Below are 135056 nucleotides of genomic sequence, written 5' to 3'. Positions count from 1 at the left end.
TTCACACGACCGGAGGACAGTGAACCCGACTGTCTGCCTGCTGGTCACCCAGAGAAGGGACACGGGGCCAGGCAAGAGAGCCCCGGTTCCTGAGGAAGCCGGCAGGGAAGGGTGCTGGATCAGATCCCCGCAAGGCCCCCGACGCTGCCCTCTGAACGCGGCTCCCGGAGGAGTCTGGGCAGGGCGGCCGCCACATGGCACCCCAAGGCCCACACTGCCTGCGGCAGGAACAGACCTGCCGGTGGGGGACAGGGATCTGGGGGACTCACCTCTCCTCCCGGCTCTTGCCCAGCAGGACGTGGATACACTGGTGCAGCGTGGGCCAGCCGGACTGGTGTGTGAGCAGGGCTAAGAGGTAGGGTCGGAAAGACGGCACCTGCGGCCCGGGAGGGCCTTTGCCCTGGGGAGGGAGGAAACCTGGGATGGTCCCCGCCGGGCTGATAGCTCCGCCGGATAGCGTCAGCAGATGACAGCCCACGTGTGCCGGCACAGAGCAGAGGAAAGCGTCCGTTTTGAGGCAGATCCGAGGCTCCCGCCTGGGAAGCCACCCAGCCCGGCCGGTCACTCCGCAGATTAAACACGGGTTGAGCTGAATCCACTCCTCAGAGACCAGGAGACACGCGAGCAAAACCCTGGGCGTGGGAACGCCTGGGCGGGCGGGGGGCGCGGAAGCATGACCGCCGCGGTCAGAAGCGCAGACCCGCCAGCACGCGGCGGGATCACGGGCAGGGGTTGCCCAGCCCCTCCCCCGCGACCTGGTCAGTGGATCCTCACCTTCCCCACGGCCAGATGAGCTGGGGGACCCCGCCACCCCCGCAGAGCCCTGACGTGGGCTCTGACCCCTCAGAGGACCCCACCCCTCGTCAGGGGGTGCTGAGCTCCACTCCCCCTACCGTCTCGTGCCCTGTGAGGACCTGAGCCCACAAGGACCAACCCACCCCCCGCCCACCTCCGTGACCAGATCTGGCCAGTTGTGGTGACCCGCTCAGAGGAAACGTGGGACCTGTCTGGCCACTGAGACCCAGGCCTCGGGTCTGCTGGAAGCGACAGAGAGGCAGCCCCCCCGCCCGGGGCCACCGCATGGACTGTGGCCCAGGGTGCCGGGTCCGCGCGAGGCCCACCTTGCTCTGGGAGAACAGCAGCCGCTGCTGCAGGTCAGGGCAGCTGCTGATCACCTCGGGGTCCAGCATCTCCAGCCAGTCGACGAGGAGCCCCGAGCAGGGTCCCAGCCGCACAGCCTCCAGGCTGCAGGGCAGGTGGGGTGGGCTCAGACGCGGCCGGCCAGGGCCGCACCCCGCCCCCCCCCCAGCCGGCCACCGCCCCGCCGGCTCACCTGCAGCCGTCAGAGTCCTGCTTCCCCAGGGCTGGGGGCTCCCCCTTCTCCTGCAGCAGCAGTGAGCTCACCACGGCCACGGGCCCCGAGGCCGGGAAGGCGGAGGCCGCGGAGAAGAGCGCGGCCAGCAGCTCCTCCAGGTGAGGCGACCTCACGGCGACCAGACCCCGGAGGACTGAGGGGGGCAGAGAGGGCACCTGTGTCACTCCAGCTCAGGGGGCCACCGGACTCCAGGACAGACAGCCCCGCCCCCGGGCCCTGTTCTGGGGGCGCCCAGGAGAGGGACCTGTGTGCGGGGTGGCGAGGCGGGGTCTTTGTGGCGCCTGGGGCCCGAGTACCTTTGCTGATAAGCTCGGGCTCCACGTCACACCCCTCTCCAGACTTGAGGGTGGCGGCGATGGCGCGGATGGTGGAGCTGACCACTTCCGGGTCCCCGCGGAACGTCAGGGCCTCCGCCAGGTGCAGGAACCCGCTCCGCACTGCAGGAGAGCGCCGTGTGACCCATGGGACTCCTGCCAGGGGTGCCGGGCAGGCGACTCCCCTCGGCTCCCACACGTACGCTCCCCTCTGGGGGGCCTCCCCAGTGCCCCGACCCCCAAACCGCTGGGCCCCATTCACCCCGACGCCACCCGGGACCCCTCTGGGAACAAGGCCCTGGTCCCCCTGATGCGACGGCAGAGAGCCCAGGACCCCCGCCGGCACCATCGACCCCATCTCACCATCGCTGATCCGGCGTCGTGCCGAGTACTGGGCGGCAAACAGCTTGAGCTGGGCCTGCAGGGGCCCGGCCTCCACGGCGGGGCTGTCCAGCCACTGCAGGGTCTGCACGAGCACTTTGAGGAAGCGCGACGAGAAGCCGGTGTCCTGGGGCACGCAGCGCTGGGGACAGCGCAGCACGGCTCAGACACAGCCAGGGCCGGGCGGGGCCGTCCCGCCTGCCACAGCGGGGGCCCCTCCACCGCCCGTACCCGCAGCCCACGAGGGGTCTGCTGCCGCCCGTCCCCATGGGGCACAGAGAGAAAACGATCAAGAAGGTAGCACGCACGTGGGCACAGACAGGGGCAGGTAAGGTGAACGTGGCAGAACTACTGAACCCAGGTGGTGGATGCGGTGAAAGCCCAACACGCTCCCGCCCTGCTCATGGGAAGTTTCTGTCACACAAGCAGGGCATCTATCCCCAGATCCGCAGCAAAAGCTGCATCTCTTCACTTAGGAGCAAGAGACGAGGCCCACAGGACAACGTCAGGACACCCAGTCAGCCGGGGCCCAAGCAGGCCTGGCCACAGAAGCCCCGAGCCTGGGGGGACGGGACAGGGGACGGAGGCCTTGGCCACACGAGGCAGAGCCCGGGCGCGGAGACTCGGGGAGCGAGGCGCAGGGCTGTGCCAGGGCCTACCTGGTACTGGCAGAGCTGGCGCATCAGAGGGCAGGCGAGGAAGTGGTTCTGGTGCATGACCATGACCAGGGCGCCGCCGTGCGGGGAGTTCAGCAGGGTGGCGAGGGCCTGCAGGAGGCGCACCGCGACGCCCGGCACCTCGGGGCTCCCCTGGCGGACTCGCGCCAGCTCCCGGCCCAGGGCCTGCTGCAGCGCCAGGGCTACAGGGCGCGCGCTGGAGCTCTGCCACCGCGGGCTCGGGCTCAGCGGGAAGATCTGGTGAAAGGCAGCCATCAGGACCGCGTGGCTGGCAGATGGGGCCTTCCCCGAAGAGCCCTCCTCTCACCCCACACCCCGACCCCACGGAGGCTGCCGGCAGTTGGCACTGGTGTGCCCGGTCCCCAGCAGACTCTCCAGAGGGGCATGGGGTGGGGGCCAAGGACTGGGACAAGGCCCGTGGCAACAGGCCCAGGAAAGAGCGCGTGGACCTGTGCACACACGTGCGCATACAGGTGTGTAAGCGTGAAGATGGAAACTGCGCACAGCTGCTCTGCAGCGCCTGTCACTGTGAGGAGCGGGCGAGAACACACATGCCCAGGGAACCCCTGGCCGTGGATTCCAGGAGGGAGGAGGGACCGGGGAGGGAGGGTGTCCCGTACCTGCAGGAGCATGCCGGCCAGGTCGTCCTCGGGGCCCAGAACCCGCACCTGTGTCACGGCCCGGGTCCTGCCCTGGCCCGGTGGCTGCTCTGGGCTGCTTTTGGGTTTCGGCGCCTCCGTGCTGTCTGCAGGCAAGGAGGAGCAGGTCGGCTGAGAAGCCATCACGGCCAGCTGTGGCGGGGACCTTGCCAACCAAGGCCAGGCTCGCCCGGCAGCCCACCGCCCCGACAGGAGCTGGCTCACAGGCCCTGCAGAGGGCTCTCACCCCGGGACCCCCAGCCTCGCCAGGCCTGCCGAGGCCCACGAGGAACAGGGCCCATAAACAGAAGCCTGGACGCCGGCCAGAAGCAAACGTTCCCGAGTGGCCGTGCGAGCCGGGATGGGTGGGTACCTCGCCGGGCGGGCAGGGAGGCTGTGAGCAGGGAGTGGAAAGTCTGGCCTCCGGACGCCCCTCGCTCGTGCTGGACCTCGACCAGGTGAGCCATGTAATCTGCGGGGGGGCAGCCACGGGTAAACACGGGCCCCCAGGGAGGAGGGAAGCCCTCCGCACAGTGCCCGCAGAGCTCCAAGCCTCCCCAGGACCTGGGAAGCTGGGCGACAGGGTCTTTCCGCAGAGAATCAGGCAGCGCCCACAGCTCCCTCCACCCTCCAACCCGAGGGGTGGACGCAGCTCCACCTTCCTGCTCGCAGCCCCTGCCCCGGGGCTGTTCCACTCCACCCACAGCCTGGCTCCCCGACCACAGACGCATGGCGGGCCCGGGGTGCTCGGCCGAGGACCCCGGCTCTCACTCTTGTCCATGATGTTCTGCTCCAGGGTCTGGGGGTCGTGGGCCACCGCCTGGTCCAGATACTGGAGAAGTTTGCTCATGCTGGACACAGGGATGCCAAAGGACTGCACGAACAGCAGCAGCTGCTGGGGCTCCAGGTCCTGCAGGGCTGAGGGCGGCTCTCACTCAGTGACCGCCGTTGGTGACCCTGGCCCGCGGGGCCTGGTGGGGCCCAGGGCCCAGAGGGCAGCTCCAAGTGTGGCTGGTGGGTCCTCAGGCCCCCACCCTGCATCCTGAGGCTGCGGGCCAGCCCTGCGCTCCCTCCAGCTCAGAGCCAAGGCTCCCCTGAGCGTGTCCTGCTGCACTTCCCAAGCCAACCCACCCTCCAGCCAAGCCACCCCCCAAACTGCCCGGCCTGCCACCCCCGCTGGATACCACGCTGACCACCACCGGATGCCCTTCCTCCTTGCCGCAGGCTGCCCAAGGCCACTCTGCGTCCCAGAACCAGCTCCGAGGCCCCAGCCCCTCCTCCTCCCCTCCGAATTCCTGGACCACTTGGTCTTCGTTCCTCCTCCAGCACCGCTTCTCACTGGAGGCCCTTGGCCTCCCCGCCGGACCACAAGGGCTTGTGGGCAGCTGTCAGCGCACTGACAGATCCACAAACGTCTGCTGAATAACAGACGCCCCGGAACCCACCAGAGGCCCCCGAGCCGTCCTCTCTCATCGGCAACAGCTAGAACACACGCCCAGGCCCGCAGCAGGAGGCAAGACCTGGTCCTCCCCGCCCCAGCCCCGCCCAGGCCATACCAGCGTCCACCAGGCGCGGGACCTCCGAGCGGATCATGCGCAACTTCAGCCAGTCGGGCAGCAGCAGCGCCTCTTCCGACGTGTCCACCAGGAAGGCCGTGGGCAGGGGCTTCTTCTCTGGGAACCAGATGTCCAGCAGCGCCTGGAACTCACCGTCACCAGCTTTGGGAGAGACAACAGGGCAAGCACCAGGGCCGGCTCAGTGAGGCCTTCCCAGACCTCGCCACCCTAGGAGCTTCGGCCGCACCGAAGGCTGAAGGCTGAGGCCAGCGCGTCCTCGGTTTATAGGTGCGAACTGGGGCTTCAGAGGATGGAGAAGAATCTACCAAGAGCTGAGCGCGGCCCAGCGGCAGAGGCTTTGTGCAGTTGACTTGTGTAATCCTCACAATCGCGGCATTGCCCCGTCTCAGTCGAGGAAACGGAGGTGCAGAGCTGGCCAGGCCGCCCAGGGGACGGTGTGAGGCTGGGGCCAGCACGCTCCCTGGGCTCTGTGGGCTTGGCCAAACCGGCTCCTTCCAGGGCTCAGGCTGCACAAAGACCCGGGCAGCCAGTAGGCCAGGCCGGCACAAGGCCAGCCTCCCCTGGACACAAGTAAGTGGCAGAGCAGCCCACGGCGTCAGCCACGGGGAGGGAAGGAGGGGCTGCCGGGCAGAGAGGTCTCAGGAGGCCGGAGGATCAGCCGGCTCTGGACACAGCCCACGGCCAGTGAGTCGAGGGCCACACCCCAGGCCTGTGGGGAGGACCTGGAGCTCACTGCTCTGGGCACCAGTGTCCCCTCAGCTGGGCAGCCCCACGTGGACACCTCCACCTCCAGAAGCCACAGTGCAAAGAGGAGCAGGCCCCGAGGTGCCCAGCAACACCCACGTGCGTCTCACGACGACAGGACAGCGCGTGGGCCGAGGCGGCACAGAGTTTGGAAACCCCCAGCCCGTGGATCGGAAGGGCCGGCGGTGCCCGGGGTCCCGCCATGTGGAGGCTCGCGCGCGTGCCCCCAGGACGGGCAGGGAAGGGTACCTACCCCCACGGGAGACCCAGGCCCCACCGCCCGCGGGCTGCTCACCGCGGGGCGGGCCCAGCGTCAGGAGGATGACCATGGCGTGGACCACCAGGATGTGCATGGTGGCCGTCTCCCCGCTGGTCCAGCGCAGGAAGACCTGGTCTTGCGACTCCGACTGGAGGGGGAGGAAGGGGGTGAGCGGGCCGAGGTGAGGGCCACGGGGGCCGGCCCAGGGCGCCCGCCCGCCTTACCCAGCTGTAGACCTCCTCGCCCTCCTTGCTCTTGCGCATGCGCTGCACGTAGCGGGAGAAGATGGAGAGCAGGGCGGCCAGCACGGCGTCCGACTCGGCGCTGCAGGAGCGCTTGGAGAAGAGGTGGGACATGATGGTGGAGCGCTCCACGATGAGCCGGGCCACGTCCTGGGGGAGCACGGCGTCAGAGGGCACGGGGCCCTCCTCCAGTCGTGCCTGGCCGACGGCCCCGTGCCCTCGGAAGGCTGCCCCGACGCCACGTCCGCTCTGCACAACCACCACCCCCCGACACCGGGCAGCAGGCCGACGACGGATGGAAGGGCCCCACACGCAGAGCCCTGCAGCCGCGCAGGGCTGTCAACTGCCAAGCGGGCGGGAGGGGCAGCAAGAAGTGACAGGCTCCCTGGAGAGGGCCGGCCCCGCACGGAGAGGAGAGCGAGCCATGGGGCAAGGCGCCATCTGCCCTCGAGCGACAGTAACACACGCTTCTCGAGACCCGAAGGGAAAGGCCGTCTGCAAACAGCCGGACACCACGTTTACTTGAAACCTGCAGCAGTGACGCGGGGCAGGCTGGCCCCTGGACCAGACTCAGAAGGGCGAGGCCTCCAGCCCGGACTTTTATTACTGTCCAGCCCCTTGACGAGGAGCCCAGGCTTGGACAGAATCCCCCTGCCCACCGACCTCTGTCTTCAGCCCGTTCCCTCACTCCCTCCACTCACGCATTCTACAAAGACCCAGGGCCTCCAGAACCTCTGCCACTGTCAGCTGACCCGCTAGCAGAGTAGCAAGGTCAGAAGAAAGACGGCCGGAAAAGAGCAAGACGAAGTAGAAAACGGGCACGTGCTCAGCTCCCAGGGCCTCCCCGGCAGGGGGCGGGATGCGGGGCCCAGCCCCAGCCCCGGACTCCTGGGCTGGCCTCCTGCCCCTTGGCCTCCTGGGTTGGCCAAGCCACGCCTCCCCCAGCCCAGAGCCACAGAGGCAACCAGGCCTGGATGATCACAAGGGCACTGGGGGCTCCTGCCCTCGACCCCTGCTCCGGACAGAAGGTCACCGGCAAGGCAGCTGGGCGCTCAGAGCCCACAGCCAAGGGGTGGCCCCGCTGGCCCCGCATCCCGGCTGGGCTGGCCAGGGTCCCCCCCGCCCCGCCCCGCCCCCAGCCCCGCCCCGCCCCGCCCCCCCTCACCAGGGCCAGGTCGCTGTGCTGGCTCTGCTCCTCCACGGGTGTGTGCTGGGACAGGTAGACCAGGTAGGCGCTGATGGTCTGCGGGTCTGTCTCCATGTGGATGGCCTGGGGAGTGGGGGGAAGGAGGGCGTGTGAGCGCGCGCCCCGCAGGGCTGCCCGCCGCCCGCCCTGCGGCCCCTCACCTGCTGCAGCGCCAGGGCGGTGGTGGTCCTGACGCTGTCGAACAGAGGCAACCTGGGCAGGTCTCGCAGCAGCCACTGGTAGCCCTGCAGCGCGTCCGAGTCGCCCGAGTCCTCCTCCATGGGGGGCTCCTTCTCCTCCCCGTCCCGCAGGCTGCCCTCCGAGAGCACCAGGGACAGGCCCTGCAAGCAGACGTGCGCCCGGTCTCGGGGCCACCCACTCCCTCTCAAACCCGCGCGAGGGGGCCGCTTCCCGGCAGAGACGTGGTGCGGTCAGAGCTGCCACGACTGGGGCGGAAGGAGCGCCACCGGCTCCCCTGGAAAACCGTCGCCAGCACCTTGGGAAGCACGGCAGGACGGCGACTGAACTGCTCTCGGGACGTTTCCCATTACCACCGAGGGAGGGGGCCCAGACAGGGGAAAAGGGCTCTGAGCCCTGCACGGTTTATGACTGCGCCCTTTCTGTGTCCGGAAGTCAGCTAGGATAAAAGTCTGGGTGAGTAGAGATGCTCATCGTAACGAAAGAGGACAGAACCGTGCCGGGGCGAGCAGGGGGGCGCGGGGAGAGCGGGCCGAGGCCGGCCGCCGCACCTTCATGGCCAGCACCCGGGACGCCAGCTGGGAGGAGCCGAGGCGCCGCAGAAAGTAGTCCAGCACCTCGCACGTGGTCTGCTCATCGGCCCTGGGGCCCAGCAGCAGGTCCTGCAGGCGGCCCAGCAGCTGCCGCTGCTTCTGCTGCCTCTGCAGGGACAGGGGGCCTCAGGGTGGGCCTCCAGGGCCGGTGGGGTAGGCTGGGCTGGGGCCGGGGCCGGGGCTGGGGGCGGGGCTGGGCTGGGGCCGGGGGCAGGGCGGGGGCGGGGCTGGGGCTGGGGGGCGGGGCCGGGGGCGGGGCCGGGGGGCCGACCTGCCGCTTCTTGGCCTTCTGCTCTTTGCTCTCGCCCTCCTCCTCCTCCTCCCCGGAGGCGGGCTCGTCGGCAGCGTCGTGCAGCAGGAACTCGCACAGGCACTGCACGGGCAGCACGTCCAGGGAGCCCTCGCTGGACTGCACCAGGTCGGCCAGCCAGGGCATGGACTGGGAGGAGGCCTGGGCAGGGCGGCAGCCACGCGGCTCTTTCCGGTTAATCCTGCCGCAGCCCCTCCCGACCCACCTGCCCGCCATCCAGCGGGGACTCCCGAGGCGGCCCTGTGTGCGCCCCGCCGGCAACGTGCCACGGCCGCCAGCTGTGCCGGGAGCGATGTGCACGCCCAGGAGCCCGTCGCCATGTAGCCCTGTCTCTGGGTGTGCCCTCTTCTGGCCACGGTCTCATCTAACGCCACAGCCCGCTGACGCCCCTAGAAGGTTCCCCGCCCGCCCGCCTGCAGCCAGCCTCCTCCTTCCAGACCCCGGCGGGACTCACCTGCCTCTGGATGATGTTGAGGAGGAAGTCCGGGTTCCGGCTCCGACACAGCAGGTGCCCGAGGCGGAGGGACTGGTTGAGGCCTTTCACCTGCTCCAGGACGTGAGGGGGAGGCCTCCGGGGCGGCCCTCTGAAAGTTCCACAAGACCCAAGCGTGTCGAAGCCGCAAGCGCAGGGCTCCCCAGGCGACAGTGGCGGGTGAGGGCGGGGCCGCCTGCCTCCCACCTGTGGGCAGCTGCCCGTCTTCCCCAAGGCCCACGGTCCCTCCCCTCCCAGCCCAGCCACGGGGGCTCTCGGCTTCACCACGGCCCGGCCGCGCGGAGAGCCAGGACAGCGGCCAGGACACGCGCCCCCGCCCGCCCCTGCCAGCCCAGGCCCGGCCCCGAGCTCCGCGCAGCGCATACTGGGGCTCAAGGCTGGTGAGCTGGGACAGGAGCAAGCTGCTGCTCTCAGTGATGGTCTGCTTGGTGGATGCAGCGGCCAGGTGCCCCTCGAACGCCAGGATCTCCTGCTTCTCCCGCTGCGAGACCTGCAGCTCCCGGGTGACCATCTCAGTCCGGGTCTCCTCGTCCGTCAGGGTACACGGCGGGTACGAGTAATTGCTGGGGACCAAGCAGGAGGAACCTGTCGCCGGGCCACCAGAGGCTGGCTGCCACCAGGCGGCGCTCAGGGTGGGGGGTCATAACTTAGGACGGCGTCCCTCGCCCGGGCCCAGCTCGAGCCGTCAGGCTGTGGAAGGGACCCGGGGTGGGGGGGGAGGGCGTCAGCAACATGGTCACAGTCAGACCCCCATGAGAGAGCTGGGCAGCCCTCAGAGCCCACAGCCGGCCACCCTCTCCTCCCACACAGCCGAGTGCTGGCGCCTCCAAAATCGGCCCACGTGTGTCAGGATCCTGGACCCGAGTGGCGTCTGTCCGGGATGGCCACACGGGACCCCTGGACCCTTTCCAACAGGCCAGGTGGCCCAGGGCGTACAGGGCACCCCAGACCGACTCACGGCTTCAAAGACACACGCGGCTTTCTGGGGGCACGAGCAGCTGCACTCCCGTCACGTGTCCTGCATCTAACCTAGCTTCCCGTGACACCACAGGATGGCCCTGCCGCCTCGGGCCGCACCCAGACCCCGCGCGCCCGGTTCCCACACGCCACGGCCTCAGGCTCCACTCCACCTCAGCCAGTGTCCCGCAGCGACCCTCGCTGCCCCCGAGTGCGCCGGCAGGCCGCGCCCACCTCCGCCGCAGGAGCACAGCACACACACGCCACCCACCCAGGCGCCCACGCCGCTTCCTCAGCTCATGGCTCGCAGCGAGCACAGTCACAGCGGCCCTGGCATCTGGCGCCCGCCGCGTCCCGAGGCAGTTCCCTGCTGCTGACCCCGGCAGCGCTCACGCCGCACCTGGCCCCGTCCCCATCCCGCCGCAGCCTCTGGCTCCCCTCCGCTCTACGCGATGTCACAGCGTCACCAGCCTGACCGTCCCCACGCCCACGGCAACACGAGTGCTGCCCAGGAGGGCCCAGGGCGCCGCCTGATGCCACTGCCCCCAGCCCAGCGAGGGGGCAGCCCCGCAGAGCAGGGAGACCGCAGAGCAGCGGGAGCCCCAGCGTGCCCTGCGCCCAGCGCGGCACCGGTGGGCCCGCCCTCCCGCTCCCAGAGCGGCAAGCCACTTACTTGGTCATCACCATCTCCATGAGCATCTTCAGCGTGGGGTACTCCTCCCAGGCGGCCAGGCCTAGGGAGCAAGGCGACAGCAGGTGGTAGCTGGGACTCCCGGCGGAAGACCCACCCCCTCCCCCGCCCATCCTCCAGTCCCCAGCCAGGCTCTGCTCCAGGCCCTGACAGGCAGGAAGCCCAGAAGGGGGAAAGGTCAACATCGGCCCAGGGGACCACGGCTGGCCAGAGGGGGCTCACCGATGTTCTCTGGGTTGAACGCGGCGACGACCAGCAGGAGGGGCCACGCCTTCCAGTAGAGGGTGGAGATGGCGAGGTTCGGAGGCTGGTACCTGGGACGCAAGGTGCCGATGGCTCAGCCTCGGGCCACGAGGTCCCGACGGGAACGGGTCCAGGCCAGGGTGGCAACCGCCTCACAGACCCGAACGTCAGTACTGGAGCCTCAGTCACTCCTCTCTGGGACTTGCGCCCCCAGGATGTGCATGGCTGTACCCAGCACACCCCTCGGGCCCACACCCCAGCCCCGGGCTCCGGGACACGTGCCCCACTTCCCTCAGCCTTGGCCTCCCACCCTATAGCACGGGAACATGGGAAAGGTAATAAACACTCGATAATGCTAACTACTGTTGTTATTCTTTGCATCAGAAAACCAGAAAACACCCCAGTATCCATCGACGTGTAACCATAATAACTTTCAAAAGTCACGCATCATGCTATCGTGATTACAGTCCTTTCAGATGACGCAACAGAAAGCAGCTAAGAAGCCGTTAGGAAAAATGAAATAAACCTGATATGATGACTTGGCAACACTCCCCAAACTCATCTATAGCTTGGACGCAATCCCACCACAATTCCAGTTGGCTTTTTTGTGGAAATTGACCAGAGGACCCTAAAATTCACGTGGAAATACGAGGACCCAGAAAAGCCAAAATAATGTTGAAAAAGCATAAAATTGGAGGACTCACACTTCCCAATTTCAAAACCCAGCACAAAGTCACAGTAATGAAGACAGAAGTGTGGGCGTGAGGACAGGCATATAGGTCAGTGGAACAGAACTGAGGATCCAGAAATAAACCCATATGTTTAAGGTCAACTGATTACCCATGAAGGACCATGATGCATCCGCATGAAACAGAATGAAGTCAGAGCCGCACCTCACACCGTATACAAAAATAAATTCAAAATGGATAACAAACCTAAACATTAAGGCTAAAACTATATAAAACTCTTAGGAGAAAACACAGGGATAGATCTTTGACACCTCAGATGAGGCAATGGTTTCTTACGCGTGACACGAAGACCCAAGAAACCAAAGAAAAATAAACTGGACCTTATCAAGATTAAAAGCTTCTGTGTCTCAAACGGCACTAAGAAGGGATATATCTACAAATTATAGGTATGTTAAGGGTCTCACTCCAGAACCTATAAAGAGCCCTCACAATTCAACAACAAATATTCAAACAATCCAGTTTAAAACTGGGCAAAGGACTCAGATAGACATTTCTCCAAAGAAGGTGTTCAAATGGCCCACAAGCATGTGAAAAGCTGCTCAGTGTCACTAGCGATTACAGAAATGGAAATCAAAGCCAAAATGAGGGACTTCCCTGGCGGTCCAGTGGTTAGGGCTCTGCACTTCCACTGCAGGGGGCACAGGTCTGATCCCTGGTCAGGGAACCAAGATCCCACATGCTGCGGCCAAAAAAAAAAAAAAAAGCCAAAATGAGATGCCACTTCACACCCACTAAGACGACTGAAATAAAAAGATGGACCATCAGTCTCGGCAAAGATGTGGAGAAACAGGAACCTTCGGACCCTCTGCTGGCAAAGTGAAACGGCGCAGCCACTGCGGGAAAGTCTGGTGGTTCCACAAAAGGTTAAACACATGACCCAGCAATTCTACTCCTGGGTATCCTCGCGAGAACTGAAAACATACATCCTCACAAAAACGTATCCGTGGAGTTCCCAGCAGCACGGTTAACAACAGCGGAAACCACCTACGTGTGCGTCAACCAGCAAACAGGTGCACAAAACGCAGTGCCTGCACTTGGCCACGGAGAGGGACAGAGTACAGGCGCAAACTAAAACTCGGAGGGACCCTGAACACGTGACGCTCAGTGGAAGGAGCCCGCCACACAGGACCACGCGCTTCATGATTCTGTTTACATGAAGTGTCCAAAAATGTCCGATCCACAGGGACAGAGCTGATTCGTGGGGTCTAAGGGCTGTGTGTTTGGGGGAGGGGGGATGGGGGGCAACAGCTAGCGGGAACAGGTTCCTTAAGGGGACATGGCAATGGCTGCATAACCCCACGAATGTACTAAAAGCACCAAATCACAAACTTTAAATGAGTGAAGCATATGAGAAACGAGAACTGTATCTCAGTCAAGTGGCTTAAGGAAACAGAGCGCGAGCTCACTGTCGTCCAGAAAACACTGTGAATGTGTTCACACACACGGGAAGCAAGCATCTAAGTGACGAAGACCAAAAGGAGAGAACAAGGGAGCAGGTCAAGAGAGCCAGGCGACGGCAGTCAAGCAGGCCCTGGGTCGTTCGCCGCACGGCCCAGCCTCACGGGTGTCTGTGGATGGGCCCCTGGCGCCTCACCCGGGCGGGAGCTGGATGTTCTCCGGGTGATGGTAGGTGCACAGGTTCAGAACAGCATCTATCAGCTGGATCCTCTCCACCTTCAGCACTTCCATGTCTGAAACCCAGAAACCACACACGGCTCACTCGGTGGATGTCCCGGCCCAGACTCAGGCTGTGGACATCAGAGAGCGAGGAGACGGGGCGAGGGGGCCGGGGACGACACGGGCACAGGGCAGGATGCAATGACACGCAGCCAGCGTGAGCTGGCCTGGGGAGCCGGGGCACGTCTCCACCACATGGCACCTGAGCTGGCCGGGGAGCAGGCAGGACCGGACCGTGGGCAGCACAGCGCAGCTGGGCTCAGGGCAGGGCCAAGACGTGACCACACCCGTGTCTGGAGCAGAAGCGCCAGGGCAGAGCCCCCGGGGAGGCAGCGAGCCCCGCCACACCGAGGGGTCGGCTCCAGGCCCATCGGCAACGGGACATACGCACGCTCTAGGACGGGGACCGCTCTGCGTAAGGCCACCGCGGTGGCCCGTTAAAGAGGCGAGAGACACACACTCCTGCCAAAGTTCAACCACGTGGAGAATGGGCACGAGTCCAGGGTGAGCTCCAGAATCAGCCTAAGGACTAGGTTGCCGTCCGAGACACACGCACGGCCTGATGCCCGATGCCCGTGAGGTCAGCAGCGGGGAGGGAGGAGCCCAGCGGCGGGGGGCCGTCGCCCACAGCGGGCAGGACAAAGCGCCAGGCCCTCACCGTCGGCCTGCACGGCTGCGGCCCGCTTCACCAGGTGGTCGGCCAGCTCCATGGCGTCGGCGGGGCCCAGCGGAAGCTCCCGCGACAGCCCGATGACCAGGATGCGCATCAGCGTGTCCTCCAGGATGGGCACCTCCGAGCAGAGGCGGAGGAAGAAGCTGCGGGCGCGGCAGGGAGAGGCCGGGCTGGCGGGAGCCCACCCCGAACCCGCAGGGCCGCCCACCCTCCCCGTGGCCACTTGTGCCCGATGCCCCGTGGACCATGCCCCGCCGTCCCGAGGAGGAACATGAGGGGAGCCCAGCCTCGTCCCGCAGCCCCCGGACTGTGACACGAGACGGGTGTGGAGCACAGGCGGGTGTGAGACGAGCACGCTGACCGGGCCCACAGTGGGGACGGACGGGAGCGACCGCTCAGAAGCACAGGGCAGGGTGTCCCCAGGCTCAGGGGACAGAGCACGACACTGGCTGAGGGAGGAAAAACGTGTGTGCAGCTGCTCGGAAGCGAGGAGGGGCAGGGAGCTGGAAATATCCCGGGGGTGCTGAGCTGGGGGGTCCCGGGGCACAGGCACCGGCTGAGTCCCCGGGAGGGTGCAGGTGACTTTGCAGAGACACCGCGCCCTTGGGAAATGCGGCACAGGGTGTGCGGGGCGGGACAGGGATGGTGACCCTAACCAAGACCAGACAGAGCCCCTGGGCTGGCTTCAGCGAGCCTGGCCTGGGCAGCCCTCGCGGCCCAGGGCCGGAAGGCACGCTCACTTGCGGTCACTCTCAGGTGGCCAGTTGTCCCATTTGTAGTAGGTCTCGGGCTGCTCCGTGAAGAGCACCTTGTGAAGGCTGCAGGGTGGAGAGAGCCGTCAGGGTTGGAGTAGACGGGCCCCCCGCCAACCCCGTCAGCCCCCACTGGCTGCGAAGCCGCACGTGCAGAGGGACCGCCCGATTCCTGAGCTCGGCAACCCCACGGCACTTCTGGAGGGCCTCCAGCCACCCCCAATAAGGCCTGGGGGGCTGGCAGGTGACAGAGCCCCCCAGCAGGGGGCTCCCAACCCCGGTCAGACGGGACCCCACCTCCCCTGTAAGAGAAGGCTCTGCCCGAGGCCCTGACGCCACACGAGGGCCGGCCCCGCTGGTTCCTGAGAGACTGGGGCCAGCCGGCGGCCTGTCACCTCTGTGGTGAGCGCCGTCACTGGCCTCCAGGCAGACCAGGCAGCGGCCGCGCCCCGAGCAGGAGAGCGCGGGCCGTACCAGTGCGCGTAGTCCCTGGGGGCGAGCTTGCTGACGGACGGGACGACGGTGTGCAGCCACCAGACTGCGTCGCGCTGGATTGCGGCCATCTGGTTCTGGAAGGAGCGCAGCGCCTCCAGGTCTGCGGGGGACGAGAGAGTTACAGAGCCCCCACGGCAGCCAGAGGGTCCAGCTCGAGGCCAGGTGCAGGAAGGAGGCCTGGGCGGCACGAGCCTCCTGCAGTGTCTGCAGGCTAGAAAGGCAGACCTGAGATGGAGCGGGGAACTCGGCTAGGATAAGGTTCAGCGAACGCCTGACCATCCTCACAGGCCCAGGGCAGCTCGGGGAACTGAAACCCGCAGGTTCCAAGTGTCCTTCCAGCCCATCGCTTAAGGGGCCTATGCAGCCAGGCCCGCCCAGGATCAGCCACGAACCACAGCCGGCTGACCCAAACACCACCGCCCTGCTTCCCCACCTACCCTTGGCCCAAGGGCAGCGAGCCCGAAACGCCTTCACAACGGCACCAGGATCCACGTGAGCAAACCGTCCAAGCAGAGAACGGGCCTGGACCAGGAGCTGGTGTTCTCAGCCCAGACGGGAGGAACAGGAACCAGCAGCTTCCGGAAGCTCCCTCGGTCTCTAGGAGCTGTGCCGTGGGAGCGCCCCTTCCCACCCCCTGCCTGGGCCTCGGGGACGGCCTACAGCCACGGAAGCACCCGCCACTGCCAGGCCCGGAGCCTTACTCTTTTTCTCTCCTTTGTCCCAGGCGACGCCGGCCTCCTTCACCTGGGCCGTGATGCCCAGCATCATGGACACGGCCAGCACGTCTGTGATGTGCACCACAAAGCGCTCCTGCAAGCACAGCCCAGCTCAGCGGGCTCTGCACCCCTTGCCCAGGCCCTGGGCACACGAGCCGCCGGGACAGGAGGACGCCGGACGGAAGGAGGCCTTGGGACCAAGAAGCGGCCGGCAGCAGGGCCAGGCCGGGCCACAGCGAGGCGGCTCAGCCAACAGGGCTGGACTAAGCCCGCCCTCCCGAGAAGAGGGCCGCCCCGTGGACTGTCTGCCGACCTGCCCGCGAGGCACTCAAGATCCTCCACCCCCGGCCTCAAGTCCTGCTCTCCAGCGGCACCTCCCACTGCCCCCAAACACCCCAAAATCTACGGCCCTCTGTGCACCGTCTGTGTCGCCCTGCCTGCTCACGCCGTCCCCTGGCCTCCCCAGCCCCGCCGGCTACAGCTCTTCCCACCTCCATACCCAGCCCCGAGGTCACCGGCTCCCCTGGGGGCACCCGGCCAGCCCCTCCTTGGACCTCGCAGGATGGAGCCTCCGCTGCCTCCGGGATGGGCCACCATGCACGCGGGGCACCCATCACAGACTGGTGCACTCCGAACGGCACCAGGGAAACCGCTGGGCAAGACCCAAGCAGTAGGCAGCCTGCACGGGCTTGGGGCATGGGGGGCATGGGGGGCAGGGGAGGGGGGGCTGCCCACCTTGAACTCCATGTCCAGGTACTGGGGCTCCTTGCGCTCCTGCATGAGCCCGAGGCAGAAGGCCTGGAAGTTGATCTCGTGCTTGGTCTGCTTGATGATTTCGCGCAGCAGGGCCCGCGAGGCCCGCAGGTAGTCATCCTTGTTGGTCAGCAGGTCCTGGAACACCATGGCCAGGAACTGGGGGAGAGAGAGTGCCAGCAGCTGCCAGGGCCGCCCGCCAGCTTCCGTCCTCACCAGGCTGCAGGAGGTCTTCCCAGAGCCCCCAGACGAGGACCCTGCCAGCTCCTGCTGCACGCCCAGGCCCGGCCCCTCGCCCCCCCACCCCCGAGCCTCTCACACACGGCCTGGCACCACGCCGGCCGCCGCCGTGCCCTCATCTCCAGCCCGGGCGCGGGGCGGGGGTCGCGGGTGTGAGGCCACGCCGGGCTCCCACCTTGGGTGCCAGCGCGGGGCTGTGCTGCAGCACGGCGTAGAGGGTCTGCATGTTGTTGGGGTTCCGCGCGTTGGAGAGCTCGTTGAAGATCACGAACTTGATGGTGGTGCCCAGGTTGTCCTTGTGCGCGTTTAGCAGCTCCCTGGACGCGGGCCAAGCAGGCGGCGCTGGAGTGGCTGGACCGCACCCGCCTGCCGCCCACCCCCGCCCGCTCCTCCCCACCGGGCGCACCTGATGCAGAGCATGTAGTGGTTGAGCAGGACCTTGGGCTTGAGGCGGATCTTGATCAGGTGGGAGATGACGTCCATGTCCTCGGGGCCGTGCGTGCCGCAGTTCATGCACACGGACATGAGCAGGTCCTGGGCCGGCCGGGTCAGCTGCGGGGCGGCCGGGGCGGGGGCAGCACCATCAGCCCCGCCGCCTCGCCCGCCAAGGGGCACCCCACGCGCACGGCACCCCTCACCTTGGGGTTCTGCAGCCACATCTCCAGCTTCTGCACCGCCATCAGCCGCACCTCCTTGTAGCCGCAGGCGGAGGTGAGGAGCCGCAGCAGGTTCCGCGAGACGCTGTCGATGGGCTGCCGCCGGTTGAGCTGGTCGCGCAGCACGTCCAGGACGTACTCCTCCACGCTCTCCGCCAGCTCCTCGTACCTAGGCCAGAGGGGGGAGGCAGGCGGGCGGGAAGGCGGGCGGCCGGGGAGGCGGGCGGGCTCTCGCGGGGCCGGGCCGGGGGCCGCGCGGCGCACCTACCTGGGCATGAGCTGGCCCTCCTGCTCGGGGCTGAGCTTCTCCTCCGCAATCAGCAGCTCCGTCTGGCTGTCCTCCTCCTCGGTGAGGGACGGGTGAGGGCTGCTCCCTGCGCACGAGTGCCTCGTGGGTACGCGCGCCCAGCCGGCCCTCGGGCACCCCCGCCCCCGGTGGTACCTGGCTCCGTGGAGGGAGACGGCCCGCCCCGCCCCCCCCACCCCCCGCGGGGAAGCCCGGCCGGCCGCCCAGCATCTCTCACCGGCACTGAGCTCCCCTCCGCTGCGCCCCGCCTCCCCCTGCAGGAGCGCGCTCTTGGGGGGCATCTTGGTGTTGAAGGCCGTCTGGACGTTGTCCACGAAGGTCCTGCAGTGCGGGCTGTCCACCCAGATCCGCTCCCCCAGGGAGTCTTCAATGTACACCTGCGAGCACAAGGCTTCTGCCACGTCCAGCGGCGCCGCGGGAGGAGCGAGCCGGGTGCCTCCCCAGGGCCCCAGCGGACAGGAGCGGGGCCGCCAGACACAGCCCTCCGGAAAGAACGCATTCAGTTGCCCCTGTTTCGCCCTGGGGGTCCAGCGGCGCACCCCACCTCCCACGGCCCTCTGCCCCCTTCACCAAAACAGCGATCTCCCGGGAGAGGCCCACTCACCTTGACAAAGATCTCGGGCCAGTTCTCATCCTCCTCGTACGCGGCCATGAGGAGGTTGCAGGCCAGCACGGACACCAGGCTGTTCCCCTTGGCCTTGAAGTTGATGGAGGCGTCCCGCCGCAGGAGACTGCACAGAGCCTGCAAGAGACGGCGTGGTGGCCGGGGAGGCCCGTCTCGCCTCCACCTGCCCCTTCCCAGGACGGAGGAGGGGACGCCCGGCCCTCACCTCGATGACCCCCTCCGTGGCAAAGATGTTGGGCTTGATCTTGGCCAGGTACATGAGGCTCAGGTACAGGGTGCTGTCCGGCTTGGCCCGCGTGACCTTCAGCTGCTTCACGGCCCCGCACAGCACTCCCTCCAGCCTGTCGTCATTGCCCTCCAGCTCGGCCGCCTCGATCTCGTCCAGCAGCACCGCGGGCGGGACTGGCCGGGGAGACGGGGCCCTGTCAGGCAGGCAGCTCCGAGCAGAGGCTGCCTCGCGGCGGCCCCAGGCCACGGGCTGACTGGGCCAACCACCAGAGCCTGGCCAGCGAGGGTCTCAGGGCTGAGCCGGTCTCCCGGGAGGACGCCGCCGGGCAGGTGCTGCCCCGACCCTCGGGAGCGACCAAGACCACGAAGGGTCGGCGTTAGCCAGGTGCCACCAGAGCCCTCTCGCCACACCACACGGCTACCCCAGGGTGATCTGTTCTTGAAACACCTATTTTCCTACAAGTTGGACATTTTTTCTAAGCTTTTCAGTTAGCCGGCACAATGTACCCGCAGCCTTCCTTCTCTTCTGTCGTGGCCGCTTCTTTGCTGTCCCTCCCGGGTCTGTCCCGCAGAGGCTTTTCTGCTCCATCTTTGCAGGGAACCCACCGGGGGCTTCGCCCCTCTCCCTGCACAGCTGCCCGCTGCTCTGCTCTGCTCTCCACTTCCTTGTGTGTCCTCTGTCCCCCACCTTCCTTCTCGACGGGAACCGCAGCTCCGGCACAACCCCCCGCCCCCCCACCCGCACTTGAGTCCCCGCTCCTCTGAGGGTCCCTCTCGGCCGGGCTTCGGCTCCATCCCATGTTTGCTTCGTGCTGCGTTTGTGATTGTTCCATTTTACCTATTCTCTCACTTCCATTACGATATTTTCTCTGACCCAAGGCTTTTTTTAGGATTGTGTTTTTAGATACCCAAACGACGGAAGGAGGCATTGTTACTGATTTCTAACTTAACTGCACTGAAAACAGAGGATTCAACAGTAGCCCCTGAGTGCCGTCTACGTGCCGGGGAAAATGACAAATAGGCAGGAAGGATGGACCAGAGCTACGGAAGGTCCTGGCCGTGGAGATGTTCCAAACACCAGACGCTATAAGTAGCTCAAGTCAGCCTTTTCTCCGTTTTGTTAAAGGTGTTTGTAAAATACGTTATTATTCTGGACGTGCTTTTCATAATCATATTCCATCCAACCTTCAAAGCCACCCTTTCTGGGAGTCACGCGATGGTAAAACAATACCGAAGCACAGCCATCAGTGCAGAGGACCGTGGCCTGAGTCAGGACTCGGCCCCGCAAGCGCTTCCACTCCTGACCGGCACCACTGCCAGCGGAGGGCCCTGAACCGAGGGTCTGACTCGGCTCCCAAAGCACTGCTCCAGCCCCGTCCTCCGCCTCGGCTCCGGCCACCGCGTGCCCTGTTCCCCAAGCACAGGTCCCCGCTCCAGGACGCGGGCCTCCACTCAGTGGTTTCTCCTCCAACAGCCTGCACTGCCTGTTAAGATCCCATCCAGCCTTTCAGGCTCAATTTCACGCTGCGGTTCCCTGATGGGCCTTCCCTCTCCCGAGGCTGTCCCGTGAGCACCTGTACGCACAACACCTGGGACCGGTGTGATGTTTAACAGACCTGATCTACAGGGCATCGTGGGGCCACCAGAAATAATCCACGGAAAGATGGTACAGAGAAGTAAGGGAACGTGAGGTGCACACAAAATTAAAAGCTTTCGTGTAAACAGCGGGCTTGTGGATCAGCTATAACCTGTCTTTAATGCTGCCGTGTTACCTTTCCAAGCCCTTCGCTGTCAGGAGCCGGGAGAAAGGAGGAGGCAGCACAAGCCTCCTCGTCCCGGGGGGAGAGGGGTCCTCACGAGACGCACAGCCCCCGAGAACAGCACCTGTCTGTGCGCTGCCCTGTACCCGCCATGCTCGGAGCAGAGCCTGTCACAGTGGAGCGAGCCCGTTCCCAGAGGGCAGGCGCTGGCGGCCCGCAGGAGCGCATCAGCCTCACACCAGCTCCGCCCCTGGAGCTGGGACAACGGAAATCCGTACAAGGTTTTCCAACCCAGGAGGCCCTGGCGCACGCTCCGTCTGCCTCACAGAGAAGGCCACTGAGGTGCCTATGTGGCAGCAGCCCGTTCGGGCCCCAGACCTACCTGTGCCACCTTGCCCTGAGTGACACAAGCACTTCCCATCGCTGTCACAGAGTCTGAAGCACAAGCAGGGCGAAGGCACCCTTATGAGAGGTGCTCTGAAAAACAAACTCACAGAGGACTCCTGCCCTCCATTCTCCAAAGAACCTACGCTCCACCTACAGTGCTAAGCCGGAAGTGGCCGTTCCGAACCCCTGGTGCACAGACAAGGCGTGGGCTACATTCTCTGGGGGACGTCAGGGGCTGACCTTACCTTCAATCGGGACCACAGACGGTTCCTTAATCGAGGGAGAGATGGCACGTTTCTCTGCCACTGCGGCCTCAGCCAGGCGTCCCAGGGCACTCAGAGGGGGTGTGGAGGAGAGTTTCGGGCGCTTGGTGAGCCCGGTCAGGGCCGAGGCACCTGCCAGAGCAGCCGCAGCGTCCCGCTTGCGCTCCGAGGGCAGGCTGGAAGGGGCAGGCTTCAGCAGGGTGGATGCCGTTTTCGATTCAGTGGTCTGACCCTTCGAGCCCAGAGCAATGAAGTCTCCTGGAGGAGGGTGCCCTGCAGAGAAGAGACGTGGAGAAACGGGCACCTTCACACAGCAGCCGAGGTGGAGAGGGTGTCCGAGACCAACTCCAACCTCCTGCGATTTCCGAGGGGATTAAACAAGGGCTGGGGGAGGCAAGAAACCAGTCACCCAGCAAGTCCACGGCAGAGCTGGGACCGTACGACGGGAGCAACAACGGCCACACGGAGCTTACTACCGACCAGGCCACCTCTAGTTGACAAGTGTCAGTCCCCTTAATCCTCAACGAGGTTCTGGAACAGGCAGCATTACTCTCACTTTACAGGTGAGGACAACCAGGCACAGAGAGGTTAAGTAACGTGCCCAAGGCCACACAGCTTGGAGCGGCAAAGCGCGGGGCGGAGGCCAGTCTGGCTCCAGCCTGCTTTTAGCCACTGTGTTTGTGCTGCCCCCTCCTCCCGGCTCGCGACTCCCAGAGCCGCCGGGACCAAGGGCTGCTCTTCGAGACCCCATTCCTGGAAACCGCGTTCGGCTCGGAGTAACGAAGCCGCGACCCGACAGAGGAGCCGGGCCGGAAGCCCCGAAGCCGCGCCGCCGGGAGAGGCCGCGCACCCGAAGGCTTGGCCGCAGCGCTGGGCCTGCGGACGGTGGTGGGCTTGGCCCGGTTCATTCTGTCCCCGTCCCTTCGCCGCTCCTCGCTGCCGACGCCTCACTTGGGAGAAGACCAGCGCAAGTCAGTCGTCCGCCGCTCGCCCATTCATTCGGATCCACCGTCCGGGGTTGGGGTTCGGGGCGAACGGCCAGCCCCGCCGCGCGCAGCCACTCCCGAAGGAGCCGCGCGACTCCGTCTCCCCGCCTCGGACCCCGGGAGGGTCTGTCTCGCCGGCAGCCGCTGCCCAACCACTTCTAGCGAGATCACCTCTGGCCCATCGCCCCGGCTCCCCGCCACCGCCACGGCCGCCCTGGAACCGGAAGCCGCCCTCGGAGCCCGACTTCCGGAACACCCGGCAGCAAAACAGCGCGGCAGGGGCGGAAAGGCGAGGAGGCGAGAGGGTCCGCGGGGCTTGCAGCGCTCTCTGGCGGCGGGAGGCCGGCGGGGCTCGCAGCCGCTGATCTCTACCTGGCGAGGCGGACGCTGTCACCCGCTCCTGCAGGTGAGGCTGACCTTAGAAAGTGACGTGCCCAAGGACAGACAGCCAGGAAGGGTGGCCTCCGATGCTAACCCATACGTGCTGGAACTTCAGAGTCCTCTCCCATTTGTGGGTCAAAGGGCAGGTTCTGGGTCCCCCGGTGGGGTCCAGGAGGGAGCCCAGCGGCCGCGAGTGGGCAAAGCCGGCAGAAGGGCGGGGGCCCAGGTGAGGCCAGGCCCTCATCAGAGCAGCACGGAGGGCATCCACCAGCCTCAGTTTGCCGGCCTGCGCAGTGGGTCACGGTGATATTCACCAGGTCTGCTCAGTGGCAGAGGACTTGGGGTCCATGCTCAGACCCTCGCGTCCTCCTCTTACTGGGGGTCTTCATGCCGTCCTGGGGCTCTGCACCCCGCCACTTGCAGCGGGCAGCCTCCCTCGAGGGCAGCCCTGACGGCTCCCTGCAGAGCGGAGCGGGGTCCCTGCGCGAAGGGCGAGGTGCTCCTCACAGACCAAGCTCGTCAGAAAGGCAGCATCGCAGACAAACGAAGCCGGACGTGGGCCAAAGCTGTGAAATGGATTTTACTCAGTAACGACTGCGGCGGGAAAAGCGCTGCGTTTTAAAGGGAGAAGGAGGGGGTGGGCCCAGGTGAAAACTTGCAGCCGGTGACGTCTGGGCGTGACGCTCGCGGACCGAGGCCACCAGGGGCGTTAGGGCAGGCGGCCTCACCGACCTCCAGCCACTGAGACTCGGTCCAACAGCTCAGGCCGTGCTTGCCTGCAGCCTGGAGTGCAGAAGGGCCTGACTTCTGGAATGTGTTCCTCGTCCCCCCTCCACCCTGAAGCCCCCACCAGCCACCATCCAAGGTAGCGCGCCATCTTGGAAGCTCTCCCACCCATCGCAGCGTGGAGCGAAGACAGCCCTACCCAAATTGCAGACGCGGGAGCAAAATCGTGATTGTTATTATTGTAGGTCACTAAGGTTTAAAAAACCTTTTGGGGACATAATTTCAAACTTATGGAAAATTTGCAAGAATAGTACAAAGAATTCCCATATATCCCTCACCCTGTACCCTAAAGGTTAACGTTTTACTATCTTTGATTTATTCATTTCTCTCCGTTCAGATTTTTTTTTCCTGAACCATTTAAGAATTGCAGAAGAGTCCCCTTAACTCCTAAATTCTTGAGTGTATATTTTCTAAAAATAAGGAATTCTGTTATGTAACAACAACAGTACAGTTATCAAATCAAGAAATTAACATCAAAACAATACTCTTCGTTATGCTAAGGGCTTATTAAGACTTTGTCGGGACTTCCCTCGTGGCACAGCGGATAAGACTCCATGCTCCCAATGCAGGGGGCCCAGGTTTGACCCCTGGTCAGGGAACGAGATCCCGTGTGCTGCAACTAAGAGTTCGAGTGCCACAACTAAGCCCATGTGCTGCAACTAAGGAGCTGGCAAGCCGCAACAAGGAGCCTGCCTGCCACAAGTAAGACCTGGTGCAACCAAATAAATAAATAAATAAATATTTTTTTTAAAAAAGGATTTTGTCAGTTGCTCCTATAAAACCCCTTATGGCGGGAGGCCATCCAGGACCCTGCAATGCACTCCGTTGCCGTACGTCCCAGAGACCCTTTCGTCTACGACAGTCCCTGAGTCCTCCTTGGTAGTTCACGACCTTGACAGGCCTGCTTGTCCAGGACTGCTATTCTGCAGAATACCCCTTAATTCGGGTTTGTCCAATGCAGCCTCATGAATAGGTCCAGGTTATGCACTTTTGGCAGGAATGTCGTGGTGATACTAAATTCTTCTCTGTACATCTTTATCAGGAGGTACATGATGTTAATTAAGCCCATTACTGGCAAAGTTAATTGGATTACTTGGTTAAGGCGGTGCCTGCTGGATTTCTCCTTTCTCAGGTTACCACTTTGCCTTTGTAACAAAGAAGTGCATGAGAGATAAGTGGAACATGCCTTGAGACTGGACAGATGTCTTCTTCCCCCTCAAACTTTTTTTTTTTAATTTTTATTTATTTTATTTTATTTTATTTTTGGCTGTATTGGATCTCTTGTTGCTGCACGCGGGCTTTTCTCTAGCTGTGGCGAGCGGGGGCCACTCCTTGTTGCAGTGTGCAGGCTTCTCACTGTGGTGGCTTCTCTTGTTGCAGAGCATGGGCTCTAGGTGCGTGGGCCTCAGTAGTTGCGGCACGCAGCCTCAGTCGTTGTGGCTCGTGGGCTCTAGAGTGCAGGCTCCGTGGCATGTGGGATCTTCCCAGACCAGGGCTTGAACCCATGTACCCTGCATTGGCAGGCAGATTCTTAGCCACTGCGCCACCAGGAAAGCCCCCCACCTCAAATTTTACCAGCTCAGTTTCAGTGCCCTGGATGGCTCGAGCCAGAATCAGTGACGATGATGATGGCGATGGTGGTGATGATGATAATGGTGGTGATGGTGTCAGTGATGATGATGGTGATGATGGTGATGATCATGGTGGTGATGATGGGATGGTGGTGATGATGATGGTGATGATGGTAATGGAGATGGTGGTGATGGTGGTGATGATGATGATGGTGGTGATGGTGATGGTGGTGATGGTGGTGATGGTGATGGTTATGATGGTGGTGATGATCATGGTGGTGATGATGATGGTGATGGTGGTGATGGTGGTGATGGTGGTGATGGTGATGGTTATGATGGTGGTGATGATCATGGTGGTGATGATGATGGTGATGGTGGTGATGGTGGTGATGGTGATGGTTATGATGGTGGTGATGGTGATGATGGTGGTGATGATCATGGTGGTGATGGTGGTGATGATGATGATGGTGGTGGTGATGGTGATGATCATGGTGGTGATGACCGGGAAGAGGTGCTCTTCTTTCCCTTATTCTTTCTGCATTCCTGAGCTGGCATTCTAATGTCAGGAAGAGCTGTCATGTCTTCTCCATTTATTCATTTATTTTTCCCATCGGTTTGGACGCTTGGCTTCTTTATTCAGCAGATCATAATCCATTACTATTACTATTTATGTGATGCTCAGATTGTCCTAGGTTTGGCCAGCGGGGGGCCTCACCCAGCTGGTTCCTGTCTTCTTTTGATGTGACTCTTGAAACACTTCCTTGCTTCCCTCCCTTCCTTACTTTTCAAAGCCACTAAGTTTTGTGGTTGTTTGTTACACAGGAATGAATAACTGATATAGATGGCTCAGAGGGAGGATGGAAAGAGTGAAGGATAGATGAAGGGTGGAGCAAGGGAGGTGACACTCAGTGAGTGGAGAATGGTACCCGCCACCTGAGAGGGGAAGACAGGTGGGGGGAGGGACACAGGGGTGGGCGGACCGCTAGGGGATGAGTTTGGGTGGATGCGTCAAGAAATGCCCCCTCTGCATCAGCCTCCTGGCGGCCTCCCCAACCTGCCCCATCAAGGCTGCCCCTGGTGGCTCTGGAGAGACCCTCCTTTCAAACCTTCGAGTGGGAGCTGGGCCGAGGCTGCTGCAGACAGCTGGGTTCTAGGAAGACCGTCAAAGGGAGCCATCAAACCAGGGCCAGATTCCAGCAGAGGCTCTGCCCAGTGCTGGCCTTCCTCTGGGGGGCGTCCAGCCGGCCCCCATGCTGTGTGAACTCACTACCATCGTGGGGAGGGGGGGACGTCTAACGAGAGGCTCCATTCTGTGAGCTGTGCCCAACCTCTGACCCAGCCTCCATTCCTAGGATTTGACCCCAACTGTGCAGAAATGTAGGCTCCAGGTTGCTCTTCTCGGAGACCCAGTGTCCAGCCACCTGGACTGGTCCGGGCAGCCATGGGGCCTCCAGACAACACACTTCTCAGAAGCTTCTGCAGAAGGACCAAATGGCCCCTTCTGTGATGAAGCAGCCCAATCGGTGGTGAAGGGAAAGAAGCCACTCGTGCACCAGGATGTAGGAAGTGACCACATCTGTCTCAAAGTGGGAAAAGTCTGGAACGAAACACACCCAGTGGTCCCCATGGTTACGGGGGTGGGCGGGGCAGCCATGCAAGCCGTCCTCTCTGTGTGGTTCATTTTTGCAATTATGTGAATGTCCCAGAAAAAGAAGTTTCCATTAGGGAATGAAGAGCAGTGCGCTTGCCCTGTGGGATCCTCCCGCAGGGGCCGCTCAGGTCCCAGCCTCCCTCTCTGTCCCAGGACGGGACAGGCATGGTCCAGGCTGGCATTTACGGTGCGGGTCCCCCCCGGAATGCTTCCTCCATCCTCTTTCTCACTGGACACAACCTCTTCTTCCTTCCAAACCCAGCCTCCCAGCTCAGTCGCTTCCTCCGCGAAGTCCTCAGGGGTTCCCCTGCCAGGGCAGGTGGCGGCCACTCTCCTGCTGGTACCTTCCCACAGCGATTTGCACGCCTTTGCGGCTGTGCTCAAGAGCAGTGCCCCCGAGGGACAGCGCCTGGCCCTCGCAGAACACAGCCTGCCTGCCTGCCTGAACTTTCTGGGCAAGCCCCGAGGCTGGGGTCGGGGTTATGGAGGTCAGAGGTCAAGGGGTAGATGGAGGGATCTTTCCCTCGGGGGATTCTGGGGCAGCAGCAGGCCAGGGACTCAGATGCACAAGAGGCATCGGGAGACTGTCCCCCACGACGCCGCCCGTCCACCCGGAGGATCGACCGCGCCTGGTCCAGGAGAAAGGAAGACGCTGCAGAGGGGCAGCGAGGAGCCACCAAGCAGCCCACCCAGGATTCTGAGTCCAGTGGGGCCCAGGAATCTGCATTCCACAGTCTCCCCGAAGATGCAGGGTCTCCAGACCTCCCCGAGACCCCACTGCGTTAGCTTCCTGGGGAAGCACCTCAGGCCGGGCGGCAGAACCACAGACCTTTCCGCACCCAGTCCTGGAGGCTGGACGTCGAGGTCAGGTGTCCCAGGGTCGCGCTCCCTCCAAAGGCTCTGGGGGAGGGTCCCTCCGGCCTCTCCCAGCTCCTGGGGGCCCTGGGCTTCTGGGCTCGGGCCGCGTCCTCTGTCTCTGCTGCCGGCTTCCCAGGCCTCCCCTCTCTGCATGTCTCCTTTTCTCTCGGTGGATTTAGGGCCACCCTAACCCAGGATGATCTCAGCTCGAGATCCTTACCCAAATTATAGCCACAAAGACCCTATTTCCCAACAAGGTCCATTGCCACAAAGACCCTATTTCCCAACAAGGTCCATTCTGAGGGTCCTGGTGGCGTGTGTTTTGGGGCCTCCTTCCCACCGACGGCACCGCTCCCCCTTCCATCCCACCCAGCACCCCAGCCTTCTCGCCGTCTCTGGGACACACCAGGCTCCTGTCTCAGGGCCTCTGCTCGGGCTCTTTCTATGTCAGGAAGCCCAGGTGCTGCCATCCTAGCCCCCAGAACCACAGCCCAGCCCCCTATGGGAACTGCTGCCCCCAAAAGCTCCCTTTAGAACCCTCGCCGCCCCCGAGATCCTATGACTTACCTACCGGTCTCCTTTTTAAGGCCTGCTTCCCACCTGACTCAGCCCCCAGCAGCACCTGGCCTGTGTGTCCCCTGCCCGGTCCAGGGCTGCAGGCCACACTCAGTCATCGTGGGCGGAGTGAGTAGACCAGGTGTGCAAAGCCCCGGAGCAGAGGGAGACCCCAAGCAGAGAAGCCATGATGGTCGGGAGCTGGGTTCAGCCTGGAGGGACACGTCCAGCGGGCAAGCCCAGGCCTCTGACCCCTGCAGTCCCAGGTCATCTGTACTGTGACCCGGAGCCACGCAAGAGCCCTGCCCCCCAGGCTCCGGACCTAGCGACTGCGTGGGGGGCACGCACGTCCGCCGGGCCCCCCGCGGCTCCACGGGGGGAAGGAACCCACCGACGCCAGGGCTGGGGTTGCCGCAGGTGGGAGTCAGAGGTGAGAGGGACCAGCCCAGGCCCCCAGGGGGGTGGGTGCGGAGGGCCGGGCTGCAGCTGTGTGTGTCTAACGGCCTCTGGGCAGGAAGCAGCTGCTCCCGGCTGGGGACCTGGGCCCCAGGCTGGGCTCCAGCCCAGGCGGTTTCTCCGGGCTTAGGCCTCCTTGCCCGGGTCGGGGGTCCCCAGCCCAGCCAGGCCCGGCCCTTCCCAGCACTCACGGTGGGAGGAGTGGGACTTGGGTACCCCCTGGAGCGGCCACAGAGGGGCCGGGGGCTGGTCGGCTCCCAGCTACCTGGTCTCCTAAATTTAGAAACTGCCTCACGCGCACTGGAAGCCCCGTCAGCCTGGTGACTGGGCTTCAGCGCCATGAGTCAGTGCTTGTGGGGACTCAGACACCCGCGGCCGGGCAGGGGCAGCTGGGTGCCCATCTGCTCTCACGTGGAGCGTTCGGGAGTTTCCTCCGGGAGTGAACAGTCCTGTCCAGAGCGCGTGGCCCTGGAATCTGCCCGTGTGATGCCGCTGCAGGGAGGCCGGGCCGGGAAGACGGGTGCCCCGGGCGCCCCCAGCCTGAAGCCGGCTTTGGGGGCCAAGAGCTGGGACTGTGCCGGGCAGATCCTGGCCGGGAGCGGAAGCCCCAGGGGCCGCCTCTGGCCGGAGGGGGGGAAGCGCTTTCCAACAATTGTCTGAAAATAGAACGGGCTGGCTCCCGAGGAAAGGAGTCCCCTGCCACGGGAAGGGAGCACAGGGGAGCAGGAAGCCTGCCGAGCAGGGAGGGGCCCCAGGCCTCCCACCCCGGGAGTCCCCGAGGCCTCGGTTTCTCGCTTGGGGAAGTGGAGCTGAGGAAGCAGGCCTGGGGCGCAGCCCGCCCCCCGCCCCCATGCATCTCGCAGAGGGCACGCTTCCTGCCAGGCCCCAGCTGTGTCGCTGCTCGCCCCCCTCATCCAGTGGGGGCCGGAGGCCTGGCACACTCTGCGGAGTTCAGCAGTCCCCCCACCCGAGCACCCAGGCCCCCAGGACCAGGCTGGGCACCTCCCGGGACGAGGCTGAGCCCAGGGCCCACTTCTGGTGCAAAAGCAGATGCACCTCGGGACACAATCCACCTTGGGACACGCTGTTTCCACGCCTTCCAGAGACCGCGAGGGGGCAGGAGGCTCGTGTCACCCACAGAGAGCAGGGCAGAGAGGAGCCAGGTGCCCTGAATGGGGGGCGCGGGGGGTGCTGGACCTTTCTTCCTGCAGAATCCTGAGGTTCCAGGAAGCACAGTTGGAGAACCAGTGCAAGAGGACTAAGGAGTAGGGACCCCCAGGCCCAGCCCCACCCTGCCAGCCAGCACCTCAGCAGATTCCAGGCTCCCTGGAATGGCTGAGGCCCAGCAGGAGGGGAGGGAGGGTATTCGTTTCCTTTGTTGTGGTGGCTGAGGAAGTCCCAGGGGCACCCAGTCAGCTATGGTGGGGAGAGGAGGTCAGAGGTCAAGGGCACGGGGCTGGCAGGGTTGGGGTCACTGGGGTCACGGCCAACATCAGGGGGGATTGAAAGGGGGCCTGGATGGGGAGGGTCTCTTCTCCAGGCACAGCACTTCCTCTGGGGGCAGCAGACGGAGACCCTCAGTCCCAGCCCCGCCTTCTCTCCCATCCTAAGGCTGGTGTGGCGGGATGGAGGGCACCGCGACAATGACCGCGTCCCTCCCGGCCTGTCTGGGGCAGCCCTGGTTTCACCTCTTCCGTCTCACTGTCCCGACACGCCTCAAAATCTCCCCAACATCGCCGGTGGGGTGGCTACACAGGATTTAGTTTCCTTGTTTGGGTTTGTCAAGCTTCCTGCAAAGAGCATACATTAGGTTTGAAATTAGAAAAATACCCTCAAGCACTTTTTTAAAAATAAATTTATTTATTTATTTATTTATTTTTGGCTGCATTGGGTCTTCGTTGCTGCAGGCGGGCTTACTCTAGTTGCAGCGAGTGGGGTTTACTCTTCCTTTCGGTGCACGGGCTTCTCATTGCCGTGGCTTCTCTTGTTGCAGAGCACGGGCTCTAGGTGCGCGGGCTTCAGTAGTTGTGGCACGTGGGCTCAGTAGTTGTGGCTCGTGGGCTCAGTAGTTGTGGCTCGTGGGCTCCAGAGCGCAGGCTCAGTAGTTGTGGCGCACGGGCTTAGTTGCCCTGCGCCATGTGGGATCTTCTCGGACCAGGGCTTGAACCCGTGTCCCCTGCATTGGCAGGCGGATTCTTAACCACTGCGCCACCAGGGAAGCCCTCATGCACTTTTCTTAAAAGTAAATGCATACATAAATAAAAGTCCCAGAGATTCTAACACACATCCCAGTCCCACTTTTCCCTGTTGACACTTTTCTTTGAGAAGCACCGCCACAAACTCATACTACATCATGTGTTCGAACTTTGGCTCAGAATTTAGGGACAGATATTCCCATGTTGTCTTGGTCCACCATGACGTTCTCAGGCTTAGGAAATGCCAGCCAATGGAGGGAGAGGAGGCCCAGCCTCCAGGTGGGTGACATCCAGACTGCATTGGTCATGGGATGGATTATTCACAGCTCGGGTTATTCTCTCTCCTGGTCTGGGGCTAACTCGGCTTAGCTGGGCAGTTCTTGTGTGTGTGCATGGGGGGGCGGGGAGAGGCAGGTGCAGACAGATGGTCTGCAGGCATCCGCGTTTCGTCTGGCCACAGGCTGGGACCTTCGCAGTGGCACCTGCACGTGGCTTGGGCTTCCTCACTGCATGGCCCCGGGTTTCCAGGTCAGGAGGTCCGAGAGACAGAGCCAGGCAACACAATATAGTAAGAAGAATGTGTTTGGTCTTCTTCCAGCATTCCTGGCACAGAGCTCAAAGCCCTTGGAATTTCCTGAGGGACAGGGCTGTCTTTGGTTACTCCTAACAAGCCCCTTTGGACCACACCTGAGTTTATGCTAATGAGATGACTCAGGGTGGGGCCCCTAGTCAGCTGCTGGTGGAACCAACCATGTGATGGGAGGGTTGGAACTTTCAGCTGCACCCCACCCACCCCTGACTCCAAGGAGAGGAGGGGCACTGGAGATGGAGTTCAATGGCCAATGGCCAGTGGCTGGATCGATCTTGTGTACATAAAAAACCTTGATGAAAACTCTAGAAGGAGAGATCCTAGGAGCATCCGGGTTGGCGTACACAAGGTGTGCGGGGAGGGCGGCTGCTCCAGGAGGGTGTGGAGTTCTGCACCCCAACCCGGCTCTGCACACGCCTTGCCTTGTGCACCCCTTCCATTAGGCTCTTCCTGAGCTGAAGCCTCTGCGATGCACCTGTCCTGAGTATAATGATTTCCTGCGTTCAGTGCTTTGTTCATATAGTGAATTATTGAACCTGAGGTCGGGTTCATGGGAACCCCGGAATTTGTAGTCAGCCAGGTAGACTGTGGGGAGCCTGGGGACCCAGGGCTCAGAACGGGCACCTGAAATTGTGGGGGGACCTCGTGGGACCGAGCCCTCACCCAGGGGAGTTAGTGGTGGAGTTGAATCGAGTCGTAGGATGCCCCGTTGGTGTCGGAGAGTCACAGGATTGGCTGGTGTTTGGAAAAACCAAGCAGTTCCTTTTATGACCTGCCTGGACGGCACGGCACTTCCACTGTCCTCTGTGGGTCAAAGCTGTCACGAAGGCCTGGCCCGGTTTCCTGGGAGAGGACACCCGCTCCACTAGTTGGAGGACGATGTTTTTGGGGCCGTCCCAGGGCACATGGTGCTACAGTCGTGAAATCGTGACTTGGCTATTGGCCCACCGCTGACCACGGCATCCGGTAACGAGCCGTGCCCGTGGGTTGGTGGACGCGTGGGCTGTTTCAGTTTGGGGAGATTACGAATAAGGCCAGAATAAACACCTGTGCACAGGCCTGTCACTTGGACCGACTTCACCGCACCCAGATACCCAGGCGTGGTTCTCTGTCCTCCTTAACTTGGAGATGACAAAGCTGTCTTGCTGGGTTCTTCAGCGGGGGTTGGGGGGGGTGGCTAATGAATGCATCTAAGTGCCTCACCCTGTGTCTGGGGCAGAAAAGGACTCTAAGCTCAGCTATTAATATCCTTGTTGTTGTGGGAGGGTGGGGGGAGACATGTGACTTGCATTTCCCCCGAGCAGTTCCTTAACATTTTGTGCTGGATGATTCTTTGTTTGCTGGGGCCGTCCTGTGCATTGTAGGATGTTTAGCAGCAACCCTGGCCTCGACCCACTAGACGCCAGTAGCAATTTTTTTTCTCGGTAGAACAGGGGGAAGAACCATTCAGAATTTACTCTTAAATAGCCCACAGCATCTGCAGGGAAAACTACAGGCGTTCTCCGCAGATCGCACATACACAGCATTATTGGCTTCACAGGTGAGAGAGCCTCTGGTGTGTTCTCTGTAACAAAATCCACATCACCGAGTAAACAGGTACCATTATCATGTTCACTTACGATTCCAGAAGGAAAGGCACGATTTGGCAAAAAAAAAAAAATTTTTTTTTGGATCCTAAAGTCAAGTGCAATTATTGAGAGACGCACTTCTGATAACAGTCTTCGTCACTTCTCCAAGCTGTGACTACCAAGAACACAAAAATGTGTCCTGTCTAGGCCAAGTGTCCCCAGGCCAAATCATCCTAGATGAGAACCCCTGCCCTCCAGCATCTCTAAATTCCAAGGGCAGGAAAGGCGTGTTTATTTGCAGAATAAAAGGTGTGTCTCCTGGGGTGAGGGAGGGAACACAGCACGGGCCTCCCTGCCGCACGGGTACCTGGTAAGAACCTGGTATCAGAGCCGTGGTCACTGCTGGCCCCCACTCGTTGTAATTCACAGGGTTTGGGCCCCAGGCCCTCAGACAAGGGAATGAGCAAGTTCAGTGACACACTGCTGGCCACGAGCACAAGTTTGCCATCACCTGGGTCTCAGGTGTCCCACCTGGAAAATGGGACCAAGTTGCATCTGTGTAGCCCTGGGTACCAGTTTGAGGAGTGGCTGCAGACCCCAAGAGCAGCCAATATGCCCTCTCCAACTGGCCGGCCGGCAGTTGATGGGCTGGAAATATTAGGGGGAACCCCACCTGGGGGGGGCGCTTTGCAGAGGACACTGCTGTCGCTGGCAGTCGGGCAGGGGGTTGCAGGGGGAAGGGAGGTTAGGAATCTTGACAGAATTGTTCTCAGGTTGTGACTGGGAATCAGCTATATTACTTAACAATACATGAACATACAATAATCATAATCATGATAACGGGAGTCTTTTCCTTTGAGAACAGTTGGCCTTTTACAAAGAGCTCCCCTCCCCCCATGTGAGCCTCAGTCAATCCTATTCCCAGTTCAAGGGTGCAGAGACAGGCCCAGAGATGACCACACAGAGGAGCCTTTGGAAGCCAAACTCTGCTTCCTCCCTCTCCAGGGCCCCTTGCTCCCCTCCTAGATTTGAGATGCCGAGGGGCCCCTTTCCCCTTGGCTAGAGGAGGAGGAGACCCTTTCAAGACTGAGGGTTCCAGACCGGCTCCTGCCCCAGCCATGCCGACCACCTCCTTCACCCCAGAAGCCAGGAGGGGATGAGCAGGCAGAGCCTCCCAGCCACCCCCAACCCCTGCCACAGCCCTGCTCCCCGGCAGAGGACCAGGCTGCAGGGAGCACTCCCAGGAGGGGCCTTGGCCCTGGGGAAGCTTTCCCGAGGGAGGGACCAGGGACGGCTGCAGCCCAGCGGGGTCCTGAGAGCAGGTGCGTCGGTGGCACGGTGGAAGGCCAAGGAGGGGACCTGGCTCTGCCCGGCCAGTGCCCTCCTCCCCGAGCCTCACGTCCCCCATCCTCAAAGGGCAGATGTGGTCAGCGCTGGGCAAGGGGAGGGCACCGCTGGCTGGGCCGAGGGCAGGAGTCATTTGTTCTTGGGTCAGCAAACATCCCCCAGCAAAGGCAGCCCCGTCACAGGCGAGGGGTGCCCATACCGGCCCTTCAGTTCCTAGAGAGCCCCGCTGGCCTGCCCGTGGAGGGGTGGGGCCTACAGCAGGTGCCCCATGGCCCGGCCCATCCAAGGTTCCAGCCCCCTACCTTTCTGGGGTCTGGGGCTCTGGGGGCAACTGTGGGGATCCTGAGGGGTAGTAAGTGCTGGGAGCCCCTCGCGACTAGAGCTGCCCCTCACCTCCCTGCTGAGTAATTGATCTCGGGGCCCCAGTGTCCCTCCCTTTCCCTGGACCTTGGCCAGGGCCACCTGAGTCTGCCCACGGCACGCCCGACCTCCAGCTCTCTGGAAGGAGGGGGCGGGGTGGACCCTGGGCCGGGAGCGGGGCCCAGGCTCCTCCCTAAGAACCAGCTCTGCCCAGCTGGGCGATGGGCAGGTGTGTGTACCCCAGGCGTGGGCCATGATGGTCACAAGACTCTTCCCAGGGCAAAGAGGAGCCGAGTATCTGGGTAAGCAGCGCTGTCTCTGCCATAAAGCGGTCAGAAAAGGACCATTTATGAAGGCCAACCAGGGTTAGGGTGAGGGCTGTGCGAAGGTCTTCACGGCCATTTAGAAACTGCACCCTCACACCAGTCCTGTGAGGTCGGCATAGTTCCCTCCATTTTATTTCATTTTTAATTCGATTCTGTAGTTTTGAAGAGCTAATACATTTCACGGTCTGGCAGTCAGAATGACATAAAGAAGTTGACACAGCAATCTCGTTTCTATCCGCGCCCCATCGTCCCCCAACGGCCAAAGGCAACCCTTTTCCTTAGTTTCCTTTTTATCCTCCCAGGCTTCCTTCTGCAGGTACAGACATGAATACAGTCGCTGGCCCTCCACGGATACCAAACTCTGAGGATGCTCAAGTCCCTTACATAAAATAACACAGTATTTGCATGAAACCTACGCACATATACTTTCAATCATCTCTGGATTACTTATAACATATAATACAAGTGCCATGTAAATAGTTGCCAGTGTGTTGCAAACTCAAGTTTTTGCTTTTTGGAACTTTCCAGAATTTTTTCCTCCAAATATTTTCAGTCTGAGATTGGTTGCATCCCAGGATATGGAACCCAAAGGTACAGAGGACAGACAGTATACATTTTTATATCCCTCCCTTCCTTACACTAAAGGTAGCACATCACACCCCCAGTTCTGCACCTTGATTTTTCATTTACAACAGACCCTGAGGTCTTCAGTGTCAGTGCATGGCATTCTCCTGCATTCCTTTTGCATGGCTGCGTAGTACTCTGTCATACAGGTGTCCCACAGTTTATTTAGCTGGTCCCTTGATGAGGACAACTTGGTGGTCTCCCATCTTCCTTTATTATAGCCGCTGCCCCAATGCTGAGCTCGTACACCCCCAATTTCACATTTGACCAGGTGCCTGTGTGGCACAGATTTCCAGGAGTGGGATGGCTGGGTCAGAGGACAAGTAAGGTCCAAGGTAAGTATGGAAGAAGCTGCCAGATGCCCCTCCTGCACCTTCACCAGCAGTGTACTCAAGGGCTCGTTTGCCCAGCCCTGCCATCGGAGGAAGTGGTCTGCCTTTCGGATTCTGACAGATGAGCAATGGCGTTGCAACCTCATTATCACGTGCGTTTTCTCTCATGACAAACATCTTTCCTGTGTTTGTCATTTAGATGTCTTTTTCTATGAAGGATCTCTTCGTATCCTTTGGTCCTTTTTAATATTTATTTATTTGGGCTGCACCAGGTCTTAGTTGCGGCACATGGGATCTTAGTTGCGGCACATGGGATCTTAGTTGCGGCATGCGGACTTCTTAGTTGCGGCATGTGGGATCTAGTTCCCCAACCAGGGATTGAACCCCAGCCCCCTGCATTGGGAGCACGGAGTCTTACCCACTGGGCCACTAGGGAATTCTCTCCTTTGCTCTTTTTTATTTGTCTTTTTCTTTTACATTTCTAGGAGCACTCTGTACATGAGGAAGACAGTCCTAGTCTATACTTTGTGTTGTGACTTTGCTTATGGTGATTTTTGCCTTAAATTACTTTATGTGTCTGGATTTTTAATCATGATTAGAAAAACCTTTCCCCACTGCAAAGTTTTAAAGGAAGTCACTCACGCATTCTTCAATATTTTAATGCTTTTTTAATCATATTTATTTTTATCGTGGTGACATACACATAACGTGATATTCACTATTTTAACCATTTTCAGTGTTTCAGTTCAGCAGCATCAAGTACATTCGCATTGTTGTGCAACCATCGCCATCCATTTCCAGAACCTTTTCATCATTTCATGGTTTCTTTTTTAAAATGTTAATTCTTTGATCCATTCAAAATGTATAATACTGCTGTACCGTGTGGGTAAACCGTGGACCCAACTTTATCTTTTACTAAATGGTTATCATGTTGTCTCAACATCATTTATTTAAAAAGCCCATCTTCATTTGATTTTATCAAGCCCATTTTATTTTTTTATTTATTTAAAAATTTTTTTTATTTTGTATTGAAGTAAGTAGAGTTTATTTATTTATTTATATTTATTTATTTACTTATTTCTGGCTGCGTTGGGTCTTCGTTGCTGTGCGCGGGCTTTCTCTAGTTGCAGTGAGAGGGGCCTGCTCTTCGTTGCAGAGCACGGGCTCTAGGCGCATGGGCTTCAGTAGTTGTGGCACGTTGGCTCAGTAGTTGTGGCTCGCGGGCTCTAGAGTGCAGGCTCAGTAGTTGTGGTGCACGGGCTTAGTTGCTCCGCAGCATGTGGGATTTTCCTGGAACCAGGGATCAAACCCGTGTCCCCTGCATTGGCAGGCAGATTCTTAACCACTGCGCCACCAGGGAAGCCCCAGGGTAAGTAGAGTTGCTTAACAATGTTGTATTGGTTTCAGGTGTACAGAAAAGTAATTCAGTTATACATACCCATGTATCCTTTTTCAAATTCTTTTCCCATTTAGGTTATTACAGAGTACTGAGCAGAGTTCCATGTGCTGTACAGTAGGTCTTTGTTGGTTATCTATTTTATTTTTTATTTTATTTTTCAAAATATTTATTTAGTTAGTTAGTTGGCTGTGCTGGATCTTAGTTGCAGCATGCAGGATCTAGTTCCCTGACCAGGGATTGAACCCAGGCCCCCTGCATTGGGAGCACAGAATCTTAACCACTGGACCACCACACAAGTCCCTGGTTATCTATTTTATTTTATTTTTTTAAACATTTTTAAAAATTTACTTTTTATTTATTTTTGGCTGCGTTGGGTCTTTGTTGCTGCATGCGGGCTTTCTCTAGTTGCTGTGAGCAGAGGTTACTCTTCGTTGTGGTGTGCGGGCTTCTCATTGTGGTGGCTTCTCTTGTTGCGGAGCACAAGCTCTAGGCGCGTGGGCTTCAGTAGTTGTGGCATGGGCTCAGTAGTTGTGGCGCACGGGCTTAGTTGCTCCGCGGCATGTGGGATCTTCCAGACCAGGGCTCGAACCCGTGTCCCCTGCATTGGCAGGCGGATTCTTAACCACTGCGCCACCAGGGAAGCCCCTGGTTATCTATTTTAAATATAGCAGTGTGTACACGTCAGTCCCAAACTCCCAATCGTTCCCTCCCCAGCTCCTTCCCCCCTGCCCCCTGTAACCATAAGTTCCTTCTCTAAGTCTGTGAGTCTGTTTCTGTTTTGTAAATAAGTTTGTTTCCCAAGCCCATTTTACAGTCGAGGAAACTAAGTGAATCGATGTGAACGGCTCCAGCACAGGTGTGATCTCTCTCTCCCGGGTCCACCTAATGCAGCCTCTCCAGGCCCCACTTTCATGGTGTTGATGAGACTAGACAGTGCTCTTAGCAACCAAAGGTTATATGAAGAGACTGCAGTCCAGTTAGGGAAACGAGGACACTGAGGAGAGAGTCAATTACCCTGATCACTCACTGTGGTGTCCTGCTGAGAGGGCCACAAAGCAACAGCCTCTGAGGACAGAGGGTGTGGGCTAAGGGAAGGGGAAACACCTTTCAAATTCCGGCTCTGAAAACATCCTGGAGAGACGGGCTACCGCTGCTGCCGCTGTGTTTATTGGCAGCTCCTCCTGTTGAGGCCGGCGGCAAGCTCCAGCATGTCTGGTTGCCCCACGAGGCCAGGGCGCCCCAGCAGAGCAGGTTGCTCAGAAGGAAGCCCACCCGTGGTACCGACCGCAAACGCAAGACCCGCAAACCTCTCGGCACTTTCTCCCATTCCCTGAGGGGCCTGAGATGGTGGGAGGCCTGCCCCACTCTCCCAGAGCCTCCGCATTTTTCCCTGTTCTCTACTCAGAACTCAGACTTGTGGCCTCATTATTATTCCTGAGAAGGATCCAGGAACCGTCCAGGGGCTTGGCCTCCCACCCAAGCGCTGGGGAGGGGGGAGTGGGCCAGGCCGTGTGACTGGACGGGTCACCTCCCCAGCTTTGTCCTCCGTCTGCAGCGCGCGGAGGCTCTCCTCTCCTGGGGTGGCCCTGACCTGAGGCCGGGGCAGCATGCTGGTTCTGCCTTTGCTGGGTCTGTTTTCCCGTGGCAACCATCAGCTGGGCCTTAGGTGGGCACTGTTCCAGGGGTCTTGGACCCCTAGACATAGAGGCTATGGGTTGAAGCCATTTATCACCATTTTATGTTGTTCTCTTTCCAATAGAAGAGAAATAGTTCGCTTTACTCATATCTTGGTCAAAACGGGAAATCAAAAGATAGGGGAGCCTATCAGGAGGGGACTCCAGGTGCCCTTTCCTCATTTGTGAGGCCGGCCTACCCCGCAGACAGGGAGGTGTGTGTGTCCCTGGACCCATCTCCTCTTGTGATAAGACCACTAGACCGTCCCCAGACACGGGCTTCCGCTGCGACCACTCCTGGGGAGGGCGGGGTCTCCGAGGGCCCTGGTGAGGCTAAGGGATGCGCGGGGGTGGGCGGTGGGGTGTTTAGCGTTAGGGTTAGGGGAGGCCAACTGGAGAATACGGATGTGGAGTCCAAACAGGAGCCTGCCCTTCCCCAGAGCTGAGAGAGGGCGAGTTCGAGGGAGAATGGGGGTGCTCCCGGCTCGGTTCGACGTATGGGGACGACTGCCGCCACGTGTGGGGCGCAGCGCACGCCGGGGCCGCCACCAAGCAGCGCGCACTGCACCTGCGGTCATAGGTACCGCCAGCCCGCCTTGCACAGGTGGGCGCGGGGGCGGAGCCTCCGGGTGGTAGGAACCTTGGGGCGGGGCGTCGGCGCGCGTCGGCGGGCGGTGCCTCGGGTGGGCGGGGCGCTGGCGCGCGCGCGGCGGGTGGGCGGGGGCGGTGCGCGCGGTGGGCGGGGCGGCGTGACGCGCGCCGACGCCGATCCCGGAAGCGGTGTCAGATGCTGGGGAGCCGGGCGGGCGGGCTGGCGGCGGGCGGCGGGCGGCGGGGGGACTTGTTGTTCTTCGCGAAGTCCGAGCCGGAGCGCGCGGCGGAGGCGGTGGCCGACGGGGAGCGCGAGAGTGAGCGCGAGCGCGAGGAGAGCGCGTGCCCGCGAGGAGCCGCCGCGCGCCCGCGCCCCCCGCGCGACGCCAGGTGAGGAGCTGCCGGGCAGGGCTGGGCCAGGGGCCTGGGGCCGGGGGGCCGGGCGGGGGGCGCCAGCCGCTGAGTCACGGCCCCCTCGGACCCGTGACCAAATTGGGCCGGACCCCGGGACCCCTACCCGGCCGGCGCACCTGCCGCCAGGTGTCCCGTCCCGAGCGCGCCGCGCGGGCTGGGGGCCTTCCTTCTGGGGAGGGGGAGCGCGCCCCCGACCCCCGACCCCCACCCCGTGTCCGGAGGCGGCGGGCGCAGGGCGGGCCGGGAGAGGGCCGGGTGGGGAGCGCGGCGTTCCGGCGGGCCCGGTGCCCCCTCCCGGCTCGCCCCACCTGTTTTGCTCTCAGGCCCCGGAGATAAACTCCGGGGGAAGCGGGGGCCACGTGCCGGGGAGCGCGTGGCGACCGGGGCGACTCGGGCCTCGCGCACCTGGGCGCTGCCCGGCTCGGCCGCGCGGTCCCGCCCCGGCGGCGCTCAGGCCCGGCCTGCGCTGCCCGCGCCGGGGTCCCCACCGCGCCGAGGGTGGTCAGGGCGAGGAGAAGGGGCCTCGCCGACCAGGTCGCGGTCCGAGCAGCCGACCTGCCGGGGTTCACGGAGGGAGGCCTCGGTGTGGGAGCTTGGGGTGGGGAGGGGGACGGCGAACGCGTCACTTCCCGAACCCCATGGCTCGCGGCTCATTTTTCTCTGTGAATGGGGGTCTCCATCCCTTCTAACTGGAAATGCGGGTCCTTCGGTGCCTCTTCCGAGTTCAGGACACAGATGATGTGTCAGTAGTCTGCCTGCTTTCACACACCTTCTCCGGAACCCGGGAGGGAGGGAAGTGTTGGGCTCTGGCCCCGGGTCTGCGTTGGAAAAGCACATCGCTTTGCCCTCCGTCTCCTGTCTCCCGTTGTAGTATCCTCACGCGCCACGTGTCCTGGAGTCTTCACCCAAGCGGCACTTGCCCACTTTCTGCCCACATTCCCGGAGCACTGGGTGTTCGGGTTGCTGGAAGTCCCCTGATCCCTTTCGTGTGTTAATGATTACGCTCTTGTTTACCTTCCCCACGGCCCTGGTAGCCCAGGCAGAAGTGAGATCTTCCCCCTAACAGTTCATTCAGAGTTGACCAGCACTCACCACCCCCTTGCCAGGTGCCTGGCCTCACTCGGGGAGCTCCCGCGACTCTCGTGCCCACACCCAGCCCATGGTGACAGATCAGTGGCTCCCCCGCAGTGTGGCTTGGCGGCCCCACTGCCCTCCCCTTGCCCCTTTATTGGCATTGGCGAGGTTTTGCCCGCACAGCGGTTGCTGCACAGGTGTCTTAATGAAGTACGGCTGTGTGCCATGTGTGCCGTCTCTGGAGCCCGGTCTCCAAGCCTGATGTCTTCAGGGGGATGGCGCTTTTTAAAAAAGTGTTTGTCTAAGCGGGTGGGAGGGCCTGGGAAGCTGAAGGTGGGCTGTGCCATGGGTGGGGCACACCTGCAGCTTGTTGCATCCTGGATGGTTGACACCTTTCTGAGAACTTCTCTCCCTGGGTCCAGTAGGAATGTTTGATCGAGTCTGAGCTCGGTAGAGGGTGTCTGCTCTTATGACTTAAAGCTAGATCTCTCGCTATTCCAAAATAAAACATTTATTAACTCAGAACCACAAGTGAGGCTTCTCCCCAGAGCGCATTTGCCTCTTGTGCTCGAGCATAGCTGGCCTTTAAGGGCTGGCTTCCAAGTTCAGCATCGCTCACTTTCAAGGTGGTTGCTAAAAATGGGAGTTGAATCGAGGCTACTGGGGAAGTCGGCTCCGGGGCTTGCTGCGTTCCAGCCCTTTCTCCAGCCCTGCAGCTGAGGCTGCCTCCGAGCGAGCCAGGTCGTTTTCCGGACCATTCTTTGTCCACCGCGGTGCGTTCTTTCACTCTGGGCTCTGCCATAGCTGCAGAGTTTGTTTACAATCTCGGGCAACCTAGAATTCCTGCCCGTGTGCTGGCTGTTCCCGAGTCTAAAGGTTTCTGGATGGACTTTCTGGATGTCGGGTCCAGTCCACACGGGAAATGGAGCCCCGGCCAGCTGGGAGCGTCCTCTGTGTAGCTGCTCCTCAGAGCAGTAAACAGTGACTCACGCTCCCCTCTGCTCCCCGCCTCCCTGTTCTCTGCTAATGGAAGATGCGTTGCTCCGGTATTTACTTTTGCTTTTTATAAGTCACAGACTCGTCATGTTTCCTCTTTCTTACAGTTCCAGGAAATTGAAAGTGTCATCTTAAAATTGTAGGATTTTAGAGCAGGTAGAAATGAACCTGTGTGGTCTCAGTCTACACACACACATACACACACACACACACACACACACACACACACACTCCATTTTATGTGAGGAAACTGAGCCCCGAGCCTCCTCGCCTGCCTGTGGGGCGGGGTCCCATGTCCGGGGTCTGTGCAGCACCTGCCTGCTTTTCTGCGCTGCCCGTCTGGGTGCCCTGGGCCAGGGGGCAGAGAGGAGACGGGGTGGAAGCCGCCCCAGGCCCCCTCGCTTCAGTGCAGTGCTAACACACCTGCTTATGCAGCAGACCTTTCACCTGCCAGGAGTGGGGGGGAGCAGGTAGGTAAGAGGGTCCCCTGCTCTCCATCCAGCGAGGGAGGCAGGGCTTGGACAGAAGGACCAGGTCTTGGGCTCAGCCCTCGATGTGTGCTCAGGAGGGGGCACCCACCTACCACAGGGAGGGCAGGGGAGTCTTTCTGGTGATGCCAGGGTTGGGGGAGGGGAGGGCAGGGGGCTCGGAAGTGGGAGGGTACCCAGCACAGATTTGGCGGGGGGGAGGCCTGGCACGGCAACAGGTGGTCAGGAGAGAGGCGGACTCGGGAGGGACTCTGGGCAGGGGGGCTCCCTCTGCCTGCTCGGGGGGCTGCATCTGAGGGACCGAGATACGAATCCAGACAAGATGCAGGGGGCCTGAGCCCAGGCGGTGCTGTAGGGCCGGAGCATCTACAGGGTGATGCAGGCTGAGCCTAGCAGGTGGGCATGGAAGGAGAGGTGAGGCCTGGGGGCCATCATCACCTGAGCTGGAGGCCCAGGAGGAGGGCAGGTGTGGAGAGAGGGCGAGCCTCCGGGGCCCGTGCAGGCTCTGGGTTCTCCAGGGGCATCCGTGGCTGGACTTGGAGGTTGGGCTGCTTGGAGCCCTGCATGGCACAGCTGGGCTGGGGGAGAACAGAAGCCAGAGGGGGACCCCCCGGGGGCTTGAGGGGAGCAGGGCCTGGCCTGAAGCTGGGTGGCAGGAGCAGAGGGGCACGGGGCGTGGCGGGTGCGGGGCAGCGTTCGGCCTGCTGTCAGCCCAGCAGCTGCCTGAGTCACCTCCGGACGTAGCCAGGATGACACAGCTTCCTCGGGCTGCAAAGGCAAGGTGACCAGACGTCCTCCGAGGCAGGCAGACAGTCACGTCTTGCCGGAGGGCGGCCAGCCAGGGCCAGCCTGGAGGCCGGGTGCGGGCCGGGCTGGTGGGGTGCTCGTAGCGGTGCGGCAGGACACACACCCCGTCTCGGGGAGCTGGGGCCGGGCGGTGGGAGCCCTTCTGGTTCTGGGACCTGTCTTCGGCTTGTTTGTTCGTGGGATGAGTCGATGTGTGCTTGTTCGGCAGATAGGTGCCCGCCGTGCGGCCAGCCAGAGGGGCATTCGGCCTGGGGTCTCTGGTGAGAAGGTCCCCAGCCCCCAGAGCGGGGGCAGCCGCGTCACGGTGGCTTCTGGCTTTGGGGTTTGCTCTCGGCTGTGGGAGTGGGAACCTGCCCTCCCTCCTCTGACCTGACACCCTCGAGGCCTGGGAATGGAAGGGCTGCTCCGTCCGCTTGTCTCGGGCTGAGGGGCACGGCACGGGCCGGACAGGAGCAGTGTTTCGAGGGCCCACCCTGCTCGGTATCAGAGACGCGGCTTCTCACGCTCAAGCTCACGATCTGGGCAAGCGGGCTAGTCGTCCAGTCTAGGCGAGAATCTGAAACTCTAAACCCTCCTTTGCTCCTAGGTAATCTAAAGCCGGGGCTGTTCGGGTGGGTCAGTGCTCCTGTCAGCCGCTGGCTTCCCTGATGGAGAAAATGTCCCCCGGGCCCTGGACCCTGGCCCAGGCCCACGAGGGCCGGAGCGCACGGGGGAGGGCCAGGCCGTGAGTCACCTCAGGAGCTAGGTCACAACCGAGGAAGGGATTTGCGAGAGGGAAGGTAAGAAGTGATCCTGGCCCAGGCTCACCTGCCTTCTGGAAGATCAGTCCTGAACTGTCAGACCTGGCCTACCTGCCCTGCCCTGTTCCTAATGGGCCCGGAAGGGGAGGGACACCCCAGCTCCCGAAGGTCCTCCAAACTCTGCGGTCACCTGAATTGCCTCCATCTAGGCTGCTGGGGTTCCCTTTTCCTAGAGAGGAAGCCCTCTTCCGTGTTCAGCTGTACGTGAGAATGGAGTTTCCGGCTTTGGGTTGAAAACCAGCCTGAGTTAGGCTGACGGTCTCCTGGAAGGTGCTCTAGGGTAGAAGTGCTGGCTGCGCGCCGTCTGGCCCAGCAGCTCCTTCAGGGCTTGGGGAGGGGGCGAGCGGGGGGCAGCCCCGCCATCCGGCTCCCAGTCTAGTGCTGGCCACCAAGCTTCGGGGGTGACCCCGCCAGGACGAGCCCGAGGGCTCTCTGCACGTGGCGTCGCCAGCTTACGTTACTCGGCGGCTGGGACGCAGTGCCCGGGCGTCCTTGTGCGGGGCTGTTGGAGAGGCGTGTGGGGTGACCAGGCTCCGACGCGGCAGCGCTGGCACTGAGCACCCCTGCCCATGCCCGGCTGCTGTCTCCCACCCCAGCCGGCTTCCAGCCGGGTTCCAGCCGAGTCCCAGAGACCAGTCCGTCCTGTGTGAGCTCTGAGGCCCATGAGGTTGCCTGATGTTCCGTGGTTCACAAATACCCTTTTAGGGCGGTTGTTTCAAAACCAGTCGTTTTATAAACTCTTCTTCACACGTACAAAACTCTTCTCCGAACCTCTTTCCAAGAGCGAGCTGTTGTTTTTCTGAAGTCTGAAGTGACGTGAGGTCAATACTTTGTGTGTTTTGGGTGTTGGGCGAGAGGTGACTAACCGTGCCGCTCCTACCCCTGCACCGAGTCTGCAGCAGGGCCCCTGTCCCGGGCCTGCAGCCCTGACTTTGGTGTGAGCCCATCGGGCAGGCACCGGGCCGGGAGGAGCAGGTCCCTGAGGAGGGGGCAGAAGCCAAGGCAGTGGGGTCACGATGCTGAGCAGGGTGCTGGGTGTCTGCTCCCGCCCCGGACTTGCCACCTTTCCCCAGGGCGGGTTGCTGGTACAGGCCCTGCAGCCCGGGGGGTTGAGAGCGCGGCCCTCGGCCGGAGTGTCTCGCGGCATCACCTGCGTGGCCCAGCTGAGGACGTTTGGCACTGGGGCCCTTGGTTCTGATCTCCTCGTTTTTCAGAAGGGAAGATCGAGACCCGCAGAGAGAAGGGGGTCTGCCTCGTCACCCCCAGCAGTGACCGGCCCCTCGGCTCCATGTTTACGCGCGTTTGCGCCATCTGCTCGGACGCAGAAGGCCTGAGAACTGGGGAAAGCTCCGAGGTCAGACCCCGGCCGGGACCCCAGCCGGACCGCTCTCCCCCGTCTCTGCCGAGGCTCCTCGCCCGTGGTCCTGGGCCCCAGTAGCCCGGGTGGTGGACGAGGTGGGCTCAGAGCCAGTGGACGTGGCCTGAGGGTCTGCCCGGGCGACCTTGACCTGGTGGACAGGGGCGCCTGACGCTCGTGGGACCTGTGCAGAGGGCAGGGGGCCGAGCCCACTGGGTGCTGAGGCCCAGGCCTATGTACATGCTGGGAATGGGCGACCCACCAGGCAGTGTCACGGTGGGCAGGTCCCCAGGGGAGGTGTCCCTGCCCTGAAGGTGCCCGGGTCCCGGCCAGGCCGGTACGTTACTGAGGGTCTGCTCGGGGTCCGAGCGGAGGCTCCCCGCCCCCCCCCCCCCCCCCGCCCTTCCTTTTCCCACCGGGTGGGAGCTGGTCCGGGTGGGTGGGCGGGGCCTCAGTCTGTGGGAATGTGAGCCCAGCTCTGTAAACAGCTGGTGACTCACCGCCCAGCTATGCCCTGGCGTGCTGGGAGCGAGCTGGAATGATAGCGGCTCCTCCTCGCTCAACGTGGAGAAGTTTCTCATGGCCTCCCAGCCGCCTGGCCCACCAGCCCTCCCGGTGGCTTCTCCAGCCCAGCGTTGACCCCTGCACCGGAGGGAGGGGTGGCCCGTGGGGCACTCTGGGGTCTCCCCAGATGCCAGGGGTCAAGCCGCCGTCAGGAAGCAGCTCTTACTTCCCTACTAGGGTTGCCCCGAGTAGCGGCTGCATGTCTGTCTTAGCACACATGTAGCTGCGAGGAGCACAGAGGGGCACGGCTCCCCCCGGAGGCCATACTGGCCCTGCTGCCGTCCTGCTCTCCCGCACCAGCGCCCTGGAGAGTGGCTGTGTTGCGGGGGGCGACCAGGGGTCCACAGGCCTGGGTGCTGAGACCCTCTGGTGGTGAAGGGTGGCGGGCCGCGGAGGCAGGGTGGATGGGTGGAGGGTCCAGGCAGTGCTACAGCGAGGGTCTCAGGGCTGCAGGGCAAGGCCGTCCACCCAGGTCTCCCTCACCTTGAGATGGAGGCTTTGCTGTGGCTCCATCTCTGGCCCCAAGACCGTCCTTGGGTGTTTCTCTGACGTTCTCTCTGCTCAGTTCACCTCGTCTGGCATTCGGAACTTGGGGGGCAGACCCCGACCCTGTAAGCTGGCAACACGGTGCACCAGCGAGTCGGGCCGGGTCCTCCCCATGCCTTCCCCAGCTGCAGGCGCGAGGGGCCTGCTTGTTGCCCCACAACCTGTGCTGTCTGCTCAGCCTGCCCCAAAGCCATTGTTGCTGTGGGCTTCTCTGTTTCCATGACGACCATCAGGGGTTGGCTACGTCCCAAGGTCGCCATGGCAACTATCAGAGGGGAATCATGCTTGGGATGCTTTGGCTGGCTTTTTCATGAATGATTAGAATGTGTGACACAATGCAGACGCGAAAACGAGAAGGGCGGGCGGAGGGGGCTGGCGGGCGGCAGGCGGTGGCAGAGACGGCTCCCGCCAGACGGTCAGTGAGCTCTGGAGGCGGTGGCTCCCACCTCCCCTGGTCGCAGGCTGGCTGGCGTAGGGAGCCCCCGCCCACGCTCTGGGCCTCAGGTCATGGCTGTGGGGCAGCCTAGGTGAAGGCGGTGATGTCACAGCTGCAGTGCCCTTGGCGGAGGTAGGTCTGCTGGGGAGGGTGGGGCCTGGCCAGGGCGGGCGCGCGGGCTCCCCCCACCCGTAATTGGGGTGAGCTCAGCAAGCCAGGGGCTCCCCACCTGGCCTCTCGGGGGGCCAGGTGGGCCCAGAGTGATGAGGTCTTGCCAGGGCAGGGGCTGTCCCTGGGTCCAGTGGCGATTCACAGGGGCTAGGTGTGGCTTTTCGGGAGGGGGCTTTGCTGCCGCGCACTTGGACCCCTGAACGTGGCGTCCTGCCACAGGTGCAAACGTCTAGCTCGGGGCCGGAGGCAGAGCAGGAAGCAGCCGCTGCTTCTGCCCGGTGCCAGCCCACGGCGCTGGCGCTCATGGCCCGGGCCCAGTGGGTGGGGGCAGCGTGGGACAGCCGTGTGGCTGCCAGGCCCCAGGCAAGGTGCATGCAGGCCACTCTGCGGGCCGCTGCTGGAGTTGGGGGTGTGGCCAGGTGTCCTCCCGGGCCCCCTGGGCAGCGGCTCAGGCCCAGCCAGGGTGCCCCTACTTTCAGGGTGCTGCGACTGGACAGTGCAGAGCGGGGAGCTGAGCCTCCTCGGGGCCTCCCTGCAGGGGGTCGTCCCTGCTTTGGGTCACCTGTGACCGCAGCTTGCCCTGTGCCCAGCCAGGAACTCATCACACTCGCTTCTGTGCTCTGTGATTTTCAGTTACCATTTCCAAGCGGTTCTGTCCGGGTGACTGTACCCAGGTTATGACGACTAATCCCAAAGCGAACAAGGCGTTGAAGGTAAGGGGGTGGGATGGGCACAGGCCCGAGAAGGTCCCTCCCGGCCCCCGAAGCCCCTGTCCCAGGACCGCCCTAGAGTTCAGGAAGGAAGTCTGTCACCGGGTGTGGGGAGGGGCCGTGGGCTGGAGGAAGTACCTGTGGGAGAAGTGATGCCAGAGTCGGGGGCTGTGGCCTCGGGAGACGCCGGCTCTGGCGTCTGGGGGTGGAGGGGTGGGTGCCTGCCGGCCAGGACGTACTTATGAGCCCAGCCCCGGACGTGGGCAGGGTGGCGTCTGGTCCCGCAGAGCCCCTGGTGGGGTGCCCGCGAGCGGGTGCTGCAGCTCCGGGCCTGGCGCCGTGAGTCCGCGCCAGGTGCTGCCTCCCTGGGGCTGGCCGTTTCCCCGCTTAGGAGCAGAGCTGGGTCTGGCCAGAGTCGGCTCTCTGTGCATCTGTGGGCTGTGCGCTTCCGGGCCCCTCCTGGGGTCCCGCTGGGTCCATGTAGCCTCGTCCCACCGGCCTTGGCGGGACCTAACGGGCCTGAGGGGTGCAGGAGGAGGGCTTGCCGTCAGCCCCGCACCAGGCACTGGAGAGTCCGGGGGCGGCACGGCCGGGCCGCGGCCTCGTGGGGTTTGGGCGACGGAGGGCGACCGGCTCTCGGCCGGGCGTGGCCAACGGCCCCCCTCAGGGGACACCCTGCCCCGTACCGCGTGCACGCTGCCGGGCGACCCCGCGGCGCCCGTCCCGTTCCCGGGGTGGAGGGCGGGCCGGCCTGGGGCGCAGAGGGGAAGGGAGCCGAGCCCTCGCGCTCGCGGCCTGTGTTGCCATCCCCGCCCTGACCGTGCGCTGCGGCCCCACAGGTCAAGAAGGAGGCGGGCGAGAACGCCCCGGTGCTCAGCGACGATGAGCTGGTGTCCATGTCGGTGCGGGAGCTGAACCAGCACCTGCGTGGCCTCACCAAGGAGGAGGTGGTCCGCCTGAAGCAGCGGCGCCGCACGCTCAAGAACCGCGGCTACGCGGCCAGCTGCCGCATCAAGCGCGTGACGCAGAAGGAGGAGCTGGAGCGGCAGCGCGTGGAGCTGCAGCGGGAGGTGGAGAAGCTGGCCCGGGAGAACAGCAGCATGAAGCTCGAGCTGGACGCCCTGCGCTCCAAGTACGAGGCCCTGCAGACCTTCGCCCGCACCGTGGCCCGCGGCCCCGTCACGCCCACCAAGGTGGCCACCACCAGCGTCATCACCATCGTCAAGTCCGCCGACCTCTCCTCCAGCTCCGTGCCCTTCTCGGCCGCCTCCTAGTGCCTGGCTGAGGGGCGGGGCCCCGGGGTGCCGGTCGAGGGTCCCATGGGGAGCAGACCCCTTCACACCGGAGTCAAATCGCGGACCCGTGCCGGGCTCGGGCCGTGGCTGGAAAAGAGGAGGATCCCGAGAGCCCGAGGGCCAGCTGCTCTGCACACGCACGCGCCCACGCGCCCCACCTTCCCCTGGGCCCTGCCGCCTCGCCCAGGGCTGTTGCCAGGGCTCTGTCTTGCGCTGGGGGAGTTGGGATGTGTGGAGGGAAGGTCCTTGGGAGGTTCCTGGCCAGACGTCTTCCACCCCTCCCACGAGCAGCACGTCCGTCCCCTGCTCGGCCCCCCAGCCGGGGCAGGACCCCCTCACCGCCCTGACTGCCCTTGGGTGCCCCAGGAGGAACCGTGCCCCAAGGGGTCCGAACACCCCGGGATCCTGCTTCAGCCTCAGCCAGAGGCCTGTGCCCCATGAGCGGGTGGAGGAAGGGCTGCATGTGCATGAGAGCGTGTGCGAGCCTGTACACACGAGTGTGTGCAAGCACGTGTGCACGTGGACCTGTCCTCCCGTCAGTGTGCCAGTAGCTCTGGGGGCCTTGGGGAGCGGCTTGTTAATGGGGCTCGGGCGAGCCTTGGGTTTTCCCCTCTGTGTCGGGTGACCTGGGGCAGGTCCCCGTCGAGGAATAGCAGCCGCCTGGCCGGGGAGGGGCGCCCTGGGGCGGGCGGGCACGTTCTGTGTGGAACAGGTGTGAAGGTGGCGGCGGCAGCCGCAGGCGCGGGCCGCGGAGCTGGGCAGTGGCACCCGTGGTCCTGCCTGTGGGTCCTGCTGCTGGAGGAGATGAGAGCAGGGAGAAGGGTGGGGTTGGAGAAGGAGGAGTGTGGATGGTGGGGGGAGGTGACGATGGGGGCGGCACTGGGCTGGAAAGGTGGCAAGGACCAGCTGCCGGGAGTGCTGGGACGGGAGTGCTCGGACGGTCTGTCGGCAGAGGACACGGGGACTCTGCAACCTTGGTGCTTAATCATTGCCTGGACCCTTCACCCGCTCTTCCTTTCTGGCACTCGGAGCCACTGATGACTGGGGGGGCCTTTGCTGGGGTGTCCTTTCCCAGAGAGCCGCTGCGGGGCTTCCCACGTGGCTAGGCAGGGGCCGCCCCTTCCTGCCCCACCTGGGAAGATGCCGGGGCCGAGGGGCAGGCGGCCGGTCCCGAGCCCACCACAGGCCAGAAGCCCTGGGCTCCAGCTCGTGGTTTCCTCTTGGCTTGCCTCCCACCATTTAGTAAGCCCCCCAGCAAGCTGCAAAGCCCCTGCGCAGGGTGCCAGCCGCCCCGGGAGGAGTGGGGGGAGGGGGGAGGGCCCCAAGGGCTACAGACAGAAAGCGTCCCCCTGTCCTGGGAGAAGGCGCAGGGTCTGGGGCGTCTGGGTCCTTCCAGAGCCACGGCCGGTGTGTAAAGAAGCTGTTGATACCATAGCCATGGTAGGTAATCCACATTGGATATCAATAAGGACCATGGGGATATTTAAAAGAGAGAAAAGTATATATATATATAAAATTATATACACATTTTATCGTACAGATTTTCATACCTTTTCTTCCTATTTGATACTGTAAGCCTCTCTAGGGCAGAGCTGCCTGGGAGTGTGGGGGGAGTGGGACCACCGCCCGCACCTGGCTTCTCAAGTTGGCCGCTCGCCGTCCTCCGCTGCCCTTGGGCCGCGCCCCAGCCGGGTGCCCCACGGGGCGGGCGGGCAGGCGGGCGGCCTGGGCTCTCCGAGCACCCGAGCACCCGATCCCGCAGCCTCCACTGCCCGGGACCAGGCCTGGGAGACCAGCGTGATCCCTCCCCCTCCTCTCAGAGCGTTGAAGTTTCATTGTCACAGTTTTAATATATGGATTTTTTAATTTAAGAAAACAGGCACAGCCCCCTGGCTGGGGGGGCTGGTTTCCCGTCCCCCGTGCTTCCGGCTCGCTCGCCGTCCGGGCGACAGGGCCCTGCGTAAGCCCCGCTCCCGTTTCCCGCACCTCTGGCCACTCAGCAGTTTCATTTCAATATTTATTTTTGTGCTGCTTTTATCATGGTATAAATTATTGAGAAGAGACCCTATGTCGCGGCCCCTGTGGTGTGACGTGCGGCCCACGCCCGCCCGTCCCCTCCCGGCCACACCTAATTTATTGCTGTACATCTCTGCCATGGCGCTTTTGTACCTTTCAATAAAGAGTTTTCTGGTTTCACGTTGTCTTGCTGCACGGTTGGTGCTTTGGGCCAACCCTCCCTCCTTCCCCGGCCCGGAGGGCTGTGGGCCAATGCATGCGCCACCCCCCCCCATCCTAGCCCCCGTGGCTGTAGCCCCCCTGGGGGCGGGGTCACTGTCGGATGCTGCTCGTGAGTGGGTCTCCAGGGCTGCGCGCGGAGGGCTCAGGCAGGTGGAGGCAGGCGGGCTCCCTTTCTGAGTGGTGGGTGGAGTTCCCGAGGCCCCTACTGCCCTGATCAGGAGCCCCTGTCGGTGGACGCGGCCCCCCCTTCCCCGGGCGGCTCTCTTGGCTGGGGCTCTAAGGTGAGCTCGCGGCGGGTGGGAGAGATGGGGTCTGCCTGGGTCCGGGGGCAAAGCCAGTAAGCAGACTCTCCTGAAAGCCAGAGCCAGGGGCCCGGCCAACCTGGGCCTGCTGGCGGGGGAGGGGGTGCCCTGTCCTCGGGATGCTGCCCCCTTCTTACCCCACTGACCTTGCAGGGTCGGGTGGGTCAGCACTTGGCCTTGGCCTCTGAAGGAGGGTCAAGCTTGCAAGGAGATGTGCTGCTTGTTGGGGGTTCTGAACACTGGCAGCCCTCCCGCCCCACCTCTGCCGGGCTGACCAGGGTGGCACTTTGTAACCAAGGGCCTGTGCTTCAGCGCCAGCCACTGGTTTTGAGCCCCACCCCCAGCTTCCGTGTGGCCTCCGCCGGCTCCTTGCCCCCCAGTCCCCGAGCTCCCTCCTGCGGAATCAGGTGCGGGGACGGACGCACTCGGCACGGCGCGGTCACTGTCACCCCGAGCGGCTCGCTCGCTGTCTTCCCCCAGCTGAGCAGACCCCTGCAGCAGCCCCGGGAGAGCCCGCACCCCGGCCTGCTGCTCCCGGGAGCCCCCTGGGTGTGTCCCTGAGACCAGAGCTGGCAGCAGCCTCTGGGTGCAGGCTGGGGAGGCACAGACCCTGACCGGCTCTGGGCTCCAGGGAGGTTGTTAAAGGGTTCCTGCACCCAGGCCGCTCAGCTGCTCTGGGGGCCGCCACCCTGTGGCTTGGACCGCTGGGGCCATTTCACAGGTGAGAACACCGAAGCCAGAGCATGTGGGTGAGACAACCGGCCTCCGTGGCCACCCCTGGCCCCACGCAGTGCGGCCTGGGTTCCGGAGCCAGGTTTTTGTCAGAGATGGAGAGGTGGCCCGCGGTCCCCTCCTCGGAGCACCCACGCTTCCCCGTCAGCAGGGCCAGGCCCGTGAGGCCGGCAGCCCCTCTGACCTGCTCTGAGGCTCTGTCCCTCCTGCAGGTGTGTTGTCCTCACTGCTTGACTTTGCTACATCAGAAGAGCCTGGCCACGGGCAGAGGGGCCTGTGGGGCTGGGACCAGTGGGCAAGCAGCCCCTCTTGCCAGCTCCGTGACCTCAGCCAAGTGGCTCAACCTCCCTGGGCCCCGGCCACCCGCCCGGGGCTGTCGTGAGGATTGTGTGTGTGTGACATTGCTGACCCGGTCCTTGGCACACGGCGGGTGCTCCCAGAGCGCCAGGCCCGCCTGAGAGCACCCCAGGACCGCACACTGTGTCGGGGTCTCCGGAAGGCGGCCCTGGCCCACATGCCCTCTGGGTACACAGCCTTGGGCAACTCAGGCCCCAAAGCAGGGCGCCTCCAGACGAGGGCCTTGGGGCAGCACCGCCTCCCCTGGCTCACTGCAGGGCCTCTCAGCCTCCAGAAAACCTCCCTCCTGGGTCAGTGGGTCTCTGGGGGCCCCGTGGCCGCTCACAAACCAGCTGACAGATGTGGGGGCCCGAGCTGGGCCTGCCAGCCGCAGAGTGCGCGGTAAGGCAGATGGGGGACCTCCCAGCTGGCGGCAGGGAGGAGGCCGGCCTATCTTATCAGGCAGCCGGGCTGGGCCCTGGGAGAGGCCGCTGGCCTTGAGTCCCGTGCCCCAGGCCCAGGGAACAAGGGGACAGGGGTGACCCCACTCTGCCCTGGAAACCGTAGGCTGGTTCCTGCCCTGCTGAGTCTCTCTGAGACCCTCAGCGCCTTTCCCTCTCTCCCTGGGTGACGTGGGAGCCAGCGGCCGGGAGGCGTGGGAGGTCGTGGCTGGGTGGTGCCCGGGCCTTCCTGCCGCAGCGCTGCCAGCTCCGCACGCCTGCCCGCGGGCGCACCACCCGGCACCTTTCCCCGGCTCCCGCCCCACCCTACTGAGCGCCCCAGACACACTGGACGGACCAAGGCTCACAACCCGCTGCCGCCCCCTCCCCACGCGGGGCCCCCCAACGTCCAGGGCCCACCCTCATTCCCCCTGTCCTGTTCCACCTCCTGGGTCCCAGGCTCCCGGGCACCAGCCCCCTCCTCGGGCGGGGCTGGCACCGGGCCTTGAACTGGGGAAGCCAAGGCTCCGGACCGCACAGCCGTGCGCACGGCGGGGCAAGCCATTCCGGCTCTAGTCCGAGCTTGTTGCTTGCCCGCTCTCAGCTGCTACTGTGGCCCGCGGCCCCAGAGTGGACGGGGACCCTCCCCGCTGCACCCAGACTTCGCACGATGGGTCTCACCTGTCCGCCTCACTGTGGTCCATTCATTAGAGCACTGACCCTGCAGGAACACAGGCCACTAGAATCACTAGAAAACCGAGGCTGTTTATGCATAAATAAGTGCAGTTCACCAGGAAGCCAGAGCCGTCCACCGGTGGCCCCAGCCCCTCCCAGACTCCCAGCAGCCACACCGGCCCTTCCGCCACGGGGCCACCCCACCCCCTGCACTCTGTGCGGAGCCCTCCTGCCTGCAAGGCCTGCAGCTCCGGGCTGCCCAGCCCTGCCCGGGAGCTGTCCATCCAGGGAGGCCACCTGAGCCGACGGCCGAGTGAGCCTGGCAGGTCCCTGGGCTTGTCAGGTAGACTCAGGTGCCCTCTTCTGAGGCCGAGGGCCCACCAGGCGATGGTGCGGCCCCGGGGCGCCTGGCAGGGCTACCAAGCGACCCGCTCCACTGGCCAGAGGCGGGATGGGCAGTGGGCTCCACGGGCCTAGCAGGAGGCTCCCAGGAGAGGCCTGACCTTTGGCAAGACGGTCGGTGGGTGAGGGGCCCTGTCCTTTCCCAGCGGCCTGGACCACTGACCCCAGCCAGGCGGCCGCTGACCTCGGGGCCCCCCTACATCTCCTCCGCGGGGATCAGCATCCTCTTCTCCACGTTGCGGCTCTTCCTGCCCCCGCCGCAGCCACCATCCATGCCAGGGTGGGTGCTGGGCAAGGGGTCCCTGCCCTGGCCGGGTCCCGGGGCCTCGTGCGTGGCCTGCTGCGTGTACTGCTGGTAGGCGGGCGAGAAGTTGTGGATGGCGTCCTGCACGATGTCCTGCGGGCTCACGGTCTCCCTGAGGCCGCTGGAGATGCTCTGCATGGGCGCCGTGGGGGCTGGCGACAGGCAGCGGGTGGGCTGGGGTGCTCCCTGCGCCCCATCATCTCCCCCCGTGCACCCGGACCCCGGGACCTGACCCTGCTCCCCACCAGCCTCGGGGCTGCCCGGGGCCGGGGCTCCTGCATCTCCAGGCCCTGGCTTCGGCCCGCAGAGGGTGACTCCTAGGACCCCAGAATCCCAGCCCAACTTCTCCACCCCAGCCCAGCACTGGGGCTGTCCCAGCCCAGACCCCCTGCCAGGGGTGGCAGAGAGAGACCGCCGTGAGCTGGCCCCCATCTTCTCTCCGCCCTGCTGTGAACCCTTCACACCCTCGGCCACTCCAGGATGACCGGTCCAGGCTCAGGCCACCCCTACCCAAACGGGCCACTCTTTAGGGACACCAGCACCAGCCACCCCTTGGCCTCTCCGGTCAGGCTGGTCCAGGCACCTGGGTGTGGCTGCTGGGACCCCCCAGGCTCAGGCGCTGCGCCAACCCCCTATCACCGAGGGACTCTGGGGGGCCCAAACATCAGGTCCAGCCCATCTCACTCAGAGTTCAGCCCGCCTGCCCGCCGGCCTGCCTGGTCTTTTCCCCCGGACCACGTGCACGTGAGGCACCTGTCTGGAGCTTGGGTCCTCCGTGGGGCCATCTCCCCGCCCATCAAGTCGACATTCCCAGGGCCCGTGGGCGAGACGGGGGAGAGGGACATGGTGCTGGGGGGCCCGGGGAGGGCGGGGCTGGTCAGGCCCACCTCAGGCCCACCCTGTGATGGTCCGGGTGCACCAGCGCCACCTTCTCCACCCCCGCCCGGGGCTGGCGGGGCCCCGACTACCTGGCGAGCGCTCTTTCTTCTCCGAGTACACCTGGCAGGTGAAGGCGTAGCGCAGGGCGACGGAGGCAAAGAACATCTCGATACAGATGGCGAGGTTCTGGTAGCCGGCGGCCACCGTGCCGGCCCCCACCCTGCTCCCCTCGATGACCTGGGCCTCAGGGAGGACCCCACACCTCTCCAGGATGGCCAGCAGCATCCCTGGGGGGTGGTGATGGCCACTCAGGTGCCTGCCCCGGACAGGAGGCTGGACTGCAGCCAGCCCCAGCCAAGAGTCCCCCTGAGGCCGGCCTCATGGGCTTGGCGGGGGTCTGCAGGGTCTGAGGTCCAGAGGGGCTGGGAGCCCCCAAAGCCGGGGCCTTGGCACAGCGGACATCCAAGAACTGCCCGAGCGCCTGTCCCGACCTCTCCCTGGCCCCACCCCTCACCGTCCCCTGAGAAGTGGGGGCTGGCGGTGCCCAGAGCCTGGCCCAGGGCCCGCCGAGGACAGGGCTCCACCGCCCCCCGCATGGCCTCTCCCCCACACATCGGGCCAGACCTGCCGGGTGGGGAGCCCACCGTCTCCCCCCGCCAGGGGCTTGATGGCCTCCCGCTGAGAGGGCCGCCTGCTGACCCGGCTACAGCTGGGGGATCTCTCTGGGCTCCAGCCCCTGCCTCAGGAGCCCCACCCACCCTGCCAGAAAGAGAGGAAGACGACGGCCTTGATGGTGAGGAACTTGAGGACAGGCTCAAAGGGCTGCAGGAGCTCCCTGGTGGCGAAGTAGAAAAGGAACAGGGCGTAGAGGGCCAGGCTCACGGAGGAGTTGTAGATGAGGGTGACGTAGAGGTAACCGCTGTGGATGCTGGGGGCCAGAGCCAGGGCCGGTGGTGAGGGTGGGCCCACGCCCCCGTGCCCTCCTCACCCTCCAGCCGTGCCATTGGCCTGGGCCCCCAGCCTGGGCACCGGCAGTGGCGCAGACCTGGACCCTCCCTCCAGGGCCTGCAGATGGCACCCTAGGGGAGCGGCAGAGGAGCTGGTTGCAGGGCGTCGTCTCCAGATCCTGCCCCCTTCCAGGCAGGAGCCCTGCTGGCCCTCCCCTCTCTACCCTCCCAGGCACGGGAACAGCCCCCTACGTCGTGGACCCACAATCGTGCGCGGGTGCTTCGTGTGCATGTCCACGGTATGAGCATGTGCACATGCTCACTGTGTCTTCCCATGTGAAAGCACGTGTGTCAGCACATGTGCATGTGCGTGTGAGCGTGAGTGCGCGTGTGCACACGTGAGCACGCGTGCGCACGCGCGTGAGGAGTTCGTGTGGACCCAGGGCAGGGGCACGGGCCAGCGCAGAGCTTGGCTCCCTGGGCCCGAGCGCCCTTAAATCCACGCTTGCCCTCCAGTGGCCCTGCTGTGGGGTAGCGCTGGGGAAGGAGCCCATCGCTGCCCGGGCCGCGAAGCCCTGGAGTCCCCAGGGCACATGTGTGACAAGGGTCTGTTTGCCATGGCCTTGCCCCCGGCCCTTTCCCAGGAGGAGGAGGGGGAGGGGATTTGGCCCCTGCTGAGCCCTCTGCTGGGCCCTGCCTACCTCCCCCGTGCCCCCCAGGCCGGGCCCGCCCACCCACTCCCCGCCCGCACGCCAGCCCGGCCTCACTTGAAGTCCCCGTCGTGGTATTTGCCGAACGCCTGCAGGACGATGGTGACCAAGGCCATGATGGGCTTCACAATGCAGAACTGCAACGTGGCCTGGGGGTGGGGGAGGAGAGTGAGGGGACGGGGGAGGGGCCGAGGGACCCCCAGCACACTGGGCGGTGAGGGGCGGTCAGGGGGTGGCTGGGAAGGGCCGGGCACTCACCTGCTTGCAGAAGCGCAGAAACCCGATGGAGTAGGACATGCCCCGAAGGCAGCAGGTGCCATAGAAGCAGCTGGGCCTGGGGTGAGGGAGTCCCTGAGGTGTGTCCCTGGAGGACACACCCCCAGACTGGCCTGGCTGCCCACCCTGGGCGTAGGGGTGCCTGGTGGGCTCTGGGGAGACGCTCACCGGATGGGTTTTCCCCGAATCTCAGCCATGATGGCACTCTCGCCCCCCAGGTACTGGAAACAGAGGCTCAGGAAGCTGTAAATGACAAAGGCTGCAGAGCAGGGGTGTGGGCAGTGAGCCTGGGCGGCCCACGAGGGCACCCGGCCTGCACGAAGGCTCCCTGACCGCTCAGAACTCCTTGGCGCCCATTTCCTGGAAGACGGCTGGGGTTCAGCTCACGCAGCAGGACCCACTCCTCACGGGGGCTCCCGGCCGGGTTCTGGGACAACATGCCATCCCTGGTGGGGGTGGGGCCTGCAGCAGTCACGGCAGCTCTGACGCCCCCCACCCCGTCTAGGGCCCGTTCCCCCCGCAGGCTCTGGGCAGGCCCAGCTGCAGTGTCGCCCCCAGCTTGGGAGCCTGGGAGTCTTGTATCGTTAGCGCCGCTAATCCCGACTGTCCCGCAGGGGCCTCGCTAAGCCAGACTCGGGCCTGGAGGGTGGGGTGCCCCGGGGCAGGCGGGGGGAGTGCAGGCGCCTGGGAGCCCCTCACTCAGCTCCCCCTGCCAGCCCAGCTTGGGGCCGCTCTGGGCCCCGGGGAGCCAGCTGTGCTCACCTTCGTAGCAATCCCGCACGGAGTCAAAGTAGACGTAGTGCTGGTGGCCCCCCAGGAGGAGGAGGCTGAGCCAGGAGTCGAAGGCGTAGATGGGGACGATGAAGAGCAGGCGGATGATGTGGCGCTGCTCGCTGGGGACGGTGTAGGAGCGCAGGTGCAGGTAGATCTGGGCGGGCGGAGCAAGGCAGGCCTGGGGGACATGGCCCACCCGCCACCCAAGCGGGAGGAAGCAGAGCGAACCTCCCTGGGCCCTGCCCTTAGCGGACACTCCGCACTGGCAACGTGCATTCACTCACGTGCTCATTCATTCATTCATTCATTCAACGAGAATTTCCCCTGGGGCAGGGGGATGGGTGGCAGTCACGGCCCCCTCGTGGACACGACTGGTCTGGAGAGCAGTTTGGCATTTTGACACGGAGGCATTAAAAGGGCTGATACCCTTTGACCCTTTCTAGGGATTTATCCCACGGAACAGATTTATTCAGAAACAAAAGTAGGATTTGCGTTCAAGGACGTTCGTTCGTCATAGGGACACACACGAGACCGAGCACGGTGGTGGGGCCCGTGACCGAGATGCAGCCACGCAGAGGGCTACCCTACAGCCCCGAATCGCCAACGTGGGGAGACGCTCCGATAGAACGCAACCGGTCACGTCAGGATGACAAACCGAGCAGGACCCAGGCGTGTGAAAAAGCAGGGTAAAAATGAAGGGAAAGACATCCCTGGACAAAAGGAAAAGATGGGTGGTTCTCATGTTTATCTGTATGCCTTCCTAGGTCGTCCACATTTTCTACGAGGACAAAAAAAAACAGTGACAGGGTCTTTGGAAGGAAGAGGCCCCGGGGAGCCAGGCAAACAGGTAGCTGGCTGTAGTCCCAAGCAACTCTGGGAGGCTTCCCGGAAGAGGTGCCATGAGAGGAGGTGGAGAGAGGGCAGGCAGAGGGCAGGCTGTGTGCAGAGACCCAGCTTCTTAGGGCCCAGCACGGGGAGTGGCGGGGGCAGCCTGGCGTCAGAGTCAGGCTCCTTATCAGCCACTCCCTCCCCAGCTGGTGCGGCAGAAGGGCACGGCCTGACCAGCTATCAGGAGACGGACTTCTGCTCCTGGGCTGGCACTGCCTGGCTGGGGGCCTTGGCAAGCCACTGTTCTCTCTGTCCCTGGTTCCCCGTCTTTAAAGTGAGGGTCCAGTCTCTCTGTCCCATTGGGCTCTGAATGGGTGGGGAGGGTGGGACTCCTCCATGGGAGTGCGGGTGGGGGCGGGGAGGGGGGTGAGGCCTGGGAAGTGCCACCCACGGGGTCTCCATCAGCCCCATCCAGGCTGTGGGCTGCCCAGGACGCTGGGCTCCAAACACGCGTGCCCAGCTGGCACCCAGAATTACAAAAGGTCAGGGCAGGAGACAGAGGACAAAGCCAAGGCCCAGACTGTGGCTGGAACTGGCCTGGACCCAGGGCGTTGGGTGCCCGTCCCCCTTGCTGCTCCTTGTCCCACAAATCACAGCCGACACCAGACCTAAAGCCATTCTGCCACCAGGGAGGAAGGCATGGCTTCCCTGCAGATGCAAATGCGCCACCCCCCTGTCCGGTCTACCTGTCCAGATGCTCCAGGGCAGCTTGGTAAGACTCAGGGCAAATGCTGCCTCCTCCAGGAAGGCCTCCCGGATGGCCCCAACAGGAAGGGACCTCCTCTTCCTGCCGCTCTCAGCTGCACCTGGCCCACTAATATACTTGCCGTGTCCCCCTTATATTCTGGTTATTTGAGGCCACACCTGGACACGCACCACACGGCAGGCGGCTCTCACTGAGAGGGTTTCTGCCGCCACCGCCCTGCCTCGGAGGCCTCTGGCCACCTGCTTCCCTGCCAGCCAGTCTCCTGACCGCCCCCTGCCCCTGGCTCACCCCGCCAACCCAGTCCCTACGACGATGCCAGCCAAGTCATCCTACGGGGCAGCTCTGCTCTCAGCTCCCCCCCAACGACAGCCTCCCCCGGCTCCCCAGCAGCCCCGGGCTGAAGGCCAAACTCCCGCATGATGTCGGAGGCCCCTCCTACGGGTCCCAGGTGCCTCCAGCCCAGGCAGCCCTCTCCCTCCCAGCTCTGCTCGTGTCTCTCTGGGGCAGTCCTGGGCTCCCGAGCCCCTCCGCTGCCTGAGGTACGCGGGACCCCACTGCCCAGCCCCGCACTCGGGCACCACCTCCTGTCACCCGCTCCCTGGCTCCTGCGGCCAGGCCTGGCGCTGCTGCATCGGCGAGCTGCCTGTCTCCCCAGCTCTGGGCCCCTCCAGCCAAGCTCTGACCCTGCTTCCACTCCGGAGCCTGGTCTCACTCCTTACAGAGCCACGTCCCAGCCTCACCAGCTTTCCCGGGGATGCTGCATTTCTGGAGGGGAAGGACCTTTCTGCTCCCGGCTGCGTGAGCCTGGGAAAGACCCCGGCCTCTCCCAGCCTCAGTCTTCTCGTCCGTGAAAGGGGACAGTACTGCTGACCTCAGTGAACAGGCTGAGGGGCCAACGAAATGCCCCGGGGGAAGGGCCTGGCGCCCGGCTGGAGCTCTTCACTCTGCCGGGAAGAGGCCGCCCACCTTCGGGCCCAGCTCTCCCCCTCCCCTGCCCCCTCCCCTGGCCCGATGCTGCCTCCGCGAGCCCCTGGGCCTCTGGCCCGAAGGCCTCCGAGGTCTACACCCGGGCCGTCGCTCGTGGACCCACAGCCCCAGTGGGGTCGGCCAGGGCCAGGCTGAGCTGTGGCTCACGGAGAGCGGGTCCCAAGGGAGCGCGCAGGGGAGGGCTCACCTGGTGGCCGGTGAGCACCAGGGCGGTCCACACGAAGACGCCCGAGACGCCGCGGGCCAGCGCCGTGGTGAGGAAGAGCTGGGAGGTGCCCTGGGAGCTGTTCCCCACGCGGTCCACCTGCGGCCTGGCGGGCACGGCCTGCGGGGGGGCTCCCAGGAGCCCCGAGGCATTAGTCATCTGCAGAGGCGAGGCAGGACACAGATGGGGGAGGAGGGAGGGCAAAGGTGCACCCAGACGCTGGAAGCAGCCCCAGTGCCTGTGAGGGGGAGAGAGCGGGGCAGGGACGGGGAGGCCGTGCTGAGCAGGGCGCGCCGGGCTTCGGCCACCGTCCCTCCCGTGGGAGTTCCAGCCCGACCTTCCTGCCCGCTTGCCTGGGCTCTGGGCAGCCCTCTGTGTGCAGGGACCCAGGTCCAAGGCCCGGGCCTGGGCGCCCTCTTCCCCAGGGTCAGCCACCTGGGTGCAGACACCAGCTGCCTGACTGTGTCCTGGGGCAGTCGGTCCCCACCTCTGGTGTCCCGGGCTTGCGGGGAGCCTGCTTTTCAGGGGCCAAAGACATCTGAGAAAGTCGGGGAGCCCCCGGTGCCCTGCCTGCCCGGGGTGGAGTCCGGGAAGCAGGCCAGACTGGCACAGCCGCAGCAGCAGATGGGGTGGGGAGGCGCCCTGCACCCACCGGGCCTGCCTAACCGCCTGGCGCCCAGCTTGGCCAGGGCCCCTGGCCACCCTAGCCTGCTTGCCAGCCCTGGGTGCCCTGTTCTCCAGCTGCTCGTAACCCACTGGGGTGCTGGGCGCCTCCCGCCTCCCTCCAGACCTGGTCACAGGGTCCGGCACCTACCTCTCAGTCAGGAAGCTCCTGGGCCAGTCCTGGGAGGCCCGGCCTCCAGGGAAGCCTGGCTGGTCATTTGTGTGGCCACATGGCCCCCATGGGCAGCCCCAGCGGGGGTGGGACCAGGCTACCTTCTGGAGGCTGGGCCAGGCCTGGGGACGGGCGGCCAGCACTCAACTCCCGGGTGGCCCACCGGGGCCTCTGGCTGCAGGGAGGTGCCCAGGCGGAGGGGAGGAGCGGAGGGCTGTTCCCTCCCCCTTTGACACTCTATCCCTCCCCCGGCTGTTTGCTGAGGCAGCTGGCTCCCAGGAACCTGCCTGCCGCCAGGTGCCCTCACCTGCCTGCCGCCAGAAGGCCAGGCAGCTGCTGCCTGGGCCTGAGATGGGGGAGGGGTCTGCGGTGGGCCAGGGTGGGCTGTGTGCGTAATGGGTACGGGCTTCCAGTTGGGGTGATGAAAGTTCTGGAAGGAGATAGAGGTGGCAGTTGCATGACATTGAGGGTGTATTAAGTGCCACTTTAAAACGGGTAAATTTATTATGAGAATTTCACCTTGGTTAAAAAGGCCCCCGTCCCCAAGAGGTGCATTGGAAACATTTCTGTTTTTTTCTGCCAGGGGGCTGGGTGGGGGGTGGTGGGGAGGATGGGGTGTGGGTGAGTCACAGACAGGCCACTGGGCCTGCCCTGTGGTCAGCCCTGGGCCAGTGGGAAGGGCTCACCCACCCCCGGGCTCCTGAAGGAGCCGGCAGGGTGGGGGGCCTCAGCCGTCTGCCACCCTGGGTACGGGGACTAAGTGCCCACATGGTCCTGTCCTTGGTGCCGCCCGACCCTCCCTGCGGCCCTGGGCCGTGGGGTCAAGGACACTGTCAGAGGTGGGAGTCGGGGGCTCCCACGTGTCCAGGGTCCCCCAAGGGTACAGGAGGGTCTTGGGGAGGCTGCCAGCCCCTCGGACACACCGCCCCGTTCCCCCACCCCTCCGCCCACACCGCCCCCCTGGGGAGTCCCCCAGACACGCCCTGAGGCCCCCATCCTGACTCAGGTAGAGCCCCGGGACCTGGCCCGACTCCCCTCACGGCCTCCTCCAGTGCCGACTCTCCTCCTGCCTCTCAGATGTCACCTCCTCTCTCTCTTCACCTCTTTAAATTCCACAGGCGCGTCGGGAACCCCGCTCCTTGCTCAGCCCACGCCCAGGGCGCCGGTGTCCTCCGCGTGGGCTCCCACTTGGCCCAGCAGGGCTGGCCGGTGTGGCCTGGCCCTTCTCCAGCCGACATGGGTTCCTGCGAGCCACGCGCCCGCCCCCGAGCCCCGCCTGCCCACGGCGCCTGGACCTGCGGCGCTGTCCGCTCGGCTGCGTTTTACAAACCTGGGGCTCTCCTTCCTTCTCTGGCTTCCTGACCAGGTCGCTCCAGAGGCAGCCCCGGCACTCAGCCCTTCGCCTGCCCCTGCTCTCTGGCCACCTGGGCACGCCCCTGCACCTCGCTGGGGCTCTGCTTTCTCACCCGCAAACGTGAGTTTAGCGTCTGCCAGCCCCTGCCTGGGGTACGGCATGCAGGTCCCCGCAATCCCTGGGGACCTGGGACAGCACCCCCTTGCCTTCCCCCTAGCCCTGGACCCCAGACCCCGAGCAGGGCCACTTACCAGGCGCGGCCGGGCGCAGCAGGGGCCCGGGGTGGGTGAGGTGTGCTTCACCCGCTTAGAGGGCACGACTGACACGGGTACCGGGTCTGGGGGAGCGAGGGACTCAGCACCCCGGTCCTGGGAGGGGCCGGGGAGAGGCTGACCTAGCGGCCACCCACGGGGCTCTCTGGCCAAACGAGGCCCCACCCCTGGCGGCTGCTCTCACAGCCGGCACCCACTCCGGAGAGGCGGCCTGGCCGGCCGGGCCTGATTTCCCTGCCCGGGGCTGGACACTGACCAAGCCTCTCGCAGGACAGACCTGCCCGCCCAGATGCGGGCGGCCGGCGCCTCTGACCGCTGTTTACCGTGACCAGGTGACTGGGCCCTGGGCAGCTCCTGGCCGAGCTGTGGGGTGGCCGAGGAGCCGCGGGCCAGTCACGGACCTCAACGCCCCCCTCCCTACACCTGCCGTTCACCCCAGGGACCTAATGGCCTCAGTGTGGCACCGAACCTCCTTCCAGCCTCCCCCGCTGTGCCAGCCCCCCTTCTAGGCCGGCCTGCCATTTCCGGTGGCACACGGCTACTCTCCCACGGGGGACAGGCTCTCCCCTCCCGCTTTCCCTGAGCCCAGGCCCCTCCAGCTCTGAGCTGCCCGCTCTGGGCTGGCAGAGACGGGGCTGGAGGGCAGGGTGGTGGGAGGCGTCCTGACGCGCCCCCTTCCCAGGCCGGCCCACCAGGGAGTGGCAGATGGGATTTGGCCCTGGGCTTTGGTGGCGGCCCACACAGTGGCCACTGACTCAGCTAATGCCACCACAGCCTGGGCCGGGGTGACTGCAGGGGCCCCCAGCACACCCCTGCAGCCTGTGGGTGATGAGTCCCGGCCGGGCCACCCGCCAGCCTGGGGACCCCCGAGCCACTCCTCCCCTTCCTCTGGGCCTCGGGGGCCGGGGGGGCTGAGGGTCCTTCCAGCTCTAGTTTGGGGGCAATTTGGGAAGCTGTGCCTCCCCGTGTCCAAGGTGCTGGCCCCTCTGGGCAGGGCACTGGGCCCCAAAGCCGGGCAGGAGCAGGGCCCTGGGTCCGACACGAGGGCTGGGACCCTGGCCTGGCCTCTCACCGTGTCTGTGACGTAGGGCCAACCGTGGGCCTCTCTGAGCGTCAGCTTCCGCGGGTGACGGACGGCCGTGTGCAGCAGCTCAGCCCTGGTAAGAGCGGGGACTCGGGAGGCTTTGCCCACTCCTCCCACAGGCTGCTGGCGCTGGGGGCTACGCGCGGGGTCCCGCCAGCCTCGGGCACGTGGGTGGTCTTCCTCTACTTCTGGGCTGCCGGGCCGACCAGCCCTGCCCTGCAGCCCAGCGGGACCCACACGGGGCCTCGGAGTCTTTCTCTCTTCATTCCGTAGGCCTCCCATCCTCTGTCCTGCCCATGCCCGGCCGAGCCCCTCCCCAGGCCTGTTGCCTCGGTCCCCAGGGAGAGCCTGTGACTCCCCAGGGCCTGTCCGTACCTGCCCGCTGCCCCAGAGCAAGCTGCCCCAGCCCTGGGGGGCACCCTTCTGTGAGGACCTGGGGCAGGGGTGCCGACCTGGGCCTGGCCCGGCTGGGCTGGCCTGAGACCCTTTTTGGTCACCAGGTGGCATCCTGGGGCCTGGCAGGGGGCACGGCCTCTGGGGTAGAGATGGGGTGGGGACGGAGCAGCTGTGAGTCTCAGAATTTCAGGGTGTGGGCGCTTCTCTCCAGAGGTGCACGGGGCCCCAGCCCGGACACCACACCTCTCTTGTGGGTGCACGTGCACACGCACACACACGTGTACACACAGGCGTACACACACACATAGCTCACCTCCCTGGTGACTCCCTCGGCCATCTGGCCAGGCCCCTGGGGCAGGTCTGTCACAGGTCTCCAGGCCTGAGGGGGCGACCGGGGTTGTCCGGCCCCGCCGCCGGGCCTCCAGGACTCTGCTGTGCCTCCTCACAGCAGCCTGGGTCAGTCTGATACGATTGCTCCTGGCAAAGCGCTGGCCTTGCCCCAGACCCAGAAAACCCCTCCCTGCCGCCTGCCCCACCCGCCCTGCCAGGCCGGCCCTACCTGCCCAGGTAGCCCGGCCACACCCTCTGCTATGCCCTGCCCAGATTCGGGACCAGCCGTCCCTCCCACCCACCGTCCAGCCGGCTGTCGAGTCTCCGACATCCAGGCGTGGATCTTGTCTGGACCACTGACCAGCTGTGGTTCTGGGTGCTCCATCTCCCTGGCCCATCTGTGTAGGTGGGGGGGGGGGGTCCCACGCCCACTTCACGGTGCAACGAGGGTTAAACAGGGTGATGCAGCATCCGCCGCGCACGGAGCTGGGATGTCCACCCCCCACCCCGTCCCGTTCACGCTGCTCCGTTCTCCTTTCTCTGGTCCCTTCTCCCCTTGATGCCCCACATCGGGGAGCGCCCTCCTGCCCGTTCGCTCCCCCACCTCCCCCGTGCTCCGGCGCCCCCCGTCTTCCCACAGTCCTTCTGGAATTTACGAGTCCCCACACAAGACCGGGGTTGCCCCCTGCTTCCGGCTGTGATTACGAAACCCCGACGACAGTGCCTCTGCCTGCTCTGAATTCGTTCTGATCCATCCGGCCATCACTCTCATCAGCTACCCGGCACCCGCCCCTGACGTCCGATTTCACTCCAAGGCGCTAAATGAAACAGCCGACGCCAGCTTATCCAGCTGGGCCCCGCGGTCACTGCCTTATTCCGTGGGTTATTTGTCATAATTGGTTCAGGTGGATCCAGGGCTCTGCCAAACCCCGGATAAGCTGCTCAGACTGGTAACCATGGGTGGCCGCCCTCCTGGCCTCTCTTGACCGCCAAGGGTACCCACTGGCCCTTGACTCTGAACTGTAGCCACAGGCCCATGTCCACTTAGGAAAAGGGAGCTAGAGGGAGGGGAACTTGGGGTTCTCTACTTGTAGCTCAGCAGGAAACCGTGTCGGATGAATCATACCGCGTTGGTCCAAGGGCATGGCCTTGAAAAAGGGAAACTCATCCACCAGTCTGTGCCGCAGGGGCTGGCAAATCAGCTCCACGTTCGTTATTTACATTTGGCCATAAATTGCTGGAAGTTGTAATTACAGTTTGATCTCTGGGTAAGCACCATATTCAGCCTTTCCATCTAAAGGAATAACAATTTCCGCAAAGCCGACAGCTCTGCCTGCGGAAACTGCGGCTTTATAGACCTCTTTATTGGAGAATGTATCTCTCCTCCTGAATTACAGCAGCTGGGAGCAGAGCAACGCGGAAAGCAAAGGGCCAAATGCCTTTTCACAGGAGTCGCATGTCTTGATTTATAAGGCAGAGCAGAGCAGTGAGGCACTGGCTTCAGTGACGGAAGCCTTTGGTCTCAGCCTGTATTCTTTAATAGCTACCAGACAGCCTCGGGCAGCTGTGAATAAGTGCCACTCGGGAAGGCGCTGGGGACCCTGGTTTCAATTATACGTCAGTTGCCCCACCACGTTCCAGGCGGGCAACCGTGGGACTGTGCCAATAACAGGGGCTCAGGTGTGTTTACATCCTGGGGCCACCACTGATCACCTGGGTGTCTGAGCGACTCGCCCTGTCCTGCTGAGCCTCCATTTTCCCCACTGCCTACCTGCCTCTTAAGGGCAGTCGTAAGGACTCAGATGGTGTGTGCACTGCCAGGGCCTGGCTCACAGGAGGCCCCCGCACGGAGGCTGAATCAGAGCCAGGCAGAAGCACGGAGGCAAGTCTGCCTTCAGTGTTGACGAGGCGGACGGCCCACTCCTTAGAGAGAAAGGGGTCCAAAAATGAGTGTCAGTGAGGGCCCGGGTGACGGGGGACCAGCGTGGACTCCAGGCTCTCTGCCCACTTGCAACCCCAGCCCTGCGGCTCGGGGACAGACACGCCTCAGTCTCCTCATCTGACATGTAGATGAGAGCAGTGGCCTCACGGGGTTGTCGTGAGGATTGAACGCGTTACCACGGCTGCATGAAGGGCTGACCCCAGACCCCACCAATAGGCAGCGTGAGCCCGTCCTGTCGTTGTGCACTTAGGGGCCAAATCAGAAAACCAGAGCTGCCAATCTGAACTTAGCCCCAAGGTGGAGCCCGACCCATGGTTCAGGTTCTCCGCTGGTCAAGCGAGAGAAGCACGTTTCCACGGACAAACACATCTGACTGTTAGATGAGGGGTGTGCATAATTACAGGCTGATTCTGAGCAAGGAGGCTCCTGCCCGGTGGTGCTCCAGTGTCATCGGACGGTGCCCTGCCCTTGCCCCCGGCCCAGGCGCCGGTTCTCCAGGGGCTGCCTGCCCCCTGGACCTGCTGACGCCCCGCACATCTCCTTTACTCCACAGTGCCTGTGTCCCCAAACCTGCCATGACCTGTGTCACCTTTGGGGTCCTCACACGTGCATGGACAGGGCCTTCCCTTCTTCTCCAGTTGGTCAGCTGCTTTCTGGCCTTTAAAACTAGTGTCCTCCGGGCCCTCCCAGTGCAGACGCCAGGTGGGACCTTCTCAGGAGAAAGACTGCACTGAGAGCAAGCAGGGAGGGAGGGGCAAGGCTGTGGAGACGTCACACCGCAGTCCCCGAGCCAGATTTGGCCACCGAGGAGCCCCGTGTCTCCCGGGGTGGGTCTGCCTGTTTCCCCTGGTCGGGGGTCGGGTCCTGGGCCCCTCAGGCTCCCCGCACAGGAGCCTGCTCGAGCATCAGCACCCCCTCTGGGGAGTCTGGCGGATCCCGTGTGACTCCCTGGCCCTTCTGATGCTGAGGGCGCCTGGTCACCCCGTGAGCCTGGTGTGCACCTGTGGGTTTACCCGACTGTCCCCAGAGGGGACGCGAGCTCTGCAGGCTGACGGTTCTCCCCTGGGAGTCTGCTGAGGCAATGAGCCCTTGAAGACAGCTTTCCTCCGTCCCACCTTCAACAAACTCATGAAGTTCTTTTCAAGTTGGACCAGCAGTGCAGCCTCTCCCATCACCTGTCCTCAGCAGGGGTTTCTAAAATCAGACTCAGGATTCCAGAGGCTTTTGGTTCCAAGAAAACCAAATTAAAACATCCCTTTCTAATCTCATAAACACTCGGATCCACCCCCGGTGTTCCCCGGAAGGGCGTCCTGGCTGCCCACTCCGTTTCAGGATCCCAGCTGGTCTCTGCTTCCAGACCCCGGCTCTCACCTCAACTCTCCTGCTGCCCCTATTTTCTAACGAGACTAAGAGTCAAACGGCACAAAGATTTACTGGTTTGGTCTCTGGTACGATCAGTGACCCAGGTCACCACATCTGAAGGGATGAGGGACCCCAGGTGGGTCCCAGGCCTGGGCACCTACGGGCTGTCTTCCATGGCAGACACGCTGTCCTGAAGCCAAGCCTCGCCTCACGCTCCCACCTACCCTCGGGATACCTCCAAAGGGCAAACCCAGCCTGACTTGCAAGCCTTCAGTGGCTCCTCGCAGAGCTCAGGATCAAGTCCCAAGGGCTCGGCACACACAGAAGGCCCTGGCCACCTGTCCCCAGCCCTCGGGCTTCACGTGCAGCCGGCCCCCAACACCCTACAGTCTGTGCTTCTCCCGCCTCCTGGCCTTTGCTAGACACACCCTCCTCCCGCGTCAGGATCCCCTCGCTACGGAGCCTTCCCTGGGCAGCGGGGCGCTGCCTGTTCTGCCCCACGCGGGCCCTCCCCGGCTCACCCTGCGCCCATGGGGTGATGCACGTCTGCCCCCAGCCTTCAAGGACGTGGCTCCGGAGGCTAGGGTACCAGCACACAGTGAGACCTCGAGCAGCGTCTGTGGAACGGAAGGCTCAGAGAAGTCACGGGAAGAGGGGCAGGATAAGGGCGCCAGCAAAGCTGGCTCCTGGGAGCCGTCCCACAGTGTGAACCTCAGGCCGAGTTTTCACCAAACAGGTTTTCTTCCCCACTATGGTTCACTACAGTGAACATACACTGTGTGCCTGAAGTTTGGCAGCGCTGTTAAGAAGGATAGTGAAGTATTTTGGGATGTGCATTTACTTTTAATAAAAAAAAAATTTCCCCCAACTCATCTGCACACTGAGGGCCATGACTCGTTCCGTCAATTCTCAACCATGTGCAACTGTGTGGACCCAGGGAGGACCGCTCACAACACCCCAGGACACATTCCACGCCCTCCCTCCACAGGTGAGGTCAGCCCCCAAACCAAAGTGGGCCCGAGACGTGCATGTTTCTTCCAGCTTCAAGGACCAAAGCCAGATAAAGCCCCTCCTTCTGACTGAGGGAGGGTCTTCAAATCCTTGCCAGGGTGTCTGAGTCGCCATGTGGCCCTGCTGGACGGCACGGGTGGTTACTCCGCGGTCACCACACCTGGCACGTCCGGATCTCCTCCTTCAAGGCCGTCACCCCCTCCAGGCTCTTGTCCTTCACGGCTAGGGCGAGAAGGACTGCTCTGTTGCCAGCTTCCTGAGACACAAACGCCACCAGATTCTTTGCGAAGACATGGATGAGAGGCTGGCGAAGGCAAGGAGAGACCACTTTAACTGCAAGAAACCTGTTTTGTTCTTAATGCCTTCACTGAGTACCCCTGAGGGACCCAGAAGGGCTTCCCGCAGCACCATTAAAGCACCACCCGGCAAGTCCAGCGCGACAGTGACTCAGATTCAACGAGACTCTCCAGACACTCCAGTCATAAACACACTGCTAAAGAGCATCATTAGATTTGTCTCCTCCGTGTTTTCTGGCTCCTGTCTCTTCCAGCTGTCTTTACTCTGGAAAGACCCATGTGGGTCTGCAGAGGTTTGAAACCCTGTCAAATGTCACAGGTGATCTTTCCTGAGCGGAGTAGGCACTCATCCCCATAACGTGCTATGACCGGGTCAAAATGAGGGGAGGCCTGCATTACAGAGTCAACTCCTCCGGGAGCGGCAGCCGCCAAGGGCAGGCGGACACCCTCGAATGCACGGAGCCTCCGGAAAATGCTGTCTTGGGCTGGAGGCGGGTCTCGCCTGCCAGACGCTCCACATCCGCACAGACAAATTACAGGCACCGGGAGCCCTTCCCGACCACTTTACCTCGTCCTGCCCGAGAAGGACTTTCGTGGTCAGCACGGCCTTGCCGACGTCACTGGTCACATTGCTGGGTTCCAGGGAGACCAGGGTACCCATCTTCCCGAACTGGGTCACCACCACCAGGATGTGAGTGCTGAAGGCTGTACAGACCACCTGGGTGGGGACCCCACACACCACTGCAGTCTTCTCTTTCGATATCACCAATGGCTTACCTTCCATAGCTGGGACTGCTCGATGGCACCTTCAGTTTACGTTAAAAAGAGAGAGAGAAAAAAAAAAGAGTCAATCGATCAATGGCAGGTAGCCCTGAGGCTCCAAGAATAAGCGTTATTGGGCATTAAAACAGAAACACAAGTGGGCCCATTCAAAAGCCTGTGCCTGTTCATCCGTACAGGCTTCATTCGCCCGCAACTTTCTGGATCCCTTGACTAGACACATACGTACATACAGACAGGCGAGACGTCAAAATACACTTTCGCCTCTGGAGGCAGGTGAGGACTCCCCTTCCCCACGCGTCGGCCCCCGCCGTCCTGCATCACTGTGACCCCCACCGCATCCCAACGGCTCTCATTTGAGTCTTGGGGGCCTCAGTCATGCCATCGCGCGGGGGTGGGGGGGAAGTAAGCGCCGCAGGCGCAGAAACCCGGCGGAGCGGGTGGCGGCGCCCGCGTCGCCCCTCTAGGGCGCCCACTGAGGTTTCGTTTTCTGCGTTTGGGGAAACCATCGGTCCCACGGGAGAAGCAGCACCCCCAGCAAGGCGGAGGGCGGAGGGCAGAGGGCGGCTGGAGCCGCCCGGGGCCCGTGGGGACGCCCACCCTCTCCGCCCCCGTCCGGCCCTGCCGGATCCCCAGCAGCCCCGCCGCCCGCCATGCTGCCCGCGCTCACCGCGCCGCGCCCGGAAGTGACGCGCGTGGGCAATGCAGGCCCGCCCCCCGACAAACCCCGCCCATCGAGCCGCAGGCCTGCGCGCTCGCTCCGCCGCCCCCCCGGAAGTGCAGCCCGCAGGGCTTCCGGTCCCGCCGGCGGCTTCCGGGCCCTGGGCTGCGGGGTTCCGTGCTGCGGGGCAGGGACGGTCCCGGCGCCGTGTTTGCGGGAAGGCGCTGCACCCCCGCCGCCCCCAACCTGCAGGCCTGCGGCTTCTCCAGAAGGGGGTCCTCGGGCCTTCCTGCCGGGGACCCTGCAGCTCTTTGGTTGGGGAACCTCAGGAGTGGGGTCTCGGGCCCCTTGGCCGTGGGCTCCAGGACCCTCACAGAAGCACAGGGAGCTGAGAGAGAAAAGCAGGGCCGGAGGGCAGTTAAAGCGCTGAAAACACTCCACTCAGGACCGTTGACATAGGGCACAGGAGACCTCAGTGTGGGACCCACCGGGCTCATCCCCAAATACCGTGTGGACTGAAAAAACAATGCACGACCTAAAAGTTGAGAGTTATGTTTTATTCGGTGGACAAAACTGAGGACTTAAGCCCGGGACACAGCATCTCACATAACTCAGGGACTGATCTGAAGAGGTAAGGGAGGATCCAGGATACATAGGGGCTTTTACAACAAACACCGGGTAGTCGGAACGTCGCAAGACACTGTTCATTAAAGAAAACCAGACACCTCGAGTTAAGGAATTTAGTGCTTTTCTATGTATGGGGAGATGCCAGAGCCTGGGCTCACTGACATCATTCCTTTGACGTGCACCTCAGCTCTCTGGGGCCAGTATCCTTCGCTTTCCATACTGAGGAGTCCCCTCAGGGTGCAGCATCCACGGGCTGTAGGTTGCAACATCCTTTGTTTACTGTTATGGCAGGTGACGTTTTTCACTTAAAACCGCAGGGGCCAGTGGGAATTTACAGCCAAGGAGCAGCATTAGGTCAGTGGGTGGGAAATTACTAAGAGGAAACATCAGGGGTTGGGAGTTTCTAGCCAAGGAAACCTAGCAGGATTCTTGCTGAAGGCAGGCCGGGGCGGTATCAGACCACCTGGGGGTCGGTGGGGGATGAGGAACTGATTCGACCTGGGGGGGAGGGTATCAGATATGGAGGATGGGGGGGCAGTTCTTGCTAAAATTGGAAAATGCAGAAGTCCAAAAAGTGGAGGCCTGGTTGAAAAGAAGCTCAGGGAGTAGAGTTTGGTGTAGGAGAGAATCTTTGTCAGCGTCCCCTGCCTGGCGGTAACAAAGGCGTTTTAACCGCTCTAGGCAGTGCCAGGGGCCTCTGCCCTCAGAAGCCCATCTGGGATATCCTCCCATGTCCAGGGGCATAATGAGAATAGCTAACATTTATTTGGCACTTAGTATGTGCCAGGCGTTCTAAGTGCTTTTTTTTTAAAATTTATTTATTTTATTATTTATATTTGGGGCTGCGTTGGGTCTTCGTTGCTGCACATGGGCTTTCTCTAGTTGCGGTGAGCGGGGGCTACTCTTCGTTGCGGTACGTGGGCTTCTCATTGCGGTGGCTTCTCTTGTTGCGGAGCACGGGCTCTAAACATGTGGACTTCAGTAGTTGCAGCACGCGGGCTCAGTAGTTGTGGCTCATGGGTTCTAGAGTGCAGGCTCAGTAGTTGTGGCGCACGGGCTTAGTTGCTCTGCGGCATGTGGGATCTTCCCAGACCAGGGCTCGAACCCGTGTCCCCTGCATTGGCAGGCGGATTCTTAACCACTTCGTCACCAGGGAAGCCGCTAAGTGCTTTCTCTATGGTAACTCATTTAATCTTAACATCCCCATTAAGTAGAGTTGTTATTATCCCGGTTTTATAGACAAGATGTTCAGGTTCAAAGAACTTGCCCAAGGTCACAAAGCTGATAAGGGCTGGATCTGGGCTTCGGACCTTTACCCTTAATTACTGGTCTCAAAGCGCAACTCGCATGCCCGGGTTAAGGGGAAGACGAGGTACAGTGCTGCCCTGGAGCGGGATGATTTCTGGTTCCTCCCAGGGATTCTGAGAGCGCCCCCAGCCCCCCGCATATCTTCCCTCTCTCCACGCTGGAAGGGGTATTGGCAGGGTGGGGAGTCTTGTCTGATGCTGCAGTAATTTGAGCCTTGAGGCTCTTCCTGAGGGGATGAACACCCTTCAAAACCGCATACTCAGAAAGCTTTCTCTCCGGTTCCCTGACAGGCCCGTCAGGGCACATTCTACCCCACCCCCAGCCTGGTCTGTCCACATCACTTAGCCCCTTAGGAAGCTTTGGGACCCCTCATGTCCTTACCGCCTTTTCTCATGATGTAATGGCTCCTTGTACAATCCAAGTTAAGTCAAATGAAGCATGCTCATTCCATAATGATTTCTGGCCTAAAAGAAAAAGGCATGTCTACAAGACATTATCAAAATAGACATAAAAATCAAGAGGAAACTTGTTTTTGAGCTTTCTTGCAGCCAGTTCACAGTGGGAAAGGTTATGAGTTTTGTGGTTTCAATACTCAAAAAGGAAGAAACATATCAATTTCTCAGGAGAGTCTAATTTTTTGTTGGTTCTAAATTTAAACACACATCCACCCCCCACACACCCCAAAAGCCAATTGCCAATGTATTGCCGTGTGAAACCTCTAAAAGGTTCATTTACTTTTATTCACCAATTCATGCATTCTCTCTCTGTAGGCAGATTGGTACAAGACATCTGACCCTCCCCACACCAAAAACAAAAACAAAAACAAAAACAACCCTAAGTCTGAAATAAGCTTATCACTTTTATAAAAGAGACGTTGGAAGAACAAAGTGGGTGATGTTTCGATGACACTGGCTGTTTTTTGGTCTAGATCTTCGATAAAGACTAAGTTTGGAGGAAGCGAGGTGCGAAGGCTGTCCTCGGGTGAGGTGGAGGCAGTCCAGGGAGGAGGCTTCTTGGCGGCCTGAGTGGATGTGTGGGCAGGACTTACACACTTACAGTAGCGGGGGAGGTGCTCACTGCCTGCCGCTGACGTTCTCCAGTGCAAGATGGAAATCGAACTGGAAAGAAAGATCCCTTAAGTGAATTCACTTAAAATGGGAATCAAATAGTAATGATGTCAATGGTGGGGCAGAAGATTTTGAGACTATATCGTGAGAAAGAAAAAAAGGGGATATCTTGAATTTGTCTTGTATTCAAGGAAACTTAGGTTCTGAATGCAGTTATAAGTTAATTTGTAGAACCAACAAAGAATTAATCAAGGGTTGATTTGGCAGGCTCATAATTTTTCCGACAAATTGTGTGACAGCTCTCCACGTTCTCCTTCACATCACGTGTGATTTTCTCAGCTCCGTTACAAAGAGGGTCAGTTGCGCTAACATATACAAGGGCACCCTCCATTTCCCCAAGAGCCTCTCTTTCATATTCGAATTGCTTCTTGTGGGAGCACCAGCCTGTCATTACCTTGTCAGATTCGTGGTCCTCAGTTGCACGGCCAGACCCTCCCACTCTGGCCAATTGCTTTGGGCTAGATCTGAACATCCCTCAGTATTATTACACTTATGGGCTTTCTGAAATCTTGCATCTTTCATAAGATTTACAATTTGACTTGATTTGCACTGTACTTCCACAGCCTCACAACATGATTCCCAGGTCTTTCAGTGTTGGGTGCGTGTGTGTGTGTGTGTGTGTGTGTGTGTGTGTGTGAGTGAGAGAGAGAGAGAGAGAGAGAGAGAGAGAGATTCTGGAGCTATGCAGGGAGGGATGTTTGAGTGGAGCCCAATTATGTAAATGGTCAATTCATTCGTGAAACTCTTTGTGCTATGAGAATATCTATTTTCCTCTGCAGCCTCCTGACCGCAGGTACCCAGGTAGCCAAAACTTGGACCAAAAGGACCTCCTGGGTATCACAGTCTTGGAATGGGTAAGGCTTTGCCAGGGTTTGCCTGAGTCTCGTAGAGGCAACGTCCCTCTTAAGTTTTTGTGAGACATGGTAATAGGTGGAACCACTTTATTTTTTAAATTTAAAATAAGTTTTTAGCCGTGCCTTGAGGCTTGCGGGATCTTAGTTCCCGAACCAGGGACTGAACCCAGGGCCACGGCAGTGAAAGCTCCAAGTCCTAACCACTGGACTGCCAGGGAAGTCCCAGAACCACTTTATTTATATAAATGATAATCACTGTCACTTCTCTTGGCTGGTATTTTAAGAGGCGCTGGGTAGCAGTTGTCGGAGATTACATTTGTGATGCAGGCCTGAGACACAGCCATCAGATATTTTATGACATTTAGATTATAGATATTTTGAAGTGAGTGAGGGAAGCTGTATCGATAGGATTTTTTCAAGTGTAGGTGACAGACACAGATGTGAAACCATCTTCTTCCCCAAAAGGAGAACAGACGGGCTTTTCTCTGGGCTGAAAAGACCCAGAGAGTCGCATGATGTCTTTCTCCGCCTCTTAGCTCTGCGGGCGTGTGGGCCCTACTCTCAGACGGGCTGTCGCCTGTGCTGTGGCAGAATCAACAGCCTGCACGCCTCAGGAGCTTTCCTTTCCCCGTATTCCCAGTGAAAGTCCCAGGATTGAATCTCCTTAGACCAACCTGGGTCACGTGCCTGTCCTTGAACCAATCACTGTTTAAACAAAAAGTTAATGTTGGGAATTCCCTGGCCGTCCAGTGGCTAGGACTCGACGCTTTCACTGCTGTGGGTTCAATCGCTGGTCGGAGAACTAAGATCCTGCAAGCCATGCAATACGGCCAAAAAAAAAAAAAAAGTTAATGTAAAAGCAACTTCCCATGCATCTGGGAGTTTAAAAAATAATTCTAGCTAATGTATGTCAAAGAAGAAATCGTAAGTGGAAAGTACAAAATATTTAGACCTCCCCACTGGAAACCACTCATCTACTTTCTGTTCCTACAGCTTTGCCTGTCCTGGGCATTTCCTATAAGCGGGCTCACCTTCTGTGGCCTTTCATGTCGGCTTCTCTCCCTCAGCCTTCGAGGTTCATCTATGTTGTAGCCTGTGTCAGTGCTTCGTTCCTTTTGGAGAAACCCATTCTTGCTTGTTCAGTAATGGGGAGGATTAAATGACATCCCATTTGCAAGAGGGCCTCGTTTAGGGCCTGGCACATACAGGGCGCTTGATAGAGTCTCCTTCCGTTCATGGGTCATTGGAATCCACTGGCAGTGCCCCATGCACAGGCCCTCGTGTGATCGGTGGCTCCAGTCTCTCCACGCCCAGGCTTCTGCAAGTAGCAGAAAGAGCAGGAGGGGCGATGTAAACCGACCTGCCCGGTCCCCTAACCGTCAGGGCTGTGAGGTCCTTAATGCCACCATCCCGTCTCTGGAGAAAGGCCGTGATGATACTGAAGCTGGGTCTTTCTGTAACAGGACGTCAATTCCTAAGCCGGCACAAGAGCTGCAGAGGCAGCGAGGCCCAGCACGGCGACCGGGGTCAGCCTCAGGGCTGTCTGCAGATCTCCCTCAGCTCGGCAGCCCTGCAGCCAAGGACAGAGAGTCTTGGTGCTTGTGGACCCTGGTTGTTACCCCCAGCCTCGCCACTGGCCTTTCTCTGCCCCCAGCGGGTGCGACCTGGTCTCGTGGCACGGCTGCATGCCCGGCAGTCGCCTGTGTGGCACAGTGTCTGCGCGCTCAGCGGTCGCAAAGAGCCTTGAATAAGCAGCAGCACGGAAATAAGACAGTTCTAACCAGGGGGCTCCGGGACTCAGAAACGACCTTTTACTGCACCTACTTATCTAGAAAAAGATAGTGAACAATTAATTTCTTATAAACCAGGTTTATCCAAGTTGAGGGACGGGATAGGATATAAAGATTAAAGGCAACCCTTTGAAAATCACATTTTATTTTATATTTTATTACAGAAACAAAACCCTGAGACTATGTGAAATTCGAATTTTTCCCGAGGGAAATGAATGAATACCATTAAAACCGAGCCCAGTTTATAAGGGTCCAGGGAGAGGTTCACCCGGAAAGGGCATAAATCCTCTTCCCAGGGAGCATTTAAAGATCATTTCCGAGATGCCTGCCGCCCAGGGTCAGAAGTGAAAGCATCACTTTCCTGTGGAGGCCGGTGGTGCCCTCTGAGGCAGGCAGTGCCCTCTGAGGCAGGCGCCCGCTGTGTGGCCTAGGGGTGCCCTGAGCTTTGGAGTTTTATGTCAGCAGGAGTATTTTTATTTAACGTCACATGGTCAACACAAAGAAAATCCTCTATTTTTGGACCTAGTTCCAGCAGGGCACAGAATTGAGAGTTTAGCTTGTCACTTTGTTTTCTGCCGAACTTAGTCAAGCTCAAATATTACAATCTTTTTGTTCCTGGAGTGAGGCTTTCTGCCCTCATTAGAAATATTGAAAGCTGCCTTGTACCCACATCTTGCACTATTTGTTTAGTTCTTTAATAAATGAAACCTTAATCCATGTACAATTTCTGAAAGCCTTTCTTTCAATATTTTAAGAAGTTATTTCCCCTGATAAGAAGCCGTCTTGTTGCCCCCTGTCAAGCCATACGACAAAGCCTGCCAGGCTGGTTATTGTTCGTACTCTTTTCTTTTACAGGGAGAGGACGGAAAGCCAGCATGCGGCTTTGATAAACGTTTGCCCAATTGGATCGCATTCAAGTTGGTGTGTAAAGCAGTGGGTCCAGAGTGGTGGGTGGGGCGAGGGAGGGGGCAGGATGAAGTGGAAAGAAACCCAAGCCCTGCCCCCAGGCCCTGGCACTAACTTGCTGATGACCTTGGACAATTCCCTTCCCTGCCCCGGGCCTCTGTTTCCTCATCTGTAAAATGTGCAGATTGGCCGGGTGGCCTCTGGGTGCCTCTGATGGGGACAGGGCCCTGGGGGATGGACTGGAGTTGGTTTTGTCTGAGCGGGGAGGGAGCGGAGTGGGCTGGGAGGTCAGGGCAGGCCGGCCTTCCTGAAGGCCCATTCTGTGTCTGTGGGCTGCGCCCAGGGCCTGTACCACATGGAGGTTCTGAGAAGGCAGATTGGGCACAGCACATGGACTTTCTGACCAACAGAACTTTCCAGGAATACCAGGGCCTTCCGTGGGAGGTGGTGATTGCCCTCCCTGGGGAGGCGCTGGGACCAGGTGGTCATCGGGGCTAAGGGCAGTACCAGGAGGTCTGCACTGGGGAGACTGGACTCAAAGTGTGTTTTTTTTTAAAATTTATTTATGTATTTATTTATTTTTGGCTGTGTTGGGTCTTCATTGCTACACATGGGCTTTCTCTGGTTGCAGCGAGCCAGGGCTACTCTTCGTTGTGGTGCGCGGGCTTCTCATTGCAGTGACTTGTCTTTGTTGCGGAACACGGGCTCGAGGCACATGGGCTTCAGTAGTTGTAGCACGCAGGCTCAGTAGTTGTGGCTCGTGAGCTCTAGAGTGCAGGCTCAGTAGTTGTGGCTCATGGGCTTAGTTGCTCCGCGGCATGTGGGATCTTCCCGGACCAGGGCTCGAACCTGTGTCCCCTGCATTGGCAGGCGGATTCTTAACCACTGCGCCACCAGGGAAGCCCTGGACTCAAAGTGTTTTGAAGGCCTTTCCAAATCCCAACGTCTGTGGTTCTGTGTGTCAGGGTGGACTGATGACCACAAGGAGATGTGGCTAAATCCCACTAGAGTGTCCCCAGCAAAACACACAGCTAAACTCAACGGGGTCCGGCCACGCCAAGTGCTGGCAGGAACGGGGAGCAACTGGAGCGCCGCTGCCTTGCTGCTGGGAGCGCCGATCAGGGCAGGCACCGTGAAGAGCAGTTTAGCTGCTTCTCGTAAAGGGAAACAGACACCTACCATATGACTCAGCAATCCCATTCCTGGGTATTTACCCAGGAGAAATGAAAATTATGTCCACACCAACGATTATGTTCACAGTGGCTTTCTTCATAGTGACCAAGAACGGAACACAACCCAAATGTTTCCAGCAGGTGAACGGTTAACAAACTGGGGTCCATCCACGTGATGGATCATTACTCTGGGCACGTGACAGTGTGGATGGACCCCAAAACAGGACACGGAGGGCAGGAAGCCAGGCACAGAAGGCAGCGTGCTCTGTGGGTCCGTCCGTGTGATGTTCCGGAAAAGGCAAGATTATGGATCAGTGGCTGCAGGGTGGGGGAGAGGGGCAGGTTTGAATGCAAATGGGGGCCCAGGGGATGAGGGATCTGCTGTATCTTGGCTGTGATGGCGTTTGCAGGACTGTGTATTTGTCTACACTCTTGGAACTGTGTGTCATGAGTGAATCCTAAGCTGCGTAAGTTGAAGAAGGGCAAGTAAACGATTCAAGCAAAGAGCAGACAAACGATAGGAAATTCTCACCCCAGCCCAAAGCAGGCGCTGCCTTGGAATGAAGGCCCGTCATACCCGTTAGGATGGCTAATGTACACACACACAGATGTAGAGGAAACAAGTGTTGGCTGGGATGTGGAGGAATTGGAGCCCTTGGGCACTGTTCACGGGGTGTAAAATGGTGCAGCCGTGGTGTGAAAACCATGTGGCACTTCCTCAAAACACTGAGCATAGAATTATGATGTGATCCAGCAATTCCACTTCTGGGTTTGCCCAAAAGAATTGAAAGCTGGGTCTTGAAGCGATATGTCAACATGCACACCCACGTTCACAGCAGCATTATTCACTGTAGCCAGAAAGTGGAAGCAACCCAAGTGTCCGTGCACAGACAGACGGACAAACACGGTGTGGTCTGTCCCTGCAGTGGGAAATCATTCAGCCTTAAAAAGGAAGGAAATCTTGACACCTGCTACAACGTGGATGAGCCTTTTTTTTTTTAACTTTTTTGTTTTTAGTGGTTTGAGAGACGGCAATTTTTTAAAATTAATTAATTAATTAATTAATTTATTTTTGGCTGTGTTGGGTCTTCGTTGCTGCACGTGGGCTTTCTCTAGTTGCTGAGAGCGGGGGCTACTCTTCGTTGCAGTGTGCGGGCTTCTCATTGCAGTGGCTTCTCTTGTTGCGGAACACGGGCTCTAGGCGCGCAGGCTTCAGTAGTTGTGGCACGTGGGCTCTGGAGCGCAGGCTCAGTAGCTGTGGCGCATGGGCTTAGTTGCTCCGCGGCATGTGGGATCTTCCTGGACCAGGGCTCGAACCCGTGTCCCCTACATTGGCAGGCAGATTCTTAACCACTGAGCCACCAGGGAAGCCCTGGATGAGCCTTTAGAATATTGTGCTCAGTGACCTAAGCCTGTGTAGGTGCTGAGGGTTCCAAGGGCCCTGTCCTGTAGCCCACGGTGGGGAGGGGGGCAGACACGGAACCAGGACTTAGAGGTGTGGTGAGCTCCAGGGGGAGCAGTGTGGGGCTGGGGCCCAGGTTCCAGGGCTCTTCGCAGCTGGGTGCTGCCAAGCCGTCCTCAGGAAGCTGCAGCTCAGCCGGGTCCCAGGTGATGTCTGGGACGTGGGCAGCTGAGTGATGGAACAGGTGGCAAGCATCTGGCGCTCGGAGGTTTTGGATTCACTCTTTTACACCTAAGTCCCGGTAGATGGAGTCTTATTTCTTTTCTTCTTTCCTGAAATTTACTGATATTGTTGTTGTTTTTGTTGTTGTTAGAATAGCTAACGTGTTTGTATCCTACAATATCCCAGTACACAAAGGGGTCCAGGGTGAAGTCAGCCTCTGTGTACAGCAGGTGTGGCCAATGTCCTGCCCAGGTACTGTCACCTCAGCTCCTCAGTGCACACAGGTCTGCTTTCCACTGCCTGGGCCTGCACTGCATTGCTGGGGGCTTTCTCTGAAAGTGCTGAAGTCACTCATCCATCCATCCATCCATCCTTTCTTCCATCCATACATTCTTCTCTCCATGTATCCATCCATATATCCATCCATCCATCCATCCATCCGTGTATCCATCCATCTATCCATCCATTCTTCCATCCATCCAGGGGTGAAATGTTTGCTTGGTCACTCAGTCAATGAACATTTTCTGTTAGGAGCTGGCCTGAGGGGACCCCCAGATGCCCACCAGCTCACTGCAGAGAAGAGACCGATGCTGAGCAAACAGCTGAAGGTCAAGGCAGAGTCAGGTAGAAACAGGAATAACTCCACCCAACAAACGGAACAGGCAAGAATTTCAAAGGAGGTTGAAAGCAAGGTGGAAATACTCCCCTAGGAAAACAACTTTGAAACATAAAATGGACCTATAAGCAAAGAGGTTCTAGAAACAGAGGATCTACTGCCTGGTGAAAAGGTCAGTCCTGACACTTTGTCACAGACGTGACATGTTGGGGTGGTGGGGGTGAAGAATTAGTTGGGACTTTTATCAGTTTCCATGGTCACACATTTCTGTACTATTTGAATTTTTAGCATATTTCAGAAAAGAAATAAAAAGGGGAAAGAAGGAAATGTACTCCTGGCCGTTGTAGCAGGGGATTTTGCACTGTGTAGACGCACCCAGAGCGCCCAGGCGAACCCAGGCCGGGATCTGAGTTGGGTCTGGCAGGAATGAGCTGCAGGGCGGCCCCCAGCCCCAGGGAGAGCTGAGTGGGGAGTGCCTGCGTTACCAGAGAACACCTCTGGGGGGCAGCAGAGGCCACAGAACGCTCTCAGCGTGCGGAGCAGGGACAGGGCTGAACCCAGTGTGGGCGGAGGAACGGAGGAGCCCTGTCCTCTGCGCCGGGAAGGGGGCGTCCTCCTTCCCTCGAGCCTTCCCACCCCCGTCCACACAAGGGCAGGGCTGGCCCCCCGCCTCTTCCCCAGAGGCCAGGAGCCAATTCTATTCTCGGTCTCTCTCCTTCTCTGTCTCTCTCTCCCCTGCCCACCCCTCTGTCTCTGTCTCTCTCCCCACCCCCACTCCCACCTGCTTCTCTGGGTGTCTCCCTCTCCCCATCCAAAGAGTCATCTAATGACAAACCTCTTTGTCCTTCAAAGGTGTCGACATCTGTCATTTATGTCACAGGCACTTGCAGAGCTTGTCCTGATGGCCGGACCCTGAGCTATGCACTGCAGGGCTAGCAGGAAGTCCAAGTCCAACCCCAACCCCTGGGGAGACCGTAGGACACTCACAGTTACCAGGATTATAAATCAGACCACAGCATGAGCGTTAGAGATCGGGACTAGGAAATATAAGCTGGACTAGACTGTCAAGGCCATAATGAAACACAAAGTGGGTGCATGCTGGCCACTGGGTCCTCCACAGTCGCTGTGATTGGGCCTCAGGTTTAGCTTTGAGCTTCCTGGTAGCCACAGAGAAAAGGGAAACAAGATCAGGCACCCAGGTACCTACTTCCCTGCTCATGGTCAGAAGCACCAGGCTGTCCAGACTCCACAGGGAGGACTGTCCTCTCCCAGGCTTTCTGGAGGGGCCACTGAGGTGTCAGGGTGACACCTGGGCACTCTCACTGCCCCTTGCTGGGATATAGCCCCAAAGCATCACTCGGACAGGAGGGTTGAGGGGACGGAAAGCAAGGACCCAGCCTCCCCCGGGGCTAAACCTTGAGGAATCGAGGGCCTTGACATTCTCTGAATAAATAGCAGGGCTCTAGGCCAGGTTAGGTTTATATTTTTATAACTTAAAAAAATTGAGGCATGAAGTACATGCAGTAGATGCACTTGGTGTGCCGTCCTGAGTTTTGACAAACGCATGTGATCATATAACCGTGACCGCGGTGCTCCATCTGCCCAGTTCCCTCCTGTCCCCCAGCCCCCGTGACCCCTGGTCTCTTCTCTGTCCCCGTAGTTTTGCCTTTTCCAAAATGTCATCTGAACAGAACCCCATGGAATGTGCTGGCAGGGCTGTTGAGGGGGTGAGCTGTGCAGGCATGCGTGTGTAAGTGTTTGCACGTGTGTGTACCTGTGCGTGTGTGTGTGTGTGTCTCCGGTCCCTCCTCGTGCGCCGGTAGGCCCCGTCCGCCCACCACCCTCTCTGGCTGACTTGCCACCTCCGCTAGGGATGAGCTCCCTTGGGAATGAACCGCCATCGCTCATCAGCTGACAGTCCTCCCCCCTTGTTTTCAAGTGATTCCTAACCGCCAGCCCCCCACGAAGGCCATGGCCCCCACTCCACCTCCTGGGCACTGCTGGGCACTTTTTTTTTTTTTCTTTATTTTTTTGGCTGTGTTGGGTCTTCGTTTCTGTGCGAGGGCTTTCTCTAGTTGCGGCGAGTAGGGGACCACTCTTCATCGCGGTGCGCGGGCCTCTATCGCAGCCTCTCTTGTTGCGGAGCACGGGCTCCAGACGTGCAGGCTCAGTAGTTGTGGTGCACGGGCCTAGTTGCTCCGCGGCATGTGGGATCTTCCCAGACCAGGGCTCGAACCCGTGTCCCCTGCATTGGCAGGCAGATTCTCAACCACTGGGCCACCAGGGAAGCCCTGGGCACTTTTGTAAAGACACACAAGTGACATCAGAAAGTGAGGCTGTGGCATGGGGACCCCATGGGCACAGCCCCGGGTGGGGCCCTTGTTCTGCTGCACCTCGTGTCCGTCCTCCCCCCTGGACGCTGGGAATGAGCGGGGCCGTGCGGGTACCTCCATCCTGGCTCTTGGCATGCGGCTGTCCTGGCGACCCTCCAGCGTGAGAGAAGTCAGACCTTCGGGGGTGGGGGGCACACAGCGGGGGCTTTTCAATTCATCCGGGTTGCGGTTCTGCTGAGCCCTCCCTGCGGCCAGTCAGCTGCCACCAGCGATTCCCCAGTGTCCCGGCCGCCCGCTCTGGGGGGCAAGCTCTCGGCGTTCCCGCTCAGCTCACCTTCCCCGCTCCCCCCTCCGCGGCTGGCCAGGAGCCCTGAGCCCCGCAGCCGCCGCTGGAGGAGCCAAGACCCGAGCCTTTCCCTCCGCACAACGAGCGTCAAGCTGGCTGTGTCACGGTCCTGAGAGGACAGCATGATTTGCAGAGCGCGGCTGGGGCACTGGCGAGGAAGCGGGCAGTGGCCTGTCGCTTACTGTCACGGCTTTCGACACGCTGGGCCTCGCATCGCCTTGGGCCCTCAGAGGGGCTTCTCCATCCGCCGCGTGTCCGGGAGGCTCCAGCGCCCCTGCACAGGGCGGGGGGCAGGGGAACGCACTCTGGGACGAGGCCCTGCAGAGCAGGCCCCTCCTGGGGGGCCCGGGTCTGGATGCGGGTGTGTGGGCGGTGGCACTGCAGGGCGAGGAGGGCGGTGGGCCTGCCGCCCGCTCCTGCCCACCCCCCTGCACGTCAGACTTGGCTCCATCACCAGGAGGCTGTCCGGCAACAGCCCCCTGCACCTTCTCCCCTGTACCGGAAGGGCGTCCCCGCTCCCGGCCTGCCCTCTACCCGCTTCTCTCCCGCCGCCGCGTGTCTGGTTTCCTTCCGCAGCCCCCAGGGCCGTGGCCCCCGAGAGCCTGCACTCTGGGAGCAGAGTGGCCTGAAACCAGAGACATGAACACCGGGGGATTTGGCTTAAACTCATTAAACCCCGTGAACCCGCCTGCCGAATGATCCCAGCCTGCGCCTGCCTGGTCTTTTAATCTCGTCCGGGCCTCGGGATAATTTGTTTAGCTGTGCCGATCAGTTGAAGGTTGATTCAATTGGACTGGGGTTATTTATTTGTGCCCGGATTTGCTAAGTGTCATTGGAGGTACATGAGGTCTTCATTACGGTGGCGAGATGGCTTCATTAGGGTGACGGCCACTCCTGCCCTCCCCACCACCCCCCCCCCGCCCTTCTCCGAGCACCTAGGCCCCCTCCCGCCTAGCGAGGGCGTGGCAGCCCTGGGGGGCTGGTTCCCTGGTGCAGCCTGGCTTGGGGGGTGAGCACGCGTTGAGGGTCCGGAGACCCAGGTTCTGATCCATGCTCTACGTTGACCACCTGTGTGGTTCTGCTCAGGAAAGGGTCACTCCTAAATGAGTCTGGGTGGCCTGCTCTCCTGCAGTCATCCCCCCGCAAGGACCCTAAAGGCATCCACCTCCCCAAGCCTCAGTTTTCCGATCCACAGACTGGGAACACCCATCTTCCCTCTTGCCGCCTCCGGGGTGGGCTGCATAGTCTGCGAGCCCCTGTGACTTGTGCACGCGGGCGCCAAGGTCACAGGGAGGGCAGGTGGGGTCCGCGGGCCGGCAGAGCGCACTGCCCAGAGCCAGGCTCTCTCTCCACGCAGCTGGCAACGATGGATGGTGCTGCGGGGCCGCCCTGGACGAGCAGACCTGGCAGTTTGCCGCTCTCCTGCCCCGGGGTCAGACGCCCGGCTGGTTCCTCTTCCCAGTCCTGTGTCCTCCTAGCCCGTCCTGGGCATCGACTCTGGGGCTTGTGCCCGGGGCCGGGCGGGCAGGTGGGAGGCCCCATCCCTGTGACAGGGCTGCCCTCCGGGTCCCCCCTCCCAGCCAGCAGGCTCTCTGGCACAGAGCAGGCACCGAGGATAAGAGAGTTCCGGGCGGAGCTGGAGGGCCCAGGCCACAGGCTAGAGCGACCGAGGTCAGCGGAGGTGAGCAAGGGGTGGGGGTGCCCGCCAAGGAGTGCCCGCCGCACCCCGAGATTGCCAAGAGGGCTGGAGTGCTGGCCGTCCTTCCCCATCGCTGACCTAGGAGCCCAGAGCAGGGCAGGGTGGGCAAAGGTCCTGCCCACGCTCGCCACCCAGGGGCACCCCAGAACCAGCGGGCTTGTCCTTCCATCCCTTCCAGGAGAGGGACCAGAGCCATAGACAAGCGTCCCCCTGGGTGGTATTTCCTAAGCGAATACCCTGTGTTCTAAGAGCTCAGTGGGTCTCAGCAGCTTAGGCTGATCCCTTACCTGACCCTGGAGGAATCTGAGGCCCAGAGAGGGGAAGGAGTGCCCCCAAGGTCACACAGCGCACCGGGGGCAGAGCAGGGGCCACCGCTGGGGGCCGCACGAGGAAGACACTGGTACTGACCCAGGAGCCAAGCCCTCCATCTGCAGACATCAGTTTGTTAAGGCTCAGAGGGGTTAGGGGACCTCTCTAGAGGGGTTGTCCGGGGCTGCACAGCTGCCCCACTGCAGAACTGACTGTCTGCTTCTGCACCCATCCCTGTACCTCCCTGTGCAAGACAGGCATCAGGGCTGTTCTGGGAGAGACTTGGGGATCCCCCTGGAAGCCAACCCTGAGAGGAGGGTCTGAGAAGGAGTGCTGTCATTGGGGGGTGCTCTCAGGGCAGGGGGGAGTGAGTCAGGGAAGCGTACACGTCACCCTGTGGACGGCTGCGGCTCCCGCCTGCTCAGGGCCCTGGGCGACACTGTGGAGCATCCCTCAAAGCCATCCCCCCCCCCCCCAGGTACTGGAGGTATTTCTACACCAACTCCATCAGGCGCTGGTGAATGTCTGTGTCCTGGACCATCTCCTCCTGCGATGTCTCGTGGTCCTCATGTCACCAGAAGGAGACACCAGATGGAAAAACTGAGGCTCAGAGAGTCTTGACTGGGTCAGAGCCCAAGCAGCCACACCAAGAAGCCTTCCCTCCTTTTCTCCAGCTGGGTCCCACCCCTCATCAGGCTCCTGTGCTGCCCGGGCCGTGAGCCCCCCGGGGAAGGGTTTGTTTCTAACTCAGCTGAGTGCCCCCAGCCGCCCGCACGCTCTGGGCCCCAGGAAGGGTCAGTCATGTCCTGGGTCGATATCTGGGTGGTCTGCCTTACTGTGTGCTCCGGTCACCCGTGCTGTACGACACGCCGTACAGCAGCGATTGTACTACAGCTCATGACCTGGTGGGTCAGGGATCGGGCTGGGCTCAGGTGGGCGGGTCTGCTCCACGGGGCGTGGATGAGAGGCCACCTGGGGCGATGCTTGTCCTTCTGAGACTGGCTTATTTCACTGAGCCTCATGTCTTCCAGGTTCATCCATGCTGTAGCAGGTGTCAGAATTTCCTTCCTTTTTAAGGCTGAATCATATCCCATTGTGTGGATGGACCACATTTTATTATCCATTCATCCACTGATGGTCACTTGGGGTTGTTTCGCTTTTTGGCTACAGCGAATAATGGTGCTGTGACTGTGGGTGTACACGTATCTGAGTCTGAGTCCCGTACACTCTTTTTTTTTTTTTGGCCATGCCACATGGCATGTGGGATCTTAGTTCCCTGGCCAGGGATCCAATCCGTGCCCCCTGCAGTGGAAGCGTGGAGTCCTAACCACTGGACCACCAGGGAAGGTCCCCCGCCATAGACTCTTGAGCCCACAGATTAAGGGGAGGGGGTGCAGGCTCTTCATCGACAGGAGGAGGGCAAGGACTTGCAGCGTCTTTGGGCCACCACGCCGTGCTGTGCAGAGAGAGAGGTTGCCTGGACACTTTGGGTCACGTAGCAAATCGGGAGGCAGCAGAAGAGATGGCAGATGGTGGAGGAAAGGGGAGCTGGGGGCCCGGTATCTGGGGTCTGGGGGGATGGGTGGGAAGCAAAAGTGGTCTGAGAAGTGAAAGCAGGGACTGGAAGCCTCTGGAGAGGGAGGGGCTGTGGTCCTCAGGTCTGGCCAAGGGGGGTGTGGTTTCAGAGGACACAGGTGGCCTGGGTGTGAGTCTGGGCTCTGCCGTCCAGGAGCTCCGTGACCTGAGCTCTCAAATGTCCTCCCTTGGGGGATGGGGGGAAATAGCACAGCTGCCCTCGCAGGATGTAGAGAGAATTCAACGGGGAACTCCTGCAAGCCTCTTGCCTTGTCAGCCGGGTGATGAGAGGGGCTGTAGACTCACCTCCAAGGGCCCAAGGTTATGCCCACATGGATGGAAGTCGGGAGGGCTGGGGGCTGGGGGCGGGCGGCCTCCCAGAGGACCGGGCAGAGCAGGGCTGGTGGTTCCGTCTGGTGCAGCAGGGCTCACCACCTGCGGCAGCATCCTGGCGGCCTCCCGCTCGAGGCCGTGGTGCTGGGCCGGCTCCCTTCCCGGGGCCCCTGCCCTCGGAAGGCTGGACCAGCTTCCTTACTGGGACAGGGCCGATTGGGGGAGCCTTCCAGGACCTTCTGCCTCTTGGTGGAGAGAACCTCTGTGGCCGTACCTGCAGGCAGTTCCCCCAGAGTCCCGGCCACGAGAGTGCTGGGTGTGATCCCCCACCACCACGGGCTGGGGCTGGGAGCCCCTGACTCTGGCGGGGGTGGAGACGCTGGGGCCTGAGAAAACGGCACCGGGAGCGTCCGCAGGCGCTCAGTGTATGCTCAGCGCGTGATGTACGAGGGGTGACTAAGTCACCCAGGCTGGACCTGCCGACCAGCAGTGGGTGTCCTGCCCTGGCACCTGGAGGGGTGAGGCTGTGGGGGGGCACCTTCCGCGGGTCGCTCCCTCCCCCCACCCAGCGGAATCCCGCCCGCACCGTCTCCCTGAGCCTGCCTTTCGTTGCACGTCAGCCAAGTTCCGATTCCCCCAGGGCTGCCTCACCAAATATTCCTTCTTTCTCATCACCATAAATTTTCATTTGTTGGTTAAGCTGCACCTGGGGTTCTCAGAAATCCACTCGCTCCCTTGCAACTCGCCAGCTTCTCCAGTGTCTCGTCCTCCCCTGCCTCATTCCTTCTTCTTCTGGAGGAGGACGAACCTGGCCACCGGGGGAGCGGCGGGGCGCGTGGGGAGGGTGGCAGCTCCCGGTGCAACCTGTAGGGCTTTGCCTGGAAACGGGGGGGCCTCAAGCCACGCTCTCAGCTGGAGAGAAGGCAGCCCGATCTGTCTGTCTGTGCACCCTTTCCAGGCACCGTGGACTAGAAAGATTCGTCAGGCTTGACCAACGTTTTCCAGCACCTTCCACGTGCCAGGAGCTCTCTTCGTGCCCCGGTGATATTATCTTGTTGAACACTGAAGACCACACCCGCTGTGGTCCCCCTTTTGTCCCCAGACAGCCAGGCTCAGGAAGGCGTGTGGCTGGCCCCAGGTCACCTGGACGGGGGTGAGCGGAGGTGGGATTCCAGTTTGGTTGGGAAGAGGAGACCCGTGGAGAGGAAGCTGCGGCCCAGAGGGCTCGTGGCCTTGGCGTGGCACCCCCGGCAGGGGCACAGCACGGGCAGAGCAGGCGGTCGGGAAGCTCGACGTCCCGCGAAGGAGCAGGAGCCAAGGCTGGGGCTGCGTCCCGTCTTCCGCGCGGCTTGTCCGAGCCCTCGGCCTCCGGGGACTCTCTGCTCACCTGCAGCGGCGCCCAGGGGGGGTTATGAGGAGGGCGGCGGGGCGGAGGCAGGAGCCCTCCGGAGACTGGGCACACGGCCAGAGCCCAGGCGGACTGGGCACCTCGGGGCCTGGGGAAGCTGTCACCTAGCAGGGCTGGCAGGGAGCTGCACAGGAGAAGAGGCCTGATTGACTGCAGACCCCAAGCCCAGAGGCACCCCCGCTGCTATTCCCCCAGTTCCTGCCTTTCTGAGATGGTCCAGGGCCCCGCTCCCGCCCCGCAGCAAGAGGGCCGGAGCCCCAGGACAAGGATGCTGTTCCCTCCCTCCCTCCCTCCCTCCCATCCAAGCAGCCAGCGGCCATCAGGACAGGGAGGGAGCTCTGCTGGGCATGGGGATATGGGGGTGACATGATCACAGAGGCCACCGTTGAGCAGGAGAGAGGGAACAAACAGGGAGCAACAGGTCCGTAATGTGTGCTCCGGGGGCTGAGCCTTGTGGGAGGAATAACGGGGCCGCCGGCTTGGGTTGCGGGCCTGGGGAGTCTCTGATGAAGGGACATTTGGGCTGGGGCAGCGGGGAGGCGAGCAGGCCATGGGGATGGAGACGAGGAATCAGCTGTGTGAGGGCCTGACGATGGGGGGTGGGGACACAGGTGAGATGGGAGCCTGCCATTCACTGAGCAGCTGTGTCCTGGGCCAGCAGGTGGGGTGGGGCAGGTGCAGGGCCCCTCACTGCACTGTCCCCTCCCCCGGCCCCCACCGGCAGCTCCTCATCCAGGACGCCTGCCCGCCCGGGCTGGAACAGGCCTGAGTCCTGGGGGAGGGACGTGAAGACACAGACAAGCCTCTCTCCTCGGATGACAGTATCACTCGTCACTGACAGGAAGCAGCTCTGCGCTTCCCACAGACCCTGAGGGCTTGGGCTGTGTGTTTTTAACCCATTATACAGATTATTATTCCATTAGTGGAGTCACACAGTGGGGGCCGCGGGACTTTCATCTCCAAAAGGCCTTGCGAACATTGATCACTAAAAATTAATTACAGCATTCTAATCTCCAAATGCCTCTAGGCTGCAATATTCCCTTCCTGTGTCAGCTGAGAGAAACACAGCCCTGGTTACGGGAAGCTCCTGGTGGGGGATCTTTCACAAGGCAGTGGGGCAGGAGTCAGACGCGTGGGGAGAAGGGGTGAGCGGCCCTGTTCCTCCAGCCCCTGGCCCTCCGGCCGCGCTGTACTGGGGATGGAGCCCAGCTCTGTGCTGAGGTCTCGTGCCCTCCTGCAAGGAAGCCATTTGCCAACCTTGAGGGGCTGTGTCCCTCTGCTTCTGCTACATCCCCGGGGGGATTTGAGGAGGAGAGGCTGGGTGATACTGGACGACCCCCCACCCCGGACCTCCAGTTCTCATCAGTTACTTGGTCTCTGGGACCCCTTCCCATCCTGATTCCCCCAAATCCGAGAGAAGCTTCTGGCACCCTGCTGCCTTGCCAGGCTGACTCTCTGGTGTAAACTCCAATTCAGCCAGAAGGTTGAACTAATAATGAAGGTTCTCCGGATTCATTATGTTTCCTGGGTTTCTCTCCCCTTGGGAGCCCTTGATGTCAGATGAGCAGATTTGGGGAAGCAGGGTGGCCAGGCGGCGGGCCGTCCTCAGGGTGGACCAGGGCAGGCTCAGTGGGTGTCGGATGCAAAGACCCGGGGGCCTTCTGCCTGGGTGCTGTGTGCCCGGCATGTGGATGTGTGTGTGCACGGTGTGTGTGGCCCCTACAACCCAAGATTCAGAAAGCCAGGGCTGTCCAGGCCTTCAGGGCCTGACGGGTGCTTGGGGATGGGCGTGCCCGGCCACGTGCCCCAAACACATGGAGAAGGGGTTGTGCCTGGTCTCGGGACTCTTGGAAGGCTGATGAAGCACGGTTTTGCAGGCCCCAGGTTGCAGGGGACGGCCCTGGTTAGTCCTGACTTAGCAGAGTGCAGGGGGTCAGGGAACTCTCAACCAGGCCTCAGGTTGGTCCAACGCCCGGGCTGGTGGCAGGACTGGAGTGGACACCTGGTGAGCAGGAGGCCATGGCTGAGGGTCTCCCATCGGAGACCAGGGCGGGGCGTGCTGATTCGGGCCTCCAGAGAAGGGCTCTGACGACGGTGCCACCACGCTGGCAGTGACCGACGGCTGTCTGTGTCAAGCTCGTGGGCGTGCGGGGTGGGGTTCTGCGCAGTGGCGATCAGCACGGGAGGCTGTGCAGTGACGCTGGGAAGGCCACGCAAACCAGACCCCAGTCAAGAGCTGGGAGCCCGAGCCTCGCGGACCGAGCCGCAGTGCTGCGTCTGGGGTGAGGGTCGCCTGGCCCCCCATCCTGGCGTGGCCTCCGAGGCGCTGCGCACCCCCGGCTGAGTCAGTCCCTGTCTCTGAATGGCGGCGTCCTTGCCGGCAAGGCCTGAACTCTGAGGCGCTCTAAGAGGTAGAAATCGTGCGTGTAAAACACTGGCCCAGGGCCCGCCTGGCGCGCGGAGGAACACAGCCCATCGGGCACTTAGTGGCTGAGCGCTGACCTGTTTACGGAGCGGGCCTTCTCCAGGGCTGGGGGGCGTGAGTGTGCACGGCTGCCTTCAAGGGGCCTCCCTCCTCGCTGAAGGGACAGACGTTCGACACGCAGCTCCAGTCTAGTGCACTCAGTGCTGTGACGGGGAAAGAGGGGCTGTGGGTGCCCAGAACAGGGGGGGGGGGTTCTCAGGGGAGAGTTCCATGAAGAGCTCTCCCAGCTTAGACCTAATGAGTGAGTAGCTCTTCTCCAGGTGAAGCTGTGTAGAGAGTTCTGGAAGGAGGAGGCGGCGTGTGCGCAGGCCTAGGGAGAAAGAGTATGCGCAGACCGTGAGCTGGTAACGGTGGTGACTGTGACGGTGATGATGATGATGGTGATGGGGATAATGGTGATGATGAGGGTGGCGATGATGGTGATGCTGGTGGTGATGGTGATAATCGTGGTGATGGTGGTGATAATGGAGTGATGATGGTGATGGGGATAATGGTGATGATGAGGGTGGCGATGATGGTGATGATGGTGGTGATGATGAGGGTGACGATGATGGTGATGATGGTGGTGATGGTGATAATCATGGTGATGGTGGTGATAATGGAGTGATGATGGTGATGGTGACGGTGAGGATGAGGGTGACGATGATGGTGATGATGGTGGTGATGGTGATAATCATGGTGATGGTGGTGATGATGGAGTGATGATGGTGATGGGGATAATGGTGATGTTGATTGTGGAGATGATGATGGTGATGATAATAGTGATGGTGATGATGGCAGTGATGAAAGTGTTGATAATGGTGGCGATAGAGGTAATAGTGATGGTGGTGGTGGAGATGATGATGATGATGTTTATGGTGATGATGGGGATGATGGAGGTAATGGTGGCGGTGATGACGATGGTGATGACGGTGACGACGATGGTGATGACGGTGACGACGGCAGTGATGATGAGACAGCAGTAGCAGCAGCCTCCTCCACCCCTGGTCAGGGGTCCAGGTCAGCTGAGGGGACCAGAACAAGAGTGCTGGCTCGTTAGGGACTTGGCTGACTTTTCCTCTGCTCCTTTGCTGTCTGATCCCTCCGCCTTTTCCACGGTCCCGTGCAGACTGTACCCCCTGGGTTCCTCCTGTCTGTCTTCAGACAGGGCTTTGGTCTGTGCTATGTCCCATCCCAGGGATGAGGACCATCCAGGCTTCAATGTCCCTCAGCTGTATCCCAAGTCCTCCACGGATGGCCACTCCCAGTCTGGTCAGTTGAGGGGGGTGAGTTTCCATCTTGGAAGGGTAGGCCACCTCTCCCTGGTCCCCTCACCAGAGCAGCCCCTGCAATGAGGTGAAAGCTGGCAGCTGCTGGACCGCTGTTTCCAAGGCTGGCTGCAACCAGGGGCCTTATCAGGCAGGACTCATCCCTCTGACTCTCCCCTAAGCCCACCCTCCTGGACCCAGCTACATCTTCCCAACTTCTTCCTTAAGAGCAAGTAATTGGGATTTGAAATTAAGATCAATTTGGAGGTTCTAGAAATCCTGCAGGGACCCCATGCAGCCATGGTGCAGTTTCTATTGGAAATGAACCAATCTGTGAGCCTCTGCCCCTAACTGGCCCCCAGCCCACATGGGCACTGGTTGGGGAGCCCACGCTCCCCTTCCCCCCGTGACAAGGAGCTGGCCGAGAACACAGGACACAGGCCCTTCCCGGAGGTGTGGCCTGGTTATTCTCCCCACGCTTCCTAGTCTCCTCCAGACCCTCCAAAGGCGTCCATGCCCCGCCCTGGCCTCCTCCCTCCCACCACACCCTGCACCAGGCACTCAGTGGGTACCAGGCATGGGGCTACGCTCACCTTTTTACGGGTGACAGAACTGAGGCCCACGAGGCCGACCTCTCCAACCTCTGAGCCCGGATGCTTAGCCACGAGGCCACGGGCCCAGCTCACCTCCGCCTCCCACCGTGTTCCAGCCACATGAGCTCCCCCTCAGTCCCGCTCCTGTGTACTGGCACAACGTTCTGACACTAGCAAAACAGTCAGCCTTTCATGTTCCCTTGATGCCTCCCATCTCTGGGGCTGAGCCCTGAGCTGCCTCGAGGCCCCTGGGTGGGGAGGAGGGAGGACCCCATCCGGAACAGACGGGTGAAAGAAAGGTCAGCCCAGGGTGCAGGGCCAGCTCACAGCGAGGGGGATGGTTGGGACAGCCCGGCTCTGTGAGTGAGGACATCCTCTCGGTTCCCTTGACTCCTATTTAGCATTTCAACGGCCAGGCTGGCAGTGATGTCCTTGAGTCTTGCTGATGAGTGAGGGCGAGAGATTCCTGGATGGGGTGCAGTAAAGGGGAGTTCTGGTCCTGGTGACGGTGGAGAGGCAGGGAGGTGGGGAGGGGGCCGGGGGGAATAGCCAGGACCTCTGGCGTCCAAGGGGCTTTGGGTGTGGGGACACACGAGAACTTGGGGGCTTCCGCCCTGGTGCAGTGTGGGGAGACTGAAGGCCCCTCGGCTGTGCCCTGCCCACTTCTGACACAACATAGGCAGGAAGAAGCCAGGAAGATGGGCAGGACAGGGTCCTGGCTCCGCGTGCCCTGTGTGGGTGTTCGGTACGCTTGGAAGTCCCGGAGGCTGCAGATCAGCAGGGACGGGCCATCAGGGATGGAGAGGCCACAGCCTGGGTGGACGTTGTGACCGGGGCAGACGGCCTTGCGAGAGGACGATGCGGAGCCGTCCTCGTGAACGTGGCAGCAGCGTGGATGCCCGGTCCTCCCCGCGGACGTCCCAGCAGGACCAGCAGGACCTGATACGCTCCCCAGCTTGGCAAGCAGCTCCCAGCTTTTAATTTGTGGGAGAAGCGACCTTTTATATTTCAGATCACATGAAGTTAATTTGCACTCCAAGTTCAAGAGAGCTCCTGAGAAGGTACAAATGTGATTTCTTAGCAGCTGTTCCTGTAGGACTCAGCATGACAGAAATGATGAGAAGTGAGGATTCATTTTTAGAGAGAAAGAGACGCTCTCTTCCCAGAGCCGGCCCTGGATGGCGGCATCAGATGGGAGGAGCTGCGGGAGCGTGGGGGGCCACCTGCGCACCTCGTACGACGTCGCTGACCCACAGCTGTCCTGTTGCTGCTTGAATACCACCAGTGATGGAGAGCTCACCACCTTCAGGGCAGCCACATCTAATGCTGGTCAGGTTGGCTGTGGGAAGGTCTCTCCAGTGTTGGTCAAATCTGCTTCTGTTGATTGTGTTCTGCCCTCTGAAGATGTACGAATCACCCCCCCCCCTCCTCCTCCTCCTGCCTGTCTGGTGTCTGAAGGTGGTCAGCTCATCCTCCCCTTCTGCTGACCACCTCCAATTCCTTAACCGTGTGTCCTAAGCTGGTGTCCGGGTCCTCCCATCCTAATCTGCCAATGTCCCTAAAGTCAGGCACTCGGAACCAAACAGAATGTTCCTTTTTCTGACCAACCGGCCAAGAGTCCTATCACTTTCCTGCTTCTGGACACTGCACCTCCAGCCAGATGGCCAAAGATCACCTTGAGCGTGACCTTTGAGGTGCGCTGCTGGCCTACCTGGTTGACATCCAGGGAGAAGCCACATGTGACCGGTTCCGTGCCAATTGCTGTGGGAGGTTGGGCAGGGGACGTGGCTGCGGGAGCGGTAGGTCTAGTCCAGGCACCAAGCTGACACTGATGCGGGCTGTGGTTTTAGGGCGAACCCAGCTGTCACGTCTTCCCTGCCATCCCGGCCCATACCCATCTGGGCCCTGATGATTGGACCAGGGCTGGTCACCTGACTTAAGCTAGACCAATCACATCAGCAGTTGGGGTAGCAGGTCAGTCCCTGCAGGTGGCTGCGGGGCAGCTTTATTCCCATGGGGTCTGGGAAATCTGATGTCCATTTGCAGAGAAAGAAGAGAGATGGGGTGGGGGAAGCCATGCGGAGAGAGAGGAGTAAAACGTGAAGCACGTGCAGAGAGGTGGGGGTGGGCGCACACCCCCAGAGCCCCCCTGTGACACCCGCCCTCCCAGCCACGAAGACCCACAAGGTCCCACGGGGAGGGAGAGGGGTGCTGGGGGTCTGGCTCTGCGCCCTTCCTGGTGCCAGGATTCTCCAACATCCTTGGGACCCACCTCAACCTTGAGGAAAGATCCAAGGCAACCCAAAGCCCCCACCTCTCAGGGTCCCACCCTCCTTGCTGCCCAGGGTGACACAGGCCAACAGACAATGAGGGGCTGACAGCCCATTGCCTGGGGCTCCTGGAGGCTGTGTCATCTTGTAACTTTTGTAATTTTTTCCCGCCACTCCTTGGGGATGTTTACTGGCTACTGGCCCTGTACCTGCCCAGGTGTGGAACCCGCCAGTTGGGGCCAGGGGAGGATTGTCCAGGTTGAGGCAGCACGATTCAGTGCTTGGCCAAGAGTGGTTAAGACCAGCGTGGGTTCAGCCTTTCCTGGGCCCTGCTCTGGCGTGAGCAAGGGGCCTGCCCTCTCTGAGCCCCCAGTCTCTCCCCTGCAGAACGGGGACAGTTATGTCCCCCACCTCACAGGCCTGCTGTGGCTGCTCTAGGAGCTCTAGGAGCCAGTGTCGGTAGAGCGCCTGGCACAGAACCAGTCCCGTGGAAGGCAGGTCCACGATGGGAGGATGCCTTGCAAGATGGCGCACTCACGTGGCTGGCAGGGGGTGCTGGCAGAGGGCCAGAGGCCTCAGTTCCCCTCCACGTGGGCCTCCCCCCGGCCCCCACTGCACCACCCCTGTGCTCCGGTGGCAGGCACATCGCCTTTTATGATCCCAGCCTCAGACGTCAGACAGCAGCTGTTATGAGCGGAATTGTGCCCCCTCCAAATTCGTGCGCCGGCGTCCTAACCCCTAGTAGCTCAGGATGCGATTGTGGTGGAGACGGGGTCTTTAAAGAGAGAATTAAGGTAAAACGAGGTCATGTGTGTGGGTCCTAATCCAGTCTGACAGGTGTCCTAATAAGAAGGGGAGATTAGGACACAGACACACACGGAGGGACGACCACGTGAGGACACGGGAGAAGACGGCCATCTGCAAGCCAAGGAGAGAGGCTTGGGGAGGAATCACCCTGCCCACACCTGGATCTTCGGCCTCCGGAGCTGAGAGGAAATAAATGTCTGCTGTTTACGCTGCCGGGTCTGTGGTATTTGTTACAGCTGCCGCGCTGACCGAGAGCATCTCTCAGCTGCACTCTATCCATTAAGGCGATCGGAGGCCCGCCCAGGCTGAAAGAGGGGCCACAGGTGACCCCACCCCTTCGTGGGAAGGTTCTGGAGGAGCAGGTGGTCCGGGAATATCGATGGTGGGAAAGACCGTGTGCTACACTGACGCACACAGATTACCCAGGAGCGGGACTCAGGCAGGTAGTGCGGAGGGGCAGGCAGCCGCGAGGAGGCCTGCTGCATCATAGACGCGGGACGAGGGGGCGCGGGGCCGAGCGGGGCCTCGCCAAGCCGCCTAAGCTGCCGGCTGCGAGGGTGGTTGACAAGCGGGGCTGGGCCCAGGGCCCAGCGTGTAACATCTGAGAGCACAGTCCCGCGGCCCCGGAGGCAGGAGGTGCAGCCGGAGAGCAGGGCGCTTCGCATACTCTGCGAGGCAGAGGACGGGGAGGTCCCTCCGAGGACTGCCCGGCCCCGCCCCGCCCCCAGGCACCGGCCCCGCCCCCAGGCACCGGCCCCGCCCCGGCTCTGCCGTCTCCGCCCCCGCCACGCCCCCCCCTCCCCCCGGCCCCGCGCCCCCGGCTGTGCTGTCTTTGCCACGCACTTCCGTCCCCCACGAGGTACCTCTAGGCCGCCCGCGGCAGCCTCAGGTTTTGTGTGCCGTGCTGGGCCACGTCTCAGTGGGTTTTATTCCTCTCATTATGCTGTTTAACAGGCTATTACAGCCTCTCAGACAGCGTGGGGAGGTGTTGTCAAAGGGAGAGGCTGGAAGACAGTGACTTAGGCGAAGGAGGGGCTCTGGGCTGCGATTTCCCGGAGCAAAGCCGAGGCCCCGGGGTGGGCGGGCGACCGGAAACAACTGCTGAGAGACCCTCGGCGGGGTGTCCTCCAGGTCCCACCTGAGTGCACATGGGCTCGGGCAACGCCCAAGCTGAGCTCGGCTTCAGGACTGGAAAATCAAGACTTCGCCCCTCTTTTGTCTGTTTCCTCTTCTCCCAGGCCCATTGGGTCACCTCATTCATTCATTCACTCACTCATCCATGACAGGGCCCTTTGGTGCCAGAGGACACAGAAATGAATGAGACAAAAAAATCCCAGTCTCCTGGCACCGACCAGACACAGCACAGACGCGTGCCCTAAAGCACCACTCTTGTTTCCTTTCTTTTATCTTCAAAATCGATTCGTTTTCAAGCAGTCCAGCAGTTCAAATGGTTAAACACAGAATTACCCTACGACCCAGCAATTCCACTCCTTGGTATTTGCCCACAAGAAAGGGAAACACATGTTCACAGCAGCATATTCACAACAGCCAAAAGGTGGAAAGAACCCCAATGTCCATCAGCCAATGAGCAGATGATAAAATGTGGTCTGTTCACACAGAGGAATATTATTCAGCAAATAAAAAGGGACTGAGGTCCTGATACGTGCTTCAGCCTGGTTGAATCTGAAAACGTGATGCTCAGTGAAAAAAGCCCTCCACGCAAGGCCCCAGAGTGTGTGATTCCATTTATGTGAAACGTGGTGAGCAGGGCTGGGAGGGGTGGGGAAATGGGGTGATGGCCGAGGACTTCAGGAATGCTTTCTGGTGTGATGAAAATGTTCTAAAATTGATTGGTGGTGGTGGGTGCACACCTCTGGGCAGGTACTAAAAACCTTCGAATTATGCGCTCCGAGTGGGTGATTTGTGCGTGAGTTATAGCTCAGTAAAGCTGTTGGAAAATCACAATGCCTACCTTCACAGGGGTGTTAAGGGTATTAATTATTCTCTGTAAAATATTTAAAATAGTGCCTGGCACGTGCTAAATGCTCAGTAAATGTTAGCTATTTAAAAATAGTAAATTCCTTTTAAGCACTTGAAACCCCGGGCGCTGGTGCCGCGCCTTGCCTCCTGCTGTCCATCGGAGACACTCTCCCCTTTGATTTCTTTGAGTATCTGGGTTTCATAACCAGCTCCTCTGCCCGTGTGTGTTTTTTTTTTAATGAAGTTCTATTTTCTTTTAAAATTTATTTATTTTATTTTTGGCTGCCTTGGGTCTTTGTTGCTGCATGTGGGCTTTGTCTATTCGCCGCGAGTCGGGGCTACTCTTTGTTGCGGTGTGCGTGCTTCTCATTATGGTGGCTCTTCTTGTTGCGGAGCATGGGCTCTAGGCGCGTGGGCTTCAGTAGTTGTAGCACACGGGCTCTAGAGCGCAGGCTCAGTAGTTTTGGCGCACGGGCTTAGCAGCTCCGCGGCATGTGGGATCTTCCCGGACCAGGGCCTGAAGCCGTGTCCCCTGCATTGGCAGGCGGATTCTTAACCACTGCGCCACCAAGGAAGCCCCTGTCCGTGGTTGTAGTATCGCCTTTGAGGGGCCCTGGCATGGCCACCTCCCCACCCCCCCACCTTCCCCACCCCCCCACAGGACCCAGACTCTCAGGTTACGTGGCCTCTTTGGGGGTGGCCCCCTCCCTGTCCCCCCCCTCACTCGTCCCAGGCCCCAGCGCCCCTTCCCCCCTCGCGCATCTGGACGAGGCCAGCAGCGTGCCGCACACACGCTCGCAGCCTCGCCCCCGTGCCTTGCTTGCCCCCCGAGAGGTAATTTGGACAGACAGGTGCCCTGGAGGCTGGCGCTGGGTTCGGCTCCCGGGACCCGGGCTGGGGGCCGCCCCCACGAAGCTCGTGGCTTTCTGACCCAGAGGATAGGCTGGCAAATCCATGCGTGAACTTTTGCAGATACCAGGAAACTGGCAGAAAGGCTAATAATTTACATGACATTAAAACCGTCCAACTTTGTCTGAGTAAATTAGAAGGATAAAATGAGATTTATTAAGGGCAAAGCCAGAGCAGTCCAACAAGAGAAAGAGTCAGAAATAGAAAAGGCAGGAGTTTGGAACGATGTTAACCACGGAGAAGTACTGGGAGGTGGTGTCTGATGAGAAATGACATGTTAATCATCGTAATGACCGCCTCTCCCCGTCGCCCCGGGGAGCCCAGAGCAGCCCAGGGGCTTCGGCTGAGCCATCCTGCCCGGCTCTGCGAGGCAAGAGGGCAGCCTCTTGGTCTGGTCTGGCAGCTGGTGGCACCGGCCAGGGGCTGGGGCCTGTCACAGAGCTCCAGTTCCCAGCAGAGACCAGAGACCCAGCCAGGTGAGCGGCCCTTGGAGCCCCAGCAGCATCTTTACATGTACTGAGCACCTACTGTGTGCCAGGCAGGGGCCGGAACACTTTGAAATACATTTGTTGAGCACTCACCGTGCGCCGTATTCAAGAAGTGCTGCAATGACTGTGTAAGTCAGGTTTGTGGGTGCTCACTCCTAGTTTGTGGGTGAGTAGCCAGGCTCGGAGAAGGTCAGCAACTTGCCCAAGGTCACACAGCCAGGAAGTGGCAGAGCCAGGGCCCAGAGCTGCTGGATTCTGGATCCCACAGTTCTCCCGGCCGTTCAGCAGCGGTGTGCAATGCCTGCTGTGCACGGAACCGAGGGTGCGGGGCGGGCACGGTTCCTGCCCCCAGGTGGTGTGGCCCAGAGGCCGAGAAGAATGAGCCAACGGGTAGTGATGCTGCATGCGACGACTCCTCTGCTGGGGTGACCCCAGGGGCTACAGGGGTGCATGGGAGGTCCTTGAAACCCACCCTGTCCTGGGTGATCAAGAAGAACGGCCGGAGCTTTAGCCGAGCCACGGGCGTGTGATATGGCGGAAATGCTCCAAGCCGATGAAACAGCAGGTTCAAAGCCAGGTGTCCTTGGAGAGCTGCAAGTCATTCCTTCCCAACTGAGCCTCTGGCATGAAGGGACGGCGGGGACAAGTGTGGCTGGGGGGGTGGGGAGAGATGTGGCGTGGAAGCCGTGCCAGGGAGTTTGGGTTGTATCTTACGGACACTGGGGACCCCTGCCCACTCACGCCCCTGTCTGAGGACGAGGGTGAGGAGGAGGGCCCCTGGGGGAAGAGAGGGGCCTGGCCTGAGTGGGCAGCAGGCCAGTTGAACCTCATGGGCTCTGAGCAGGGTCGCCAGGCAGCTCAGGTGGCCCCAGGCTGGAGTCTCCCTGACGGTGCTGGTCACCGTCCCCGGCTCCCAGGGCGCCTCGCAGCCCCATTCTGCAGGGCCTGGTCCCAGCACACCGACACAGCTCTGGGCTTCCTCACAGACCCCACGTGTGGGGCTGTCCCTGGGCTCAGGCTGTGCTGGCTGGTCGTCCAGAGCTAGCCGTGCCTGTGTGCCCAGCCTGGACACCCCCAAAGGAGGGGACGGTGGGGCCCACACCCCTCACATGCTCCTTTGTCTTTCCAAGGGCCTGGCCATGCAGTGAGTGTGGGCTGCCAACAAGCTGGGGGAAAGGCTGAACCAGCAACTTTATCCGCATTTGCATTTGAGGAAAGTGAGGCTCAGAACAGGGTCGGGAGCTGTGCACTGAGAACTTACGTCAGGGAAGCCACGTGGGCCCGATGCTCTGGTTGGTTTTCCCCACACCCTTAATGAGGTCCCCGTCAGACCAGCTGAGGCTGACCCAGGGAGGCCATGCTGGTGATGAGGGAGAGTAGAGACCTCCCAGCACCCCAGAATTTGACCAGCCCCCCAGGGTGGGGATCTACACGGGGACAGGCCCCGGGGCCCCCTAGGAGCCTCAAAAACAGCTGCCCCGGACCCAGCTGTCAGAGAGAACACTGAGGAGGTGGGGTGGGGTCTGCTGGGCCACGGCTCCGGGAGTGCAGGGGTGGGGACCGGCCCCACTGCAGAGCTGCCTGAGGAGCTCTAATGATGGCTCATGTCAGAGCCGGCCCTCGGCTCTCACCGCCCTGCGTCTCCGGTGGCACCACGCCAATTAAGGATGAGTTGAGTGTATCATTAGTTTCCGAATCGTCAGGATTCCAATTAAGGGCATCTTAGATCCACTTGAGCGGCTCTGCTGATCATCCAGGCTGGAGAAGTTGGGCTGGGATGGAGGTACCTGCTGTACGCTGACAAGCTGTAATGGGGCTTTGCCAGACAGGGGGCTGGATTAAATTGGCACAGCGAGGCTGAATTCCTGGCTCCGCCTGCGTGCCGAGGGCCTTGGTCTCCTGACCGGTTGGTGCGAGTGTCCTTCTCCTGGGGGTGATGGGCCAGAATGACTGGAGGTCCCCTGGGAGATAGTTCCAAATGTCACATTCCCATCAGACCTGGCCCTGAGGGGCCATCTGGTCTACCCCTTCATTGACAACAGGAGAAACGGAGGCCCCTCAAGGCCACAAGAGACCCTAGAGGTGGACCTGATCCAGACCCTCAAGCAGATTGGAATCCCCTCCACTGTCCCAGCCAAGTGGCCATTTACTTAGGCTTCTTTTATGACAACAAGACCACTCCTCCTCCCATCAGGGCTTGTTCCCTGTGTCCATTGGGGTTTTTATCTGCAAAGGAGGTGACTTTGGCCACGTGCAGATCTGGAGGAAGAGCTTTCCAGGCAGAAGAAATAGCAAGTGCAAAGGCCCTGGGGCGGATCAGAAACGTGGGTCAGAAATGTGGCCCGGGGGACTTTCCTGATAGAGTGGTGGTTGAGAATCCGCCTGCCAATGCAGGGGACACGGGTTCGTTCCCTGGTCTGGGAAGATCCCACATGCCGTGGAACAACTAAGCCCGTGCGCCACAACTACTGAGCCTGTGCTCTAGAGCCCGCGAGCCACAACTACTGAGACCATGTGCTGCAACTACTGAAGCCCGCACGCCTAGAGCCTGTGCTCTGCAACAAGAGAAGCCACCGCAATGAGAAGCCCATGCACCGCAATGAAGAGTAGCCCCTGCCCTCTGCAACTAGAGAAAGCCCGCGCGCAGCAACGAAGACCCAACACAGCCAAAAATAAATAATAAATAAATAAATAAAACTATCAGTAATAAGATAATTAAATTGAAAGTCAGGTTTGAAAAAGAAAAAAAAGAAATGTGGCCCGTGTGGCCACTGGAGCAGGAGGAACTGAGGGCAGGGAGGTAGAGAAAGGAAGCCCCGCAGGCTGGGGTGGGGAGGGACGTGAGAAGCCACGGGGCTCTAAGCTGGGGAGGGACGTGATCTGTGCTCTGAAGGCTGGAGCTGCCTCCTCACTGGGGAGTGGAAGGCGGGAGAACATGGAGATCCCGGTGTGGCCACTGGCTGGAGGGGGCACTGGGGCTCCTGGACTTGCTCTGGCCTTGGGGGTGTTGCTGGGAAGAGGGTATGATCAGAGGTTTTGGCCTGAGCCACTGCCGAGGAGCACAGAACGAGGCGCTCTGTTTGAACACATCCCGTTTGAGCAGGTCTAGGGTAAGGGCAGTGGATCTGAAGGTCTGGGGAGAGGCGGGGGCCGGAGCTGAGAAGGGAGCAGGGCCGAGAGGTAAACCATCCACACTGCAGTGCCGCCTCCACCCAGGAGACTGAGATCCAGCCCGGAGGGTGGGGGTGGTGGTGGAGTGGCCTGGTTTGGACCCAAGCTCAGTTCCTCCCCACCTGAGTGTGGCCTCGTGGGGGTCCTGTGTCCTCCTGGGGCCTCAGTTTTCTCACCTGTGAAATGGGAGCACACCCCTCCTTTGTAGGCAACCTCTCTCTGGCCACCGGCGTGGTCCCCCTCTCGTGGGCGTGGCTCCCTAGCTGGCCAGCTCCTTCTGCCCACGGGTGGCTTCTGGGGCAGGTGCCAGAGACCCCCCCCCCCACCTTTGCAAACTGCAGTGCCCCAAGTGCTGGGCGTGTGGGTGCTGCCCCCCCCCCAACTGTCTCCTTCTCCCCTGCGCAGACACACCCGGGGGAAGGGGCTCCAGGGCCCACGCTGACATCCGACCTCCCGGGTCACCAACCTGGGACCACCTCTCATTTGACTTGCTTTGGATGAGGACAGGTCTCACCTGAGCGTCCCTTATGGCCTGTGACCTGGGACTACTTGCCCCAGGTCCCACCCTCCCCACACCTCGGGGGGCTTGGGGTTGCTGCTGCTCTGCGACCTCCGGGGTCAGGAGGGTCTCGACACAGCAGGGTGCTGCGCCTTCCCTGGGGAGGCCCGGGCACTAAGTGTGATTTAAGCCCAGGTCTGGTGTAGGCAGTCGTGTCCTGAGGCGGGGGTGGGGCTGTGGCTCCCGGGTGAGAAGCCCTCTCCTCGCTGCAGGGGGTTGAGGGGAAGAGGCCCTGCTCGGGGCAGAGACACGGAAGGGGTTGGAGCAGAGCCGGGCCTGCGGTTGACCTGGGAATGGAGGTCAAGCCGCTCCTGGAACCATTAGGAGCATTCTCCACTGGCTGAGGGGCGCAGACAGTGACGTGATGAGCACCTGTGAGCCCAGCACGCAGGCTGAGCAGACGTAACGTTCCGACACGTGCCCTTTTCTCAGATCTTTTTTCAGCATGGCTCAGTCCCCCAGTGTTTCTGTGTGTTTACAACACGTGCTTACATCCCAGCAGCCTGCAGAGTCGATGTTTAAACTTGACATAGATGGTACCTTGCGTCCCTGACATTCAGCATTGCTTTTCTGCTCAAATATGACCCTCCCGAGACTTACCCGAGTCGGTCCATGTCTGGTTCGTCCGTCGGTCATCTGTTTACATTAACCGCGGTCCAGGGCTCCCGCGTGAACGTCGTTCATTCATTTCCCGCGAAATACACACGGTGCTCTTCGCAGTGCTTCTTGACCACGCGCCAGTCCCAACACACGCGGGCGAGGGGTTCCGCTGCGCAGCCAGGAGATCACCCGCTGGGTCCCGGGCAGGTGTGTGCAACTCCAGGAGAAACGGCCGGACGGTTTTTCGAAATGATGGCACCATCTGCCGTCCCGCCTCTGGGAGAGTTCCCGTTGCTCCAGAACCTCACCAGCGCTCCGTTCCGTTGGACCTGAACGTCTGCCCAGCTGGTGGTTGTGAAGAGGCATCTCCCTGGGGATCTAAGCTGCGCCTCCCCGGTGGCGCCCGCAGTGGAGCCTGCCGCCAGACTTCCTCCCCTGGGGCCCTGGCGCGTCCTGTTCCCATCCCCGGCCGGCTCCCCGACTGTCCTTCTTTATGGACGTGCAGGAGTCCTCCGCGTAGCCTGGGTGTTAATGCCTCGTGGGTTACGCGTGTTGTAAGTATCTCCTCTGTGTCCGGTGGTCTTGTTGCTGTGTTTACGGTGTGCTCTGTCATGCCAAGTGCTCTAATTTTGCTCTGCTTGGATTCATCAATCTTTCCCTTCATTTTTTGTTGGTTTAAGAAGTCTTTCTCCACCCGGAGATGGTAAGAAAGTTTTCCCTGCGCACTTAGGCCTCTAACCATCGGGGTCGCATTTCATAGTGATGTGAGGTGGGGCCTCACCTGGTGATTTCGGTCCAGGGGCTGATTTCCCAGGTCCCCTCATTGCTTGGTCCCTCTTTCCCCTCTGATTAGTATAGCCGCCATCTCCTTGTGGTAAGCGGGGTGGTTTGAGTTCCTGGAAGCCCTAGGGGAGGGGAAATGTGGAAGGGGAGAGAGATGAGGGGTCCTTGAGGGAGCAAGGAGGCCATCTGAGGTGGAGGCGGCTGGGACGCTGGGACGATGTGGCAGATGGGGGATTCCTGGGGGAGGGGCTCTGGGGATGCTAAACACTTAAATGGGACACTTTTGAGGGATGGGCAACACCGGGATGTCTGTGTTCTGTGATAGAAGCTTCCTTGGACCCCGAAACCTTGTGATGAGCCTCCTTTGCACACAGAAGCCTTGTGTGAGGGTCAGGCCTCTGGGGGGGGTGGGGGCGGGCAAAGCACAGGCCCTGGAGTCAGGAGGCCCAGCCGCCCTGCCAGCTGAGACCCTGGCCTCCTGCAGGCTCCCCACCTGTGAAGTGGGGTGGGGGTGGAGGGCTCCCTGCCCTTGACCTCGGCCCCAGCCTCACCGTCCACCTGCTGGAGGGGGTCACCCAGCCCGCTGAGGGACCGGGGCTTGCTCAAGGCCACACAGAGTTACAGGAGTGAAGACCAGGCCTGGGACTCCGGGCTCCCAGCTGGGGCCCCCTCTCGTGCAGGACAGCTACCCCAGCCCTCGGGGAGGGGACACTCGGACCCCCTGGTGACACTGCCTCCCAATCGCCTTCCCCACCTTGGTCCCCCCCCGCACCTCCCCGCTCAGCCACCAGCGCCAGTCCTCACACCGCGGTGCCCAGCGGGGCTGGCAGCTCAGATAGGAAATCAGGGGCTGCCTGGGAGGCTGGGCGGGCAGGAGTCCTGGAGCCCTGGGTTGGGGGCGTCTGCTTCCTGGGGCTGCCCTAACAAAGCACCACAGGCTGAGCGGCTTAAACAACAGAGATTGATTTTCTCCCCGTCCTGGAGGCTGGACATCGGAGATCAAAGTATCAGCAGGGCTGGTTCCTCCTGAGGCCTCTCTCCTTGGTGTGCAGATGGCTGTCTTCCCCCTGTGTCCTCCTGGGGTCGTCCCTCTGTGTGTCTGAGTACTAATCTCCTTTTCTTATAAGGACCCCAGACACGCTGGATTAGGGCCCACCCACGTGACCTCATTTTACCTTAATTCTCTTTAAAGGCCCCGTCTGCATACACAGTCACATGCTGAGGTGCTGTGGGTAGGGCTTCAACACATGAAGTTGGTTGGTGGGGGACACAGTTCAGCCCATAATGGGGGGGGGACAGAGGAGGGCCACAGGAGAGGATGGAGGGGGGTCAGGGGCAGCGGGCATCTGGCCCCGTTACCTGCACTGAGCCTTTGGAGGGGTGGGCGCTCTGGGGTAAGAGAGGGCTGTGCCGGTGTGATGCCTGGGGCATGGGGCGTGCTTTGCGGGTGATGGGGGTGTCGGGGGCAGAGGCCCCCCCACTGGGGCCTTGGGCAGCACCCGGGGGACCTTCCGGCCCCTGGGTGGGAGGCGCATGCTGTCCCCTGGCCACACAGCAAAGCAGAGAGAGCCCTGGAGGCCATGTGACCACAGGGACCGAGGTGACTTGTGGGGTCTTTAAGGACGTGGGCCACACCCGAGGGCCATGGGGCAATGCCCCAGGGCAGGCGGTGGTACACACAGAAGAACTCAGACCCACGTCTGCGGGGAGAAGCGAGGGGAGCTCAGACGGACAGCGGCCGAGTTCCCGCCGTGGGGGAAGCAGTGCCTCAAGGCCGCCCTTCGGCCGAGTCACAGAGACTCATAAATCGTCCTTTCCTTGCGCACCTCAGCCTGGGGGCCAGTGTCTGTGTTTTATTGCTTCTCCCGGGGGCCACGTATTTTCCCCAGAGCCTGGGATTAAGTCACCAAGAAAGACCAGGGACCCCAGGCGGGCTGGAAGGGGAGGGGTCCCGGATGCCCATCATCTCCCCACCTGCTCTCTCCCAGGCCTGTAATTGGATCTGGAGCCTGAGAGCTTTGGCCTGGGGATGGGGGTGGATAATGGGACCCCAGGTCTCAGGCTCTGGGCTAAGCCTTGGGTGGGGAGAGGCCGGGAGGGCACAGAGTGCAGAAGGCCCCCTGTGTGGCCTGCACCCCGGTCCCACGGGCCCCCTCTAGGCTCCGAGCCCCTCCAGCTCCGTGTGGGCCCTGGGTGGGCCTGCCCGCCCGTCGTCAGGGAAGATTAGGTGTGAGGCGGGCCTGGCTGCCTTTGAAGGCCAAGGCCGCTGAGCCCCTGGCGTTAGGCCTCTGCTTCTGAACTTGAGGGGATCTGGCACCAGCGTCTGGGCGGGGCGAGGTGGGGGAGGGAGGGGCAAGGGCAGGGGTCAGACCCACGGTCACTGCCTCACACCCCCTTTCACCACAGACCCCCGGCGGTGGCCCAGACATGGACTTTGTCTGAAAAGTGCAATATTTAAAAAAAAATTAGAATCAGCTGCCAAGATTTAAAGTGGAGAGGTTTTGCATTAAAATCTGATTGCTAGCTTTTCTTAGGAAACAAAGAGAAACCGAAGGCCAAGTGACACTGGGCTCCGTTCAGGTTTTGCTCAGACCCTCCAGGCCCAGCTCCCTCCAGGGAAAAGCCACCAAAGCCCCCACACCACCTGGCCCTGCTCCATCGTCCCCTGCCTCTCTCCCCATGCTCTTTCTGCTTCAGCCGTACCGCTCCTGGCTTCCTGCAACTTTGAGGCCTGCTGCTGCCTCAGGGCCTTTGCACTTGCTGCTGCTTCGACTTTCCTCCCCACCCACTCACACCCCATTTCACTGGGCTCTTTACTGTCATGTCGCCTCTCTTCTACTTGGGATTGCTGTCTGCCTACTCTCCGCCTCCCTCTCCTCTGCTCACTCATCACCAGGTGACACACGGGGCTGAGGGCTGACTGGCGGTTTCTCCGTGGGGTCTGGGCTTCCTCACAGTGCGGGGGCCGGGCGAGCATCTGGAGAGAGTGCCAGGCACAAGCGGTGTCCTCTCTGTGACCTGGCCCAGAATATACAGACTGCTTCTCTGCACCGTCCTGGCTGGTGGAGACATGGGTCCCCACCCAGATTCAAGAGGAGGGAGCACAGTTCAAAGGGGAGGAGTAGAGTCCTGACCACCACCAGGGACCAGGAATATAGCCGTGGCCATTTTTAGAAAATACAGCCAAGCACATCTTTGAATCCATGGTGCTCAGTGAGACCTTGGCGCGTGGATGGCCGCCCGCCCACTGGGGCCCCTGTGGACAGGAGCCCGCGGGCCAAAGCTCCTTCTTCCTGTGGCCTGCCAGGTGTCTGAGCTGTTGTGCCCACCTTCAGAGAACCCTCATTCCTTTCCCACCTCTCGGGCTCTCTGGACACTAGGTCCCTCTTGAAGTCCCTTTGCAGTCGGGCCCCCCTCTTCCCCAACCTCCAGTCCTTGCAATCACGGATCTCTTTTCTGTACTAATAGCTTGGACTTTTCTAGAACATCATATAAATATAATCATATAGCATGTAGCCTTATGTGTCTTTTTAGGATTTTAAGCAAATCCGGAATAGGACTTGCCTATTCTGGACATTTCATATCAATGGAATCACACAATATGTGGCCTTTTGTGTCCGGTTTCTTTCATTCAGCATCATGTTTTCAAGGTTCCTCTAGGTTGTAGCAGGTGTCAGTGCTTCATTCCTTTTTTTGTGGCAGAAAAATATTCCATCATATGAATAGACCACATTCTATTTATCTATCCATTCATCAGGTGATGGACATTTGAGTTATTTCCACCTTTTGTCTAGTGTGAATAATGCTGCTGCAAACGTTTACGTACAAGTTTTTGTTTAAACAACTATTTTCTGTTCTTTTGGGGTCTGTACATAGGCGTGTAATTGCTGGGTGACATGGTAACTCTGTGTTGAACATTTTGGAACTGCCAAAGTGTTTTCCACAGCGACTGCACCATTTTACATCCCACCAGCTTTCACGAAGTTCCAATTCTCTACATCCTTCCAACACCTATTCTTTTCTTTTCTTTTTTATTATTGTGGTCAAACTAGTAGGTGTGAAGTGGTACCTCACTGTGGTTTTGATTTGCGTTTCCCTAATAACTAATGATGTTGAGCATCTTTTCATGTCTTGTTGACCATTTGTATATCTTCTTTGGAGAAATGAATGTCTATTGAGATCCTTTGCTCATTTTAAAAATTGGGCTGTCTTTTTATTCTTGAGTTGTATGAGTTCTTTATACGTTCTGGGTACTAGACCCCTACCAGATATGTTTTGCAAATATTTTCTCCCATTCTGTCGTTTCACTTTCTTGGTGGGGTCCTTTGACGCACAAAAGTCTTAAAGTATGATGAAGTCCAATTTATCTATTTTTTCTTTTGTTGCTTGTGTTTTTGGTGTCATATCTAAGAAACCATTGCTAAATCCAAGGTCATAAAGATTTGCCTCTGTTTTCTTCCAAGAATTTTATAGTTTTAGCTGTCATGTTCAGGTTTTTAAATTTATTTTGAGTTAATTTTTATATATGGTGTGAGGTAGGGGTCCAGCTTCCTTTTTTTCGCGTGTGGCTCTCCAGTTGCCCCAGAACCATCCGTTGAAGAAACTATTTATCCCCATTGACTAGTGGTGGCCTGCTTGTTGGAGATCAGTTGGCCACAGACATATGAGTTTTTTCTGGACTCTCACTGATTGTTATGTCTATCCTTACACCGGTACCATGTTGTTTGATTACTGTAGCTTTGTAGTAACTTTTGAAATCAGAAAGTGTGAGTTGAATCCTCCACCTTTGTCCTTCTTTTTCAAGATTATTTTGGCTATTTGGGACCCCCTTGCAATTCCATATGAATTTTAGGACTAGCTTGTCCATTTCTGCAAAAAAGGCCTTGGAATTTTGATAGGAATTGCATTGAATCTGTAGATCAATTTGGGGAATATTGTCATTTTAACATTATTAAGTCTTCCAATCCATGAACAGGGGATGTATTTCCATTTATTTAGATGTTTTATAGATTTTATAGATTTCTATGTTTTATAGATTTCCTTATATCAGTTTGTACCTACTACCTTGGTTTATGTAATTTATTATTGAGTATCTGATTCTTATTATTAAATATTTGATGCTATTGTTAATGGAATTGTTTTCTTAATTTCCTTTTCAGATTGCTCATTGTTAATGTATAGAAATACCACTGACTTTTGTGTGTCGATCTTGTATTCTGCAACTTTGCTGAATTTGTTTATTAGCTCTAACAGTTTCTTTTGTGTGTATGGATTCTTTAGGATTTTCTATATATAAGGTTGTGTCATCTGTTAATCGAGGTAGTTTTACTTTGCATTATTTTTTTTTTGAGATTTATTGGTGATGTTGTGTGTATCAATAGTTTATTCCTTTTTATTGTTGAATAGCATTCCATTGAATGGATATGTCACAATTTGTTTATTCACCTGTTAATGGACATTTGGGTTGTTTCCAGTTTAGGCTACTGCAAATTGGGCTGCTATGAAGATTATTGTACAATTCTTTGTATGGACATATCTTTTTATTTCTCTTGGGTAAATACCTAGGAGTGAAATGTTTTGGTCATATGGCAGGTATATATTTAACTTTCAACTTTTAAGAATCTGCCAAACTGTTTTCCAAAGTGGTTGTGCAGTTTTGTATTCACATCAGCAGTGTATGAGCATTCCAGTTCCTTTAAGTCTTCACCAACGCTTGATATGATTGGTCTTTTTAATTTTTGTCATTCTAATAGGTGCTGAGAGGTATCTCATTGTGATTTTAATTTGTATTTCCCAAATGATTATTAGCTTTGAGCATCTTTTCAGGTATTTATTTGCCATTTGTATATCTTCTTTGGAGAAGTATCTGTTCATATATTTTGCCCATTTTAAAATTGACTTTTTGGTTTATTATTGTTGAATTTTGAGAATTCTTTACACATTCTGTATATAAATTCTTTGTCAGATATACAATTTGCAAATATTTTCCCCCATTCTTTGAGTTGTCCTTTCATTCTCTTTACAGTTACCTTTAAAGAACAGGAATTTTTTACTTTTGATGGTGCCCATTTTATTAATTATTATTTTTTGGATCATGCCTTTGATGTGATATCTAAATGATCCTTACTTAAGCAAAAGGTCACAAAGATTTTCTCCTATGTTGTATTCTATAAGTTTTATAATTCTAGGTTTTACATTTGGGTCTATGATCCATTTTGAATTAAATTTTGTATGTAGTGTGAGATACGGATCAAAATTTTTTGTTTGTTTTTTTTAACATATGGATATCCAAATGTTCCAGTGTCATTGGGTGAAATGATTGTCTTTTTTTCCACTAAGTTGCCTTTGTCCCTTTGTCAAAAATTAGCTGTCTATGTATGTGTGCATCTATTTCTGGACTCTCTGTTCCATGCCTATTTGTCTATATTATACCAATACCTCACTGTTTTCATCACTATAGTTTTATAATCTGTCTTGAAATCAGGTTGTGTTAGTGCTCCAACTTTGTTCTTTTTCAATCACTTTGCCTCATCTAGGTCTTTTGCATTCCATATGAATTTTACAAATAGCTTGTCAATTTCTCAAGGCAAAACCAAACCAGACCTGGTGCAGACTTGCACTGATCTATGATAGCTGGCAGTTGTTATGGTTTATATTGTTTCCTCTCCTGCAGGCTGAACTTTCCAGGAACTTCTGCTTTTCCCTGATGCGGTCTGTCCATCACTGTGTCCACTCTCTGAACTTACATACTCGCGTTTGTTGTCCCCCATATAGAGACACCAGGCCCCTTGCATTACCCACTGAGTTTCCTGCGGTGGGGGGATCATCCCTTATTCTCCACCATCTATGAAGAGCCCATCGGAGTTGGATATAGGGAAGAGTTTTTCCTAAGGCTTTGATCATATTTCCAGACAAGTTCATTACTTTGTGGACGAAAATTAGGATGCTAATGCTGTGAGTTCCCATCCCCCCATGCCTTATTCACCTGTTTACCCATCCACGTTCCCATCCATTGAACCATCCACTTTTCACCCATTCATCCATCCATATTCCCATCTGTCCATCCATCCATCCAGCCAGCCACCCACCCATTCTTCATCTCTTCACCTATCCATACTCCCATGTATCCATCCATCCACCCCACCTATCCTTCACCTATTCACCTATCCATACTCCCATCTATCCCTCCATCCACCCCACCCATCCTTCATCCATTTACCTATTCATCCAACTATTCATCCTTCACTCATACATCCTTCACCTATTCACCCATCCATCCACCCACCCACCCACCCATCCTTCACCCACATCCTTCCCTCTTCTACCCACCTTCGTGTTCCCCTACCCGTCCCTTCCTGATCACCAGCCATGCTAGACACTGGGGTTTAGAAATACCTTCCAGGACCTAAGTTTCTCTGTCTTTAAACGAGCAGGTTGAATGAAGTGATTTCCCAGGACCCTTCACACTCTGTTTTTCTTTGACTTCCATACAAGGACAGTCAAAATCCGAAGCTGACAGGGTTACACGACTTCCACAGGAAGGATGAGGAGCTGGGCCAAGTCAGAGAGGGGTTTTCACGCCCACTGACTCTGGGACAGACACAGATTGCCACTTGCACCTATTTGTGCCAAGGTCCCAGGAGCTCAGGCCCCCATCACAGGGCAATGCAGTGGGTGCCCTCTTGGTGCAGGTGGCATTAACTGGGCATCCAGGGGTGCCCCTCACTGTCTGTGTCCAGTGGGAGCCTCCAGGTTCCCCGAGGAGGCAGTGGCTAAGCACAGAGGACAGAGAGGCGAGCAGTGGGGGCCACTCAGGCCCGAGGGGCAGGGCAGGGGCCTGGGGAAGCCTCAGGTTTGCTCTACCCTCTGAGCTGACATCAGCAGTGACCTGAAGCCCTGCTCTGGCCGCCACGGTACCTCCCCACCTCACCTGTGCACACCCAGGGCTGTTTGCACCGACACGTGTGTCCCTGGCTAGACTGAGCATGTAGCATGCAGGGCTGGCGGGGCTGACATCCCAGGGGGTGGCCTCCGAGCTGGCGGGAAGGCTAGGGCTGGGGGCCTGGGGGAGGCAGCTGACCCCCATCCACCCACCGTGGCTCCGCCAACACTGGGTCCTGGGGCTTGCCCTGACCCCCTGGCAGCCTGGGCCCACTTGTGACAGCATACAGTCTGGAGTTAAGAACGGAGGTTTTTGTCTTTTCCACAGTTTTCTTGTTTCTCTGTGGCCTCTGCCCACTGAATCGGGGCCCCGGCTGCCTCAGGGGGGAAGCAGACACAGCGAAGAACAAAGAAATCAATTGACTTTCTGGATGAATTTTTAAAAACTCGCAGCAGAGGCAATATTCTGAAAGCGCAGAGGATTTCTTTTGCAAGGGCAAGGCTTTTTGAGAAAGAAAGCGTTTCTGAGTGAGAACAGAGACTTTATTGCATAAGCCATGGATGGGGGAAACCGTGTGAGGGCTTTTCCTGCTGAAAGGGGCAGTAATTGGACCGGGGGGAGGCAGAGAAGGGGGACCTGAGACCCCCTTCCAGCCCCTGCCTGGGCGAAACCACTTGGAGGCAGCTGCTGGGCAATCTGGGTGAGTTTGGGGATTCTCAGCGCGCGACACCCCTGCTTGCTCCGTGTCTTCATGGGGAAGCCCCACCCGACACCATCACGGTGGCCCCCGGGGGACCGCTCCCAACCACTGCTCCTGCAAAGATACTTTATCACTGTTATTATCATTATTTTTGGTTCACAAAGCAAATGGTTTGTGTATTCGATATCTCTTGCTACATAACAGATCTCCCCCAAATTTAGTGAAGTAAAACAATGCGTAGTATCTCCCATAATTTCCGGGGTGAGTCATCTCGGGGTCGCTTAGCTGGGTGGTTCCAGCTCAGGGGCTCTCACGAGGCTGCATCTGAAGGCTTGACTGCGGCCGGAGTCTCCCTGTCCAGGTGGCTCAGGCTCAGTAGTGGCCGGGGCCTCGGTTCCTCCCACTTGGCCCCGGCTCAGGCCGGGTGTCCTCACGGCACGGCGGCTGGCCTCCCAGAGCCAGTGACCCAAGATGGCAGGGAGGGGAGGTGCAGCGCTTCACGGCCCTGGGAATCGGCCCATTCAGCATGGGAAGCGCCGGCGCAAGGGCGCAGGTAGCAGGAGGGGCGTGTCCTCAGAGGCTGCCAGCGCATGAAGCGCTTTCCGGATTCCAAAGCGCTCTGCACCCACAGCAGACAGGTGCACACGTTAGCTCATAGGCCCCTCCCTGAGATAGTCCCATTTCTCCTACGAAGGGACTGAGGTGGGGGCTTTGTGAGTCGCTCTGGTCCTTGTTGTGCCCCAAGCTGGGCCTCCAGGGTTTATGGGGCCCAGGAGGGCATCCTGGAGGAGAAGAGCAAGACCAGAGCTAAGAAGGATGGGCCGTTTGTGGGTCAGCGAGGGGCAGAGCACTGAGAACTCCGCCAGAGCCGTACAGAGGGCCTGGGACACCCGGTTGAGACGTCGGCCAGCAGGAACCGCGTCCCCATATGTCCCCTCCTCTGCGTCCCCAGCGCCCAGCCCAGGGCCTGGCGCCCGGACAGTCTGTGGAATTGGGGGCCATCCCAGGTTTTGGAGTGGTGGCAGGGGGGCTGCTATGTCGCCAGCTCCTGTGGGAGAGGCCTGGAGGCAGGGAGGCCCAGTGGAGACTGAGAAGCCCCCTCGCCTGGCAGGTAATGCTGGGGCTCGCCCTACCTCACCGTGGCACCCCTGTATGATTCGGGGGCCCCCTCCCTTCTTGGGCCATCCGTGAACCAGGGTAGATGCCTTCTGAGGGTATGACCAGCCTAGGGGACCCATGCCCCAGTCTGACCTTGGGGCCGAGGCAGGGGCCTGTGAGGTCCCACGAGGGGCTTGGTGGCGACACAGAGCCTGTGCTGAGTGCCCCCCAGGTCCCCAGCTGGCCCCCAGATGTGCCCAACTCCTTGTTTCTGGGCCAGACTTCTCTCCCAAGGCCACCTCCTGCTGCTCCACGGTCTCTGACAGTCTCTGCTTCCCAGCCTTCCTGGGACCCCCCAGCCCTGCAGCCACGGGGCACACACTCACTCTCTGAGCCTCAGAACCTCCCCTGGGGCCAGACCCCTGGCTGCAAGACTGGCGCCACGACTCAGCAGTAGGGGTGCATCGTTGGGCAGTGCTGTGGCCTCCCACCCCCTCGGTAGCCAGTGGGGGCCAGACAGTAATTTGGATAAGATTCTGAGGCCACAGAGCTGAGCAGGAAGCTGGGTCACTCCAGTCGAGTCCTTTACTTCCCCTCACCACACTCCTGCCCAGACTCACAGAGGAAAGGCAAGATGCTTTAGCCCTTCAAGTCTCACTTTTCCCATCTTTAAAATGGGCACCACAGTGTCTTTTTTTTTAGAACTTTTTTTTTTTAAGAGATTTATTTATTTACTTGTTTGTTTGGGTTTTTTTTTTGGCTGCGTTGGGTCTTCGTTGCTGCACGCGGGCTTTCTCTAGTTGTGGTGAGCGGGGACTACTCTTTGTTGCGGTGCGCGGGCTTCTCATTGTGGTGGCTTCTCTTGTTGTGGAGCACGGGCTCTAGGCGTGCGGGCTCAGTAGTTGTGGCTTGCGGGCTCTAGAGCGCAGGCTCAGTAGTTGTGGCGCACGGGCTTAGTTGCTCCACGGCATGTGGGATCTCCCTGGACCAGGGCTCGAACCCGTGTCCCCTTCATTGGCAGGCGGATTCTTAACCACTGAGCCACCAGGGAAGCCCTACAGTGTCTTTTGAAGGGTAAACACGTTAAATATTCATCAAGTCCACTTTATTTTACAATCCGTGCTTTTTGTGTCACATTTGAGAAATGTTTGCCAAACCCAAGGTCCCTAAGTTTTTATCCCACGAAAAGGCATGCTGCAGACTAGAAGAAAATATTTGCAAAACATATATCTGATGAAGGACTTGTATTCAGAATATATAAAGATCTTTCATAACTCAGTGATAAGAAGACTCAGAGTCCAGTTTTTTAAATGGGCCGAGTATTTAAACAGACATTTCAGTAAAGAAGACGCGGCAGATCAGCACATTGAAAAGATGCTCAATATCATTAGTCATTAGGAAAAGGCAAAGGAGAACCGCAGCGCGGTATCGCCTCACACCCCCTAGAAAGGCTAGAACGAGAAAGACTGACTACAGCGGGTGTTGGCGAGGGGGTGGTCAGCTGGAGCAGTCGTCCACCGACAGTGGGTGGAAAGCGGGGCAGCCACTTTGGGAAGTGAAACATACATCTGCCCTCGACCCAGACCCAGCTGCTCGGCTCCTAGGTTCTCACCCAAGAGAGACGCACGCATATGTCCCACAGAAATGGTGCACGATGTTCCCAGCAGCTCCCTGTAACCGGGCAGATCGAGCACCCCCTCCCTGGGTTGTTGGCAGGATTCGTTTCGCCGGTGAATGCTGTTACTTGGGCCAGCACGTGGCAAGCACTGAACGATTATATCTCCCCGTGTCGTCTTCATCTCGCCCAACTCTGTCAGGGCGCAAATGTGGAAACTGAGGCCGGGAGTGGGGTGGGGTGTTCACTGGGATTGGCCAGTGGGTCAGTGGCAACGCCGGACCCGGCAGCCAGGCCTCTTACTGTGGCCAGTGGATGCCCAGTTCCCTCTTCTTCCTTCGTCTTGGTGGGGTTGCTGGACCTTCCCAGGAACAGGGGAACGGGGGTGTCTCCGAACTTCCTCTTGGCTGGATTGAAGCAGCATTACCTGGGCAGACAGAGCAAATACCCTTCCCTGAACCGCCCAGCTAATAAGCTCCCCATTAAAACCGAATGAGGAGAGCCCTTGCTGGTGTGGGCTAAGTTAATCCAAAAAGAGCATCATCCGATGCTGAGGCGGGCTCTTCTGGGCAGCCTGGACGGCAGCAGAGAAGAGGGAGGGCAGAGGGAGGCGGAGCTCTGAGCCTCCGCACTGAAAACTGGAGCCTTCAGTTCCAGAGTGAGGACCACAAGGAAAAGGAGGCAGAGGCAGCCCTGGCCTCGTCTCCTCCCGGGAGCCGCTCACGCCTGGAGCCGGGGGTGGGAGTGGGGGCAGAGCCGGGGAGCTGGGGCGCAGCTTGGGCCACTGCAGCCCCGCCCCGCCCTGCTCCCCCTGTTCTGATGGTACTATTGCTGCATCACAGAGCGCCCCGAGCTCAGTGGCCTGAAACAACAGCAGTTTATTCTGCTCCCAAATCTGCACCTTGGGCGGGGCTGGGCGTGCACTGGACGCTGGTCTCTGCTGCCCGAGGCACTGGGTAGGGCATCCTGCCCGGGTGAAGGGGCCTCGTTCCAGACGGTGAGCTCCAGTGGGGGCAGTCTGTGGGCAGAGGAGGGTGTTTGCGTCCCCAAGACAGAGCCAGGTGGCGGTGGTATCGCCGTTTGTGACCAGTGTCAGGAGTCACAGAACATCACTTCATCACGCTACGTCCGGGGACCACCTCAAATGCAGGGCTGGGACAGGCTCCACCTCTCCGTGCGGCAGCGGAGGGTTCTGGAAGGGCGTGTGGGACATGAAGGTAGTGAGGCGACCATTTTTAGAGCTGCACCTGCATGGACCCCACACTCTGCAGGCAGAAAGGACCCTGATTCACCCAGCCCAGAGCCCCCCAAGGATTCCAGCCCTGCCGGATGCTCTGCCCCATGGCCTCTGAGGGCAAAAGCTAAACTGTGCGTTAGCTTTCCAGACCTGCAAAGGCCAAGAGCTTGTTAACTTGGAGGGTCTGAGGGGGGAGGGGGAGGGGCGCGGCCTGGTGGGGGAGGGCTCTGTTCACCTGCATCAGAGGCTGCGGCACTTTCCTGAAGATGGAAAGCCTTTCTCTTTCATTTGTATTCATTTATTTAGTTTTGGGCTGCGTTGGGTCTTCGCTGCTGCGCGTGGGGTTTCTCTAGTTGTGGTGAGCGGGGTCTACTCTTCGTTGCGCTGCGCGGGCTTCTCATTGCGGTGGCTTCTCTTGTTGCGGAGCTGTAGGTGCATGGGCTGTAGGTGCACAGGCTTCAGTAGTTGTGGCTCATGCGCTCAGTAGTTTTGGCGCACGGCCTCAGTAGTTGTGGCTCATGGGCTCAGTAGTTGTGGCTCATGGGCTCAGTAGTTGTGGCTCGCGGGCTTAGTAGTTGTGGCTCGCGGGCTTAGTAGTTGTGGCTCGTGGGCTCTAGAGCGCAGCCTCAGTAGTTGTGGCACACGGGCTTAGCTGCTCCGTGACATGTGGGATCTTCCCGGACCAGGGCTCGAACCCGTGTCCCCTGCATTGGCAGGCGGATTCCTAACCACTGCGCCACCAGGGAAGCCCGAAAACCTTTCTCTTTAATGTTTGATTTTCTCCTTCCATTAACAGACCCCTCCCTTCCCCCCACCCCCATTCACCTGGTCCATGAGCTATAGGAGGTCTGAGCTGGGCAACACCGGGAAACAGAATTACACACTGTCCCCAAGCAATTGTGCTCCAAGTTCAGAGTCGCCATGGTGTCCCCATATCTGCCCTGGGACTTCCCCAAAACATCAGGGGTCCTCCGGGACCCTGCCTGTCCCCGTGAGACTTTGCTGAGGCTCGGAGCGGGAAGCGGGCTCTCCCCCCGCACACACCTGGCGGCCGTGCGGCTGGGCCTCGGCCACACCGCTCTCACCTGTTGTCAGCAGTTTGCCCTGTCTTGCCAGGCACAGACGGACAGGACCCGGCCTGGGCCTTAAGCCACCAGCAGGGGCCTCCTCGACCACTGGGGGTGTGCACAGCTTGGCAACGCGAGCGCCGTGCGGGGCTGAGGGCCAGCTGCAGTCCCGGCACCGGGGAGGGCAGGGCGGGCCGGGCCTGGGGCGGCAGATGGCCAAGACCCCACGTTAGCCTCCGCCCAGAGGTCGTCCCAGGACAGGAGCCCTGCTGCGGGGGCCACCTCCCGTGGCCCCGGGCGCGTGGCCGCTCCTACCTCCTCCCACTTTCCTACCCACGGGAAGGGCCTGCCCCCACAAGCTCCAGGTGAGCCCCAAGCGACACATGTCGGTGGCGACCCCAGGCTTCTTCCGGCGGAGGAGAGACAGGCCCCAGTGTCCCTTGGCTGAGCCCCCGCGCGTCAGACCGGCTTGGCCCCATCAAAGTCTCCAAGTTAACAAGTTCAGGCCTGGTGATTGATTATTAACTAGATTCACAAAGTTGATGAAAAAAATCGGGATATAAATAAATATTCCTGGAGATATTCCACCCCCTGCAGGCATGAACTTTGAATAATTGGAGAGAATTATGCTGAGGACTAATCAAAACTTTTTTTTTCTTTCACTAATTACCTCTGGGTTTCATCAGTGTCAGAGTCTAATCAACTCCAGACATCCTAATCGACCCTCGGGAAATGTTAGGGATGGGGAGGGCTTCGGTGTCATATGGAAGGGGGACGGGGAGCCAGGTGAGGGGTGCCGGGGGTCCTGGCGGCAGATCCACCCTGGTCTGGGGTGGGGACCGGGGGGAGCTGCCTCACAGGCCGCCACCTCTGCTCAGGATGAACGAAGCCCATCCTGCACTGCGGGCCAGCTTCCCTCCTCTGCATCCTTCCCGTGGCTTGTTGCCTTGTCTGCCCTGGCGTTCCTCGGTTAGATGGATGGGGCCCAGGATGGGGGCTGGCACTGGGGCGGCCCCCAGTCGTGGGGAGAGGCGTGTGAGGGCCGTGCTGGGGCCCAGGGGCAGTTCAGGATTCTGGGCATCTCTGGGGGGAAGGAAGCTTTGCTCCCCTCCCCCCCAAGAAAGTCATTTGCATCTGTTGAAAAATTCCTCCAGCGCTTGGGAGGAGAGGCCCAGGCCGCCAGTGGCTGATGGCTTGATCGCAGTGGTTTTTTCCGGCGTCCTGAACGCAGGGGCTCAGGAGCTGTGACAGCTGGGCCGGCGCAGCCTCTCAGCTCCTCTGAGCAGGGCGCCCGCCTCCTTGGCCTCTCTTGCTAGCTGGGCCTCATTCCCAGGGCCTGGTTCTGTCTCCTTCCTCCTTCGCCTCCTTGTTTCCCGAACCCAGGAAGGCCTTTAACCAATTTCAGAGGGAAAACTCAGTCGTGTGGAAATCCACCTCAACTTCCTCAAGAAACCAAAACCCCACCCTGAACCCTTCAGGCACTCACGCCCCCGATCCTTCTCCCCTTCCTTGCAAAGCGCCCAGGAGATGCTGCTGGTCACGGTCATGGTCACCGCCCTTCCAGGCCCCCTTTGCAGTCTCCGAGCAGGATGAACGGGCCCTCCCCGTTCCCCTCGCAGCCAACAGCCTGCGGACCCCACAGAGCCTTCTGCAGCCTCGCGGGGTTGGGCCCTAGGAGACAACAGCCTCGTGAGTCCCCAAGCCCCGAAAGGGTCCTGGACTTGGGGTCCCGAGACCTGGCTGGGGGACTTGGGTGCCCTGCACCCTCCCATCAGGGGGCCCACATAGACCCAGGATGGCTGAAGGGGGGTGTCGGGGACACTCTTCTCTCCCTGGGGTCCCCGGTGGTCACAGCTCCCCGCAGCGGGCAGGTCCCGGCCGTGGTGGTCGGGCGGGCAGTGCCATCCTGTCCTCACAGCCCCTGAGGCGCCGGTTCTGACCCCCCATTTCCTGGAGGCGCCCAAGGCTGTGACCGCAGCGCAGCTCCCCGCCCTGCAGCCCATGGTCGGCATGGACCCCAAACCCTTTCTCCTGCAGCAGAGGGACAGGACTGTGGGTGGGAACTGGGGTTCCCAGAGCATCAAAGCCGAGGCTGCTTCCCTCCCAAGCGGAGAGGGGGCGTGGCCTCTCCCCCGCTCTGATCAAAGTGGCTCAGAGGCTGCGGAAGGGGGTTTGCTCCTTTTCCTCCCAAACTTTCCTGAAAGGGGGTTGAGATCGCCTTTAATTACAGAGCAGAGGGGTGCGGGGGGGACGCACCAAGGAGCATCCTGCCCAGGGAGGCAGGGGCCCAGGGTTGGGAGGACAGCGGTGCCCGGAGGGACCCTGGGAGAGCAGGGGTCCTGGGAGGTGGAGTCCGGGGAGGGGTCCTGGGGTCTCTGCCTCTGGCTCTCTCCTTGCTTCTCCAGGCCTAGCCTCCACCTTCCCCTCCCCACCTGCCGTGCAGGGGTCTCCGGTGTGCCGCTGAGCCGGGTGGCCCAGGGTCCCTGTGGGCCCAGGGTGGGGCTGGCTGGGCCACCCCCGTCGCCTGCCCGTCCTGGTGCTGGCTGACCAGCTGGCCCCGCAGCCCCTGGCAGGGAGGGAGGTGATGTCCCGACTGCCTCCCGTCTCCCGAGGTCCAGAGGGGTTCAATAGGCCCGGACGCCCCTGAGCCCGGGCCACGTCGCTCCTTCCTGCCACCCTGCCACCTTAGCCAGAACCTGCAGGTCGATTATTTCTGATTCCAGGCAAAGACAGCGTAGATGACCCCTGACCTGAGAGAGTCTGGGTTCTCTTTCTTTTGTCTTTAGACACGTCAGGGGTTAGCATCCCCTGCTTCACTGGAGGGAACCCCAGGTAGAGCCGCCTGAGTGACACGGCACCAGAAGCTCCAGGGCCAGCCGTGGATGTAGAGGGGACCCCTGCCCTGTGCCCGGCACTGCGCGCCGACCACCTTCCACGTCCTGACGGGGCTTGTGCGCCGGGGGACTTTCCCGGGGGGAGTGGCTGACTCGGGATTCACACCCAGACTGGATCCCCAGCCCGTACCCCCGTGGGGATGGGGGGCTGCTGCGGCCGCCGGCTTGGCAGGAGCTGGTAGGAGGTAGCGAGGTCTCCCGACTCCTCCCTGAGGGAGGCCTGGATCTGGGGGTCCAGCTGCTGCTCCGTCCCCACCTCCCCTGTCCCCAGGAGGCCCATGTTCCTGCCTCTCCCTGACCCTGGATTGCTGTGTGACTCTGGGCCCCGGCCTCCCCTCTCTGGGCCTGTTTCCCTTCTCTCATCCAGATTGGATTCCACGAGCCCCAGGCCCTTCAGGCCCGGACACCGTGTAACTTCGGCTGCCCAGGGCCACCAGAGGCTGTCCCCATTCTCCCGGGGACCTGGGCTCCTGCTGGGCCCGCGGCTGGCCTGGCCTCCTTGTCCGCAGCAGGAACATCCATCACGCCTCCGTGATAGATTATCTGTCCCTCCTCCTCCCGCCCTCGCGCTGTTTCGGCTGCAGAATAATGTTTATCACTTCACACTACATGACACCCTCCCTTCCTCCTTCCTTCCCTCCTTCCCTCCCGCCACCGCCAGCAGATATCAGAAGATTTTCTTGGGCTATTTTCATGATTTTAATTTTCCATTCCCCATCTCCTCTCTAGCCCCTTATTACATTTTGGGCTCTTTTTGGGCTTCTGGAATGAGCCTACATTTTCCCAGTGATACTTTTTAATAAAAACCATCATTTATGATTATTTTAGTCCCCCACAAGCTGTCAGCCTCCTCATTTGACTTCCTATCAACGTGGTGCCCTGCCTGCTTTGTCACCACGCAGATGGGCACGTGCGCTCACCCTTTCAGCCTCGGGATTTGCTCCAGAGACTCAGGCCTCCCTTGGCCTTGGGCCCCTCCTGTCCACCTGCCCTGTCCTGTCTCAGCCCAGCCCTGCTGCCCTCCGCTCTCAACGGCCCCTGGTCTCCTGAGTCTTGTGTTTTCCTGCAGGTGAGTATCACCTGCACACCTTTCTCAGCTCCGTGTATTAGAAGGGACTGAGGTCACAGAGAGGCGGGGCTGCTGGCGGAGTCCGCCCGCTCTTAACGGCTCAGGTTCGCCAAAGACGGTGGTTTTCCACAAAGATCCGTGTCTAACCTGCAGGCATAACCCAGTGAGACAGGGGCTGGCCCATCGTGCCCTCCAGCATGACCTGGGACGGGGCCCTTCCTCTGAGACTCGGTTCTCCCTTTAAAATACAGACACACGTGGAGCTGTGGATCATTCATTCATTGGACATATACAAATTGAGGGCCTACTAAGTGTGGGAAGAATCACGCACCTGTCCTAGGGTAGGAACCAGCTCAGGTGTCACCCTCCTGCATACCAGAGCCCCCACCCCACACTTATACACTTACAGAATGGAGCCCTGGACTGCCTCATGGTTTTGCTGTGTGACCTCGGGCGAGTTACTGACCCTCTCTGAGCCGTCCTCGCTTTCCTTCTCTGGGCTCCCTACACCCCTGACATTAATCTTGTCCTCATCAGCCCCCAGGGGATCCTGTTTCCAGCAGCTGCAGCCTCTTCCCAGCTCCTGGCTGCTCTTCCCCCCGCCTGCCACGCCCAGGCGTCCGTGACCAGCTGGGCCCGGGAGACCACGTCCATGGCAGGGAGGGGCCATGTGAGCCTCTCACCCTGGCCAGGCCCTCGCTGGCCCCTGCTCCTTGGCAACCTTTGGAGAGGGGTCCCTGTTGGGTCTGCTGGTGGATGGGCCGCAAGGCCCAGGGCCACTGTCCAGGTTCTGGCCCCAGGTTGGCCAGACAAGTGAGTAATGGATTCTCCCTCCCAGCCCAGCTTCTCCCTTACCAGTGGTAGGAGATTGCTATGAATATTCATAGGACTCATGAATATTCGTGCTGCTAATGACACGCTCCTCTCCACCCCCTTGCCCTTGGGCACCTCCATAGCTTTCCAGGCTCCCTGCACCCTCTTCTATCCTTGACCCCTGCCTGAGGGGGCTTTACCTCCATTGCAGTGAGGCTGGCAGGAGACGCCGGGTGGGAAAGACCCCTGGCCTGGTGCCCAGGGGGTCTGGGTTCCTGTCTCCACTCTGACCCCATTCTGCATGGAAGGGCTGGCTTCCCCTGGGCCTCAGTTTCCCTTCTGACCTCCATGGGCACCGAGGGTCCGGCCAGGCTGGCTGCCCCTGGAACAAACATGTCCTCTCTGATTGCACTTTCTGGGCGAGTGCTCCATTGTGTGGGGACAAAGCTGGGGGCTTGGCTTCTCTGGGGGTGAGCCAGGCAGGCCTCGGGTTACCCAGGCGGGTAACCAGAGAGGCCTGGGGTCCGATGTCACGGGCCCGCGGCCAGGGCCTGCTCAGCTAGCTGTCCCTTGGGACCCGGGAGACACAGGTGGGTGGGTGCACTTGCCAGGAGGGGTGGGGTCAGCTGACAGGACAGCAAAGGACGGACAGAGGGCCAAGAGCTGCCGAGCAGGCAGAGATCCTCTGCTGCGGCCTGTGTTCAGTACCCGCGTCCGCAGGGGAGACCCGAGTGATCGCCTCTAAGATGAGGTCCATCTTGAGAGATTCACTCTCACAGTGCCGTAGAGACACCGGAGGGAAATAGGGGACGAGGGGCAGAGATACCGCAGGAGAACTCGGGTCTGGCAGCTGCGGAGGGGGTGGGGAAGGGGGCGGGAAGGCCTTCGAGGTCCGGGTCGGGGTGAGCTGGGGCTTCCCTCTGCCTGGAAGGAGTCAGGCTCCACTGCTTACGCTGCGTGACCTTGCGCAGGCCGCCTGGCTCTGCATCTCAGTGCCCCTCTCTGTGCATGCCTGTTCCCGGCCGTACGCAAGGCCAGCTACCCTTGCCCTGCGTGGGAGGGCCCCACCCTGGGGCATTTGGCCACTCGTCCAGAGGGGAGCCAGCCTGGGGAGCCGTGACACACCGCAGAGCCCAAAGCTTTGGGATTCCAAGAGGGCAAACCCTGCCTCTGCGTCTGCCCAGGCTCCCTGCCGCCCCAGACCTCTGGGGGCGCTCCTCTCCCGGCACCTCCGCCCGTGCTGAACCCCGACTTCCCGGCAGCTCCCTCTTTGCTTGTCTGACTCTCACTGGGCTGGAAGCCGTGGACATCCAGGGTGCCCAGCCCCGTCTCCTGCTGGTGGACTCCCCCGGGGCAAGGAGTAGCTCCTGGCCTGCAGGCCTTTTCCAGGGGTGAGGGTCTCTGGCAGGAGCACAGGGGTGGCCAGCTTGTCAAGGAGAGTAAGCCCTGACCAGCACCTTCCAAGAGTTCCAAGACACGAGGCCCCCTCTGTCCACTGGTCACCAACTAGACTCCACGGACAGCGGCCTCCTTTGCACGTGAGCAAACTAAAGGCTCTGGGGGTCCTGATCCCTGATTCCTGTGTTTCCAACACACACTCTGACCCCCGTCCTGGGGCCCTGCCCTGCTCCCCGCAGCCCGGAGTGGAGGCCCGCAGCGGTCCGGCGCTCGCCCAAGGTCGTGCAGGGAGCAGGTGAGGCCAGGCCCCCCCCACGCGCAGTCTGCACCCCGTCCCACCTTCCCGGGTGGACGACAGACGGTGGGGCCCTGCCCATGGGTCTCACTCAGGCTGACCCCGCGTGAGCTCCTTCACTGAGACCCAGCCTTCTCTGTGCTGTTTGCCTAAATTTGTTCAACCCCGTCTTCCCACAGGAGCCCCACGGCCACTGTCAACATCTGTGGGGCTACAGCCGAGGAATGCCTGATGAGGGCTCGGCGTGGCCCCGCCGTGGGGCACAGGCTGGGACAGATGGTCCATCATTACCCATTTTTATTCATTACAAGCTCCGCGTGCCGCGACTGGCCAGCCAGCTCCAGGCTCCTTGGAGGTGCCGCGGGCCCAGCTATTCTGGAAGGAAGAAATGGCCCTTCATTTAGATCAACGTGCCTCCCGGCCTCCTTTGAGCCACAGACGTTCCCGGCTCGCGCGGTCCCTGGGGTGCTGGGCCGGGCGTGGAGCAGGAGTGCAGCTGCCACCTGCCTGAGGGGACTGGGAGAGGGGCCGGCACAGGACAGGAACAGGGGGCCCCTGGGGACCCCGGCCGGGGGCTCGGGCGGGCAACGAGGCTCCAGGACCCCCAGGAGCCAGCTCCGGGCTGAGGCCGCCCGGAAGCCCCTCCTGAGCCCTCTCCCTGCTGGCCTCCAGCCTGCGGGGCATAACCTGCCTCAGAAGGAGCGTGTCCTCCATCTCTGCCCTGCTGGCCTCGTAAGGGCCTTGGGGCCCGCAGACCCCTGGTGCCGGGGAAGCTTGTGCTCTGGGTGTTGGTCTGGTTGGAGCTCCACAGCCATCTGCAGACACTCCAGACCCCAGCCTGATCCCTCCCGGGGGCTCCCTGAGCCTCTGGGGTCCCATAGCCTTGGGTCCCAGCCCAGCATTGCCTCTGACTTGCAGGGATGCAGGGTAAATCCCCCCATCCCTGGACTTAGCCCCAACTGCAAGATGGGGGCACGTCCTCCTTGAATGCCGAGTGGTGGGCGGCCCCAGAACCTGCGCTTCTACTCATGCTGCAGAACTAGGACCAGTTCTGCTTTAGGTAAGTCCCTTGCCACCCGCAGCCTCCACGAGGGGTGATCGTGTCCTGCTGGACCCCCAACAAGAAGGGGGAGAAAGTGCATGGGGGGCAGTGACCCGCCACGTCAGACAGTCCTGGGAGAGGTTCACTGATGCTGCGGGACGACCGGGGGCCCCAGGCTGCGTCGGGCGCCCTGGGAGCCCACGTCTCCCTGCGGCCAGGACACCGACTTCCCTCCAGCTTCAGTGTGCGGCCTGTTAGCCCGGGAGATAATGGGACATGAAGGACAAGATTTCTCGTCAATAAAAAGGCGCCGTGGAGGCTTTTTATATCTTGCTTCTGTCACACTGGGTAGGCGTTTTTTTTTTTTATCTGCTGCCCACTTGACGGTCCATCATAAAGCTGGGTCCCTGCCCTGCTGGCGTCCATCACAGCCTGTCCCGGGCTGCTGCCCATTAGCCCGCGAAGCCCAGACCCCCGAGAGGTCAGCTCCAGGGGCGCTGGTGGCGGCACAGCCAGGAGAGCTGGGGACGCCTTTGCAGAGATGCAGGGAGGCGAGGAGGTGCGTGTGGAGGTCACGTGGGAGGGGGCAGGCAGGGCTGGGCCAAGGACTGAGCCGAGGCCAGGAGGCCTCAGGGGTGGGCCCACCACAGGCTGCCCTGGGATGGCCCGAGGAGCCGCCCTGTCTGGGGCAGGACGGCGTGCTCAGCCGTTCTCAAGAGAGCCAGGCGGGACGTGTAGGTGCATAAGGCCAGCGGCCGCCAGGGCTGAGTACTGAGCTCCCTGACATTGGAGGAGATCAAGCACATCCTGATGCCCCACTGGGCCAGGAGGCTTGAGTGGGAGAAGAAAGGCCAGTAACACAAGGGGCGGTGTGTATTTTTCTCAAAAGTAATTGGGGGGGGGGCATGTCCTGCAAGGAGGTGGTGGAGGGGCCACCTCCCACACTAGTTGGTGCTTTAGTGGAGGCCCAGGGGCTGGGCAGCCTGGGGGGATCTGAGGCCTGCAGCTGTAGATCCCAGGCTGCCCTGCAGAGGCGTCGACATGGACCCAGGAAGGGGTGGATCAGGGTGGCTGTGAGGAAGGCCACCCCCTGGACTCTCGTCCACACGCCTCTGACCCACGGATCAGGCCAGAGGGAGGGCGCTCGTTCAGGAAGGACGGAGGCGCTGGCCTCATTCCTGGAGGAAACTCAATCAATCGTTCCCTGAAGCAGGGCACCTCCTGGCCCAAATCTCCTACTTGTGCCTGGTTTTCCATCCTGACGGGGGCTCAGGGTAAGTGGCCTGTCTGTGGGGGCAGGGGGCCCTCTGGGAAAGGAGAGCAGCTGACACCGAAGCAGGAGATGGGACAGTCGGTTGGCATGGAGACTGCCGGGGGAGGGGCGGAGTTGGCCTCTGTTCCCTGGACCCACTTGCCTGTCCCTCCCCTGGGATCCCACCCCCGCCGCCCCCTCCAGCCAGGTCAGTTCAAGTCCTGTGAGGGGCACTGGGGCTCCGGGGCACTGGCACAAGCCCCTTCCTGCAAGGTGATCCCCGACCAGGAACCACGACCCCAGCCCAGGTGACGGGCGTGCACGGGCACCTGAACCGGCCCAGGACACGCAAGCTGGGTCTGAAGGGCAGAGGCCTGGGGCGGGCCAGCCAGCGTGCTGGACAGCATGCCATGCAGGGCACAGGTGTGAGCACAGGCCTGGAGGTGAGGGGGCCACACCCTCAGAAGGGGACGAGCGCCCGCTGAACCCAGACCCGCCCTCCTGCCCCCGGGCTCCTGCGCCCCGCGGGCTGGGCTGCAGCGGGTCTCCCAGGGAGAAGGGTGGGCATCGGGGTCCCCACCGAGCAGGGCAGCAGGGCTACACGCTGACGGCCCACCTGTGAGGAAGGGCACGCCTGTGGCTCGGTCCCAAAGCACCTACTGTGACACCTACTGTGAGTACTTTGCCCAAAGGTGACACTGCTCTGACTGGCCCTGACCCCAGGGGCTCACGTGAGAAGTGGGGGAAGGGCCGCTGCTGCAGCCGCTTTCATTGTGTCGGCAGGGGTCCACACGTGTTCAAGGCCACGTCCACTTGTGGCCTCCGACGGCACCTCCATCTTGGAGTCCCTGGAGGGACCTGGGGGCCCCCCCGGGGCCATTCCCTACCAGCCTCGACGTCCTTGATCTTTCCTTCCAAGAAAGAAATCCTGGTGGCTGAAACGGTTTTTAAGAAATAAAATACCTCTCAGTCCACTTCAAAGCTCGTAAATGTCATCTCTGTTATTTTCTGGCCTAGTCCTTCAGTGAGTAGGAAAAATCCCGGGGGCGCTCAAGTGACTGGGGCCTGGAGCTGTGGTCCCCGGCCTCTCACGCTGTAGGAGAGCAGCCCAGCCCTCAAAGCACGAGGGGGTGCGAGCCCCTTTGGGACAGCTTTCCCAGCCCCACCTCTGCAGCCCCGGGAAAGGCGGCACCTGTTAGTTCCCAGAACTTGGAGACGCAATGGACCCGACCCAGGTGTGAGGCCCCCTCTGTCTGTCTGTCCATCTGTCCTTCCTGCCCGCATCCAGTCTGCAAACATTGGTTGGTCCTTGATGGTGGCCCTGGGCTGCACCTCTCAGGGACACAGACCTGACATCTCAGGGTCCCTGAGGGCAGGGCGCCTCAGAGCGGGCCGGAGCTCCGCTGTTCTCTCCTGCGGGCCTCACGTGCCACGACAGCCCCGGCCGTCGTAATCCACATTCCTAATCCTCAAGAGGGACAATTCTGGGGAGAAAAAAAAAAAAAAGAGAACGAAAAGCACCGTCATTCGGCCAGGTCTTTCTTCTACACACACGTACATTTTTTCTTTGCAAAATTGGGATTGAATTTACTATGCAGTTCACACTCTGTTGATTTCTCCACCCAACAGCATATCGTGTGGTTTATCCCAGACGCAAAATGCCAACAAAGACGTGCATTTCTGCAACCTCTGGCTTCCAAGGAGGCGACATGGCCCCCATTTCCTCCGATCGGTGTGCAGCTGGAGAGATGGCCCTGAGGAGCAGGTGGGGAACACAGGTGCGAACAGAGGTCACGCAGGTGAGCCGGCGAGAGGCCGGAGCTGAGGCCACGGGGGAGCAACGCGGTGTCTGGAGGCTGGGAGGGTCTCTCTGCCTTCCTCAGACTGAGAAATGCCATGGGGGTGGTGCTGCGAGGCCTGCAGGCGCCCAGCCCCAGGATGGGGAAGAGCGGCCGTGGTGCGCGTACGCCGCAGCGCCGCTCAGCGAAACAGCAGCCAGCGGACACACACCTTGGACGGGGTGGGAGGAACCTGACCCAGGGAGGGCATACTCTGCGACCCCAAGTACATGAAATTCCGGAAGAGAGTAAGCCAACCTACGGTGGAAAAAGTCGGAGCCAGGGTGGCGCGGGGGGCCGGGGCACGCGGGCATTTTTGGAGTGAATGTTCTGTCTCTCAATGGGGGTTTGGGCTGCAGAGTACACGTTAGAGCATTCGATGGCCCCCCTGATGTTTCTACATTTCATTATCAATTTTACTCCAAAGAATTTAAAAATCCATAACGAACATTGAACTCTAGTTTGTGCTGTGCGCGCTGCCTATGTAGGGGTGTCGTGTACGGACATCTGCAGCCGACTGGGAAAGTGGTTGATTCCTGGGGGCTGGAGAGAAAGGTGATAAAGCAAGTGGAGCCAAACGTCTGCTGTGGGCGTTTGGGTGTCACTATAAAATTATTTCAACTCTTCTGTATGTTTGAAAATTTGCAAGATTACATGTGAAAGCCAATGAAAGAGCCCAGGTGCTGTAGACAAGCGGCTGGACCGTGGTAGCTGTTCACTGACCGTGTGTGTGACCTTGGACTAGTTTCTTGGACTCCTGGTGCCTCCGTGTCGCCATGGCATGAAAGAATTAACGAACATCAAGTACTTACACACAGTAAGTACTGGTGTACAGTAGGTGCTTAAAAAGTGTGCCCTTTGTTGGTAGCAATTCCATTGTTGGTAATATTGAGTTATCAGGGCTCCTACGTGTGCTGTAGGCAGCCAGAGAGGCTGAGGGATAAGCCAAGGGTTTGCACTGAGTTCAAGAGTAAAGGGCCCCAAAGAGCCAAAATGATCTTGCAAATGAAGAACGAAGCAGAGGGCTCACACGTCCCCCTGTCAGACTTCTACAGTGACCGGGACAGTGGTCTGGCAGAAGGATAGAGACATGTACACCGATGGGGTAGAACTGAGGGTGCAGAAATAAACCCTTGTATTTACGGTCACTTTATTTTTGACAAGGGGGCCAAGATGATTCAATGGAGAAAAAACAGTCTTTTCAACAGATGGTGCTGGGACCAACAACACGTGCAAAAGAATGAAATTGGATCCCTTTTTCACAGCATCTGAAAAATAACTCAGTGGATCAAAGACCTAAATGTAAGGGCTGAAACTATAAAACTCTTAGAAGAAAACATAGGAGTAAATCTTCACCTTAGGCAAAGGCTTCTTAGATACGACATCAAAAGCACAAGCAATGAAAAGAAAAAAAAAAAAATTGGACTTCATCAAAATTAAAAACTTTTGTGCTGCAAACAATTCCAACAAGAAAGTGAAAAAACAACCTATAGAAAGGGAGAAAATATTTGCAAATTATGAATCTAATTAGGAACTTGTGTCTAGAATATATAAAGAACTCTTACAACTCAATAATAAAAAGATAAATAGCCTCCTGGCCGTGGACAAGGATCCTAGTAGATATTTCTCCAAAGAAGATTTACAAAGGCCAAGAAGCTCATGAAAAGATGCTCAACATTATTAGCCATTGGGAAATGCAAATCAAAGCCACAATGAGATACCCTTTCACTCCCACTGGGATGGCCAGAATCAAATAGACAGATAAAAACAAGTGGTGGTGAGGGTGTGGAGAAATTGAAACATACACAGTGCTGGTGGAAATATGAAATGTTGCATCCACTTTGGAAACAGTTTGGGAATTCTTCAAAATGTTAAACACAGAGTTACCATATGACCGGCAATTCCACTCCTTGGTATATACCCAAGAGAAATGAAAACATATGTTAATGTAAAAACTACGTAAATGTTCATAGCAGCATGTTTGTAGTATCCCCAAAGCGGAAACAACCCAAATGTCCATCAGCTAATGAATGGATAATAACATGTGGTCCATCCATACAATGGAATATTATCAGCCAATCAAAAGGAATGAAATTGTGACATATGCTACAACATATATGAATCTCAGCTTTGAAGTTCCTGCAGAAGTCTTCTGGGCAGGCGCTGGGCCAGCACTATGGCATGGCAGTGGAAATGGGAAGAGAATGATTAATTCAAGATTCTACAGAGGCCCGTGTCAAAGGATGCAGGCATGGACCCTCCCTTTCCTTTCCTCTCCACATCTTGCCATCTCTGTAGAAGTTGGAGAAGAGGGATCTAGGATTCTAAACCGTGTAGGCCAAGTATTTGTCAGAAGGAGAAGCAGTGGAGTAGGAAGAAGGGCATCTAAATTTTCACTGTAGACTTGCTGCCAACTAACATTTGACTTGGGCAAGAAACTGCACTTCGTGGGCCTCAGCTTCCTTGCGGGTAAAATGATGCTGATTGAGATGCTTTCTCAGGCTCATTCAGCTCGTTTTCCACTCTTTTATTCCAAATGCCTACATCACAGGTTAACATGATTTTAAATAAACTCCATATCTGAAAAAAACAAAAAACAAAAAACCCCTGCATTTTACCACTAAGACAATACCACTAAGTGAAATTAGCCAGTCACAAAAGACCACATAGCATATGATTCCATTGATTTGAAATATCCAGAATAATCAAATATACAGAGACAGAAAGTAGATTAGTGGCTACCTAGGGTTAGAGGTGGTGGTGGAGAATGGGGGTGACTGCTAACGGGTACTGGGGTTTCCTTTTGGGGTAAAAAATGCTCTAAAATTAGATGGTTGCACAACTCTGTGAATATACTAAAAACCATTGACTAGCACACTTGAAATGGCATGTAAATTATCCCTCAATAAATCTGTTAAAACAAAAGAGAGTCTTGGGTTCAAGTTCTGACTTGGCTCTCTGGGGCAAGTCTCTGTCATTCCAGGAACGAAGTTCAGTCTGATATGTAAAATGGGGCTGGAAAGATTTGCCTTCCTGGGTTATTGCAGGGACCAGATGAGATGACAGATATGAAACAATTTTTCATTTTAACTTCTGTATTTAAATTTATTACAAAAGGAAATGTATGCACATTGTACAAAATTCAAATGGCAGATGTGGGTACTCAGAAGTCTCATTTTCTGGGGCGATGGAAGTTTCAATATCTTGATTGGGGTGGTGATGACACAGATGTATACATTTGTCAAAACTCGTGGAACTGTACTCTTAAGAAGGGTGAATTTCATTGTCAGTAAATAATACATTAAAAAAACATCTTTAAGTAAATCCGTCTCCTACCCTCTCTCCATGTCTCCTAGCCCTCCAATTTTGCTACAGTTTTGCACACACAAGCAAGTAAAATGTTATTTTGTTACACCCTTTTTGTACTCGTAAAAAAAAAAGTACTACATACACTGTTCCTCTCCTTGTTTGTTCCCCTGAAGACCATTCTGGGAGATGGACTCAAATCAGTCTGTGCTTATCCAGCTGCATGCGCCTCCATGTGGAAGTGTCCCAGCGCTCCACCGCCAGCCGATATTTAGGATGTTTCCAATCTGCTGCTATTACAAAGAGTGCCTTCAGTGAATAACCTTGAATGCAGTAATATATCATTTTTCACGTTTGTGAGCAGTCTCTGGAGGACAGATTCCTAGAAGGAAATGCTGGGCCAAAGGATATATGTATTTGTAATTTGGACATTGTTTCAGATGTTCCAAGAGTGCCTGCTTCCCTATACCATTGCAACATGGTGTGTCATTAAACTTTACTCTTTGCCCATTGGATGAATGAAAAATCATCTTTGAGAGTAATTTTAATTTTCATTTCTGTTGTTAAGTGTGAGACTGGGCACTTTTTGTATATATAAGTGTTATTTTAATTTCCTTTTCTGTTCATAATCTCTGCTCACTTTTTTCTCTCGGGTATTTTTTTAAATTGATTTGTAAGAGCTCTTTACATATGGGGATATAGGATCTTTGGATATAAGTTGGACATATTGCTTCTTTTATGGCTGTTGGGTTTTATGGTGTTTGTTGTTGTTACTGTGAAGTTCTGGGCACAGGAAGAGACAGTCTCCATTTTTCTCTGGGTACCATCTCCCAGGATGGGGGTGGGGAGGGCTCTTCTCCACATTAATCCCAGCCACTTGTGTCCCTCTGCTCTTTCCCTGCATACCCTCAGGTGACTGACTGACCTGCCTGGGTCGGTTCCTCCCAGCCAGGCCATCGTTAGAGGAGAGAGGAGCCATGACAGGGGTGCAGAGAAATGTGAGACCCTCATGTATTCTGAAACTGCACTCAGTCACCCCTCCTGTGCTGGTCGGGTATGTGGCACCTGGATTCAGAGGTGGGTCAGACTGTCCTGCTCTGCTGAGTTCACAGTCTGGTGGAAAATCCAATGTGGTGCATACTTGGCCGGGGGAATCTCAGAGTGTCCGGAGGAAAGTGGGGGGGGTGGGGAACACAGGCACGGGGGCGGGCCCTAGCAGCTGGGGAAGGTGGTGGCCCCATAGCCCCAGGCCCGAGGGCCCTCACTTCCTAGCTTGCCTCTCCCCAAAGAGCACTGGGGTGCATCCAGATATGGCAGTTGGTTTGTTACAATAAAAACAAGAATCTTGCTGACCCAGTTCCTGTAGAGTTCAATCCTGGCCTCCCTGTGAAGTGGGAGGTGTTAATAGTACTCATTTCTAGGGTGGCCGTGAGGATGAACTGAATTGATGCAAGCAGCAAGCACACGCTTGACACATGGAAGTGAATTTTATAATTCCATATGGGTGTGCGTGGGTGCACGTGTGTTAGGTGTGGACTTGGGTGTATTTGATTTGGGGGTGCTAGGAGCAGGATGCCAGGCTATACCAGCTACAGCTTAAGCTGGGCTTCTGTGAGGGTGCAGCACCCCGTTCCCGACCAGATAATGCCTCGCGGTGGGGTGGGCTGGTGGGTGAGGTTGCGGCTGCCTATAGACATGAGGTGTGTGGGTGCGGTGTGTCTACAACAGAGGCTGGGGGGGTGGATTCTCAGGAGGAGAGGAGTGTCTCAGAGAGGAGAGAGGGAGAGAGAGAGAGAGGGAGAGGGAGGGAGAGAGAGAGAGGGAGAGGGAGGGAGAGAGAGGGAGGGATCTTGCCTCAGAGCAGACACACCAGAGAGAGAGCCCTCCGCCTTTATTTAGCCCAGAGAGACTGGGCTCCCTCCTCCCTCCGGGTCTGCCCTGGGGCCCCCCATTCCCAGCCTGAGGCGGGTCTGGCCTTTCTGGGGGGCAGCAGCCAGGCTCTGCCCTCTTGGAGCAAACAAAGGCATATTTCCACGTCTCAGGATGCTGGAGCAGGAAAGGCCTGGGTATCCGGCAGGAGTGCTCCCCTAAGGCAGGAGCGCCGCTCCTGGTGAACCAGGTCACAGACTTGCAAGGCCCTGGCGAGTTGGCGAGAAGGTGGGAACGGGGGCTGTGAGCCGGCCTAGGCTACACAGGGGCAGTGCGCCTCTAGTAGGGACCTTGGCAAGAGAGATCCCCCCCCAAGGCAGCCTCTGCCCCCACCTCTGGGTCCCAGGAGGTCTGAGCGCCCCTCAAGGACAGGACAGCCAGAAGGCAGTGGCTCCGACATTGACCGTCATCCTCTAGGCCCAAGGGTCCAGGGGAAAGGTGGTGGTCTATCCTCTATCCTGGCCCCCTTTGGGGTCTCGGCTCTCCCGCGGAGACGTCGAGTCTGGCGGAGGC

General features: G+C 60.0%; 5 protein-coding genes across 25 annotated transcripts in view; 2 read left to right on the top strand and 3 right to left on the bottom strand.

Annotated features, from left to right (window-relative positions):
- The window catches only part of INTS1 (integrator complex subunit 1), a 29354-nt gene extending 6985 nt beyond the window's left edge, over positions 1–22369 (bottom strand). For 2 of the 6 annotated variants that reach the window (XR_005016428.1, XM_036825400.1), the window contains exons 1-35: positions 22010–22369; positions 21142–21432; positions 18727–18923; positions 18501–18638; positions 18114–18273; positions 17858–17963; positions 17572–17764; positions 17340–17485; positions 17109–17250; positions 16676–16852; positions 15926–16034; positions 15204–15324; positions 14718–14795; positions 13963–14120; positions 13222–13318; positions 10858–10949; positions 10618–10678; positions 9353–9550; positions 8949–9078; positions 8456–8635; positions 8143–8292; positions 7555–7734; positions 7373–7477; positions 6190–6357; positions 5960–6113; positions 4942–5103; positions 4157–4303; positions 3759–3857; positions 3368–3492; positions 2730–2984; positions 2053–2212; positions 1672–1812; positions 1334–1508; positions 1122–1245; positions 270–400 (exon numbers count right to left, since the gene is read on the bottom strand). Coding sequence is in view for 5 of the 6 variants with exons in the window: in XM_036825400.1 (XP_036681295.1) it covers positions 270–400; positions 1122–1245; positions 1334–1508; positions 1672–1812; positions 2053–2212; positions 2730–2984; positions 3368–3492; positions 3759–3857; positions 4157–4303; positions 4942–5103; positions 5960–6113; positions 6190–6357; positions 7373–7477; positions 7555–7734; positions 8143–8292; positions 8456–8635; positions 8949–9078; positions 9353–9550; positions 10618–10678; positions 10858–10949; positions 13222–13318; positions 13963–14120; positions 14718–14795; positions 15204–15324; positions 15926–16034; positions 16676–16852; positions 17109–17250; positions 17340–17485; positions 17572–17764; positions 17858–17963; positions 18114–18273; positions 18501–18638; positions 18727–18923; positions 21142–21432; positions 22010–22067 (5108 nt within the window). In the remaining variant the exon portion in view is untranslated. The remainder of the gene's footprint in view (positions 1–269; positions 401–1121; positions 1246–1333; positions 1509–1671; positions 1813–2052; positions 2213–2729; positions 2985–3367; positions 3493–3758; positions 3858–4156; positions 4304–4941; positions 5104–5959; positions 6114–6189; positions 6358–7372; positions 7478–7554; positions 7735–8142; positions 8293–8455; positions 8636–8948; positions 9079–9352; positions 9551–10617; positions 10679–10857; positions 10950–13221; positions 13319–13962; positions 14121–14717; positions 14796–15203; positions 15325–15925; positions 16035–16675; positions 16853–17108; positions 17251–17339; positions 17486–17571; positions 17765–17857; positions 17964–18113; positions 18274–18500; positions 18639–18726; positions 18924–21141; positions 21433–22009) is intronic. The other 4 variants (XM_036825402.1, XM_036825404.1, XM_036825401.1 and 1 more) reach the window with 4 other exon arrangements.
- A 17252-nt stretch (positions 22370–39621) lies between these two features.
- MAFK (MAF bZIP transcription factor K) lies at positions 39622–51261 on the top strand. 5 transcript variants are annotated; one of them, XM_036825445.1, is made up of 5 exons: positions 39622–39797; positions 43773–43965; positions 44136–44252; positions 47694–47773; positions 48610–51261. In XM_036825445.1, exons 4-5 carry the CDS (start codon positions 47738–47740, stop codon positions 49042–49044), a joined length of 471 nt encoding a protein of 156 aa, XP_036681340.1. In that variant the 5' UTR covers positions 39622–39797; positions 43773–43965; positions 44136–44252; positions 47694–47737; the 3' UTR covers positions 49045–51261. The 5 variants fall into 5 exon arrangements, with proteins under 5 accessions (XP_036681340.1, XP_036681341.1, XP_036681337.1 ...); XM_036825446.1 differs by lacking the exon at positions 44136–44252; XM_036825442.1 differs by having other exon boundaries at positions 43773–44252.
- On the bottom strand, positions 51095–65174 carry TMEM184A (transmembrane protein 184A). 8 transcript variants are annotated; one of them, XM_036825436.1, is made up of 12 exons: positions 65121–65174; positions 64400–64484; positions 63307–63392; positions 62009–62131; positions 60849–61025; positions 58069–58234; positions 57475–57565; positions 57289–57364; positions 57088–57179; positions 56132–56301; positions 55463–55660; positions 51095–54646 (listed from the first exon to the last, which is right to left on the bottom strand). In XM_036825436.1, the coding sequence occupies exons 5-12, from the start codon at positions 61023–61025 to the stop codon at positions 54387–54389; spliced, it is 1230 nt and encodes a 409-aa protein (XP_036681331.1). In that variant the 5' UTR covers positions 62009–62131; positions 63307–63392; positions 64400–64484; positions 65121–65174; the 3' UTR covers positions 51095–54386. The 8 variants fall into 8 exon arrangements, with proteins under 8 accessions (XP_036681331.1, XP_036681332.1, XP_036681334.1 ...); XM_036825437.1 differs by lacking the exon at positions 62009–62131; XM_036825439.1 differs by lacking the exons at positions 63307–63392; positions 64400–64484; positions 65121–65174 and adding an exon at positions 62803–62959.
- A 4095-nt stretch (positions 65175–69269) lies between these two features.
- On the bottom strand, positions 69270–71219 carry PSMG3 (proteasome assembly chaperone 3). Of its 3 annotated transcripts, none has more exons than XM_036824135.1 (3): positions 71199–71219; positions 70317–70554; positions 69270–69756 (listed from the first exon to the last, which is right to left on the bottom strand). In XM_036824135.1, the coding sequence occupies exons 2-3, from the start codon at positions 70530–70532 to the stop codon at positions 69604–69606; spliced, it is 369 nt and encodes a 122-aa protein (XP_036680030.1). In that variant the 5' UTR covers positions 70533–70554; positions 71199–71219; the 3' UTR covers positions 69270–69603. The 3 variants fall into 3 exon arrangements, with proteins under 3 accessions (XP_036680030.1, XP_036680029.1, XP_036680028.1); XM_036824134.1 differs by lacking the exon at positions 71199–71219 and adding an exon at positions 70754–71190; XM_036824133.1 differs by lacking the exon at positions 71199–71219 and adding an exon at positions 70758–71190.
- Positions 71220–71349: 130 nt separating this feature from the next.
- Positions 71350–126494, top strand: LOC118880542. Of its 3 annotated transcripts, XM_036824183.1 has the most exons (5): positions 71350–71820; positions 75031–75105; positions 77751–77816; positions 122504–122670; positions 125356–126494. In XM_036824183.1, the coding sequence occupies exons 4-5, from the start codon at positions 122504–122506 to the stop codon at positions 126161–126163; spliced, it is 975 nt and encodes a 324-aa protein (XP_036680078.1). In that variant the 5' UTR covers positions 71350–71820; positions 75031–75105; positions 77751–77816; the 3' UTR covers positions 126164–126494. The 3 variants fall into 3 exon arrangements, 2 of the variants coding, with proteins under 2 accessions (XP_036680078.1, XP_036680077.1); XR_005016330.1 differs by lacking the exons at positions 122504–122670; positions 125356–126494 and adding an exon at positions 94626–95152; XM_036824182.1 differs by lacking the exon at positions 122504–122670.
- Positions 126495–135056: the final 8562 nt, after the last annotated feature.

This window comes from Balaenoptera musculus, chromosome 15 (assembly GCF_009873245.2).
Source record: "Balaenoptera musculus isolate JJ_BM4_2016_0621 chromosome 15, mBalMus1.pri.v3, whole genome shotgun sequence".
NCBI lineage: Eukaryota > Metazoa > Chordata > Mammalia > Artiodactyla > Balaenopteridae > Balaenoptera > Balaenoptera musculus.
Note: the sequence above shows the minus strand (reverse complement) of the source record. Positions and strands in the feature narration are given on the sequence as shown.

Coding starts and splice junctions, on each gene's coding strand:
- MAFK (XM_036825443.1), top strand. CDS start 47,738: ATGACGACTAATCCCAAAGCGAACAAGGCGTTGAAG. Junction 47,774..48,609: donor AAGCGAACAAGGCGTTGAAG/GTAAGGGGGTGG, acceptor GCGGCCCCACAG/GTCAAGAAGGAGGCGGGCGA.
- TMEM184A (XM_036825434.1), bottom strand. CDS start 65,144: ATGGCCGAGGGAGTCACCAGGGAG. Junction 57,365..57,474: donor ATTCGGGGAAAACCCATCCG/GTGAGCGTCTCC, acceptor CCCTCACCCCAG/GCCCAGCTGCTTCTATGGCA. Junction 54,647..55,462: donor GAAGAAAGAGCGCTCGCCAG/GTAGTCGGGGCC, acceptor GCCTGTCGCCAG/CCCCCACGGCGCCCATGCAG.
- PSMG3 (XM_036824133.1), bottom strand. CDS start 70,849: ATGCAGGACGGCGGGGGCCGACGCGTGGGGAAGGGGAGTCCTCACCTG. Junction 70,555..70,757: donor GACGTCTCGCCTGTCTGTAT/GTACGTATGTGT, acceptor CGTAAACTGAAG/GTGCCATCGAGCAGTCCCAG. Junction 69,757..70,316: donor TCCTTCTCGGGCAGGACGAG/GTAAAGTGGTCG, acceptor TGCCTTCGCCAG/CCTCTCATCCATGTCTTCGC.
- LOC118880542 (XM_036824182.1), top strand. CDS start 71,741: ATGTTTTATTCGGTGGACAAAACTGAGGACTTAAGCCCGGGACACAGC. Junction 75,106..77,750: donor GTATCACAGTCTTGGAATGG/GTAAGGCTTTGC, acceptor TTTCTTTTACAG/GGAGAGGACGGAAAGCCAGC. Junction 77,817..125,355: donor ATTGGATCGCATTCAAGTTG/GTGTGTAAAGCA, acceptor GTCTTCCCACAG/GAGCCCCACGGCCACTGTCA.